Source organism: Anguilla anguilla, chromosome 2 (assembly GCF_013347855.1).
Source record: "Anguilla anguilla isolate fAngAng1 chromosome 2, fAngAng1.pri, whole genome shotgun sequence".
NCBI classification, from domain to species: domain Eukaryota; kingdom Metazoa; phylum Chordata; class Actinopteri; order Anguilliformes; family Anguillidae; genus Anguilla; species Anguilla anguilla.
Window position 1 is genome coordinate 9821509 of NC_049202.1, and position 131548 is coordinate 9953056.

Below are 131548 nucleotides of genomic sequence, written 5' to 3' on the forward strand. Positions count from 1 at the left end.
TCATACAGCAGGAAGTGTTTTTGGAAAAACAAGATGGTTTAGTGTCCATCCTTACTGTTAACCTGTAAACCCCCCCAGAACAATGATCACACCAACCTCTTACACCCCCCCCCCCCCACCCCCAGACAAACACTACTATTTCATACGAGTTGGATAACTATTTAAATACATACAGATACAGTAACATTTTGAACGATACAAAAATAAAAAAATACTTCAAAACACACAGGAGCCCTCCTGTTAGTACATTACTAACCCCCGGGATAACTCCTGAGCACTTTCTGTCTAGATATTTCCTGGTGGAAGTGGTCAGATAAATATATCAACCAATCACACGCCACAATTTCTGTGCAAAACCACAAAACCTTTCCGCGTAGTGAGGGAATGATAAGAACTTGATTGACAGCCCTCAGTTCACAATTGGTAGCACCAGATAGTGTAAAAAAATATATTAGGCACTTGCACATGTTAAAAGGCTTTTTGTAAAACATTGCAGCTGGAAAACCATGCAGCCAAATTCTTGATTTGATTGACAATGTTCACACCTGCACCTGCTGTCACTTTCAGCTCAATGTGTGCAAGAATGTAAACAAAGGTCCATATTCCACAGAATCATTCTACAGCAGCCAAAAATATAAATATGTCCAAAATCTGCGTACACCTTCACAGAGGATCAAAGCCTGGCTCCAACGGAGCACCAAGTTCTCGTGGACAATTAAATTACCACAGCTATTACACGCATATGGACGTTGATTAGGTTCCTTTTGACAGGCAAGTTCTTACACAGCTATGACGTTACTGTAGACCATGCGTACTGATAATTAAGTACCTACTGATAGTTATTGAGTGATTATGGACAGTTTCTGTAATAATGAACAGTGAATGAATTACAGACAGAATGCGATTACAGACAGTTATGATATATAGATAGTACTGTTAGTTATTAGGTCCTTCTTGACAGTCGCCGAGAGATCGAGAGCACTTATGAACTGATTGTGAACAGTTATAAAGCGATATTTGTGAGTTATTGCAGAGCACACCCACCCTGCAGCCCCGCCCCGCAGGGAGGGGCCTGCAGCACCGCGGTTTAGCGGGAGGAATATGTGAATGCAGCATATCAGGAAGAGGTTCGCAGCGGCCAGACGTTCGAGGCGTCTGAACGGGAGACGGACTACGGCGGCCTTCCGGAAGCTTCTCTGTCAGAGGCACTTCCATATGAAAACACTGCGAGAGAGAACAGAGGACGCTCAGCTCGCCTGCTGGGCTCAGCTAGCAGTTAACACCTGGCACAGCGCCAGTACTTTTCTGTTTTAATGTTGAGAAATGTCATTATATTTCCGACGAAGGTAACATGTTTCGAGTATATTTTAGTACAGTTCATAGTGTAGTTACAGTATGTCCATAGTGGGTTACCTGTGGTCGTGGCCTCCGGTGCTGATGACGTACTTGTCGTCGTGGGAGAAGCGAATGTTGGTCACGTGAGCGGAGTGGCCGAAGTAGCGCTTGTGTTTGGCCTGCAGGGGGCGCACAGGAGTTCTGCATGACAAATGCTGTCCAATGTAGAATGTGGAGACCTGCTGGTCCCTTAACCTCTAGGATGTTGGCAGATGGGAATTTCTTGTGCGTGATTGCAGAAAGTTCCAGGGGAACTTTTTATGGTAAATTAATTTGTACACTAATAATATAGTTAAAAAAACCTTGGTGTTTATGATGTAATTTATAGCCAAGTCAGGCACGTTTTACATACAATACATGGCAAATAATATCTAGACAAATGCACACATACATAGTTGAGTATGGCAGAGAGAGGCCAATTATGTACAGAGTAAAAAATCAAACAAAACTCATTAAACCTACTGAAGGCCTTCCTTACAATTTCAATTTTTTTCCAGTGTGCAATTAAATCAGTGTTGTTTGAATACTAAGGCAATGTTGAATGAATGTTGAAACAATACTGCTCACAAATTTCTCGGTGCAGGGGAAGTCGAAGAGCTTGACCAGGCCGAAGTCGTCCCCGGTGGCCACGTTGAGCCCAGCATGCGACACGCAGGCACAGTTCACATCCGCCTTCTCTGAGTTCCGCGGCCAGATCCCCAGGACTTCATCTCCCAGAACACTGCAGGTCAGAGGTCACAGGTCACAGGTCACAGACAGCAGTCCAATCCTCACCGTCTCTCTCTGTATCACTATAATATCAGACTCCAGCTCTAATCATCCTGCACAGACTCACAGACTGCACTGTATTGATTACCCTCTGCCCACCTGATTGTTATCAGGGCCTCCAAGCACACAGTCTGGCAGCACCGTGTACATTTAAAAATAAATATTACTTATTGTCTTCATTTCTAATTAATACTTAATTGCTTAGTGTGGGCGTTAATTTACATTGCTTTTTGAAATGCATATTGGGATATGATAATTGGGTGGTAATTTGTCTGTGAAGAATTCAGAATAAAGGAGGGAGAGAGGGCAGAAAGGGAGAGAGAGCAGAGGAGAAAGAGAGAGAGAAAGAGAGAGCGAGCAAGAGAAAGAGAGAGCGAGCAAGACAGAGGGCGAGAGAGAGAGAGAGAGAGAGAAAGAGAGACTGGGAGTGGGGACTCAGTCTCACAGTCCTACGGGACTTGGTGTTTTCTAACTCACCTGGTCCAGGTGGCCCAGGTGATCCTGTCGATGACGGTCTGCTCAGACACCGGCCTCCCCGTGGGCACCTCGTACACCTGCCGCTTGTAGGCCCCAGTGGACACCTGCAGGAACACGCCCACAGAGCTTATTCCCATGACGACCGCACTTACCCTCCCCAGACAGGTTGCCTCATTCTCTGCCCAAGTACAGTACACCCCGACCAGGAATAAGCGCGTATAGATAATTAATGGATGGACGGAACACTGCTACCTGGATATACTTGCTGTCGGCACTGAAGTCCATCTGGATGACGAAGCTGGGCACGTCTTTACAGAAGCCGATGCGATTGAGGGCGGGGCCCAGCGTCAGGTCATAGAGATCCACCGTGCCCTCCAGCGCCCCCACCGCCAGCAGCCGGCTGTCCGGGCTGAACCTGGCGGGGAGACAGAGACGGGACGGGACCCCCTCACAACCTGGATACCTGCCCCCCTGATGGCTGAGATAACCCTCACCCCCAGTCCCCCTCAAACAAACCCTCGGTCAGATACTTTATGTGAAGTAACTTTTAACCCCCTGGACACAGGTAATCCCCACAGAACTGCATACATCCTGACAGATTACTGGCACCTTAAAGACGATTTCTTTCACCAGGATCCAGCACTGAACTCATTGGATTGACTGCACTGTTGTGACCGCACTGTGTATTGGTTCAGTAACATTTGGATGCAGATTCTCATGGATCTGCAGGAGTGTTTTCATATTTTAAAAGCAGCTAAAGAGCTTCATGTATTCAAGACCCTCCCCTTAGTGTCTCCTGCCCCTGCCCTGCCTGCCCGCCTGCTCACCCCTCACCACCCCTCACCATCCCCCCTGGGCATCCCCCTTCGCCCCACGCTCACCGGACGTCCTGCACGGGGACGCTGCGGTCCCGTTTCTTCCCCCAGACGGTGAGCGAGGCGACCATGAGGACGATGAACTCCCCGTTCTGCAGGCCGATGGACACCATCTCGCCCTCAGGGCTGTAGCAGGCGCACTTCGCCGGCTGGCCCAGGCTCACTTTATTCAGCAGTTTCTGAGGGGGGGGGGGGGGACACAGGGGGGGTCTGAGCAGCACAAGGACACAGACTCCCAGGCTATTTTTAAACCACAGCGGGGGGGTTAACAAGGCCTAATCCTGACTGCTGTGGTGTAAAAATACTGATCCCAAGGTTAAACAGCACAATCATTTCCCAGATCCACACTGCTTTTTGTTCAGAAAAAGTTGAGTTTAAACGCTCCCAGCTTTTAAAACAGTTTCTGGATGTCCCTTCGATGCTTACCCGGGACATTCTTCTGTAACTTTGGCAGAACTTGTTTGGAACACTAAGCTTTTCTTAGATTGGGAAACATTCTCACCAGAATCAAATAGGAATTCTCTAGTGTTTTCAGGGTGAGCCACACCCCATGACTGACCCCTGTGGCCCCACCCATGGCCCCGTCCCTTCTCCTCACTTTGTCCGCCAGGTCCCAGATGCGGATGGTCCCGTCGTCGCTGGCAGAGATGAACGTGTCTTTGGAGGGGTGTGTGGCCAGGCCCCAGATCTCCCCCTGCATGTGACCGTTCATCATGATGTTGGAGGCGGCGTTCTTCTCCCCCACCTCGATGATCTCACCATCCTTCGTCCCCACCAGGATCTTACCCTTCAGTATAAATGATGGGGAGGCCATGCAGTTAAATAAGATTCATCTTTAAGTGACAGTTTGAGCTGCATGTCATTGGTCAGAGCCATGCTGTGTTGCCTGTGATTGGCTGTGTAGCATGTGATTGGTCAGAGACAGGCTGTGTTGCATGTGATTGGTCAGAGACAGGCTTTACCTTCCCCCGGCACACGGACCGCACATTCTCCACCGCCTGGCCGGTCTCCAGCTGGAAGGCCCGACAGCGCTTCATCTCCTGATCCCAGAGCTTCACTGCCCCGCCCTCCTTAGTCCTGAAGGAGACAAGCCTACATCACCCAGAGCCCCGCCCACACCGATCACTGCTCCTCCCACACCTCCCACTGTCCCGCCCACGCATCTCACTGCCCTGTCCACACACACGTGTGTGCTGGTTACTCACGGTCTCTCCTTGCCGCCGGTGACGATGAGGCCGTCTCTCAGCGTGGTGTACATGGTGAACACCGGGCCGGAGTGAGCTTTGGCCACCACGCGCACCAGGAAGTGATCCCGCCACACGAACACGTCCCCGTTTATGGCACCAGTGAAAGTCAGGTTATTCTGGGTAAAACAACACAGCACACTCAGCACACTTCCACAACACACTTACTCTCAGCACACTTCCCCAATACAGTAACACAACACACTCAGCACACTTCCCCAACACAGTAACACACTCACACTCAGCACACTTCCACAACACACTTACTCTCAGCACACTTCCCCAATACACTTACTCTCAGCACACTTCCCCAATACAGTAACACAACACACTCAGCACACTTCCACAACACACTTACTCTCAGCACACTTCCCCAATACAGTAACACACTCACACTCAGCACACTTTCTTTTATTAGCCAGATGCTGTGTATATTTAAATATACTGTATGATTTGACGAGAGGGACAGAGACGATGTCAGTCAGGGGAAATGCAGTGACAGAGATACTCACAGCACCAAAAGCCACAGACAGCATAGTCTGCATTTTGCCATCCTCCACAGAGCCCATCACCCCCTTTTTATACATGAGGGACCCCCCCGCCAGCGTCCAGAACTTTATGTGTTTGATCCCCACCGACACGAACTGCGTGTCAGAGTCTGGCCGGAACTCCACCACGAAGATCCGGTCCATGTGGCCCCCTTTACTGGTCACTTTGGCCCCTGAACAGTTACACAGAGAGAAATGGACTTACACAGTTACACAGAGGGAAATGAATTTCCACAGAGTAAAAGAGAGATAGAGGGAGGGCTACAGAGGGATAGAGAGACGGGTACAGAGGGATAGAGAGAGGAGTACAGAGGGACAGAGGACAAACTTAATTCAGGACTATTTGTTTTCAATTATTTGTTTATTTTTTATTCCTATTGTAGTGCTATGTGATAGATTTTTAAACTACCCTTCATTTGACCAGTCATTTACTGTGACCTCCCAGGACAGGAAGTGACCTCGGGCCCACCTTCCTGCCAGCGCCAGACGGTCAGCATGTGTTCTGGCTCCACCCCCACAGAGAGCAGCAGCTTGCCCGTGGCGCTGAAGTTGACGTAGCCGACGCCCTTCCCGTGCGAGCAGCGCAGGACGGACAGCGTCTGCTTGCTCGCGGCGTCCCACACGTGGATGCAGGGGGAGGTGCCTGCGGCATGAGAGGGGGCGGGGTTAACCATCACACATCTCGTAATGCAGGGTGTGCAGAGATGCACATGTCTCTACGGTGACAGTTTCCATGGACACAGAGAGCTCTTGCAGGCAAGTGAATCAACTTGAAGTGAATCATTTGGCCCCTCCTTCTTCTGCTGGGGAGCCAATCACAAACAGGATATGATGGACAAATAAATGGACAATGCTTTGATGATGGATGTGGGAAAGAGCAGAAGATTAAGGGATGGAGAGATATCAGAATATAAAGGGGCATGCCAACTTGTTAGAACTGGAGTAACTACTCATAAACAACACTGGAGTAACTGCTCAGAAACAACACTGGAGTTACTACTGAGGCACAACACTGGGGTAACTACTCAGACACAACACTGGAGTAAAAGTATATTCATGTTTTGTCAGTGAGATACATTTCATCTCATTTATACATGTACGTAAATTGTTTTTCATCCATATTAAATAATAATAGAAACATAAATAGAAACATTTAAGATGCCTCAAGCAAGAATAGGATTTAGGGTTAGAATGAGGGTTAGGGTTAGGATTAATATTTAGATTTGTTGTTAGGGTTAGACATACAGTAATTGTTAAAGCTGATGTAGGTTTTGGATTATGCTCAGTGTTTGGGTTAGTTTTTGGTAATAGAACTTTTTAAATTTTTTCAATGTATCACTGTTTCTTTATGTATTCTGATATTTTTTCAGTGAAATACATTTTTTCATAATAAATTAGTTCAACCATGTTTCCTTGTAAATATTTTATTATTTTGAGTATATTTAATATAAAGAATTGATGTCTCTTACTACGTTCACTGTTAAAATATGAATGTTTCATGATTTAATTATGCTGAAATATTCTCAGAGCTAGTGATGATATTCTCATAACTCAAAAACCCTGGGGAAAAGGGGGAAGGGCCTAAGTCATGCGTAAACCAACTGGAAGCTGAGGGACACAGGAATGAGGACTGAGAATGGGGCTATCTTACCTGGGAGGTCTGTGACATCACCTGTGTTGTGTGGCCAATGAGAAATGAGGAAATGTCAAAAGAAAGCAGCTGGAGAAAGTCATTCATTTGTACACCTCAAGCACACAGAACACAGCAGGAGAAAGGTCAAGCACTCAATGCAATGCAAACAGAAACACAGCAGAGCCCAGGACAAAACTAATGGTGAGAGCAGCATGTGGTTCACCAGTGAAAAGTGCCCCTGAGGAGCTGAGCTGAATGCAACAGCCTAGCAATAAAAGAAAAAGCACAAGCACAAGTAATTTACAGACTAGACTTCAACTGCAAAAAAAAACGTCCTTTGCAAAACTTGTATACTTGTTTTTGAAATAGTAGTAATTTGATCAGACCCCCCAGGAATTTTAGTTTTCATTCCACTTCAATCAATCAATCAATCAATCAATGAAATAGTGCTTCAAAATAGCGCTGAATAAAGATTATCCCCTGATTGGAACGGATCTCAAATATAATGAACCTGTGTTCTCCATGAGCACACCCACACACACATGTACACAGGGCCCTGGAGGCAGTGCACACTCACCAATCTGTCCCGTCGCTATGACATTCTGGAATTTAGGGTGCTGATTGACAGTCAGACATAGGATGTCGTCTGTGTGCTCCAGGTAGAAACTCTGGGTTCCTGAGGGCAGATTGGGGAGGTAGGGGTGTCAGCGCAGTGGGGGAGGGGCAGTGACTTTTTTTTGTATTGAATGTTTTTGTTTTGTATTATTTAGACAGATTACATCAAGTTGCTTTTCACTTGATTCACACAGCAGCATGAAACTTTCTATAGCAGAAAATGCTCACAATAGCAAATGGCTAATGAAATGCTTGTTAGTCAAGATTAGGGACTAAACGCTAAACTGGAAGGCCTGAATGCCCCTTTGCTCACTCAGACTGAACAGTCCCCTAAGTCTCTCAGTCATGGATACCCCTGTAGCTCGGACGTTTATGTGCAGAGTTAATTATCTTCCCCTGAACTTCCTGCCACGCAGGAAGAGAGCGTTTAATAGCGGACGTACCCATGGAGAGGTTCTGCACCACGGCCGCAGCCGCGGTGTGGAAGATGATGTCAGCGCCATCGTTGAGGTAATGCAGGTTGTTGCGACAGTCGAAGCCCCGGTACCCAAACACGTGATCCAGCACCAGGTCCTGCAAACGGACCGCAGGGAAGAACCGGGTCAGAACACAGGACAGGCAGGGATGGGCCCAATCATAACACAGGACAGGCGGGGGAGGGGCCGGATCAGAACACAGGACTTTCACAAGTACGCATTTAACATACAACCCTCTCCAAAGCAACTTACGAAGTAAATAAAAACCAAGAACAATTGAATGACATACACTCTGAAATATAGTCCACGAAACTTGAGTATTATGCACAGTGATGATGCGTACACACAACCCTGCAACATGACTGTTATTAAAGAGCTGAATGTACTTAAATGAGAAGCGGGTCCGACAGACCTCCACCATTTTATTCTTCTTCGTGACGTTGTTCTTCTGTAGTTTTTCAGGCAATGGGGCACCTCTGCTAACGGGAGGCCGGCTGCATAAAACATAATGAATATTAATGAAATAAAAATTAAGTCAATAATAATAATAATAATAATAATAATAATAACAATAATAATACTAACAATAATAATACTAACAATAATAATAATAGTAATAATAATAATAAGGATGGGGAATAATAATAAAAAGGGATGTCAAACATATGTATAATAAGCAGCAGCCGGTACATTTTGTGTTTGACAGGAATGCAGGTTACGTACCATACAGCTATAAAAGCTCCAACAGAGACAGCACATCTTAGCCATGTAGGATGAGTCTTAAACCTGCCTTTAGAACTGTGAGTAAGTCTGCGATTAAGACTGTAAATAAACCTGTGATTAAGACTGTGAGTAAACCTGGGATTAAAACTGTAAATAAACCCTTGGATTAAGACTGTAAATTAATTTGGGATTAAGACTGTGAGTAAACCTGGGATTAAAACTGTAAATAAACCTGGGATTAAAACTGTAAATAAACCTGGGATTAAGACTGTGAGTAAACCTGGAATTAAAACTGTGAATAAACCCTTGGATTAAGACAGAGTTAGACAGTAAAATACATTTTTCATAAATTCAAACGAATTTCCGTTTTTTTATTTTTCATTCATCTTAATAAAAAAAATCTAGGGCTGGAAATAGGGTTAAGAGTTACAATTGGAGTTAGGGTTATGAAAATTGGGTTGAATTATGAGGTTAGTGCATTTTTGCACATAAAACTACAGAATTATGTATTTTGGTATTTGTTTCAGTGAAATGCATCTTTCATAATAAAAAACTTCCAAATGAATTGATTATATATAGTTTTGCACCCATCCTAATTTTTTGAGTGCCTCAAAAAAGCACTAGGTGGCAGCAACACGCAACTGAAACTATCAAAAACAAACCACTTGAACATTTCATTTTAGATGACTAGCCTCATAGACTATTTTATTTCAATAATACAATATAAATGAAATATCATATTAACATATCATATCAGTGAGTCACTGATAGCTCCACCCCTTCTTTAGTTTCAGGAAGAATGAAAGCAGCCTTTAGAAGAGTTCTGGTGTTACTGTGCAGTGGACTGTATCAGGGCACGGTAGCATGAATGACCTATTCTCTATGGATACATCTGACAGACAGCACAGGTGCATTGTGGGACTGAACACACCTCTCCTCCGGCAGAGCTTCCTTTTGCTGGTGGTGGGGTTTGGTACCAGTCATCTGCCGGATGTTTTCTGCATAGATCTTAGAGACGTAGTCCGTCACCTTCTCCCGGGCAACGTCACTGTCATACCCTACAAATAAACAGCAGTCAGTCTCCTAGGGACCTGTATCGTGCACAAACACACCTCTCTGTCTCTCTCATAAACCTGCACATACACCTGATACTATCCTATACTATCCTAGGCACACACCTGTTACTATCCTACACTTACACACACCTACCACCATCCTAAAACTTGCACACTCAAACACCTCTCTCTCACTTATACACACTTCTACACATGCACACACACACACACCTTTCAGTCCCAGGTAATCAGTCAGAGATCCACTCTTTCCAGTGAGTTCAGGTAAATGCCACCCACGTGGTAGACTCATGTTCCAGGCCAGCTTACCGCCGTCCTCCTCGGCATCGTCGTCGGACTCCTCGCTGTCCACGGGTTTGTTCTCGCGGTTTCCCCCTCCCCCCGGCTCCCGCGCCCAGATCATCAGCGCCGTGTCGGCCCCGCCCACCGTCAGCAGCGAGCCGTCGTCCTGCGACCAGCGCACGTTGGTCACATGGGCGCTGTGGCCCACGTACCGTTTAAACTTGGCATGCAGCCCCTGCAGAGACAACAAAATTACATTAAACTACATAAAACTATACTACACTACATTACACTACAATACACTGCATTACGCTAAACTACACTGTACTACATTACACTACATAACACTACAATACCCTACAATACACTACACTACATTACACTAAACTACACTGTACTATACTACACTACATTACACTAAGTTACACTGTACTACACTACACTACATTACATTACACTATACTACACTACATACCACTACACTATTTCATTACACTACATTAGACTACACAAAATGTCATAGACTACATTACATTACACAATATTACATTATACTACAATACATTAGACTACATCACACTATGCTACATTACATTGCACGGCATGAAATTACATAAATTACACTACATTACAGTTTACTAAATTTTATTATTATTTGAAGATTTAGGCATTTAGCAGAAACAATGCCGGTAACCAATAGTAGTAGCCAGTACATAAATCTACAGCATCACCCGATCTGCTCTAACTCTCTAATCTGCGATCTCACCTTCACAGGGTAGGTGAACAGTTTGACAAAGCCAAAATCATCGCCGGTGGCCAGGAGCGTGCGCTCCCGTGTGAGGGCGGCGGCATTGACGTCGCTGTGGGGGGCCCAGATCCCCTCGCAGGTAGGCCCCAAAACCGAGGTCCAGGTGGCCCACTCCACCTTCTCCACCTGTGTGGGAGAAAGGCGTGTTCATTCACCCGATTACCCACAGCACAGACTCTATAAACGGCCCAGATGCTGAGCTCTGGTGCTCCCCCCCTGTCCCCTTTACTTCTCCTCTACAGAAGGATCCAGATGCTAACAGGGATTTCCTCAAACGTTCCTTAAAGAGTCAATCGAAAAGAAAAAAGAAAAAATTTCTATAGGAAAGATTTTTTGCTATATTATTGTTTTATGACAACTGTAATGATTGGCATTTTTAAATCATGGTTGGCTGAATATTCGTAGTGTAAATTCTGTGTTTCCCACCTCTGTGGATGGGATCGTTTGCCTCTTCCCTCTTGGGGCTTCGAAGAATAATTGCTCTTTGGCACCTGAATTGACTTGAAGTAATTTACCTGCATTTAAGAGTGAAACAACAACAAAAATGGCAATTTCATATCATGATAAAAATAAATAAAATCATTTCTGTTATTACAAATTATTATTTCTTATTTTATATTATCTTTATATTATATTATCTATCTATTTTTAATCTATCTTTAATACCACAAAAATATTCTGTAATTTTACAGCCATGGCTTTCCCATCCATGGAGTATTATATTACATAACACAATATGAAATAATATAACGTAACATAGCATAGCATAGCATAATATAACATAGCATAACATAGAGCATAGCATTACATAACATAAATAACATAAAACACAGCACAACTAGTGACTGTGACTGACCCCTCTGCCACACGCAGACCAATCAGACGCCTCTGAATGACCCCTCTGCTTCACACAGACCAATCAGATGCCTTACCACGGGTATCCCAGTCGATGTGTCTGATGTAGCTGGACGCCCCCTTACAGATGCCCACCCTCTTGCTGGTCAGCACGTTGTAGATATCCACAAAAGAGTCATGAGATGCCACCGCCAGGTATTTACCAGAATCTGGGAGCCAGAAATGAGAAAAACAGCTTCTCCCTCAGTGACAGATTATAGGTTTGGCTGAATGGATATCGATAATCACTTTGCCTTTGCTTGTAGATACTTATGTTTCCTGGATCTTTATTTAGACACATCACTAGTGGTGCCTAGACACAAATGGTAGCATGCTAAAGTCTGGAGATTATACTTTCACAGCCAAGAGAATGAGTGAACCAGAATAATACACGTTACCACAGTGCTTCTGTAATGTTGTGCTAAGGTTAGCCTTGTTGGCACAATGTTGCAGAAAGGTTAAAGTAATGTTGGGTCAGAGAGACAGGAAGGGGAGGAGCTACCTGGTGAGAATCTGACATCAGAGATGATATCCCTCCTGTGATGGAAAGACACCATGTCCTCCAGCGTGTCAGCGTTCACCACCAGGAAGCTGCCGTCATTTAGCCCCACTGCTAGGGCCTTCCCATCCGGGGAGAAGGCACAGCATCGTCCACCTGAAACACACACACACACACACACACACACACATACGCGCACATGCACACAGACACATTTAAAATTGTAGAGAAGAGCTACAGTGGGATATTTGAAACATAGAAGGCAGCTAAGGGTTGAACTAGATAAAAAAGTGTGAGTGGTGATTGTCCTACACATTGGGGTATGTGTAAAAGACCATATAAGGCAAAGAGGCATGTCAGTGGGTGTGGTACCTCGCTTGAGCTTGCGCACGGCAACCATGCGGTGATTGGCTGAGAGCTCCCAGATGCGAAGGGTCTTGTCGTCGCTCACCGTGGAGCACATGGGGAGCAGCGGGTGAGCCGCCAGACCCCAAACCTCCCCCTCCATGTGACCCTAAAATACAGCCGTCAGTCAAACCCCTGACCCCTCCCACAAATCTCTCCTTCCATATGATTCTAAAGCACAGCCCTCAATAAAACTCCTGAACTCCCGCCCAAATCTCATCCTCCATGTGACCCCGCGCAGAAGCACTCGCACACACACCTGTACCAGCAGGGTCATCGGGCCGCTCTTGTCAATTTCCAGGACCTCCCCGTTCTTGGTGCCCACCAGGATGCGTCCGTGGCCCAGAGTGATGGCCCTCACAGCGGGGTTATCCTCCAGCAGCAACCCTGCAGGTACAAACAGCGCAAACAGCAACCATCATAAAGTGAGCATCCACAACCGAAACACCACCTAAGAACTCTTATACAGCCCATTCTCCCGGGTCTCTGCAGATCTCACCAGCACACCCCTCGGCATGCAAACATTACCAACATTAACATCATTGGACAAGGAGAGTTGTGACATCACATGCCATCATTGCCGACACTTCTCCATATTACCTGGTTTCTAAATGCCAACAGGAGTGCACAGAGACCATTGGTAATTACAGGGGAGTCCAGCAGGGGGCAGCATAGGACGAGGAGCAGGCTGTGAGCTCACGCACCCTTGGACGCAGGGGTCAGCGCCAGTCTCTTGATGGCGTAGGTCTTCAGGCAGCGCTCAAACATGTCGTCCCACAGCTCCACCACTCCGTCTTTTCCACCCGTAACAAAACCCTGCAGGGAAGGAGAGGCTGCTGACTGTGCATTGGGTACAGACTCAACGCCTGTGTTAACTGTGCTTTCAGTACAGTCTGTGTTAACGACCATCAGTACGGAGCCCATGTTATCTGTGCTCTCTGTACAGAGCCAGTGCTATCTGTGCCCTTGATACAGAGCCTGTGTTAACTGTGCCTTCATTACAAAGCCTGTGTCAACTGTCCTTTCATTACAGCCTGAGTTAACAACAATCGGTACAGAGCCTGTGTTAGCTGTGCTTTAATTACAGAGCCTGGTTTAGCTGTTCCTTTAGTGCAGAGCCTATGTCATCGCCTTTGTCTAGCCCCAAGCAAAGACTTCCAAACACTGTTCAGAAGGGGACTGTGTCCTTGTTTAATTTTGCCTGTCCAGGTCTGCAGTGGGACTGAATATGGCTGTGGGCCACACCCAGCAGGGCTTAGCAAGAAGCTTTCAAAATCTGCAAGCAATTCAGCTGAGTGCTTCATAACTTCAGCTCTTATTAAAGAGAGTGGCTCACGTTTCTGAAAAACAGCCCCTTAAGGAATACAGCATGACCAATACTGTAACTGAGGCGCTTTTGTTTTAGTTACACTTCAAAAATGCAAAGCTCATTCAAACTTTTCTCTCTGCAGTGTAATTTACAATGCAGTGCATTTGGAACTAACTCATTAGCCATTCTCTTAAGTTCCTTAAGTCCATTTACCATTCCTGATACTGCCACTGTAATTCCACACACACCTTTGAGGTACAATAGCTGAAAATAGGAGGGGAAGAGATTTTACAAAGAAGCACAAATATCCTCAAGTTTTTTGTCAGCTTTTATTGTATATTGTGGTGAAAGCTCATGTGGTAGTTAACTGAGTAATCGATCATTTTAATTTGTGTATTATTTGCAAAGATTTTGCAAAGATTTTCTAAACTGAATTTATTGTTCACATTCTCGAATCAGATATGAGAAAAAGTAAGCTGTATGAAGCATAGTTTGGATAAACCTTTAGAATAACTTGCCAATGTGTCGATCAGATAATGGGTAAGCTTGTTAAACAAGCAAAAATAAATAACAAGTTATGTGTTAATTTCTGTCCCTCCATTTTCATCTTAACTCAGCCCTGAGGCTCTGTTTTGGAGCTGCACAGTGGCGCCCCCTACCTTGTCCAGAGAGTACATGGCGAACACAGGCCCATCGTGGGCTTTGACAGTCTTCACCAGCTTGATGTCCTTCCAAATGAACACGTCCCCCGTGGCTCCGCCCGAGAACACCAGCTCCTCCACCCGCCCGTAGCACGCCGACATCATTGTCTCCAGCTTGCCCAGGTTCCCGAAGACCCCACGTTTAAATGTCAGACCCCCGCCTAAAAAAGATCCACCGTTCAAAACCTCATAACCCCCAACACCCACCTACAAAACCTCAAACCTTTTTAAAATATGACAATTTAAAACCTGAGCTTCAAGCCATAAGAACTACTTAAAATCATAAAGAGACCCAGGTCTGCTACCCACACAAACAAACCAGGCATGTAAATGATTAGGTTGGGAGCATTTTATGGAAAAGGGCACCACTGGTAAGCTGGACCCTTATTCGCTGTAGGCAAAAAGGCACCCCCATGTTTAATTGCTTGTGTTTGTGCAGGAATGTGTGTGTGTGCGTATGTGCTTGCATGTGTGTGTGAACTTGCATGCATGTGTGTGTGTGCGTGGGGGGTGAATAACCACTCTTGTTTGTGCAGAAATCTGATTAGAAGAGGACCAGTACCTGTGTGCTGCCAGAACTTGATGTGCTTCACGCCTACGGTGACCAGCTTGTCCATCCGAAACGGGTTACTCTTCACCACAAACAGCTTGTCCTTGTGTCCCCTGGGGTCAGACAGACAGACAGACAGACACACCATGTATAATTCAGACAGAGGTTTAACCTGCAGTCAGGTGCGTCTCTACAGGCTGACGTGTATTACCTTGCGGTCGCCAGCTTCTCGCCCTTCTTCCAGTCCCAGATCGCTATCATGTGACCCTCATCGATTCCAATCGATATCAGGCTCTTCCCGTCAGCTGCAGGGCAGACATAGCAGAACACTCACGACACAGGCACACACAGCATGCCCGCAGGCTTTAGCGCAGTGCTAACCAACCCTGTTCCTGGAGATCTACCATCCTGCAGGTTTTCATTTCAACCCTAATTTGGCACACCTCGAGGAGACCTCTAGCTGTTGGATGACGTGTGCTTTGTTAGGGTTGGAATGGAAACCTACAGGACAGCAGATCTCTAGGAACAGGGCTGAGTTACCACTGCTGTAGCATTACACTTACCCTTTCTCACCTGCACAGGTGTGAAAACAGAGCACTGTTACGAAGGCAGCGGGGATCTCAAACACCTGCCCTGGAGGCTCACGGTTTCTGCTGGTTTTCAGTCTGCTTCAACACTTAACTGCTTCATTTAAAGATACTAATTTGCTGAAGAGTACACAGACCTTGGCTGTTGATTTGAAAGGAAATCCCAAAAACATACAGACACTGCTGCCCTCCAGGACTGGAGTTTGAGATCCCTGCAGGACTGGAGTTTGAGAACCCCGCAGGACTGGAGTTTGATATCCCCAGCAGGACTGGAGTTTGATATCCCCTGCAGGACTGGAGTTTGAGATCCACTGCAGGACTGGAGTTTGAGCTGCTGAGCCCTCCTCACGATGTCCTCCTCCACTGAGGACATTAATCATTAAACCATCTTGGAGCAGCTGGGAAGTCCCATCTGTATGCAAATGTGCGTTTGGGAGGCCATCGCGGCACCCAAGTGAATAATATTCGGCACACATCTGTTAAATCAGACAGACTGTAAGATAACCCTCATCCACCTCACCCACCACTGTATGGGACCAGGCAGGAGGAACATGTTATTTGCATAATTACAGCATAATGAATAAAAATGAAATATTACCATTTTAATTGGAGATATAAAACGCTTTAAAGGAGCTAATAAAAGAAGAATACAGACAGAAATCATTCTCTTGTGACTATTTGTAATTGATCTGTACAGCTCGCTGATTCGTCCCCTGAATTTTTAAAATGGTGACACTTAACATGGTTCTAACCCCAGGATTGATAAATATCAGCCAATCAATCTTCACTTCCTACTGCTTAACAGCAAAATAAATAATAACAAAAAAGTCCTCAAAAACAGGGTGGTGATGAGCCAGTAATAATAATAATAAAAATTAGGTGGTGCAGCACTTTTACCTGTGAACTCCAGTGCACACACCCCTCTCTGGTGATGGCCCTTCAGGAGTGATAAGCACTTGAGGCTCTGGATGTCCCAGATGTGGATAGCAGGATCCCGTCCCACCTGAACACACACACACACACACACACAAGTTCAGTTCCATTCTATTTAAAAAGTGATTTTTGTCTTCAGCTGAAGGACTCCATTGCAGAAAAAGCACATTGGACAAACGTCACAATACATAATAACACATAATTTATGATAATACTGTTGATCTCATGCTCACATTCTTATTCGCATTGAAATGTGAATCTGAAGTGGGGATAAAGAAAACAGTTTTTTTGTTGCCAATGGAACCTTAAAAATCAGGTCTCATAGAGGCAGCCATTTTGGCTCTACCTGCCCGGTTGCCACATAGTCCTTGAGTGGGTGCACGGCCAGGCTGAGGATGTCGTCGTCGTGGCCCAGGTAGAAGCGCTGCGAGTGCTGCTGCCGGTTGTAGACGACGGCCACGGCCGCCACGTGGTACACCACCTCCCCCGTCTGCGTGTAGAACAAGTTATTCCTACAGTCCCAGCCGCGGTACCTGCAGGGACACATGCGTTAGCATTAGCACCTAGCCTCAGTACCCACAGGGACCCACACACTTTAGCACTTCAGCGCTGTTGGCTATGCTAGCGTTGTGTGTAACTCAGCGCTGTTTGCACTGTTAGCATCGCGTGTATCTTAGCGCTGTTTGCTATATTAGCATGTTAGCATTGCACGTATCGCAGCACTGTTGGCTATGTTAGCATTGTGCATAACTCCTGTATCAATATGTAGCGCTGCCATCTCACCCGTGGACAAACTGAAGCCGCAGCCTCTCCTCTGGAGCCTTCTGCCGTGTGAGTGAGCTGAGCAGCTGCTGCTGATCCCGACCCTGCTGCTTCAGCTGGGGGAGGTCCTCCTTATACACCTGCCAGAACCACAGTCACAGTCCTTATACACCCACCAGAACGCCAATCACAGTCCTTATACACTTGCCAGAACCACAGTCACAGTCCTTACACACCTGCCAAAACCACAGTTACAGTCCTCATAAACCTGCCAGGACCAAAGTCACAGTCACCACACCTGGCCAAGACACCCACAACATGCAGAATGCAGAGACTAGGCAGGGCTAATATAATTCAGGCTACCAGCTCTGAAACACAAAGCTAACTAGCCAATTAGCTGTGAACATGATCAGCACTTTTCCACATAGTTACCATGTATTACAGCTGCCAAATGGGAAACAGACCCTGACATCATGAATAGAGAATAGGATCCCAATTTTAAGGACCCCCCAGGAGGTGTTGCATGTACCTGCCGCTCGTAGCTCATCTGGGCCTCTTGCTCGATGTCTGAGTCCAGCTCTGGGACGTCTGATAGGTCAGAGTCCGATGCTTCACTGTTGGAGTCAGCATACCCCTCTGGGGATGAGAGAGGGGGAGGGCAGTAGGGTGGAGCATAGGGGTGGAACAGAATGGTGTGGCAGAGGGGCGGAGCAGAAGGGGCGGATCAGGAGGGTGAAGCAGAAAGGTGTGGCGGAACAGAGGGGCAAGGGGGCAAAAGAGGTGGGGTAGACCTTTGAGACACTGGTAGTCATTGCTGGAGGTTCTGTCAGTTCAGGAACTTAACATCATGAATTAACTGAAAAATGCCCATAACGTTCTATGAGGGTATTCAGTGTATGAACTGAAGCTCATTTCACTTCCTGAACAGATGCCCAACTCTCCTGGTAGCATGACTGACTTACGGGATTGATTTATAATCTTGGCTCTATTACATATTAAGACGACAACAACAACAATAATGAGAAAGCTGCCGATCTGTAATATTTAAAATTATATATTGAACCATTGGGACTCAGATGAGACGTAGGCATTATGGATCCTAACAGGCTGTCTGTAGAGGAGAAACACAATGTGTCATATGAGAGTAACTGTACGGGACGTCCTGGTCACCTTGGAGAAGCGGCTCCAGTATCCCATTCATCACCCCCTCGGGCAGAAACCTCCACTGGAACAGGGCGTGGTCAGCCCCGCCCGTGCTCAGGAGCCACTGCAGGTCATGTGACCAGCGCACATTGGTCACATGGGCAGAGTGTCCGATGTACCTTTTGAACTTTGCCCCTGCGAGCAGTAGCATCAACCTTATTACTTCAGTACAGTAATATTAACCATATATATTCAGCACAGTAATATTAGCATTAATATTCAGTCCAAAAATAAAAAAATGTGAATAATTATAAACAGTGTAAAATGAACGAAAGCCCACACCTTTCCTTAGTCCGGGGAAGCGGAAGAGCTTGACCAGGCCGAAGTCGTCCCCGCTGGCCAGCACGCCGCTGCTGTAGTTGGCGTCCAGGGAGTTGATGTCGTTGAGGTGTGAGTATTTGGGCCAGATGCCGCTGACCTCGGGCCCGATCACGCAGGTCCAGGAGACCCAGTGGACCCCCTTGAGCTCCTCTTTAACGGTGACGCATTTACCAGCTGCAGGTGGAAGGGGCAGACAGAGCTCTCTCATTAGCAGAGCTCATAGACTGTGCTGCGCATTTCAAGTGCATTTTACTATACACACAGTCTGCAGGTCCCCAAAGGCCACTACACATATTGTTAACAGAGACAAAAACACTGAGACACATACTGAGGAGACCCTGGTGATGGCTAAGGCCTGCGAGCACTCTGACCTGCTCATATGAACACAGGACTCATCATTTTAATGACGGCAGCACATCAGGACGACTGAAGGAACACTCGGCAAATATATGTGAGTATTTCTGTTATTAATTCAAGGTCCTTTAATTCTCCTTCAGAGCTAGGTGATAAATGCAGGTCTAATTAGCACTAATCATCTGATTTATGTGCAAAGGCTTTTTTCAGAGTGTCTCCACGGTGGAGCCCCTTAATCTGATAGAATAAAAACCAACCCCGTGTGTGTGGGAGTGTGTGTGTGTGTGTGTGTGTGTGCGTGTGTGTCTGTGTGTGCGTGCGTGTGTGTGTGTGTCTCTGTGTGTGTGGCTGGCCTGTGCGCTCTTGGATGCAGCAGTGTGTTCAGGCTGCTTGGCTGTGTTTCCTGACCTTGCTGCTTATCACAGGCTGCCAGACTGTCCATTTAACATGCTGGTGAAATGCTGGGAGGACAAACTCACAAACCCAGGTACGGTATCACTTTATCCATTGTGAGAGAAAATTTATATTTGTGTGTTTTTCTTTTTATCCATTAACCTTTTAACCATTAATAATTGTTAAGGTTTACTCCTTTTTCTGAGATAACAGGAAATTGTTGTTTTTGCCAAAATTCGAAAATATCATGAGGCCTTATGAGCGTTCAGGGTCTGGTCACTTTGAACGCAGACCTGAAGGCTGTTACCCATCAAAGCTTTTCTGTTTGTGAGATTTAGATTCACGTAGTACAATAACTGCAATTGTCTAAATCTGTATCTGCATCTGGAAAAATGAACCAATGAAAACCAGTGAGGGTCCTAACGTACTGGCAGCGTTTGAAGGCCATGATGTACTGGCAGCATTTGAGGGTCCTAACCCACTGGCAGCGTTTGAGGGTCCTAACCCACTGGCAGCATTTGAGGGTCCTAACCCCCTGGTAGTGTTTGAGGGTCCTAACTTTCTCGCAGCATTTGAAGATCCTAACCCACATGCAGCGTTTGAGGGTCCTAACCTACTGGCAGCGTTTGAGGGTCCTAACCCACTGGCAGCGTGTGAGGGTCCTAACCCACTGGCAGCGTGTGAGGGTCCTAACCCACTGGCAGTGTTTGAGGGTCCTACCCCACTGGCAGCGTGTGAGGGTCCTAACCCACTGGCAGTGCTTGAGGGTCCTAACCCACTGGTAGTGTTTGAAGGTCCTAACCCAATGGTAACATTTGAAGGTCCTAACCCAATGGTAGCGTTTGAAGGTCCTAACCCAATGGTAGCATTTGAAGGTCCTAACCCAATGGTAGCGTTTGAGGGGCACTCACAGGGCATGCGGTAGAAGAGCCTCTCTCCGTCCCCGTCGTTGGTCTGCAGGAGCCTGCCGTCCACAGACCAGTCCAGGTGAGTGATGAAGCTCCGGGCCCGGCTGCACTCCCCCACCTTCTTGAAGCGCTGGCCCACGGCGTACACGTCCACCAGCCCGTCGTTGGAGCCCACGGCCAGGTACGAGCCGTCCGGGGAGAACTTCATCTCGTGGATCACCTCCTTCCTGTCCTTAATGTGCACCACCTCCGTCATGTCCCTGTGGGCGGGACAGGGTGGGGCAGGGCAGAGCAGGGTGACCACTGGTCATGACATTCCTGTCAATCATTTTTTAAATGATGTACTGTATCTAACCAGGTGAGTCCCTTAGACATGCGAATGTTTAAAAGCTGAAGCACACTGTCATATTCACTCATAAAACCAGCAAAACAGCAGGATTTGATTTTATATGTTTATAGAAAAATGAATTTTTAAAGGAACTGGCGTAATGCAAAGCTGGTCTGTTTGCATTAGATGGAAGCACCATGATTGGCTCAGAACTGCTGAGCTCTAGGGGAGTAAAAGTTCCCAATTTCTCATCTTGGAATCGAGCTCTGTTTCTTACATGCCTCCCATTACCTCAGTAATCAGGACAGGTTTGATAAATGCCTAAATACATGCAACTGAGGCAAGCTTAGCTAATGTGGAATAATGTACCTTTTGTCCTTGTTCAAGCAAAGACAATCAATAACTGTGAGGAGAGGCGTTTCTGTGCCGACTGCATCACTGAGAACACTCGGAGGATGCTAGCCTGAGGCGTTGGCATGGCAATGCATCCCTGGACCACCTCCCGTCTCATCAAACAGACTCACATGAAGATTGATTCTTTCTCACATCTCTGAGATCAAGTGCACTACCATTAGCATCCATGCACATTAGTGTCTTGCGTATTTCTCTGAGAGAGAGATTATGATTAATTAAGCCATCAGGGACAGTATCTTTCTCTCTTAAAAGTTCAGGCCCACCTGCCTTGGCTGCTCACTTTTTATCAAATAGACTGCCGTCTTATTTAAGGAGCTTTTGCTGCTCTGTTTTTTGGACTTTGAGTTCTGTCATGTTTTGAAGGAATTTTCAGCACCGCAGAAATTGAACAACAGCTGGCACTTATATAATAACACATACATTTTTACATAACTACATCTGCATCATAATCAACCAGCTCTCTCTGAACACATCATGCAAAATTATTACAATGATCTCTGGACTCTTTATGAGGCACTGCATGTGTTCTCATGAATTATCACCATGGATCCCAAAATCTGCTCATTGAGCCAAGATTCCATGAGTGAAAAGAGTGAAAATCTGAACAGCTGGAGGTTTAAATTGAGGTTTCAGCTTTATGCAGCTGTATCACAGTTCAGAACAGCTATTGCCACAGTATCATACATGGCAACAACTCTTAATGATTTTTCAGAAGCATGAAATATCAAACTGCAGTGTTTTGGCTTTAGCAGAGTTGAGTATTTGCAAGAGTCAGAGGATCTTTGGTGGAACCTTTCCAAAACACAACAATGAAATGCAATGTACCAGAGGCCAAACAGCCAATGGCAGCCCTGTGCTGCGGGGGGGTGGAGCCTACCTGACACGGAGCACAGTGAAGGAGCCGTCCTTCATGCCCAGGGCCAGCTGGGAGCCGTCGTTGTTAAAGGCCACGCTTCGGACCGCCTCCTCCATATTGCAGCGAGCAATCAGGGTGTGGCTCGTCAAACTCCATAGCCTGCGCAGTCAAACGGACCAATCAGAGAAGGCTCTGCAGCCTGTACAGTCACGCTGACCAATCATACAAGACTCTACAGTTCTACGTAGCCATATGGACCAATCAGAGAAGAGGGGTGGGAACTGTAAAGGCCAATTAGGAAGGTTTTCACTGAATTAATTTAAATAGATTTCCTAAACTGGCTGGACTGAAGGGCTTAGGATATGCCTGTGTGTGTGTGTGCGTGTGTGTGTGTGTGCGTGTGATGCAGGCGAGTGGAACACTGACCGCACAGACCGGTCGTCGCTCCCGGTAACGGCAAGTGGCTGTTTGGGGTGGGGGGCGAGGCCCCAGAGCTCCCCCTCACTGTGCCCCTGCATGATCAGAACAGGCTTGTCCCGCTCCTGAACCATCACCTCAAATATCTCACTGTCCTGAGTCCCAGCCAGGAGTCGGTCTGCTTTCCAACACACACTGCGAATCGACAGGCCTGAGAGAGAAATAGAGAGGGGGGAGGAGGGAGAGAGAGAGTGGGGGGGGGAGGGAGAGAGCAAGGGAGAGGGAAAGAGAGGAAGAGGGAGACAGGGAGGCAAGAAAGAGAGAGAGCAAGGGAGAGGGAGGAGGGGAGAGAGACAGGAAGGGGAGAGGGAGAGAGAGTGAAAGAGACAGGGAGGGGGAGAGAAAGAAAAGGACAGAGAAAAACAGTGAGAGAGGGAGAAAGAGGGAGAGACAGAGAGAAAAAGACAGCGAGAGAGAGAGAGAGAGAGGGAGAGAGAGAGAGGGAAAGAGAGGGAGAGAGAGGGAGAGAGAGGTGTGTCCGTCGGTCAGTCTTTTCCCTGCTTGGTGGCCACACAGAGGTCCTCGGGACAGATGATAGACAGGCTCACCTTTGTAGCCCTGCTCCGCCTCCCGCAGGTCGATTTTGGTGATGGGCTTAAACTCTCCGTCCCACAGGCGTATGCAGCCATCACGCCCCCCGGTGGCGAAACCCTCCTCACACGCGTACATGCTGAAAATCCCTGCCTGTGCACATGCATAAACCACATTTAACATTTCATATCCGTAATCACATACTCACATATAATCAGCATGTATTTAATATTTCATATCCATAATAACATACAAATAATCATACATGCCTGTAATATTTCATATTCATAATGATATACTCACATATAATCATACATGCCTTTAATATTTCATATCCATGATCACACACATATAATCATACATGCATACTGTATACTCACAGTGTGTGCGGCTTGCAGTGTGCGGACCAGGCTCAGTCCCTTCCACACGTATATGTCCCCGTTCAGAGCCCCTGAGTACGTCACCTCCTCCTTCGCCAGGGCCAGGCAGAGGACAGTCTGCAGGTCCCCCACCTTCCCAAACACCCCCCTCTTTGGGGTCAGAGCGTTCCCACACAGGGCCCAAAACTGCAGAGGAGGCATTATTTAATTTTAATAATCTTTTATTTTATTTTCTTTTCATTGCTATCAGTATAACATTATAAAATCACTTCTCATACAGGCAAAACACATTCCAAACAACAACAAAAAAATCAACACACATAAGATTAGTTTCGCAAGGAGAGGAAATAAAACGGCCAGATGTTTAAAATCAGGAATAACAAAAAAATAAAAGTAGGGACTTTCCCTGCAACGTAAATTTTCTAGAGCCTGCACATTGCATCATGTATTCACAGTATCTGGAATCCTTCAGTGCATTAAAGTGATAAAGCGCTATAATTTAGCTTCTCTACGGTGCGACAGCAGGGCTAAGTGGTGAGCATGATATATCTGTAATGCTGAAGATTATGCATAATTCCACACAACACTCCTCTCTCAGTGTCAGTCATTTACATAATATATTGCAATGCACTTTACAAATACAGCAGCCAGAATGGGCCAGCTATTATTGTGAATTTTAATAATTGACCAGGCTGAACCAAAATATTTCCAAATGTAATGCAACTCAGATCAAGGCAATTAGTTCCTCGTCCACCCCTCACAGCACCCGCTGACAGCTTCAGACTGGTCGTAAATTACCAGGGAAAATGTTCTGAAAGCCCTTTCATTTTAACTGCAATTTCTCGTTAAACGAGCACTTTGAGCTCTTCTCTAAATAATATAAGTGGACATCACTCAGATTTGTCATTAAGATTTCACTTTTCTGAAGAGACTTCTGAATAACCATTTGTACATGAACTCCACTGTGAAATGTAGGTGGAAATGGACCCAAATAAATGCACTTCACATGGAATTCTAACAAAAAAATAAAATAAAAATGTGTTCTATTTATTCACAGAACACCTGTGCTTTATATCACACCTGGATTCACCAGTGATCTACAGCACACCTGGACTCACCTTGATGTGCTTCACCCCACAGCTCACCAGCCTGTTCTGCTGGTATAGATCCCAGGCAATGTCAAAGATCTGAAATGCAATCAACCAATCAAAAGTGGTGTCACACAAACACAGCCACCCAATTAGGATGTCACATAAATGGCCAGAAAATCAGGGGGTCACACAGGAGCTGGCAAAGCAGAGGAATTTATTTGTGTGTGTATGTGTGTGTGTGTGTGTGTGTGTGTGTGTGTGCGTGTGTGTGCGAATGTGTGCACGTGTGTATCGAGCAGATTCCTACCCTGTCCAAGTGCCCGGTTGCCGTAGCGAGGACCTTGCCCTTCTGCCAGTCCCACACACACACCGTATTTTTAGAATCCAGGCCCACGGAGACCAGCCGCTGCAGAGGGGGGAAACGGAAATAATGAATGTAATGCTGTAAGATTTATGCAATACTGTGAGGTGCGTTAGTGTATTAAACTAAGGTTTAAGACAGCTGAGGTGCATGAGAGTATTAATGTAAGGTTCATGACAGGTCAGGTGCGTTAGTGTATTAATGAGAGGTGCGATGTGTTCTACTGCTGGAAAAAAGTTGGGAGAATCTCAGGTGAGTCTTACCTGTCCGTCACCATCGAAACCCAGGCAGGCCACGCCGTGTGTGTGCATGTCCTTCAGGATGGACACGGTCTGCACCCCGTAGGTGTCCCACACGCAGATGTACGGCTCCCTCCCCACCTGGCCCGTCGCCACCTGAACTTTATCCGGGTGCAAAGCGAGGCTGCAACACAAAAATTCTGTCTGAGACCCTTTAACCATGTTAAGAGACCTTATAACCATGTTAAGAGACCTTATAACCACGTTAAGAGACCTTATAACCATGCTGAGAGACCTTAAAACCACATCTGGCTTAAATCAGTATTTCTAATACTTTATATTAGAATATTATAGTTCTAATAATATTCCTGAATAACTACAGTAACCATCAGGTTCCCTAATGTGTGTGATAGTACGCATATGCATTGTACTATAATTCAACATAGACAGCGGTGCTAAATTGGTGTATTCCACAGACGGTGTCCCAACAGGTGTCCACAAGCTCTGAATTAGGAATCACTTGTAATGACACCAGTCTGTGGGATCCTGACTCCCTTCCTACCGCTAAAATAATCACAGGTCCCGCTTCAGCTTGCATTTCTCTCCGGAGACAGTAACGTCGAAACGCGCGGAATCTCTCCGACGAATTGAGCACGTTCATTTACAGTTGAACGACTTTTCCTGACAACAACCCGATAATTACTGCCATCCCTACATGAAGCCATTACCGAACAACCACTGATCAGTCTCCTGGGGAACAGTCAGCATCCTGCTTATCAGGGAGAAACATAAGCCTTAATTTAGCAGCTGAGTGCTAATCGCTATGACCCGGGGTTGCCAGATGTTTTCGAGCGGAATGTCCGGTTTTCAAATGAGTAATACAGGTCCGGTTTGTGGTCTTGACAGAGCAATGTAATGTCTGGCCTGAGTGCCTGATGGAAGAAATTTAGCAGTAGTTAGCAATGAATTTGCACGTCCAAGACTTCCCGGTCTGATTGAATGGCCCCCCCGGTCCCGATGCCCCTCCCCCCAACGCTGTCCAAGGTCAGTTTAACTGTGAATAAGTCCGCCAGAGCTACATACCCACACCAGCCCTCACAACAGTCTGTGTGCTTTCAGTCTACCCCGAGAGCCGTACTCAGACCTCTGCCACTGATTGTGAGAAGCACAACAAACATCACGCCCACTCCTGACAGCTCGACTGTCAAAACAGCTCCTCAGGACAAAAAAAAGAAAAAAGCCATGGCTTCGCCCTGAGCACAACCAGGATTCTCCTCGGAAAACCAGACATCTTCATTACAGTCACACAGAGCCTGGTGCTGTGGATATTTAGGTACAGGAGCAGCGGTCAGCAGAACGGAGAAGTGGTTAGTGGGTCTTAAAGACGCAATGGAACGGGGCAGTGATTAACGTAATGGGGCAGTGGTTAGTAGAAAGGGGCAGCGGTTACCGGTCCTTAAATTAAAGACACAGGGGAGGGGGTTTCCCTTCTGTCTCTCTGAGACTGGGAGATGGGGAAGGATCACAGCATTGGGGGAGGGTCAGTAATCCAGCTCAGTACAGCTACAGGTCAAGGGCACAGAACCCCATAAAACCCCACAAATCCTGAAGATGTGTGCTTTCAGGAACCTGCGGTACGCCTCGGAACGTGTTGACTACCACAGGGGCAGATTCATATTTCACAGAGACATATGCTAATTTTCTCACAGAGCACAGAATGCTCACAGCGCCGCCTGCCAGGTTTCACACTTTAAAACTTGGCATCTGCACTAATGCTGCCACTTGAAACCCCACAGTCTGAGAGAAAAATTAACACAAACTGCTAAAACAAATTTGGAAACCACTTGGTCGGACAAATGACTTATTCTCCAGTGAGTGTTGAAATGCGTCAGCACAGAGATGGATGGTTTTTGACATGGTATTGCTGGCAAATGAAGGCAAAGAAAAACTCACCAAATGCAAAAGTTAAAATCACGGCTTGCGTGTCTCAGTTGTCAAGACTAACTAACCGGACGCACTTCGTGAAGGGAGGGGTTAGCTCAGAGCCAGAGGCATGATGGTTAGAATATTTAAACTAGGTCTGGAATTCCCTTCTCATTAGCTGCTCTGTGAAGCATCACACCACATTCCGCCAAATGAATCATACCACCGCATTCCGCCAAATGGAACACCATCACGTTCCGCCAAATGGAACACCATCACGTTCCGCCAAATAAACACCATCACATTCCGCCAAATGGATCACACTGCCATATTCCGCCAAACGAATCAACTTGTGCAGTGCGTCCCTGAACTGTGTGAAGCGAGGTGAGAAGTCTTGCAGATTAGCTGTGTAACATACTAACAAATCACCCCCCCCCCCCCCACACATGCCCCACACTCCCTCCCCACAGCTCTCCAGGGCACGGATTGGCTGCCATCTTAATGCAGCCAGCCAATGGCTCGCTGATCTGAGCCAGCGACCCTCACTCGCGCTCTGATTGGGTCGGGTTCAGGATTGACAGGCAGTGGGAGGCAGGATTTCTTTGCTGAAGCTGCATTTGTGAGTGACACCACCTGTCAGCAGGGAAGTGCATTGTCGGGTGACAAAGAGGATTTTTTTGGATCTCAAAAAGATATATTAATGAGTCACAGACAGTCCCCGTGCCACACACTATTAGCTCTACTCTGTCAGTACCTGCCATCAGAAAGATTTACACATGCACATTTTATGGAACAGAGCAGCTGCTCCACACCACATGCTCAGGTAACGTTGTGCCTTCTGGCGTACGCCCAACCTTCACTGTATTTCATAAATAATATCACAAAAAACCCTTTATGCTCTTTCCCCAAACGCAGCCATGGAATAACGCCTCCAGGGTCAGGGGAGTAAAACCATGTCATCTTCCTTTTCCATCTGAATGAACTAAAGAACGCGTTCCACTACAAAGATGGCCGACGCACAGAGCGCAGTCTGTGGAGCGACGTGTCTCCACTGCGACGTTTAACGCAATCTTAAAATACCAACTTCCCTGCAGGCGGAAGACAAACTAGGCTAATGCACGACTTCCTTCCTGTTCACATCTGCCATGGCCTGGGGAGAGAGGCCGTTTGCTGTACGCTGATTTCATGGCGGTTTTTCTAAATACACGCCGACAGAGCTGGACACAAGCAAAGCAGCCAAGTGGGTAATTTTAAGCGGAGACTTTGGGCATTCTGGGAAATCTACAGCATAGACCTGGGGGCACTCAGGGTAAACTATGGCAGAAACCTGACGCAGTCTGGGTAATCAACAGAGCTCCAGTGATGAACTTGGAGATTCCCCTTGGACAGAATGACTACACCACTGTTTCCATGGAAATGCTCCCTAACCCTTGGATGTGGCATTGGGCTTTCCCTTCTAATCTTACTGCTGGTAACAGGTGCAAGAAATCACCTCTGTCAGAGAAATGCGAGGACACATGCACACGCACACGCACACACACACACACACACACACACATACACACACAGGCCTACACCACAGACATTCAGAGCCTGTTGTGTAACTGAATGGGAGAGATGTGCTCACAATAAAAGGGCAAAACACTCCATGGATCTATTTCCCTTAAGTCCTGACATTTTAAAGACAAGGCTATGGGCAGCTGTGTGGGGGGTTGGGGGAGGGGGGGGTGACTAAGGAGGGCTGTGGGGAAGAATGGCAGCCTTAAACAAACCCTGCTACTGCCCTTTATGCTGAAACAGTATGCTACCATATTGAATACATGGAAGCACTCCAAATAGATTTTCCAATACATGTCAATACATTGTCATTTGTCACCTAATGATACAAACGCTCACATGTTCGTACAGAGTACACATTGAGGGACACGTCCACCCTCAATGCTCTAGCACACAGCTGAGTCAAAGAGGCATGTTTCAGATGCAGGACACGATCAGCCACTTGCACGGTCATTTTCCAAAACGATTATGCTAATTTGCAACTAACTTTGACATATGACTGCTGGCGTTTTTGCACATGCAAATTCTGTTGCTAAATCCGCAAACCAATAACATCACAAGCTCTGACCTCATCACCTCAAGCCAATGACATCATCAGCTCTGACCCCATCACCTCAAACCAATGACATCATCAGCTCTGACCCCATCACCTCAAACCAATGACATCATCAGCTCTGACCCCATCATCTTAAACTAATGACATCATCAGCTCTGACCCCATCACTTCAAACCAATGACATCGTCAGTGCAGACCCCGTCATCTCAAACCAATGACACCATCAGAGTTCTGGCCCCATCACCTCAAACCAATGACATCATCAGCACTGACCCCATACCTTCACTGCCAATTTCTCAGTACAGACAGACCATGCACATGACATGGCAAAACAGTGAAACAGCAAAAGTCATTCTGACATTTCAGTGGTGTGTTAACTGATGTAGCTTAGCCCTCCATGACATTCTTTTTACCCAATAGGGATGATACACAATATTCTACTCACTGAACAAGTCCTCGTGGCCCTCAGCACACAGCATTGCTCACACCGACCTTCCAGTCCTCTAACAGGAGTGAATCAATCTTTACAGCGATGTGACTCAACGCAGACTTTATGAGAGGCAATGAAGATGTGCTGTGACATGTTAAGGACAAACTCACAGGGCACACAGGTTGACAAGACCACAGAAACGTCCACTGGAATGAAGCAGAGTGAGAGACGTGCGTCCCAGGCAGACGTCTGTGGCATTTCATTAACGAGCTGAATCACTGCATCGCCAAACTGACCGACATGCTTCAGTTTCATGAAGCAAATTTACATTACAGCAGGGAATGCTCTCAGCCTGCATATGAATGAATGTTATTAAAAATGAAGAACACATTTATTTTAAATGTATCCAAATTTTTATATTTCTCTGCTCGCGGAAACAGAAAAACAGTTGAACTGGAGAATATTATGACAGCTGTTAGGACGACTTATTAGTTGATAATTATGTTTATATCAGCACTGAAGTCTGCCGCATGCATGGCGACACGTTTAATGATTAATGCAGCATGCCTAATAAAAATAACTGCCTTTCTTAATTATAAGCATGTTCAGGCTATATGCACAGGTGGCTATGCTAAAACGTGTTTGATTTCAGAGGACAGTGTGCGGTGTACTCCTGACTGGGGTTATAGCAGAGTGATGGAGCAGCTGTTCTAAAATGTCACACGCGCTTTCATCTCTTCAACCACGGCCACTTAGCTTCGCTGCCTGGTGGCTTTCTCGCCACCAATTACCACCAGGGACCAATTACCCTCAACCTTAGAGCACTTCAATACCACCGAAAAAAAAACAAAACCTGGAATGAGGAAAAATGAGCTCAAATAACCTGAGATGCTGAAAGATTTATGAGCCCTGACTTTGCGGATAAACGTTTCACTCAGTGTTTTTAATTCAGCGCTTTCTGTCTGTTGCCCAAAAATCTCCCCACAGATAAAGATAAGCCCGAAAGCAGTTAGTTCAGGTAGAATAGAACCTACACCATACCTTCAATTCAATATGAAAAAAATTTTTAATTGCCTTTCGTGGTAGGAGGTGTGCTATGTTAGGATATGATTTTGGTACCATACAGAGTGGCAAACTCTTCCACATAACACCGGTCAGACTTTTGACATGAAACACAGTCAGGTCATTTGCAGGGGTCGCTATAGACTCCGGAGCGGATTTTCTCTCATAAGTACAGGAGACTGGGAGGTCTAAATACTTTAATGCCATTTGTACCAGCTGGCCATACGCTTGGCTACAGACGACAACTGGCATTAGAGCTACGTGCCCGATTAGCGAATCACAGCGCCAGCATTGCCACGGTGAAGACTGCACACTGAACATAATACCACACCTCCTGCGTACGAATTTCCCAACGGTGGAGCGCAAGCCGACAGCCCGTTTCCTAAACCCGATTACCCAAGGATACCCAGCTCGTCCAGTGGGTTTGGACTCAGCAGAACGGTTCTGCTACCGCACGGATCAGCCGGCACCCAGCCAAGCAGTTGAATTTAAGTTGTGGTGAGAAGACGGTGTATTTTATTCATTTTATTTATTTTATTAAAAAACCACCCAGAAAGATGATCTACCTGATTTTGATACATATGTATAAATACATTTTCATACTATGTAAATACAAAATATAAATAATTCATATCACAGCCATATTTACATATATCTTGCATAAATATACGCACATATCACGCAATGTTTGTCACAGTACGCTTCAAAGCACACCCTGGCCTAAACCTCCACAAAGCAAGCCGAGGGGGGGCTAGGAAAAACTTCCCAAGCGGAAAAAATGGGAAGATGCCTTGGGAGGAAGCAGACTCAACAAGGGGGGGGGGGGGGGGGTGAGGAGGGGAGGGGGGATCGTACTCTGGTCGGATCAGGGTGGGGATTCATAGGGACCAAAACAGTCAGTCAGTATAAAATATCATCAAAGGGGAGACTACGGCAGCCAACAGTCAACTCATACAGGACACCCCCCCTCCCCCACCTGATTCCCCACCATAACACTTTCTGTGATCCCATCTCTATCTGTTACCCTCTCTGCTTTCCCACTGTTTGAATAACGTGACAAAAAACAGGCTATATCTTCACCACTTCAGATGCAGTCTTACCGTTTCCATGGGCTACGATCAGCAGACTGGGACTGGAACTGCTTGGTTGAGGGACAGTACAATTCAGCACAATCAGTTCCCAGCACCTACACCCCTATATCACCAGGCCTCTAACCAATCCACAGTAACCTGTACCTCATCTGATTTTTTTCAGGGTTAGAAGACCTCCAAGGAAAACCTACACTGGCCAAATAATGCAATGCTGCTTTTAGTCATCAAATCATAAAAACGATCTGCAGTCCTACCAGCCTGAAAATGCCACTGCTCCTCTCAGACTTGGACATAAAATGTCTCATAAGTGAGTTTTTCAAATCAGGTCAATATTCTGTTTTAATGGGAAATAAAGTAGCCTACGCAGAACCAATGAAAGCTCCTTGCTACTCTGGGATGGCTCGTTGTACATCTAGAACTAGGCAAGCACAGCCTAAATGTTTAGCTGTGTTTCCCAAATATCATTTGAAGTGCCAGCTTTTTGCGCATGTGCCTTGGTGAAATCATTCATTTTCATATTTATCTCGGAGATTTTATTTTATTCAGTTTCTCCCTATGACATGGTAAGGTAAGGCTACCTGTTGATTTAGATATTGATCAAACAGGGACTGAGATAGCGTCGGTTCTTCCAGTTCATGGATTGCAAAACTGTTTCAGCTCAAAGTAATATACAGAGTATGGAGTGTATAGAGTATATTAAATGTGTGAAGTTTAGAGCGTCTTACCTGATAATGTCGTCATTGTGTCCAAGGTAGAACCTCTGAGTGTGGTCCCGGGTGTTGAAAACCACGCCGACGCCAGCCACGAAGTACACCACCTCCTTGCTCGCCGTGTAGTACAGGTTGTTGCGGCACTGATGTCCCCTGTATCCGTAGATCCACTCCAGCCTGAGCTGGCAGCGTGGGGCAGTCCGGTCAGCCATGCTGTGTTTTACAGTCGCTCTCTTATAACCAGCTGCAACTTCACCACCGCTTCCAGTACCTACAGAATGCGCGTTCTATAACCGACCTACATGGGCTATATACATATATGCCAGTAGATTTCTATATTCGCATCAAACCAGACGCGCACAAGCTCCGGAATACTGTCCGTTCAGTTCTCTATGAGTGCTCGCGTGCACACTACTAATCATTCCGTTGGCTAGCCTTATTTACTCTAAATACATCTACAAATTTGGTACATAGCGTTTCACGGACAAATGCCACACAGCGCCACTATTATTAAATTATGTTCTTATTCCGTGACTTTGGTACATTCAAAAGCATGCTGCCAGTTCTTCTCCCACTGATAATTAGGCTATCTAACATGTATTTAACCGCTACTACTGACAAACGCCCTACTCGTGTCATCGCGCGGAAACGATCAGTAGCGCGTAAAGCAGATGCGATCAATCCACACAAACGACACAAAACACGGGCATAAACCGCAAATTAGCACAAGTAGTAGTGGACACAGCATCTAATCCTCGCGTTAATCCTCTTCCCCGTCTTCAGCCATAATTACCACCATTCCGACTGACTTTGTAAATATAAAGTACTAGAGGATGCAATTCATTAAGCTGAAATTCAATAAAAATACAATGCAATGCAAAAATGCAGTCAATTTTGCACCGGTAAGATCAAGTAAGGACTCCCAAGGTTTTGTGAACCTCCGCCGTGCAACTTGGACTGGCAGCCACAAATCCCGGCAGTCGTGATATACACAAAAAGACGCTTCAAACTGCAAATCTTCTATGAACTTCCTTGCAAAACCAGATGATTTCCCAATTTCAAAACACAGAGTCTCTTTGCAGGTCTCTCTTCCACAATCTACTTCAGAGAGTAGCCTAATGACAGAAGCTTACACACTGTGCATCGATCAGAATATCAACGACCAGCCCGGCGAAAAAAAATAAAAAGCACGGAAAAGGGACAAGCAAAAAGACAGTCAGAATCCTTACTCACTGTTGACTACACTACGGAACACATTCGACGTAGCGAGGAAGCGCTCCGGTTAGTTTCCCTATAGTATTTGCGTAGTATTTTCGAGAATTGGTGCTCTTGTTTCCAGCTGACAGCTTGTTGGATACTACAACGCCTCGAGCGCCGCCCACTGTCGCCTCGTGGACGCTGCACACGCGGGCAGTCGGCCGGGGATTGGTATGTGTATTATCGTCCCGAGAAAATCCGCCAATCGCAAACCGCGTCGGAGTGGCAGCTACTAAACAGCAATCACGTCTTGAGCGCTGTCCAAGGTGCCACACTAGGGGAACCTCGCGCATGTGACACCCGCTCCATCAATACTTTACAGTAGTTCATGTTCAAGTTAATATAATGCAGATGAATTTCAGCCATTGAAGGCGTAATCGGGCATCTTTGTGGAAAACATGAAACTGCTCTGACTACATGCACGCATGGACTCCATGACGAGCAACCGTGTGCTTCCACAAAAAATAGGGGGAGGTACTCACTGCATACGTGGGTGGTTACTCTGTATGCAAACACAGGAGGTGGCACAGCCCACTCTGTAAAAAGGGCCCCTCCAAAAAAGTTTTTCTTGAAGAGAGTAAATACAATGCTTATTTGCTGTGGGCTTCATGTTACCCATACCACATCTTGGGTGTTTAAAACTTATCTGTATCTCCCAGTCTAGCTGGCCTTGACTCAACTTTCTGCTACTATAGCATTTTATATAAAAATTTTATAATATTAGGTATTCGGCTTACACTCTTATCCAGAGCGACTTACTGTGAGTTGGATTTGAAAAAGGAAGAAGATTAAGTAACTCTTGAAATGGGAAGCAGAGCATATGAGAAGATGGAAAAAGTATCAACGTAAAGCAAATTTTGCACAGTCTGTCAACCAGAGGATTTTAACAGTAAGCTGTATTAGAGTCATAACTTAGTATCAGACTTCACCTAGAAGTGCAAATGTTTTCAAAGCAATCAATGCAAAAACGTCAATAAAAAAAAAAAAACTATTTAAATGTCCGATTGCTCATTCTGTCAGTTGTATATTTATACGATTTCATTATAATTAATGTGCATTAATATATACAGTATTGTGAATGGATAACACCCTGGGCTCCCATTTTAAAATTCATATTTTCAGGCTCTGCCTGTTTGGATATAGCCGTGTCCTCAGATGTCACTCACTCACGAAACAAAGCTACTACAACGCTCTGAATTGGCCCATGATAATATGATTCGTTGGTGTATTTGCTGATGTCCCGACATTGTAGCATCGCTCTGTACAAAAGCATCTTACACATTTCCTCCAGAATCTTCTTGCAGGTCTTTGGTGAGAAGAGTTGACAAAATTAGGCAAAAAACAGAATTTTTTTTTTGATATAAAAACCAGTTTCAGGTTTTACAGTCTCCTCAAGTAGAACAGACTTTGTTTTATTGACTTTATTTCTTCTTTTATTTAAATATGATGATTCCCCTGGACCTCAAAGTGGGGAATACAATAACAGAATCATCTTCAGTATGCAGCAATGTAGTTTCATTATAACAGTACAGCACTGCAGATTTTTTTTTGCAAGATTATTATTATTATTTTTTTTAGCTCTGTCAAAATTTGTCCGAGTTCTCTGGAATGAACATGGAAGAGTTTAACAACTGTAAAAGAATGTTTGATGTTCATAACACAGGAACTGAACCATCCTGGATAACTGCTCACTATCTCTGGTTCAGCTGATTCTGGCCTTCGCCAGACCAGCTGGGCTTCCCACCCACACTGGATTAATGTGAGCACCGAGCACTGCCGACCGGCCGGTCTGTTGCTCTGCTGTTCGTTTGGTCTTCTCCAAGGGAAACGCTGAACTACTGACCCATGAAAAGCACTCTCAGAAAGACAGGGAATGAAGCTCAGAGCGATTCCCCCAGCGTCTCACGTGTCTGGACCGATTAGCACTTAGAAAGCCTCAGTCCGAGTGACAGACTCTGCTGCTTTACTCATATGGTTCAGAAGCTGCTGCTTTACTCACTGGCTCCCTCTACTGGTGGAAATGTATCATGCTCTGCATTACCCCTTCTACAGCAGCAGAGCTGATCTGAGAACAGTTCGGAATGCATACTTGTCAGCATCAGACCTTTGTCTAACCTTGGTAAGACCTGAGTCATATACAAACATCAAATACTTAACCTTTTTTAGGTGCAGGTAAATTTTGAAAACACTTCAGCAAGCGCCTTGCTCTCAATAAAACATGGCACTAGCAATAACATGCAATCATATTATTGAATTCTGAATATTGTCAAAACAGGTGTGTCTTTTAAAATAGTCCATAATCTGCAGGAATTCTTTTTGGTTGATGTATTTAATATACATTTTTAACCAGATCCACTTAAGGCATGATATTCTCACATTATTGTGTACATGTAGCCCAGCTATGCAGCAGATGCATACGTGTCAGAGTGGCAGAGTGCTTATATAGGGTCAGGATTCCACAAGATAACTGTATTCATTTTGAGCTAAAAGGCAAAAAATGTACAGACGCAGTCATTTTTAAAAGCATTTTAATGACATCGCACATATTTAACAGATAGGGTAAAATTCTACAGGTGCAGCTCAATATTGAGAACCGGGCCAGAGAGATCTGCACACCTACAGACCCAAGAGATCTGCACACCTACAGACCCGAAGGTTCTGCACAGCACAGACCCAAGGGTTCTGCATTTACAGACCCAAGGGTTCTGCATACCAATAGACCCAAGGGTTCTGTGCCCCTACAGATCCAAGGGTTCTGCAAACCACAGACCTGCGGGTTCTGCATTTACAGACCCAAGGGTCCTGCACCCCTACAGACCAGGGGGTTCTCAAGGGTTCTGCGCTCCTACAGGCCCAGTCTGAGTAAAGTACTTATTTCGGATTACGCCAGTTTATTTGATTGTGCAATAAGATGAAAATTTTCAGTACAATAGTTACAGTGACAGAGAAATGCACACTATGTATCAAATAGCGAGATAATGTAGCAAAAAATTATAACACGCAGTGCTATAGCCAACAAGCAAGCAACCTTTTTGAGTAACATTACTTATTTTTCCAGTAAATGCTTGGATTCCACTTTTCCACTTAACATCAATGCTTTTAAAGTGTTTATAATACATCTAGTTTTTTTATACTCTGTACTAGAATTATTTGAAACATATATTATAATGCAACTCAAGAACAACAATGAACAAAAACAAAAACGATAAACAATAGGAAGAAAAAAATGTGTAAAATTACAGATTTTAAAATTCATTCTGTGTCCTATCCTTCCTATATATCCAACATTCTAACTGATCATCTCTGTTTTTACAAGAGTCTCATCATGTGGCTAAAATCTGGCCTTTCAGTATTACTGGTTTGTATCCAAATGTAAGTTTATACTAAGAATTAGCAAAGATGATATACCAACTTCCTATAATGGATGGAAGGTTTATTAGTCAAGACTTAGCATAGCTACCTTAGTAAAATAACTGAATAGGTGTGTGTGTGTGTGTATGTGTGTGTGTGCATGAGTGTGTGTGAGTGTCTGCATGTGCATGTGAGTGCGTGTCAGTGTGTGCATGTGTGTGAGTGTGTGTGTGTGTTCATGCACGCGTGTGTGTGTGACTGGAATTTACAGAGCATGGATGTGCAGGTTTGTAAGCACCGCTGTCTTGCTGTCCAATAGCAGAAAAGGATGCAAGTTGTCCTTCCAAGACAGCCTCACAAAATTGAGGAAATGTTTTAATATCCAGACCCTAGCAACTACATACAATTAAACAAACAAAAAAGAGGAATAGCAAAAAATTTGATTTCAAAAATATTTAAAAAGGAACAATAAAAACAAAACAAAGAAAAAATGTGGTCCTGGCTTGGTTAAGATTTTCTTTTTTAAGATGGCTTCTGCACGACACATTACAGGTCAAATCCTCATTATTTTTGTCATCATCTACCTTTTTGTAAACTCTCTGTCAGTTACTTGTAAATGACCAATCGGAGGAACGTTCGGAACAGAGAGGGGAGTCTTGGTTCTGAGCTTGCATGCTGGAATATCACCGGAAATGACGGGTAAAAAAAAAAAACAGGAAATAAAATGACCTCGCAGGTATGGGGGTGAGGAAGGGGGTGGGAAGCTCTACTTTTTCTTGCTGAATAGGCTGAAGCGTTTCTCTTTCTCCTTCTCCTTCTCCTTCTCTCTCTTTCCTGGGCTGGACTCCGTAGTCATGGTTACAGTGGCGGGCAGGGTCTGGGCGCGGCCGGAGGCGGGGGTGCTCTGGTTGCTAGGCGTCACCTCCGACTTGTCCGAGGCGACGGCGTTCGAGATGGCCTGGATCCACATGTTCATCTCCTCCTGCGCGGGTCAGCGTGGGGGAGGGGGGTGAGTGTCAGTACGGGGAGGGACACCTGAGGATCTACTCAAACTGCTGTCCGTGCTCAAGCTGGGCTGACTCTCTACATTAAGCTAAGCATCATCAGGCTCCTACTTTACATACATAAATCACCATTAACCACTCCTACATACTTCATTTCAGAAGTATTTCAGTCAAATAAATTCACAGGTGCTCATGTGTCATTTAAAAAAATTAATTCTCTTGTCAATTGGAAGCTCGATGATCCCACGCCACCATAAGAGGTCATGCAAACATCATACTGCAAAAAACGACTTTATTGAGTAAATCCTGCCTACAAACTCCAACTCAGAAACACAGTATAAGTACATAAAGACTGTGTGGTTACTAAGGTATCAAAAAGCCTGTCCCCTCTCCAAAACTAGAAAACAAACTGCTAAAATAAACAAACAACTAAAAGGGTAGCAAAAAGATCCTAAAACAGATCTTTTTCTTTTAAAAACATAAAACAGATGTATGATTATTTGCACAGCAGTACTGTTCCATGATGCAAATCTTCAACATAACTTCCTGACACTTTCCGGCAGAAGAGAACATTACTTACATCATCTTTGGCTTGGAAGAGATACTCATTGCCATCCGTCAGTCTGAAAAAAGATAAAGGCAATAACTGCAATAACCTGCATTTCCATCTCCATCCCCCTTATCTGCACACATATAGCCAAATATTTACACACGGCTGTTAGCACTATAAGTAACACGCAAGACCAATATTAACTAATTACTCGAAACATCAAATTAAATGTGGCAACAACAAAAATATAAAACTAAGAAATGACTACAGAACACAAGTTGCAGGATCGCTAGAACCTTACTTCAGTTTGAAAACGTGCTTCTTCTTCTTGTAGTCGACGGCGACCTCGCAGACCGCGCCCCTCAGGCTGACGGGGATCTCGTTGTGGTATGGGATGCCTTGGCTTGCGTTCTTGTTGTCTTTGTAAAAGCCCATTTCTTGATTGTTGATGACACAGTAAACATTGTGCCAGGACCTGAGAGCATGCAGAGATGGGTCTGCTTCAGTCTCACTTATCAAACACATGATTCATTTTCACTTATTCATTCATTCACCTCCATCTGGTATATCTACATTTACAACCCTCAGCTTTCTATCTCTCAAAAGGGTGGTTTCACAATAGTGAGTGAATGGGTAGAAGAGTTCCATGATTATGCAACTACTGAGAAACCTCAGTGACCTGGTCTGGGGGTGGGGCTGGTGACTGGGCATGGGGGCAGGGCAGGTAACCCTGTGTGGGAGTGGGGTAGGTGAGCTGGTGTGGGGGCAGGGCTGATAACCTGGTGTGGGGGTGTGGCTGGTGACTGGGTACGGGGGCACTGCAGGTAACCCTGTGTGGGGAGGTGGGGCCAGTGAGCTGGAGTGGGGGTGGGGCTTGTTTCTTGTGTGGAGGCAGGATTGGTGACAGGGTGTGGAGGTAGCCCTGGTGACTAGGTTTGGGGGCAGGGCTGGGAACCGAGTGTGGGGGGCGGGGCTGGTACCTGCTGGATGCCTTCTTGTTGGGCCCCTCCCACTCGTGCTTGCGGTACAGGACTCCCTCCAGCTGGGACGTGGGCAGGTCGGATTTGGCCGGCAGGGTGGAGGACTGCTTTCCTTTGCGCTCCACTGTGGGGGAGGGGATCGGGCTGGACTCCTTAGAGCTCCTCTCCACACCGTTAACCACCTCACCTCCGTCCTACAGGAGAGAGAGAGAGAGAGAGAGAGGGGGGGAGAGAGGGAGGAAGGGGGAGAGGCAATCAGAGTTGGACTTGCCCACTGGATGCAACCTCAGCTACACTAGGCTCATGCAGAGTAGGATCAGAGGCTATACAGACAGAGCATGTGCGGGGAAAATAAGAGTGTGTTTAAACAGCAACATTAAGCCACAAGAGGGGAAATGAAGCCAAACCTTTCCCCTCCTGCAGAGATTACGATGGGCAGCCTTTACTCTGTGGGGCTAGCTCTTCAATCTGAATTTTAAAGTGAGAAACTTCTTCCAAAGTATCTAAATTCCTGTCAATGTGCAGCTGCTGAAATTTGTCTTTATAAACGGCAGACTGGGCACAAGGCTGATGAGCTTCTGGGCCGAACTAACGGCATTAAAGCCTCTTCAGTTCCTTTGGCAATAACACCCCGCTTCCCCACACCAGAGAATCACACAAGAACAACTCTAGAACCACTGCTGCCTGCTATGCAAGAGGCACCTGGTTCTTCAGTTAAGAGAAACCCGGAGAGAATGGAAAACAGAAGAAGAAACCTTCAGCTTTCGGCTCCACTGCAGCGATCTCGACACGAGCAACGTCTGCCAGAATTAATGAAGGCAGGGAAACTAAGAACTACAGCTATTTCAAACTCCGGCTCCTACTGAAGCATCTTGTTGATGAGATGATATGAAGCCAAATTGTGTTGGATGCTCGCAGTGGCTATAAAAGCTGGGTTAAGGAAATTCACACACGGACAGCGGATACACAAGCAAGCATCCACCAGAGTTTTTTGGGATTTTGGATGAAGAGACAGAGAGGGAAAAAAACATCAAATGTTTCAAAGGCACACAAAGCAAACAAAAGTATCAAAGACAACTCAAAGCCACAGCAACAAAAAACTGACAAACAGCAAAGAATGGAGAATAATCCATTTGAAAAAACTGCTAAAAAGTGGCACTCATGAGAAATTATTGAAATGAGCTACCATTTCGGTTAAATGGTAGAGGGCAGTTTTGACTGCTAGAAGGTCATGTAAACACCACAGCCACTCCAGTGATGGAAGTAATTACCGCATTACAGAGCCCATGGAAAACCAGGCCGATCCCCGCACGCCATGGACCGCTGCTGTCTGGCTGCTCTGATTGGTGCCCTGACCACCAGTGCCGCCTTTCAGACAACGCGATTGGCTGGGGCTGGAGCGGTGGTCTTCTGTAGCCACACCTCCACTAAAGCCTGTACCACTGGAGTCCTCGTGGCTATTAGGGAAGGACCCCTAATTCCCAAGTTTTCCTTTTTTTGCACCCCTACCTCTATGTGTCTAAAACTGCATTCAGAAATAGCTCACTGTCTCATCCACTGCAAAATCAGCTCCTCTTACAGGAAGCAGAACAGGGTGTTGACTTGTTAGAATACTAATATAATGAATTTAATTAAACAGCCATATGTCACTATTAAACAGGAAGGTTGGCATGTAAATAAGAAGTTTGCCCTCATTTCCCCTTTGGACGTCAAGTTAATCAAATTAAATCAACTGGCTAAATTTACTTAAACCCTCTGTAAACCCAATTTCCCTTGCAGATGGTTAATTCTAAAAACAGTCTAAAGATCTCCCAGTTGGCAGTTCTGGGAATAAGTTCAGCATTTGTGCTGGAATACTCAGAGAGAGTATCACATACAGGTCAAATATACAACTGAGGGAGAGAGTGACTCTGCTGCTTCCTCAGGCAGACACGCCCAGAGAGGGTGGAGCCAGGACAAACAGCACTGAGTCAGTAAAAGGGACGATTTAGGTGTGATTAAAATGCCCCTGAAATGTATGATCTAAATGCCACAAACTAAAAAAATGAAACCACGGTGCAAACAATCAAATAAACAAACAATGGCAACTGACATATTACAAGCTGCTAACATGCACATGGAGACAAATATGGGGGTTATTTCAACAGGGAATGGAGAACACATACAGGCGCACACATACAAATACACTCACATACAGGTGTGCTCCCATACAGGTGCACACACACAGGTATGCTCACACACAGGTGCACACATACTGGTGTGGTCCCATACAGGCATACTCACATGTAGGTATGCACACATACAGGTACGCTCACACACTGGGGCACACACATACAGGTGCAGACAGACAGGGGCAGCATAGGGATCATGGGCAGGGCTTTTATTGTTAGTGAATGTGGCTGCAAATGACACCCAGTCCTGCTGAACATTTACAGCAGGGGGGAGGGAGCAGAAACAAGACACAACAGCAGTAACACAACATAGCCCGTACAGGTAAATATCATTCATAAAATCAAGCTGCGCATGAGTAATACACAAGAAAACAGATCATGAAATGACAATGTGAACCATCAGAAACACAAAACAAGATGACTGACTGCAGCAAAAATGTTAGTATTAACCAAGATGCTTGGAGGTTGGGGGCTGACAGACTGACAGCTGTCAATCACAGTACTCCATCCCCTATTGATACCCTAAAGAAAGACACAAGCTACCTGCAACCAAGGGAGACTCGACAGAGTGACACTGGCTCAACCAATCAGTACGCGATCAGAGGTCAGCTGGTCACCAGATTTACCCATATTTACCGCCACTGAAAAGTAAACCCTCAAAACACTGGAATGTACCATTAATAACAGACATTTGTAACAGAAATTAATATAAATATTAATAATATATATTTATAACAGAAAAACAGTTTTGAGCGTAATGAGCACCAATGCGTTTCCATTTCAGGATCCAGCAAGAACGAGACTGTCAATAGAGGGTCTGTGTTCCCCTACCGATTAAAACATAAACCTATCTTCATTTGGATGGATTGTTATTATTATAATTGATTCCCCTGACTGAATAAGGCACTTATATTTAGTTTTAAAAATGTGGAAGTCAGTTTTAGTGACACAAACTCCTAAAATATGAACTGGGTAACAAGACCGAAAGCCCAAAATGATATAATCGCACGATTCTTATTTTTTGTCCTTTGCGTAAACTACTACTTGAGGGAACAGCACACACTTAATAAAATGTATCTGATTAAAGACTTGAGGACACCCACAGAGACACAGACTAAACCACTCTGGTGTGTTAAGCCATGAGAACTACACAGTGATGATGGGAAGCGAGCGGATTGACGGGGTTTGCCAGTTTGTATCCGTGACCGGGTCACAGTCCCGGGCGCTCGGTGGCGGGACGGCGGCTCTGGAAGCTGGTGTAGTTTTGGTAGGCTTGGGAACGGTAACTAACCCGTGGGGAGTCCTGGTCTGACGGCAGCCCGTTCTGGGCGATCTGCTCACCCTCCCTGCGGGACACAAGCAGGAAAAAAAAACACCCTCAGCTCAAACCGTCCAAGGACCGAACCCAATCAGCATTGGTCCTTAACAGTCTAAGAGACGCAGGTCAAAGTTATTTCTGTGTGTAAGACTGACAGGCTTTGTGTGTGTCTAGTGTCTCTGACAGACTGTGTGTCTAGCGTCTCACTGATGGACTGTGTGTGTCTAGCGTCTCTGATGGACTGTGTGTCTAGTGCGTCTCTGACAGATTTTGTGGATCCAGTGGGTCTCTGATGGACTGTGTGTGTCTAGTGTCTCTCTGATGGACTGTGTGTGTCTAGTGTCTCTCTGATGGCCTGTGTGTGTCTAGTGTGTCTCTGACAGATTTTGTGCAGCTAGTGTGTCTCTGTTGGACTGTGTGTGTCTAGTGTCTCTCTGATGGACTGTGTGTGTCTAGTGTCTCTCTGATGGACTGTGTGTGTCTAGTGTCTCTCTGATGGACTGTGTGTGTCTAGTGTCTCTCTGATGGACTGTGTGTGTCTAGCGTGTCTCTGACAGACTGTGTGTGTCTCGTGTCTCTTCTCTGATGGACAGGCTTACTTCTGCGCAGAATCTGAGGTGGGTGCAGGCAGGGATTCCGCTGGGGGCTGTCTCTTCCTCTCCTCTTCCTCTTGCATTCTTCTCACTTCCAATAATTCCAACTGCAACACACATCACCATTAGTCACTGCATCACACTGATATTCACTGCATTACTGAAATATGCTGTATTTCATTATTTACAATCCAACAATCCCTGCATTAAGCAGTTTTTACACATTAAATTTTACACACAATCTGTCTGTACAGTGGGGCACTTCAACTTCAGTATCTTGTTAAAGGGGAATCCCGGGACTCGAACCCACATCCTTTGAGCCACAATCCCAGTTCCATAACCACTACACTGCTCTGTTGTCACTAAACTCCTCCCACAACCTGCTTCACTACATCAGTGAGGAACCCAGCAGCACACAGAGCAACCCAACATTATGCAGAGTAACCCAGCATTACATAGAGTAACCCAACAGCACGCAGTTACTATACAGTTATTATACACTTCTCAAAAATTCTTTTTTACAGCAAATGTTTGAAGTGTTCCGTGTAAGCTCTTAATCATCACACCCACCCCCCTGTGCTCACAGTGGTCTGTTCCAAACCTCCCCCCCACCCCGTTCTCACTGTGGTGAGCCGCTCCAGGGCAGAGAATCTCTCCTCCCAGGTAGCGGCAGACTTTTCAAAGGCCTCGTGTCTCTTGATCAGCTTCTCCACCTCGTCCACGCTCTGGCCCATCTCTCTGCTGGACAGGTAGGGCTCCTGCCCCAGCAGCCACGCCTCCGCCACGCCCGCATCCCGCGAAAACTGGTGCACTTCCAAAACTGTCCCGCGAGAGAAACAGGGGTCAACTCTGCCATCTCACCCATACCCCACACCCCAGCTACTGATACAAACCTCAATTACACTTCCATTTTATCCTTAAAATACACAAATATGGAATTATGGACTGTATTTTCAGTTTTTGTTCACATTTTATTGTCCTGTTCCTGTGACGCAACTCATAGTAGCAAGCCCAGTTCCCACACACTGCCACCTGTAGTTGGGCTGTAGTAAGTGGTGAAATACTTTGGCACCAGCCCAAACTGTGATGCCAGTGTTTGCCAGCAGGTGGCAGTCAGGGAGAGAATGAGCAGCTAATACTCACAGACCACAGGGCAGGACAGAGCAACAGTGGCACTAACACTGACATTAACACTGACAATAACAATAACACAGACACAGCGTTCAGTTTTCAGTGAGTCATTGTGTGAAACTGCATTTACTGCTTCTCTCTCTCTACAGAGCCATTGTGTTGAGCAGCTGATTGAGTCTTACTGAGTGTGGGCTCATCCTCACATACCCATAATGCACTGCAGTGAGAGCACTTTCTCACAGAGAGGACAGTGGGGGCGAGGAGACATCAGGATGAAAACGAACGAGCCAAAGCAATCACACACACTGAAACAATCGCACACGCACCGAAGCTATCCCAAACACAAAAGTGATTACACATGTGGAAGCCATCACACACACACTGAAACAATCGCACACATGCAGAGAAGAAAACAAGGACTTTACTCAGTCTAAGCCACTCCCATCGGTCCTCCCACTTGTCAATCATGTCTTTCCTCTTGTCCGTCAACTGTAGCAACTTTTCTTTAATCTGCAGGGGAGAGATACTGACTGGTGAGAGGGATTTACATTTTCAAGGTTCTAATATTTGTGAAAGAAACAAACAATCATATGAAAGGATCATTTTGAATGTTGTCTTTTTAAGCGGTCAGCAGCGTGCAGGAGCTGTACAGGTGTGCAAAGAGGGGTTGAAGTGTGAGACGTAGGCCAGGTGAGGGCGTGTCCGCAGGCAGACCCACCTCCTCAGAAGCGTAGTGTTTCCGTGACAGCAGCGACTTGCCCAGCTCGATGCAGGCAGTGAAGCTGTCGTTTCGGGCGTCGATCTCCGCCTTGATGCCCTGGTGGTTATTCATCAGCAGCTCCACCGATGACACGTCCCTGCAGGGAGTCACATGACCACACGATCATTGGGCGAGAGAATCACATGACCACACAATCAGAGGGTGAGGGAGTCACATGATAATGTGATATTTGGGATATTTGATACTATTTTAAAATGACTGTGCTACTGGGAAATGACTGGCTGGTAGGAACCTCAGCTGCGGTACTGAGAGATGATTGGCTGTCAGTACCACCAGCTGCGGTACTGGGAGGTGATTGGCCATTAGTCCCAGGGCTGACTGGCCACACTGATGTCCCCCACAGGCCACCGTACCTGGGCTTCTCCTGGGCCTCGATGAGGCGGATGACGTCCTCCATCCAGAGCATGAGGTCGCGCACCATGCTGAAGAAGCGGAACTTGTCGCCGGTGTCGAGCAGCCGCACCCTCCGCCCGTCGCAGGCCTCCAGGAGGGCCTTCCAGGCCTCCAGCACCTCCCCCTCCCGCTTCTGGATGTCGTCGGCCTTGTCGCCGGCGTACGCCGACTGCAGGCGCACCGCGTCTTCCTGCAGCTGCCTCACCTGGGGACCCAACATGCAGGTATGTAGCTCTGATATTAAAGCGCAATTTCACCCACACAGAGGTGTGCAAACATGCTGCCCTTTGTGCTTACTGCAGCATGAATGCAATGGTTTGTATTTTTAGCTGAGATTCATTCATGGTAAAAATTGAAGACATTTATCCCTCACAAACTTCAGTGTCTCGTGATACATTTCTTTCCCTGCATTCTGGGGGCTCGTACCAGTGCTCCCAGAGTCTGTATGACATGGCTGAAACTGAGGTGCATTCTGGGAGCTCGTACCTGCGTCCCCAGGGCCTGTATGTCGTGCTCGAAGGTGGTGTGCATCCTCTGCAGCGTCTCCACCGTGTTCTGGTCCCGGCCCAGCTCCTCCGGAAGCTTCTTGTGCTTGTCGAGGATGCGGCCCAGGATCTCCTTGGCGTCGTGGTAGAACTTGTGCAGCTCGTAGGAGGCGGCCAGGATCTGCGTGCGCGTGTCGATCAGCTCCAGCAGGTCGGCCCAGGCCTCGTTCAGGCCGTCCTTCCACTCGGCGATGGTCGCCGCGTCCGTGTGGCCCGAGTTGATCAGCTCGTCCGCCATCTGGTTGACGGCGTCCACGCGCTCCTGCCCGATGTTGCCCGTGTCGCGGGCGAACTCCCGGAAGCGCTCCTGGAGCATCTGCGCACGGGCGGGATGGCGGTTAACCACACAGACCGCAGATTTTACACGCTCACATACCTCCAGCAGACCTGGGTTGAATACTTTTCTACGCATTAATTACATCCAGGCTCAATTAAACCAGACAAGATCGAGAATAGAGAAATAGAGAAAAGTATTTGGATCCAAAACAAATACATATTTGACCTAAGTCTGACCACCAGGCTTTTACACACACACAACCACAGACTTTTGTTTTTATCACAGTCACACTCAGCTTTCAAATGACTCTAAAACACTTCACCCTGCCCATAAATCTCATTATTACTGTTCATGATTATGACGGGTGTCTTACAGTGACGTGCTCGTAGTCCTGGCCCAGCTCGTGCGACCCCGCCACCACTTCCCGCTCAGCGATCCACTGCTCCAGGTCGTCCACCTCACGGTTGAGCTGGAAGAGCCGGAACCTCTCGTCCAACTTCCCTCTCCTCTCCTCCGACAGGTCCTTCAGCCCCGCGTACAACTTATCCACCTGCGACTGCCTCATGCTAATCCTCTCACTGACAGAGAGAGAGAGGGAAAGAGAGGGGGGGGGGGGGAGAGAGCCAGAGGCGGAGAGAGGAGACAGACAGAGAGGGGAAGAGGGAGAGAGAGAAAGAGAGAGAGAGAGAGAGAGAGAGAGAGAGATACCTTCAACCCTGAGTACAGTGTATCCACCTGTGACTGCCAAAAGGGAGTGAACTTGTACATGTCTTGCAAAAACCGGTGTGGTTGATATAAATCCTAATTCCAGTGTGTTTACCGGTGTGTATCTGTTTTACCTCTGTGGGAGTGTGTGTGTGTGTGTGTGTATCTGTTTTACCTCTGTGGGAGTGGGAGTGTGTGTGTGTGTGTGTGTGTTTTACCTCTGTGGGAGTGTGTGTGTGTGTGTGTATCTGTTTTACCTCTGTGGGAGTGTGTGTGTGTGTGTGTGTGTGTTTGTTTTACCTCTGTGGGAGTGTGTGTGTGTGTGTGTGTGTGTGTGTGTGTATCTGTTTTACCTCTGTGGGAGTGTGTGTGTGTGTGTGTGTGTTTGTTTTACCTCTGTGGGAGTGTGTGTGTGTGTGTGTGTGTGTGTATCTGTTTTACCTCTGTGGGAGTGTGTGTGTGTGTGTGTGTGTGTGTATCTGTTTTACCTCTGTGGGAGTGTGTGTGTGTGTGTGTGTGTATCTGTTTTACCTCTGTGGGAGTGGGAGTGTGTGTGTGTGTGTGTGTGTTTTACCTCTCTGGGTGTCCCTTGGACACCAGGGCCCTGCTGGTCTTCGACAGCTGGTGCACGGTCTCAGCGTAATCCTCCACTGCCTGCTCCAGGATCTGGTGTTTCTTCAACATGGCAACCGAGCTCTGCTCATCCTGAGAGAGAGAGATAGAGTGTGTGTGTGAGAGAGAGAGAGAGGCTAACACCATTATAACCTGCAGCGTAACATTAGAGGTGTGTCTGAAAAGTCTTTGCTGTGATCCATGATCCATGCAGTCAGTGACCACTATCAGCCCCTCCAAGATTACTTTCAATCAACCTATCAGCTCTCAACAAACCCCTTGGCCCCACCCATGGTATCCCATACTGCACCTTGGCCCCTCCCCCAGTACTCCATACTGCACCTTGGCCCCTCCCCCGATATCCCATACTGCACCTTGGTCCCTCCCCCGGTACCCCATACTGCACCTTGGCCCCTCCCCTGGTCCCCACACAGCACCTCGGCCCCTCCCCCGGTATCCCACACTGCACCTTGGCCTTCTCCTCTGACATCATGTAGAGCTCCTGCTCGCTCATCCAGGCCTCAGCCTCGGCGGCGTCGAAGTAGTACTGCTGGGCGCAGTGCGCCTCCTCCAGGCGGGCGTGGCGCTTCTCCACCTCCTCCCCCATCAGGCCCCACAGCCGCTGCAGGTCCGCCAGCCGCTGCCGGATGGCCTCTGCGTTTGGGCTGTCGTCCCGCAGGACGCCCTGGCTCCGCTCGAAGATGTCGTCGCAGCGCGGCTGGTGGCCCTGGACCTCCTTCTGTAGGGTCTGTGGAGGACGGGGGGGGGGGGGCAACAATTTTTAAAATGTGTCCCACACATGGTGAGACCTGCATGCCACCAAAATATTACTATCCCCTGTCTGTCAGAAGCCCCTATTCGGCATAACAAATTTTACATTTATTTTTCTCCCAAATGTGCAGCTCTGGCGATACACACAGTAACTATACATTGTTTTATATCACAGCTTCATAACTGTACCTGGTGAGTGAGCATAAGATATTAGCAACCACACCCAAATCCAGAACTCAGACCGCATCGCATGATCACGCGTTGACAGGTCCGCTGGTCTGTGGCCCTATCCGCGATCCTGACCCTCACCTGGTTCTTCTTGATGAGAAGCTGCACGGTTTGCAGGTTGTGGCCGTGGTCCGTGGAGGTCGCGATGGGCATCCTCTCTTCCACCCAGAGCTGGGAACACACCACAAAATCAGCAACTCCAAAAAATCAACAATGAAGAACGACTACTCAAATGAGATCCTGATTACTGTTAATATATGATCAGAGCTACAAACATGAGTTCGCCAAAAAAAAATAAGGCTGCCATTATTTAAGTGTGAAAATCTAGAATGATTCAGCATCTTAAAAGTTCAGGGCCATTCTGACTTGCTGGCGTTTCTCGGCACTCACGATTTCGTCCTCCAGGTCGCGGTTGAACTGGTGGATCTCGCGGGAGGCCATGAGGAAGTCCTTCCTCTTGCGCAGCGGGTCCAGAAGCTCCCGGAACTTCTGCTCCACCACCTGCCTCCGCCCATCCACCTCGTCCGTGTCCTTGCCCTCCTGGCGGAGCACGTGCGCCTGGCTCTGCAGCTCCTGCACCTCCTTCTGCCGCACCTCCACCTGGTTCTCCAGCATCTGAGGGGAGGGGGAGGTTCACTGAGCTCTTCCTCATACACACACTCACTCTCACACACACTTACACACGATACACACACTCACATAAACACACGCTTTCACACACACACACACACAATACCTGCTGCTTCTTGAGCAGGATGTTGACGCTGGTCAGGTCCTTGCCATAGTCGTCTGATTGGATCTGTCCCTCCAGGCCCACCAGCCACTTGTCCAGGTCGGCACAGCTCTGGGTGAAGAGCTCCGCCTTGTTGGCGTCGAACAGGCACTGCGCCTTCGTCTGAGTGGTCGACTCGAGGTCCACCCACATCGTCTGCAGTGATGACAGCTTCTCCTTCACCACCACCTCTGTCTCCGGCTTCTCTGAAACCAGCAGCCTCCCTTCCTGCAAAGGATCAGGGGAAAGGAATATGTATGTATATATGTATTACTCACCCCATAGCATTATGGGAAACATAGTCTCAGTACACATAGGTCCAGATCTGGCCTAACTACGTGTAGCAGCGATGGGCCACACCAGGGATGAGCAGCTTAGACTCTGGTCAGATTCTGAGAGGGTGATTTGTGGAAGTGTGACGTATCTGAGACCCCTCAATATTCAACCATTTCCTTCTCTGTGCCTCACAGTTAATGTTTGTATCGCCACCTTTCTTTTGGAGTTGAGATGATTGTGTCCCTGAGAAGTTGGCAGGGTCTCTGGCTCTAAGCTGCACTGATTTCTCCAGGCTTATAATGAGATGTGTGACCCCAGTTTTTGGGCCAGGACATCTCCAACAGCACAGCATGCCCCAACTCAGAGAGGTGGCAAGGTCAGTTATTTCGGACAGTCTTTACAGATCCCATTGTGCTTAAACTAGTAAACATCCTGCATCTGTTGACAGGGCTGTGACAGGAACTCAGATTCAGCCAAAATACCGACCCTGAAACAGTCTTGATAAGCAACATTTTGGGAAGTATGTTTTTTTTAATGGAATTTTACTAGTGGAAAGTTTTCTACACCTCAGAAATGAACTATGAAATAAAGAAAGTAAATTAATAAAGAAATAAATGAATATGCAGAGTATCCTTTGAGAACCACTTATATATTTTGTAGTTTTCTGTGAATTCACCACGGCTGAATGCCAAAATGATGCTTCCTATGGTCTGGGTCATTTTATGCATTTCCTATGGGTGGGGTCGTATGAAGTGTTTCCTATGGGCGGGGTCACATAGTGCATTTCCAGTGGGTGGGGTCATATGATGCGTTTCCTGTGAGCGGGGCTCTCACCTTCTCGATCTTCTCCAGCCACTCCTTGTTGGACTGCAGCTCGGCCATGAAGGCCTGGTGCTTGAGCCACTTGCTGTGCAGGTTGCGCGCCTCGTCGTACGACATGTCCTGCGCAGTCAGCATCTTCTCGTTGATCCAGAGGGACAGCTGCGCAGACAGACGGGACAGGCAGTCAGGGCTGCGCAGACACACAGGACAGGCATATGCTTCTCTGAGCCCAGAGGATGCTGCGATATAAAAGCGGCATTGTAGTTCACCTCCTGACTGTTCTGCAGGAGCTTCTGCAGGTCGCGGTTATCCTTCAGACGCATCAGCAGCTCGCTGGCTGCCTCCCGGTTCTTCTTATGCCTGCGCAGACGGACATACAGACAGACAGACACACATAGGTCAAATGGTCAAACACCCAAACATTAGACCCACTCTATCAGCAAGTGTTACACGGGCAAACAGTCAAACACTAACACTGCGCTATTAGCACATGAGTCATATGGTCAAACAGACAAACACTAACACTGCACTGTCAGCATGAGTTATACGGTCAAACAAGCACTAACGGTGTGCTATCAGCACAAATCATGTGGTCAAACATGCAAACACTAACACTGCGCTCTCAGGGTGCTGGACAGGGATACCTGGACCTGTTTTGGACATGGCAGTACTGAGCATGTCTTGGGACACAGCAGTACGGTGTTTAGGCCGTACCTGTCGTCGATGGAGTCCACCTTCTCCTGGATGCGCTCGCCGTTGATGTTCCCGTCGCTCACCAGTCGCCGGCCAGTCTCCACCACGCCGTTGATCTTCTCCTCGTTGGCGTCCATGGTGGTCATGAAGTCCTCCTGTTTCTTTATGGCGCCCTCTGCTGCCTCCAGGGTGGATGGCATCTCTGTGTGCGCTAGAACGTATTCCTGAAGGGCAGTGGCGGTGACATGGTTTTGGTTTTTTGTGCGAAGTAAATGCAACAATGTGTATTTAAAGATGTATTTAAACCTAACCTGCCTTACCTGGTTGCTCAGGTAGGGTCCCTTGATCGTAAAACTGTTACCTGGTTGCTCAGATAAGCTCACCTGGTAGTAAAACTGAGCTATGTGGTTGCTCAGGTAAGCTCACCTGGTTGTAAAACTGTGCTACCTGGTTGCTCAGGTAAGCTCACCTGGTTGTTGAGGAAGGCCTCGGCCTGCTTGGTGTCCCTGAGGAACAGCTGGTAGGCGTGGGACTGGGACAGCAGGCTCTGTCGGTTCTCCCACATCTTGTGCAGCTCGTTCCAGCCGGTGTCCAGGGCCTGGAGCCTCTGGCGCAGGAACATGTACTGGGCGTCGGTCTGGCCCTGCGTCACCATCTCGCCCATGTCCCGCATCTTCTGGTAGTCCTCCTCGTAGTTGTCGATCTCGTTCTTGATGCCCTCGTGCTGCGCCAGCAGCTTCTCGGCCTCGGCCAGCGTGTTGGGCATGTCCTCGGAGGCGATGGCGGTCTGCGTGCGTGACAGCCAGGTCTGGAAGTCGTCGAGGTCGCGCAGGAACTGCTGCAGCTTGCTGGCCTCGCCCAGCGACTCCTCGCGGTTGCGAAGCGTGCTCTTCATCTCCTCCCACACGGCGGTGATCTCGGCCAGCCGGCCCACGATGCCCTGCTCCTGGTCGGGGTGCTCGGCGCCCAGCCGCTCCGCCTCCTTGCGCAGGTCGCCCAGCTTGTCCTCGATGGCGGCGAGGTCGCGCTCCATGCCCGTCAGCTTGCGCTGCAGCGCCATCACGCCCGCCAGGTCGTTGCCCAGCTCCTGGGTGGACTCGATCACCTTGGTCTTCTCGCGGATCCAGGACTTGGTCTCGTTGCACTCCAGGTGGTAGTTCTGCACCCCCAAAGCAGAGTTCAGGGACTCCTTCTTCAGGTCCACCAGGTCACGGAACTGACTCCACCTGGAAGAGGGAGACCAGCTCAGGTGAATCTCCCCTCAAATGCACAACCATCATAGACCTATCCAAGCAGCTGCCCAAAAGTAAAAAATGCTAAATAATACAAGGTAAGCCAGGGGTCTCCAACCACAGAGAACCACAGATTCTGCTGGTATTCACAGGTAACTCAACTCACCACACTTCCTGTCATGGGCCTAAAGTTAACCACATACCTGGTGTTCAGCTTGTCTTGCTGGGCTTTGATCTCCTTCTCACTGGGGTGTCCGCTGTGGATCAGTTGCCTGGCGATCTGGTTCACCACGGCAACACGTGAAGCCTGGTTGTTCATCTCTGGCTCCAGGCTCTCAAACCTGACAAAGGAAAGGACAGAGTTTGGTGCACAAGAGGCGAGCGACGGTTCGTGGAGTCACTTAATCTGCTGCAGTATTCTGGCAGCAAACCTTCCGGAACCTTCCCCTGTGGTCCACCCGCTGTCATTGTGTATTTCTGCCGAAAAATTTGTTTTTGCAGCAAAGGAATATTTTACAATCTGGCAGAAACTAGCATTATTTTGGCTTTAAAGTCTCCATGGACTCTTTGCTCAAGACAAGACTGAGCTATAAAAATAAACTCCCAAACTTTATTTTTCTGCTACAGAAAGAGTCTTTGAGGAGACCCTTCCAAAGTCCTAATTTAAAAGCTGCCTTCCCACTTCTGCTCAGTCTGCATGCAGGCTGAAGCGAATGGGAGATAAGGCTGCATAGGTTATTGTCCTTCATTTGCAACAAATCCACCGTACCATAGTTGGTAGTAAACTCTTAGCATAAAAATCCCCTGACCATAGTGAAAAAAATAAAAAGAAAAATCACACATTCTTTGTCAAAATTGATTTTTCTCTGCCTAATGTTGTTAATTATATATTCGGATCATTTAAAAGAATTCCTTTGAAACTGCGTCAAGTGTAATTTAAATCAGCTGGTACATACATTAAAATGTTCATACTGTCAATGACATATTGATGATTGCATAAAATGATTAATGAGGGTTTCATTCCACAACATACGCATGCAGAGTTAGGTTTCTGTACAAAGAGAGAAATGTGTTCTGCACATCCAAACATCTTCTATGCATTAACGCAGAACACATGCCAACTGGCAGCGCAACGTGTTCTGACGCACTGCATGTAACATTCGCATTAAAAACATTCTAGTGCATTAACCAAATGATTCAATCTACATAACATGCATGCTAATCAAAGCAAATCAGGACACGGTTCAGCTGTGCCATGTTCCCGGCTGTGCGTGATAATTACATCGTTTTATAGAATGTCGCTGGTGGCACAACAATCATTTTTAGACTCAATAAGCTCAGATTTACATTACGGGTCACAGGGACACACGCACACCTGCTTATCCTCGGGTGGGTTCATCCACACAGGTTTACATTTGGAGGGGAGCTGCAGGCACAGCTGTGCTATTAGGTGCTCACAGCTCATTTTTCCTGTGCATCTACCCCTTTAATCCCATAATGGATTCTCCTTTTCCCAAAATGCAACACTATAAATGCACCCAGCACTGGAGGTAAGGCACAGTGTCACTCTACTCTCAGAAAGGTGTTAATTAGGTTGTTTTTGCCACTGAGCTCTTTTCCTCTTTCTAAAGCTCATTTGAAACATGTGCTCTAATCAAGGTTACAAACTGATAGGGAAAAGCAACTCATACATAATTTGTATGAAAGAAGAGCTTGCCTAAATATTAGTGATTATGACTGTAATTGTGTTCATGATTGTGATTATGACTGTAATTGTGTTCATGATTGTGATTATGACCGTGATTGTGTTCATAATTATGATAAAGACTGATTATCATTATTATTGCGACTGTGATTATGATTGTGATTATGATTGAAATCATGATTGTGATTATGGCTGTGTTTGTGTGCATGACTGTGATTATGACTGTGTTCATGATTGTGATTATGACTGTGTTTGTGTTTATAACTGTGATTGATTGTGATTGAGTTCATGGTTGTGATAATGACTATGATTGTGTTCATGATTGTGATTATGACTGTGTTAATGATTATGATTGTGATTGCGTTCATGATTGTGATTATGAATGTGTTAATGATTATGATTGTGATTGCGTTCATGATTGTGATTATGAATGTGTTAATGATTATGATTGTGATTGTGTTCATGATTGTGATAATGACTGCTGTTGTTACCTGTGCTGGATCACCTCCAGGTCCTCCAGCTTCTCGGGGATGTGCATGCTGTTGAGCCACTGCTCCTTCTCGTCGATCCACACCTCGCAGGCGTCCGCCTCGCTGGACATCTTGTAGAGGGCGAGCGCGTCCTGCAGGGCCTGCTTCCGGAGGCGCGTCAGCTCGGCCAGCTCGGCGTAGCGCTCCTCGATGCCCGCCAGGCGACCCTTCACCTCGGGCGACTCCGCCTGCTCGGTGGGCAGCGCCCGCGCCTGCTCCAGCAGCGCGTCGATGGCCGGCCGGTAGCTGGCGATCTCCTCGGCCACGTCCTTGTGCTTCTTGACCAGCGCCTGGGTGGAGAACTCGTCGTGGCCCACCTCTGAGCTGGAGACGATGCGTAGCACGTCCAGCATCCAGGCGTCCACGTCGTCGGCGTCCGCCTGGAACTGGTGCATGTTGCAGGCGTCGAGAAGCCGGGCCTTCCGCACGGCCGACAGCCGCTCCAGCCCCGCCCACTGCTCCTGCACCTCGGCGATTCGCTGGCTGATCTTGTCGGCGCCGAAGTGGCCCGCGGCGACCATCTCCTGGCCCTCGCGCGCGGTGTGCTGCAGCCCGCCGCTGCGGCCGCTCATCTCGTCCTCGAAGGCCTTGTGCTGGCTCAGCAGCCGCAGCACGCCCGTCAGGTCCTTCCCGCAGTCGTCCGACGACAGGATCTGCTCCTTCTCGCGGATCCAGCCCTCCTCCTCCGCCATCTCCCAGAAGAACTTCCAGAGGCGCCGCGACTCCTCCAGCCGCGCCCGCCGCTCCGCCGCCAGCTGGCTCAGCTCCAGGTAGCAGAACTCCATGTGCGCCACACGGTCCCGGATCACCTGCGGGTCGCACGGCTTGTAGCCTGAGAAGAGGGGGGGGGGCAGAGAGTGGAGGTTAAGCTTCATGTAAGACTAATAAATCCATTAGCCAATCAGCTCCTGCATAGCGCCCTACTGATTAAATCTGGGAACTGGAAACTGGAAAATTATTCTAGGGGTGTTGAAACACCCTAGAAAATGGCGGAAACGAGCTCACTGCAAAACCACTGTGTCACCAGTTAGGGCGTTCATGCACATGCTAAACTGATAGCAACAATACATGTGGCCATGAGCTCCATCTCCCCAATAAAAATACATGTCTTCATGTTCTGGGTATTAGTCAGGACATTAATAACCACTCTGAGGCAGAGACGCTGTAAACTCTCTCTCTCTCGACCCACCGTCGGTGTCGATGGCAAACTTCTGCGCGTTGGCGTTGACAGATTTGACGCGGTCGGCCTGGATGGCGATGTCAGCCTCCACCAGGGCGTGTTTCTGCATCAGGTCCTCCACTCCCAACAGGTGCTTCCCATAATCCTGGGACAGCAGCAGCATCTGTGGTGGAAAGACAGCGAGTCACACACCCGTACAATATGCCTGCATGTTACACCTGAGAACATACACCTGTAATATACACCTGTATTATACACCTGAGAACATACTCCTGTACTATACACCTGTATTATACACCAGAGAACATACACCTGTACTATACACCTGTATTATACACCAGAGAACATACTCCTGTACTATACACCTGTATTATACACCAGAGAACATACACCTGTACTATACACCTGTATTATACATCTAAGAGCATGCACCTACACTATACACCTGTATGATACACCTGAGAACATACACCTGTACTATATACCTGTACGATGCACCTGAGAGCGCACACGTTTTGGGTTAAAGACCCTGCACCTCACCTTCATCTCGTCCATCCAGTCCATGATGTAGAGCATCTCCTGGAAGACCTTCTGCAGGCCCAGGTTCATCTCCAGCCTCTGCCTGCGCGCACGGAGCAGCTCCAGCAGGTACTCCCACAGCCGGATCACGTTGTCCTTGCGCGCGGCGATGCGCTTGATGTCGTGGTAGTTCTCCGCCTCCAGCTCCCGCGCCACGGCAACCACGGCCTGCACGCGCTCCTCGTACGCCGCAATGTCCGTCTCGATGGCCTCGTGCTTCTTGGTGGCCGCCTCCACCGCCTGAAGGTCGAAGCCGAAGTTGTCCTGTGGGGGGGGGAGTATGGGGGGAGCGGGTCAGTAATTTCTCATGTGCTGCTCTCAAACGTGCTTCATGTCAATCCTCAGCAAATTCAGTTCACTTGCATTTGTAAGAGTTAATTATGACTGACCCAGATGTTTGGCCCACTGACCTGCAGATGTATTTTTGTCACAGGTGATTGGTAGTGCACCTATGCACAAGTGTGTTGGTAGTGTACCTGTGCACAACTGTGTTGGCAGTGCACCTGTGTGCAGGTGTTGTCGGTACTGTACCTGTGAGACGAGGCGCTGGTTCTCGCTCAGCCAGGTCTCTCTCATGGCGGCTTTGCGGTCAAAGCGGCGGGCCAGCTGCTCCAGTTTCTCCTGCCGGATCAGTTCCGTCCTCAGGGCCAGCTCCCGCTCGTGTTCCGCCTTTTCCAGTCTCTCCCAGGCCTGTCACAGGTTAACACACACTTACTGTCAAAAACACAGTCTCTCCCAGGCCTGTCACGGGTTAACATACACTTACCTGGCAAGGGGCAAAACACACCGTGGCAGTATTCAATCAACATGTGTCCTTTGGTTTAACATGAAAGTAAATGCAAGCACACATTTTTTTCACAAATGCAGCTTAGCAAGTTAGCTTCAAGGGTGTGTTTGTGAAGACAAAAATTCAGATTTGCATTTATTTGTAAGTCAAAGTTTAAGCTGATTGAATTCAGGCATTGTGAAGCAAGGCACAGCCCAGTGAAGCTTAGCCCAGCCAGACCCATAGAGACACTTACTATTGCAACAAATAAACTATTACTAAACAAAACATAAAATCATCTGAAAGAACTTTGATCCTAATATTGGTGGAAGTTTATGTTTTATTTACAACTGTCAGCAACCCTCAGAAATTTCGCTGGTGTCGAACAGGGTTAAAATATTTCAAATATGCTAAATGCTAACGCAGCTCCTCAAAATGGCCAACATTCTTTGGCAGGGCTCCCTGTTCCAGGGACTCCGGTCTCTGTGTTTACCAGGTCAGGCCGTTCGCTCAGTGGTACATCGAATTACCGCAAATATGTGTCTTGTGAGTGGTGAGTTATGGGCGTAATGGCAACCCGTGGCTTGTGTTAAGCGTGTTTTCTGCGCTTCTGGCGTTGTGTGGACGTAGCCGATTACGGGCTGGCCAGGTCAGCGCAGGGAACAGTTCTCACCTTGTTGATGTCAGAGATGAGTTTTCCCTCCCGGGGCATGTACACTTTCTGGTTGTTGGCCCTCATCTTGCTCTGGATGGTGAAAAGCAGCACTTCCAAATTGCCCTTTTCAGTAAACCTTGATGGAGAGAGAGAGAGAGAAGGACAAGTGACATCAGAAAAAGGGAACAGCAGGCTGTTTCCCAAGCGTAAAGTAACAATGAGCCCCTTTGTTTCACACAAAATTTCAAGAACAGTCCAAGGCCAGGCAACATTGCAGTTGGTCATGAGGTCATGCTACAGACAAGAATAAGTTGCCATTTTGTATTGTTTTCTATGGCCACATTGCTGCTCCTCTAGTTCATTTATCTCCGGTCATGTGGGTCATAGTTAAGGTCTGGATGTTCTGTTAAGCAGAACAGAGCAAGCTGCGAAAATGACAGAATTCACGTGCAGCAGGGTGATGTCTTAGGCACCTCCAGCTTATAAATGCAGTCCATTTACCATCTATACTGGCCTTACATCAGTAACCGATACAGATTCTAACTCCGACAGAGGACTGTGGGTGGCAGTGTGGTAAAGTGCTTATAGATCTGGCCTTGTAACTTAGAGGTTTCAGGTTTGACTCCCAGGCACCTGAATTACCCCAGTAAATAACCAGCTGTGTAAATGGACTGGATATAAAATCTGTGAACTGTGTAACTTATTTTTGTAACTCGCTGTGTAACTCTTTGTGTAACTCGCTATGTAACTCATTGTATAACTCATTGCGTAGCTCGCTGTGTGACTTGCTGAGTCACTCGCTGTGGATATGACTGTCTGTGGAAAACGTGGATCCTTTGGGGGCTGAATAAATGGGGGGGGGCTTACTTTGGAGGCTTCTCCACGGTTCGGTAGGTGTTGAAGGCCTGCAGCTGTTGCTGCACCCCCACTAGGGAGTTGGCAAATTTGCGGTTGTTGAGGATGATGATGGTCTGCTCGATCCACTCCAACAGGTCGGAGGCCAGCGACTCGTACTTCTCGATCATCTTCTCCGTCTCGATGGCATTGTCCAGCACCTGAAACAGAGCAGAACATTCCAGAGCACTGTTCTTCCTCACAAATCAAGGTAAGTTAAGTTTGGTGCTAGCTGAACTTTAAAAAATGAAATGAAATGATGTTTAATAGTTCGTCAAGGATAAAAGTTGACTGCCTACTTTGGAGCCCAAGCTCCTCCCTCTCTGTAGAGCCCAGGCTCCTCCCCCTCTGGACAGCCCAGGCTCCTCCCCATCTGTATATCCCAGGCTCCCCCCCCCCCCCCCCCCCCCCCCGCACAGTACAGCCAATGCTCCTCCCTCTCTGTATAGCCCCTCCCCCTGGGCGGAGCCCAGGTTTCTCCTCACCTTGCCGATACGCTTGCCCTCCACCTTCAGGGCCTTCATCTTGGAGAAGTAGTGGTAGTACGTCACCACATAGGTGATGACCGACTTCTCATCAGGGTGGTCAACGCTGATATCTGCAACACACAACCAGGAACAAATTCAGCACACACTCCCTTCAGTTACACACATATACACACACATACACACACACACACACACGCACAAACACATGCATATACACACACAGACACACACACACACACAACCAGGAACAAATGAAGCACACACTCCCTTCAATTACACACACACACACACATACACACACAAACACACACAGACACACACATCCACACATGCATATACATACAGACACACACACAAACAGGAGCAAATGAAACACACACTCCCTTCAGTTATACCAAGCACACACGCACACACAAATACACGCACACACATGCAGGGAGGGGAGGTTTGGCAGTTTTATTAATGTTGCGGAACACACACTTGAGCAGTTTGATGGATTACTAGGACCGGGACTGAAAAGTTTGGCAGCGGGACAGTTTTAAGACGAGGTGAAGGCCGGCCCCTGTGCTAGGCGGGTCTGGGTGCACCATGATTAATCGCATTCAGGACGGTCGCAGTCACGCTAACAGCTGGATTTCTAAAATTACACTTTTACCAAACGGATATGAACAGATATGCTGAGAAATGCTTCACTGAGCTCCCCTCATTTGCCAAGGAACCGCGCTGCGATCCTCAGAGTTAGCTCTAACCCTGACACTCACATGCTGTGCTTTATGGATTCCACTCTCAGCTACGACGCGTCTGCTTTTTAAAAAATTCTTTCTGATCAGGCCAAAGCCCCATGATCATTTTTTTACGGGCCGTTTGCCTCTGGACGCTTATTTGGTGTGAAATTCCCGCTGCAGAACTACACTGCGAAGGCAGGGTGAGAGGAAGTTCATCTCTACAGCGCAGAGCTGGAGTCACACAGAGTATGTGTGTGTGTGTGTGTGTGTGTGTGTGTGTGAGGGTGTGTGTGTGATGGGTTCTGTGTACATTTCCAGATGTGTTGTTGATTTATGTCTCTGTAGTTTTCTATTCCCGATTCATGAACCCACAATGCAATGAGACTGGAGTAACATCCAACCAAACCCTCCAACATCCACAGGCCAAATTATAATTTACTAAATTTGATAATCATAATCCTACCAAGCCTGACCATTTTAACTTGCGCTGGTAGCATAAAGGCACAGTTAATGTTTGTAATGAGTAGACAGGCAGATACGACACAGACAGACAGACAGACATGCAGACAGACAGACAGATAGATATGGATGGGGGTGTATCTGACCCTCTGGATCCAGTAGCTTGGTGAGCCCCAGGTGCTGCTCGGCCAGGTTGAAGGCATTCTGCAGGTTGTGGTGGGCGTTGGACTTCTTCAGCTTATCAAAGTCGATCAGGTCAGGCCTGCACAGAGACCCAGCATCAGAGATTGGAACCACACAAACAGTGATAGAAGAGTTCTCATAAATCAATGTCACTGAATAAAGACATTGTCGTGAATTGTGTCTGTGAGTGAGGTGTGCTGTACCTGTATCTGTGAGTCAGGTGTGCTGTACTTGTGTCTGTGAGTCAGCTATGCTGTACCTGTGTCTGTGAGTCAGGTGTGCTGCACCTGTGTCTGTGAGTCAGCTATGCTGTACCTGTGTCTGTGAGTGAGGGGTGCCGTACCTGTGTTTGTGGATCAGGGCATTGAATGCCATGCCATCTCGCCAGCTAGTGGTGAAGTTGTGAATGTTGACGTTGGGATAGCTGCAGACACAGAATAGAAATTAAAAATCATATCGCAATATACAGAATCCAAGACATCAAACAGCAGAGACAAAATATACACAAATCATTTCAAAATGACACATTGTTTTCATTCATAAACAAAACTCATTCTGTGTTTGCAGTTGACTTCATTTCCGTTCTTCTCTCTGGCTATTTTTGTCATATTACAAAAGTACCATTTGAATAAAGCACAATGCATCCATTGTGTAGCGGTTTCCTGATTTCAAGTGCTTCGATAAAATCTCTTAGATTCAGCTCACAGCTGAATGTCTGTATAAAACACTTCAGGGAAAGTCCATTAATCACCGGCTGTTTACTGACGATGACCTGACAGAACCAGGCCAGTCCTGCTGGCGCAAATTACAGCAAAGGCTGCCATATAATATGCCATGCTGGGATGAGTGAGTCAGTGCTGGGATGAGTGAATCAGTGCTGGGCTGAGTGAGTCAGTACTGGGATGAGTGAATCAGCACTGCAATGAGTGAATCAATGCTGGGGTGAGTGAATCAGTGCTGGGCTGAGTGAGTCAGTACTGCGATGAGTGAATCAGTGCTGGGATGAGTGAATCAGTGCTGGGCTGAGTGAGTCAGTACTGGGATGAGTGAATCAGTGCTGGAATGAGTGAATCAATGCTGGGGTGAGTGAATCAGTGCTGGGCTGAGTGAGTCAGTACTGGGATGAGTGAATCAGTGCTGGGATGAGTGAGTCAGTGCATTAGGACAGGGTATAAATTGTTTCCTGCAAGTAGAAAACATGGAGGTGTTTAGATCATACGCTTATTTTTCAGTGGTGTGGTGTCATCGGCAAAAAGGTGGTTTTAAAGAACTGGTTTCATTCGTTGGTTTTGTTAGAGATTTGTCTTCATCTCGAAAATTGTGAATATTTGATATTACACTTCACTGAGTTGAGGATACCGGGTGATGCTGATGCTGTTGCTATGGCCACTCACCCTGCGGTCTTCATCTGACACCATAGTAGCAGCGCATCCTTGGCAGACCTCTTCTCCTTGTTGTCCTCCGTCTCCACGCTGATGTCCTGGATCTGTCAGACAGTGAGAGCCCCAGACTCCACTTCAGTGTAATACAAACACTGGCAGAGCACCCCCTGTAGGCCATCTGAAGAGGAGCTGTAATTTCTTTTAATTGGACTACAGTGGTAGCTAGCTTACACTGGTCCCGCTAATTCACTGTGCCTGCAGACGTGTGGATTCAACTTTAATCCTTATAATATACCCCCAGAAATAAGTTCTCCATCAACTTTTAATCATTGGTTTAGATTCTACATACACCCTCAATCGCCTGTAAATTAGCTTTGGCAATAAATCCTATAAACTGTTTTTTGATGCTTTGTAATCCTGACCTGTAGTTTAGGATTCACTGCTGTAATTGTTCGATATTTGGCCACATGGTCAAATTGATGTGCTTTTCTTACAACGTTTAACAAATAAAAAAAATACAAAAGAAATAAAAGAATCAGGAGGTGATTTTTCCTGATTAATTAAGAAATAGCAAACTTCAGACCCAAAACATTTCTGGGGTTCAATAGATGCCGCCCTTGTGACCGCTGTAACTGGTAAATTCATCTTTAGAGCAGCAGTTAGTGCAGCCGCCTCCCCTCCAAGGAGACCTGAGTTTCAGCCTTGCCGGATCTGTGCTCTGACGATACATACAGAAGTCCATGCTAGGCTAAGCTAGGCTAGGCCACTAACCTGGAAGCGGAGGATGATGGTCCAGATGAGGCCCAGAGTGAGGCGGTGGTTGCCGTCGACGATGTCGTGGGAGCCCATGTTCTCCAGGTGGACCCTCTGCTCCTTGAGGAACTGCAGGGCCTTGTCCACATTCTCCAGGCAGTGGATCCTCATCCGCCCCTTAGTGGGCTTGGGCTAGGAGTTAGAACAGAGCGCGCTCAGTGAGAACACAGCACAGAGCATGCTCAGTGAGTCCACTGCACAGAGCATGCTCAGTGAGTCCACAGCACAGAGCGTGCTCAGTGAGTCCACAGCACAGAGCGTGCTCAGTAAGAACGCAACACAGTGCGTGCTCAATGAGTCCACACCTCTGGAATTTGCCATTAAACAGCAAAACACCCTTTCTCACTAAACACTGAAAACAGATGTACTTCTTTCAGTTTCAATATGAAGTGTTGTGTGTTCAGAATTTAAATGGGCAGCTCAAACTATGCCCTTTAATGCCCTTCAGCTCTCATAAGGATGAGGTGTGTGTGTGCTCTTGTGCATGACTGTGTGTGTATGTGTGTGTACCCTTGCACATGATTGTGCACGTGTGTGTGCTTTTGCGCATGATTGTGTGCGCGTGCGTGTACGTCTGAGACATGGCAGCCAAAGTCACAGGAGAGATCATGAGATTCCTCTTTACAGAGCAGGGCTGTTGGCTAAGGAAGCAAGTCTGTTTCACTCTTATTCAGGATATCTTCCATCAGTATGTATGTTCAGTGATGCAGAAATCATGCTGGGTGGTAACCAAGTAAACCAGCACCCTCTTTCTCTCCCCTCTCTCTCTCTCCCCCACTCTCTCTCTGTCTCCCCCTCTGTCTCGTGCTCTCCCACTATGTCTCTCTCTCTGTCTATCTGCCCCCTCCCTCTCTGTCTCTCTCCCTCCATCTCCTACTCTCCCACTATGTCTCTCTCTCTGTCTGTCTGCCCCCTCCCTCTCTGTCTCTCCCTCTCCCCCCTCCCTCTCTGTCTCTCTCCCTCCATCTCCTACTCTCCCACTATGTCTCTCTCTCTGTCTATCTTTCTCCCCCCTCGTTCTGTTGCTCTCTCCCCCCTCTCTCTTTCTGTCTCTCTCTCCCCCTCTCCCTCTCTCTCTCCCCCCCTCTCCCCCCTCTCTGTCTCCTACTCTCCCACTATGTCTTTCTCTCCCCCCTCTCCCTCTCCCTCACCCTCTCTCTCTCTCTCTCTCCCTCTCTCTCTCTCTCTCCCTCCCTCTCTCAGCGCATGGTGCTGCAGCTCATGCGGAGGGTTTTGTTCTGCTGTTGCTCTGTAGCGGAGCCACAGAGGAGCCCGTGTGACTCCAGGGGGCTTTGAAGCAGCCGAGCCGCCATTAAGGGGGCCAATCAGACGGCGGCCGGTTGAACCCGTGGTCATACCACTCCCACCGGGACTGAGCCTGGGCCTACTTCTCTGGAAGTCACGGGCGGGGAGGGGGACGGGGGGATTGGAGGGGGATGGGGTGTCGGGTGTAGACGAAACTGGCGCTGACTGTAATCTCCTTTAATTGCAGTTTGACTCAAAATCTGTCTGTATTAGTCCATCAGGATGCTATAGGGGCAGGGTTGGTTGGGAGGGGGGGGGGTTGTCCGCAGGATAAATTGGAAGGACATTTAATCTGAACACTCAATGTCACCAAGCCTCCCTGTAAGAAACTGCAAAAATTCTGCATATTTCGGTGATACTGAAATGGACACTATTTGTTTGGTCGCTGTGGGTGTGGCTTTGAAAACTGTGGGTGGAGCTTCAGATAACTGGAGAAGACACAAAGACTCAAATTTCACCTGTTTCCTCCAAGTGCAAGTCACACCACCTCAGCCCCCCTCCCCTCACCCCCCCGCCCAGTCAGCGCTGCTACAGGAGCACTCGCGCTGTGGTTAACGGTAAAATCACCACCTCGTTTGCGTTCTTCACACCTCAACAGACCCGTGCTAAAGCACAGCGGAAACTCTACTCAGAGATCTCCGGAATCAGTGACGCCTGCGCGGCGGCTGCCTCTGCTCCCGCAGGGTTCTGGGATGTTGAAGGATTACCTCCCGTCTGCTCACGGCTATCAACACACACACGCCTAATCAGATTAGGGAGCCATTTCATGGCTTTTTGCACTTTGGATGCCGCCTGACATATTATGCCATATAATATATATAAATATATATATATATATAAATTCAATCAACGGCACTCCACCAGTATCTTTCTTAAATTCTTAAAAGAAGCAAAACATTTTCAGATGAAAGAAATTGCATTCATATATTGCAAAATATATTTATGATTTAACTAACTGAATTCCACAATACATTCAGATGATTACATAATTTAAATGAGCACAGGAGTGTGTTCTATGCAGTATATTTAGTGAAATTCAGTGACCTTATATCTGTTGGGATTTTTACTTTTCTTAAGGTTGTGAAGCCTGACTCTCCTACACCATTGCTGAACAGGGCGACCCAGTAACCTGATACAACGTACACCCCCCCAGTGGAACTGGCCTTCACAGAGCTAACAGAGTTCAAGAAATGTTCAGATATGTTCAGAAACGTTCAGAAACATTCAGAATCCCACCTGCTGATCTTCCACACTGGCCATGGTGAAATTCTCCCTCAGAGGAGTAATTAGTTTACGTACAAGATTTTTAAAAGCTGGTTGCATTTTGGGTGAATTTCTCAATAAACATCCCCCTCTGTGAGCTGTGAGCAGCTAGCAGCCAGCCAGGTACTGTTACCTGGAGCTCTGCCACTCACCTGTCCTGCATTACTATTTAAACACAGGTGCAGTATGCATGAGGCTAAGCTACTTCAAGTAATCTGTGAAGCAAAGAACCATTCACAGTTTAAGACCACTTTCAGATACACTCACCCATTGAAAGCTATGTCGGCTCTCTCGAGTAAGTTTATTAATAAAAATTCATTTTAAGGCTTCATTGGCCCCGTTCATTTCAGATGTAACTGAAACACTGGTGATTTACTCACACAGCTATGCTCATCCTTTCCATAGTGTTTATCAGGTACACTATTTGCTAAATCTACTCTGCACCAAGACAGCATTCCTATTTCCTCGTTATCTTTACACTGATGTCACAAGCAGAGTGAGCCAGCCTACCTCTCATATGTTAAATGAAGGAATGAATGACTGAATGAAGCATCGCATTTATACAGCACTTTTCCATGAATGCATAAACTTAATGAATGCACATCTGTGTCTGGGTGTGACGCTTTATGTGTGAAGGGATTAAATGTTCCCGTTAAATTAGCTGCATAAATAAAATGCTAGAAAAGCTACTTGTGGATCTGAAAGAAAGCAGCATCTAAACATGATCTCACTGTGCTGGATTCTAGCTCTGTATTGAACAGCTGTTCAGTCTCTTTTGTTTAATATTGAATGGCAAACAACAGGTTTCTGAATGTATCTTTATGTGTGTGACTGTGTTTGTGTGTGTGTGTGTGTGTGTGTGTGTGTATGAGTATGTAGGGGTGCGTGAGTGTGTATGAGTATGTGAGTGTGTGTATGAGTGTGTGTGAGTGTGTCTATGTGTGTGTGGGGGTGTGTGAGTGTGTATGAGTATGTGAGTGTGTGTATGTGTGTGGGCATGCCTGAGTGGGCTTCTTAACTACTGGAGGTATCAGGTGCTACATCACATCATAGAATGCCAACAGTACAGGCTCTGGCCATGCCCCCATCATGAACATTTAAAAGCACACCAGACTAAAACATAGTTGGCTGGGAGGAAATTTGGGGTTGGGTGGGAGGATGGATTTTGGGGGTGTATTTGGGGGTAGGGGAGTGGATTTTTGGGTTGGCTGGGATGGATTTTGTGGGTGTGTTTGGGGGGGGTAGTGGATTTTGGGGTTGGGGCTCACCAGTCTCTCCCCACTCAACACCTCCAGCAGTTTGATAAGCATGCGTCCATCCCGCAGGTCCATGTAGAGGTCGGTGATCCGGCAGGACACCCGCGCCAGGTGGGAGTTCACCCATTTGGTGAAGGTCTTCTTCTGCACGGCCTCACGCTCATCTGGAGAGGGGAGGGGAGGGGACACAAAAACCGCCGTTAGGTTTCACTTCTCTGAAAACCGCGTCACGCAAGAACAAACCGATTCAAATGAGCACCTTCACGCTCCGACGCCCGCACGTTCGCAGCTAACGTGCTAAAGTTTAAAGAGATCGAAAAGGCGGAGCTGAAACTCGCAGAACTTTGCGTGGCGCAGCTGCTAAATGCTTAAAGCTCGACCCTCTTGATTTCACGTTTCAACTCTCATCTGAAAACAAAACAAACAGAAGAATCGGGAGAACTGCGGCTATCCTGTTTACGCAAGGCGGCTCCGCGGGCCTCCCACCCTCCTTTCCTAAAGTACGCGCCCTGTCTGGAAGGGCTCCGCTAATGATCGGCCCCGTGTTCCTGTTATTGTTCTTCTCGACAGAAAGACGTAAGCCGCGGTTTTAGCCGCTCTGCACCTCTGGCAGAATTTCCTCCAGCTGATTCCGAGTGTGCAGCTGTGGAAGATCACACATTTCCCAAATCCATATCCCAACGGCTCCGTACTCAGGGCCCGAGTAGCCTTCCAGGAGCCATTTTTGCTCAGTTCCTTCGCAGAAATGCAGTACGTGCACAGATGTAGAAAGGTTAGCAAGCAGCCTAAGAATTTCCATTTAAATTCATATCTTGGTTGAAAACATAATTGAACTACTTTAACACTTCAGGTGCCAATAAATTTAGATCTCAACCAACACAGCAGATCTCCAGTATCAGCTGGTCTGGATGGTTGAGCGTAAGAGAGCTTCCCCCATATCGGGCCACTGCCTCAAATGTTTCTGTGGCACGACAGTATCACAGAAACAGTGAGAATCTCGCGCTTACGCTAAGGAGCCTCAGGTTGCATTTCAGAGACGTGCTAATGCTACGCGACAGAGAGGCGTCTCCACATCTTGGCCGGGACGGGGTTCCCCAGACAATGGGCTCTGTGTTCCCACCCCTTCGACTCCGGCCAAGCTCAACCCCCGGAGGGTTAGCCGAGAGTAGCAGCATCTGGTCTTATCGTTAGCCAAACACGTCGGCCTTTAATGTCGTCTTCAGAGAGCCCGACCTCTTTCCTTTAAAACAAACGGCCGACCCTCGTTTTCACTGTGGTGAAGTGAACCCTAAATTCTTGATTGCTTTTCGTCTGTGACAGGAAAATAATCATCGTGTCATTGATAATTTATGCGCAGCATCTACCGGCCATTTTCCCTGTACGGCCATCTGTGTGCTCCTCAGTAATTAAACCGACGTGGATCTTCCCCGGACACTATTGATTTTTAGGACAAAGTCAATGTGAACTCAATCGATGCCCGAGTCAGTGACCGTAGGCAGAACTGCTGAATTAGAAAATCCCTGAACGACCATGTACGGGTCCCTTCTGGCTGACAGCTGAGAAGTTTATTTTTCCAGGTCATCAAACCTAAAGTAGCGCTGTTCCAGATGCCACTGCCGCATCGGAGACCTTGTAATAACCTGCCTGCCATTTTGCATTTCTGAAAACATAATGCACTCTGAAAAAGGACCACTTTGTGTCACTGCAGTGGGACAGTGCAAAAGCATTTTCGGAAAAGACACTAATATAATGGAAATCAGCACCTGAACAGATCTCACGCACCCAACGTCAACTTACGTTCCCCCGGGGAGTGATTTCACAGGCGCACCTCACACAAATGTAACACGCATCATCAACAAGAGAAACAAACCAAGTTATTAATAGATGACAGATTTATATTGTGAATATGGGTGGGGTTGGCATAACTTCTGGTTTAGTAAAAACCCTTTCCTCGGGGTTTGGGGTATCGGGGGGCGGGGGGGGGGGGGGGGGTGTTGAGCAGCATCTTACAGCTGATGTAGCTGCAAACAGGAAGAGGAAGCTGCTGTCAGGGCGGCGTTGATGAGCCGTTATCTCATACTGACAGCCCAGGGGCATTTCCCTGTGCCTGAGCCAAATTAACAACAATCTCTCACATCACAGACACTCACACCCCAGAGCCTCACGTTCGATTTGCTTTCGCAGCCCCCTGATTGGTGGAACAGACAATCACTGGGTAGAGATATGCACCCTGATTGGTGGAAGAGACAATCACAGGGAAGAGATACACATCCTGATTGGTGGAAGAGAAAACCACAGGAAAAAGATACACATTCTACCTGCTACACGCTCACAATCAGCTTGAGTTAAATACCTGACAAGGTAAAGGACATAGTCAGTGACTCCAGGATCTGGAGTCGATATCTCCCACAGTGGATATCGATGGATATGCCAACGCCACTGATTTTAATAATGACACACATGAGCTCACACACACACACGTACAAACACACACGCACGCGCATTAACACACACGAGCACGCGCACACATATAATAGGCCTATTTCACAAGATGGCGACCAAAACCGGATGTAGGGATACTTTGTTTCCGGTTACCGTTGCTACAACATCTGCTGTCCGTTAACAGCGTCTCTGTTCCTCTCGGTTGTCCCGAAAATGAATGAATAGGGAGCCTGACAACTGTGAGGAAAAGCGATTCTGTTAACGTTGACGGTCAGCAGGGGAGGCAAATGCTATGTAAGTACAAAGTGTTAGGCTCCACAAAATTATTTATGTTATTATACTGAAGTGAAATATCTCTGAACTAAGTTTTGTACTACCGTTACTATTTTGTGACATGCTGTTTGTGCTGTACTTGTTCTAATAAAGATTTATATTGCTTGTCAGATCGCCTGTGTCATGGTGTTCAGTTCACTACCGAGATGTTTGTTTTCATCGCTGATAAAAACTACCCACACATTTTTAAATCAGCTGATATATCTTAAGTAGGCTTGTCGCGATGTCCGTCAATACATTTTGTAATTACAATTAACAACTAAAATAAACGTGCATCTGCAGTTTCAACATTGAATATCCAAATATGTGCTTGCTAACAAGCTAGCTGTCTAAAATGTAATTTGCTAATCATAACATAACATATAGCTCGCTAACTGATTTTATGACATTCCAAATGTGTTTTTGACAATGTTGTCTTGATTATATAACCAAGGGCAAAGTATTCACACACATTTTTTGTTTCTCAAAGAGTGGTAGAGCCTAATTAAATTCCCGAATATATAAATACAATTTCTGAATATATAAGTACAATTCTGAATATATAAATTCAATTTCTGAATATATAAATTCAATTCTGGATATATAAGTACAATTCCCGAATATATAAATTCAATTTCCGAATATATAACTTCAATTCCGAATATATAACTTCAATTCTGAATATATAAATTCAATTTCTGAATATATAAATTCAATTCTGGATATATAAGTACAATTCCCGAATATATAAATTCAATTTCCGAATATATAACTTCAATTCCGAATATATAACTTCAATTCTGAATATATAACTTCAATTCTGAATATATAAATTCAGTTTCTGAATATATAAATTCAATTCTGGATATATAAGTACAATTCCCGAATATATAAATTCAATTTCCGAATATATAACTTCAATTCCGAATATATAACTTCAAATCCGAATATATAACTTCAATTCTGAATATATATATAACTCGGTTTATAATCAGGCATATCACAAGACAGCCGTTTTTACTTTTTGAATAATTTCTTTTTTTTTCTTCATCGGCTACTGAGTGAGAAAAACAAGTTTAACATTAGCATCAGTAAAATTTGACAGTACAATCAAGGATAAGCAAACAAAAACGTTAAATAATTAAAATTTGAATGAGGCAATAATTCGGACTTCATTAAGGGGTCCTTATTTTCTTGGTATTAGGACCTTTCAAGTAGGGGCACCAAATTTCACAGGGAATGGCCCAAAGAGCTAGAGAAACAGAAAATAATCTCTTAACCAGCGAGAGTTTCATAGAAACCCTTGCTGCAGCATGCGACAGAAGATCGTGTTATGGCTCAATGGCAAGCTCCAGCGCACACCAAACTACGGAGGAAGAGGTCTGCACGCTATTTCGCCGAGGCTCTCAACCAGGCGAACGTTTCTCTGCTCCTGTTTACAACCTGAGGCAATTCTCCAAACCGGTGCAGTACAGATGAGCTGCTTAAACTATTTGAATAACTTGCGATGTTGGTGTTTGAGGTGCTTGGCTAAGTTAGCTGTATTGCCTACTGTTAAAGATGTAAAATAATAAAAATATTAAATATACAAAAATATATAATTCACTGTCAAATCAAAATCAAACAGGCCTAGTGATTGTAACAGTTCTAGTTTTTTTTTTCCCATTTTCGTACCGCACTCTAGTCTGAGTTGGCCTGCTTGAGAACGGCTAAAAACAGGAAAACAATTCATAACAGGTAAAGATGGCTAGCGGCAGTGCGCCTGCCATGACAGTTCCACCAAACATAGGCCCTACCACTCTTTGAGAAACAAAAAAATAATAATTCATGTGTATGAATACTTTGCCCTTGGTTATATAATCAAGACAACATTGTCAAAAACACGTTTGGAAACACTGTCATTGCTCATTTTAAACTGAAAGAGGAAACGCATCTAGCTAGCTAACTTAGCCAAGCACCTCAAACACCGACATCGCGAGTTATTCAGAGTTTAAGCAGCTCATCTGTACTCTTTGCGCGGTTTGGAGAAGTGTCTCAGGTTGTAAACAGGAGCAAGGAAACGTTCGCCTGGTTGAGAGCCTCGGCGAAATAGCATGCAGACCTCTTCCTCCGTAGTTTGGTGTGCGCTGGAACTTGGAATGTCATAAAATCAGTTAGCGAGCTATATGTTTTGTTATGATTAGCAAATTACGTTTTAGACAGCTAGCTTGTTAGCAAGCACATATTTGGATATTCAATGTTGAAACTGCAGATGCACGTTTATTTTAGTTGTTAATTGTAATTACAAAATGTATTGACGGACATCGCGACAAGCTTACTTAAGATATATCAGCTGATTTAAAAATGTGTGGGTAGTTTTTATCAGCGATGAAAACAAACATCTCGGTAGTGAACCGAACACCATTGCACAGGCGATCTGACAAGCAATATAAATCTTTATTAGAACAAGTACAGCACAAACAACATGTCACAAAATAGTAACGGTAGTACAAAACTTAATTCAGAGATATTTCACTTCGGTATAATAACATAAGTAATTTTGTGGAGCCTAACATTGTACTTACATAGCATTTGCCTCCCCTGTTGACCGTCAATGTTAACAGAATCGCTTTTCCTCACAGTTGTCAGGCTCCCTATATTCATTCATTTTCGGGACAACCGAGAGGAACAGAGACGCTGTTAACGGACAGCAGATGTTGCTTCACGCTACGAAAACACAATGGAGTCGCCTCCAGAAATGTATTAGTGTATATATGGTTTTTATTGTGATGTGTGGTATGAGCTATTGTGTTATACTGTAGATTTTAAAAACTGATCCAATATGATAACTTTCCATTTAACCTGGACAATAAAGCTTTATTAAATTTGGATTTAACATGCTGTTGTGTCCGGTGGCATGTGTAGAGTGTGTGTGCTCCACTGAACAGATGTAAAGAAAATTCCGGAACTTGGGCCGTGCTAATGAGCATGTGGTGGAGGCACCATAATCACTTACGGCAGGAGACGCCCACCCAAAAACCCTCTGCAGAGATCTCAGCTTGGGGAGGGGGGGAGGGGAGAGGGGGGGCACCACATCCTAGCACACAAACCCTGGAACAGCCGAGCCTTTCTATTTGTGTGTGTGTGTGTGTGTGTGTGCGTGCGTGCATGGGGACAGGTAATCTGCCAGCTGCTGGGTGTGCGATTTTACTGCAGGGAAATGTTGTCATCGCCCCCTAAAAACCCCACACTGCAAAACCAGAGAGGGCCGTGTGCAAAGCCAGAATCGCTCTGAAAAGGGAGAATGCATCACGCTGCCCAGAAACTGGAGGAAGCAGCATGCAGGTGGAAAGAGCCGGAAACACAGCATCTATCCTCAGCACAGCTCTCGCTCTCTCTATCTCTCTCTCTCTCTCTCTCTCTATCTGAACAACACTTACTTACTGATTCACTGCGAAACAGAAGAGGAAAGCAAGTTCTCCAATGAACCCCATAGCTCTTGAGTACTTTTTGCGAAGCCCATATTCACGTTGCTATGCTGCCCTAAAGCACCCCAATACTGTGGTACCCTCGTCAGCACCTCAGTGGCAGCATCTGAAAAATGGAACCTTGCTGTCTAACAAATAATGCTGAATAAACCAGAGGCTACCTGTAATACTGAATAAAAAAACTCTCTTTACAAAAAACATCTACAAAAAAAAAAAAATAATAAATTAACAAGCCTTCAAACAAAGGAGAGGGGCCCATTGTGAATTTAGCAAGAATGGGAATGGGGGGGGGGGGGGGGGGGGGGGGGGTGGGGGGGGGGGGGGGGGGGGGGCATGACCTTGACCTGCAGTGCTCTGTCCCTCAGCAGGGAGAACAAAGGAACCACATACTGGGAGGGTGGGGGACAACATGGACGCTATCGACACACGTCCCCCACCCCCCACCCCCACAGGCTGTCTGTCTCATTATCCCATGCTGATAAGTCTGTCGCAGTGCTGAAACACCATTTTTGCATATTTCAGCACTATCACTGCAAACACAAGCACACAGGGCTGACCTGGAATAACCTTCTATAGGGTACGTGGAGTGGAGTGCTACACTTGGAAGTACATTTGCTGAAAGATTACTTAATGGAAAAATGGGTGCCATGAAAGTAAAATCTGTCACAACTACAGGAACACATTTCCCCTGAATGCTGAATATGAAAATGACGTTCATATTATAAGCGGGGAAGACTGTAGCCCATCATCTGTGGAGCAGCAGAATCTTACTGCAGAGTTCCGCTGCCCTTCTGCCCCACAATGCCTTGCAACATTTCTCCATCACTGGAGCACTAAAACTGGCGGGGTTCTGGCAGGAGATAGAAGTGTTGCAAAGCATTGTGCAAGACTGCAAGAGTCATTACACACACATACACACATACTACACGCTCTCTCCCTCTTTCTCTCTCTCACGCACACACACATGCACACACACACACTCTCACACACACACACATAACACTCAGCCCCACTCTCTGATGTGATACATGCTCATAGTGCATTCCATAGCAGCTACCTCAGGCCCAACAAACCCAAACCTGCATGTAATTAGGCAGCTGTCTGTGTCACACAGACAAGTTCACCAATTTCCAGAGGAAGAGGCCATTTTTTTCCTGCCTGCTTGACGTCGTCCATGCACCTGTAGGGCCCGACTCGGCCCAAAGTGAACTCATCTTTCCGTCTCACCCACTATAATGTGTCTGTATATGATGTGCGATTTAATCCAATAACTTCATGACGATGAAAGCTCTCTAAGAACAACATCTGAGTCTTACTGTAGTGTGAGCTGTACATAAAGTCCTGTGAGACAGGCCCTAAATTCACAAGAGGAGAGACATATCAGATCGGATCGCACATGGCCTGTTTCGCTCTCCGGACCGGGACCAGGATGTGGACCTCTAGGGGACTGAGCAGGAACAGTTTCTAAATCACAGGCCTGAGTCAGCCGGGTCCCTCTGCCAAAAGCCACAGCCTGCCCTTACACAGCTGCACGGCGTATGAAAACCACGAGCTCTCCACCGACGGGCGGGAACCGTATCGGCATCAGGGACGCATTAAAGCTCCCAGATACAGTCCCAAAAACGATGGGACAGCAGGGGGACCTCCACATCCGAGCGTAGCACTGAGCAGCACGCTGAGCGAAGGGGACTCCGCGGGAGGGGTGTTAGAACACCAGCCGGCTACAGCAGCGAAAGCCTGAGAGGGGGTGGGGGTGGGGGGGGGGTCATGTGTAGCTCTGCGTGGGTCAGTACAATGGAATTCCACACACTTCCTGAGGCCCGGGAGGGGGGGGGGGGGCAGGTTGAGGTCATGCTGGTTTGTTTTGGGTGTGGACGGCGGGCTCGATCGAAAAATAAACCGCCGATGTTGATGTATAAAACGACCGGGCCGTTCTTCGAATGCGAGTCGCGTTGCTCACATCCTTCAGAGAGCTATTAAACAAGACTGTCGTGAAGAGAGAGATGGAAAATACACACACTACGTGTGAGGGATCTGACAGCACAATGCGTTTGTGTGTGTGTGTGCGTGTGTGTGCATGTTCTGTGTTCTGTGGTTACAGAGTTTTGGGGGTTATAGTGCTGTTTTGAGGTGGCTCTGGTCAGTGTTTCGGGGGCTAACAGCAATGTTTTGGGGTGACTCTGGTCACAGTGTTTTTGGGGTTATAGTGCTGTTTTCAGGGTGACTCTAGTAATGGTGTTTTGGGGGCTATAAAACTGTTTTAGGGTGACTCTGGTCATGGCATCTTGGGGGTTACAGCGCATTTTTGGGGTGACCCTGTTCCCAGGGGCAGGAGAGCGCTGAGCAGGAAGGGTGCGGCCGTCCGCACTGTATCCAAAATCCGCTCCGCCCCGCGGCTTCCTCCCGCTTCTCTGCCATCATCCCGCGCAAGCCGTCGCGTTTCCACAATAAATTATTCATCTCCCCACTTCCTGTCCCGCCACGAACGGACAAACAGACGGGACGAAGCCCAAGGACCTGACAACCCTTCAAATGCTCCCGGGGATGGTCTGAAAGCCCCCATTCATTTTAGTTTTTGCGGGGGGGGGGGGGGGGGAATTATTGGACAAACCAGGGAACGGGCAAAAATGGGTTTGATTGGATTTTTAAACAGGCCTCAATCTCAACATCAACCTTCAAGGGAGAGAATTCGCAACAAAGAAGGTCTGTGAGGGTAATGGGGTATAACAGGGCCTCTGAGAGAATAATACCCAGGTTAGCAGCCCGATTTTAATCTGCGGGAACAGACAACGAAGAAAATGTGCTTAGAATGGAGACACGGAAAATCAATGCCTCTGGATAAGAGCGTCTGCTAAATGCCTGTAATGTAGCGTAGATTAGAGCGCCACAGCACCGTGTTTCTCCACACGCCAGTAGAAGCGTGTTTCTCTAGACGCGTGCCGGTCCTTTCTATGTGGTTCTCTCAGGGCAGAACCACATATCTGAGGTGAGGCACACATATGTGAATGCTGAATACTGGAAGAATTAAATCTTTGACCAAAAGATCCTTAATTGGTCACTCAGATCAATATTCAAATTGGAAATAAGTATTAGTAGCTACAAAATGGGGAAAACAGTTCCAATTATATATATATTCAACCCTGCAGAAAATAATTTATTGATATCATTCTGTTTCCTGCTGAAGAGGAAGCAGATCATACATCATGTATGATATGTGCTTATGTCCGTACGGGGTTGTTAACACGGCTCCCCCAATGCTGGACACACAGTATTTGAAGATAATTTAAAATCATCTCCCCTGCTGCAGTTACAACACTTTCTACCTTTCAGGCCAGAGGCTTTAAAGTGGACTGCGGGAATCTGTATTTTTAATCAGGCAAAACGTGAGGCGACTGCGTGAGTATAGCGCCGAGGCGGCCAATAAAAGTTACGGGTCTCAGGAGCCCAGCAACCGGGCGTGGAAGGAAACATGAAAACACGGCTGTGATTCTGAGCATCTGAATGCCAACAATGAGGCATCGTTGTCTGCAGTGTTCTCAGCCAGCTCAGACTAAACAGTCCTGATCCAAACCATCCCAGCAGAACTGAAGACACACCCCGCCCCTCTGTGCCCCAACCACCACCCCCCCCCCTTCCCCTTCCCCAGGCCCTTTCTCAGAAGACGCTTCGACACCTTGTACATGGCAAGAGTGAAAGGGTCCTTATTTTTTGGAGAGAGGGCTTGGCCCCTCAGGGAGTGGGCTATGGGTCTGAAAGTCAAGCGACAGACAGGCTCATGATACCACACATCTGTGTTTAATAAAGGGATGGGAAGGGGTGTGGCGCTTCTGAAACTGGGGGGTGGGGGTGGGGTTCCCATCGCAGCCGATAAGCCACACCCACCGGCAGAACACACCAGAGCGTTCTGTGATAGGGCACTTCTGAGTGACAGGGAGACTCACCATGAAGAATTCTAAGCCCTTATTGGGTACCTGTCAGTCTAGAGCATTCTGTGAATTTTCACTAGCTGGCAAGAGCCTTTAAAACAAGTGAATTGGCATTCAAAATGGAGGTCACGTTGCTAAAACACATCTGGGGTCATAGGGAAATTAACATACCTAAAATTCCTTACAGCTAAATGCAAACTCCAGGCTACATTGTAGGAATGAGAAATTCACAGTCTGCACTTTTGTTTTTTTCTTTTCTCTTTTGCGGAACTTGTGCGTATAATTTACACGTGTAGCTGGTCACAGTTTCCTGTCGGTCACGGCTCGTTTGTCACACGGCTCCAACCCAAAGTTTGGCGGCTAGACCGCCAACGGAGCTTTCACATCCCGACCCCGCGCCAGAACCGCCAGCGCAACTCCAGAGCAGTTCTGGGCTCCGGGTCTGTGGGCCCGTCCAGGAATGCTGATGGATTTCTGCTGCAGGAGCCTCATGGGAAGGAAGTCTGACAGAGAGAACTGTGCGATTTTTGGGATTTGCACCGTAGCGAACCGAAAGCACCAAGCTGTGAGACCCCAGAACCAGCTGCACTGTGTAGTACCGAGAAATCTAATGACAGCTATGATGATTCATTCCTGTTAATGTTAATTTTATATATATACGCTTTGGGAATATTTATGTGATGGTGTGAAAAGGCAACACCAAATATGATGGAAACAACATTTTTTTCAAAAACTGGAAAAGATGCACCTCTGAGAAGGACGTGATTTTGGCTGTTAGCAGGACCCCCACATTTTTTTAAATTCAGTGTCTGAAGTAGTGGTTCTCAAATACGACTATATGCCTCTCTCTCTCTCTGTCCATTTCTGAAGTTGTTCTACAAAGAGAAAGAACCTCCATGCCTTTGATCTTCCAAATGACCTTTAAATTAAGCAGCTTGTCCCCTTTTCAGCTGATCCACCTTCACATCAGACTTTCTCACATAGAAAATAGGGCTCGCCTTACTATTTCACAATGACAGGTCTTAGCGCACACAGATCCTAGAACGGGTCCGTTTGCGGGGCCAGCCGAATTCACCGTACAGAACAAAAACTGAATGTCAGATCTGAAGTGTGTCAGATTTTAGGAGGGGGTGGGCGGGGGGGGGGAGGCTCAGCTCTGTAAGTGACAGTGATTAAGTGAGCGTGGTTCTTCTGCTACACGGAGAAGTAATCTCACAGGGCGGGCTAATCTGCTGACAGGGAACATCTCAGGGAGGGCGGAGCTGCTGAGGATACACCCGAGCCTCGTCTTCCAGAGCGTCCGCGTGCACTCCGCCATTTCTGACATCTGTAATCTCTCCGCTATGCGTATGACAGCATCTTTTATGGCTCAAAATGGCAGCCAGATCATCACCAGCTGACTTGTATTTTTTGACGTGAACTGCTGCAGCTGGCTCAAACGCTAAATGCCCCTGAAGCTACTATAAAATTACTGACGAAATAGTCATTGGGTGTTCAGCGTTAACAAGCATAATAAAAAAACTTTTAGGAGTGCTTGGAACTATTTAAAAGAAAAGTATTTCTAAAATAACTTCCACTATTAAAAATAATGATATTATTTTTAGTAGTATGTCATCAGACAGACCCAGTTTAGGAGAGCATTTCAGAGATTTATATTTGTGTTAGCTATATGTGTGACTGCATACTATTTTATTTCATATATTCATTGTTTCATTGTAAATTATTTTGAGAACTAAGTTGGTAATACTGACCTTCAAATGAAGTTGACTTTGACATCAGTAAATGTCTCAATATCTCAAATCAATCAGACAGGACTGGACAGACTTGGGATAAGTCTGGGGTAAGTCTGAGATTAGTGTGGAATAAGTCTGAAAGCATCTGTAAAGGCACAGTGTTGCCACGGTGACCCCAAAGTGTCAAGGGTGACCCCCTGCTCTTGGCTCATCCTTCAGTGGGGTTCACAGTCAGCCCCCAGCCCCTTCCTCCCCGTCCAGAAGCATCCGCTCCAAAAACACCCCCCCCCAACCCACTCACCCCCATCTGGCACTAATAAATGCTAACAACGGCACCCCAAAAATGTGTCACCAGGCGAGGAGCCCTCTTCCTCTTCATGCTGTGGCACTTCCCCTCTCCTTCAGAACAGCTTTATGAGCACAGACCCCGTGACCCCGCTAACACACACACTGCACCCCAGCTTTATATCTCCCAGCAGAGGCAGGATGGGGAGGTGGGGGGGGGGGGGCAACACTGGGAAAATGAAAATAATTGAAATGAAAACATTGTAAAGATGAAGCCACGCCCCTGCTCTTCCTCGCCCTGTTTTCTCTCTCCCCACTCCGTCTCCCTCTTAGTTCCGCTGGTTCTTTGCCAGCCTTGCCAGTGGTGGTGGAACAGACAGCCATTGAGCCAAGCCTTGGGGGGTGGGGGGACTTGGCAGCTGCCTCGGCACAAAAGCGCCACTTCAGTCTGGAGTCGCTCGTCTGTCCGCCCGTCTGTCCGCCCGTCTGTCCGGGCTCGGCGTGAGGGGCCCGCTTTGTGCTCCGGCCCGGGTTCAGATCCGGAAAGTCACACGCATCAGCGAGTTCCGCACGTCCGCCAGAACCGCCACATTCCAAACACGAGCACGAGCCAGTGTTAGAGCCTGTCTGCTCTGCTTGCCTCTGTCTCTTTCTCTCTCTTTTTCTCTTTCTCTCTGTCTCTTTCTCTCTCTTTTTCTCTCCCTCTCTTTCTCTCTGTCTGTTTCTCTCTCTTTTTCTATTTCTCTCTTTCTCTCGCACACTCTGTGGTTGTAACTACACACAGAGGAAGGTCACCTGTACCCCAGTGACACATGCACCCTTTCCTGGCCCAGAACCAGACCATTACATCCTCAAGGCCCAATTCTGTTATTCTGAGTCACACAGTTTACAAAGTCGCTAACAGAGCCGCTCATAAAGTTATTTAATTTGCTTCTCACTGCAGCCCGGTCCTCGGACTACGAACGAGGTGTTTTCTTCATTCATATGTACAGCTCGCTGCAGGTAACACCACAGCATCAGAGGTCAAGGGTCAGGGGTCAGGGAGCAGGTAGTATATCAGACACCGTAATTACATACATGTGCGCAAACTCCTGCTATTGAGGGATTTGTATCACGCCAAACACAGTTCTCAAGTTTGTGTCAAGCTGTAATGCGGAACATATTTTAGCAAAAGACTGGGCACCCTCAGGGACCCAGAGTCAGTCAGACAACCTTCAATACCTCATAACAAAACATAAAAAATTGCGCTGAAAAGGAAAAATGAACCTAACACCGGCATAGACGTGCTGAAACGCCAGTTTAAGGTTCCTAAAAGAAAAAAAAAAACCATCACTCAATTTTTTTCCACGAACGCTGTGTTCCTGGTGCAGCATGTGCGAAATGTCAAAAAAAAAAAAAAATGAGAGAGAGAACCCCGCTTTCTCCCCGCTCCGCACTCCCCGCTTCTCAAAGGGGGTTCAGGACGCAGGAGTCTGTCGACACGCTGCGGATTTATGGCGCATCAGAAGGGGCCCACATTTCACCACCACGTTCCAGCCTCTCAAAACGGGGTCCCCACCCTGTCATCCCGGCTCTAAAAACGCAGGATCAGGAATAATGTCATCCGACGGGACAGAGAGAAACGGCCACAGCGTAGCCCCAGTCCTGGAGGGCCACAGCGCCTGCTGGTTTTCGGTGCGTCTCAGTTCAGTTTCAGTCACTGACTTTGTAAAGTGTTCACACACTTTGTTTCCAAGGCCTAAATTGGCTGCTGATTGAAAGGAAGCCACAAAAACCTGCAGGCACTGCGGCCCTCCAGGACTGGAGTTAAACCTGCAGGCACTGCGGCCCTCCAGGACTGGAGTTAAACCTGCAGACACTGCGGCCCTCCAGGACTGGAGTCAAACCTGCAGACACTGCGGCCCTCCAGGACTGGAGTTAAACCTGCAGGCACTGCGGCCCTCCAGGACTGGAGTTAAACCTGCAGGCACTGCGGCCCTCCAGGACTGGAGTTAAACCTGCAGGCACTGCGGCCCTCCAGGACTGGAGTTAAACCTGCAGACACTGCAGCCCTCCAGGACTGGAGTTAAACCTGCAGACACTGCAGCCCTCCAGGACTGGAGTTAAACCTGCAGACACTGCGGTCCTCCAGGACTGGAGTTAAACCTGCAGACACAGCGACCCTCCAGGACTGGAGTTAAACCTGCAGGCACTGCGGCCCTCCAGGACTGGAGTTAAACCTGCAGACACTGCAGCCCTCCAGGACTGGAGTTAAACCTGCAGACACTGCAGCCCTCCAGGACTGGAGTTAAACCTGCAGACACTGCGGTCCTCCAGGACTGGAGTTAAACCTGCAGACACTGCGGCCCTCCATAGGGAGGCAGGCACTTATTTGACAGTATGAACCGCCTGCTTGTGTAAGTTTAAAATCTCTGATTACATTCAAATTTTGTCAGCGTGGACGACTCACTTTTTAATCTGTTTTCACCGCCGTTTACCAGGACACACACTGCGTGCTGCAGCAATTACTTTCGAAAAAACACTGAATTCTGACCTAGAAACTCATAGAAGTCAGCCATGGAAGCTGGTATCATAATTAATTTCCCACAAAAACAAAAGTGGATAAAGTGGGTGGGCACTCGAGAACCCAGAGGAAGTGGCCATTTGGAGAGACAGGAAGTCACGTCGGTGATGTCACTTACAGTGTTAAAGGAGAATGCCGACCCAGCGGATATGCCGTCACAGTTTCCCTCTGACTGGCCACAGAGGCTTGGCCTCAGGTCCGACTACCGCACCATTAATCCCAGCTGCAGGACCAGGAACCCGGAAAGTCGGGAAGCTGGCCGCTCTCGCGCGGAATTTTATGTGGAATGTCAGACAGACTTCCTCCTTTACTTTTGCAGCCGATAGTTTTACAGTTTCTCTGACTGATGTGGGCTCGTCTGTACATTCTCCCTGCAACCGTAAAAGAGTGTTTCTCATTCAGACTGAAATAAAAAAGCCAAAATAGGCGGAAACATTAAGCACAGAAACTAGACCCATGTCATAATCCAGAAAAGACACAAGCGTACAACTGCAGGAGTCTGCCGTTAAATGGGCATCTTTAGCAACCCCTCTCTGTCATCGTTATGCTAATGAGTTCACTGTGAGGTACTGAATGGGAGAAAGGCCTGACATTGCTAGCAGGCTTTGTTCCCTGCCATCAATCTTAAACCGCCTCATTCACGCCAATCTTCAGACACTGTGTGTGGCATTCAAGGGCAGTCTTTTCTTTAACAAAAAAAAAACAAAAAAAAAACGAGGTGTTAAAATCCAGAACTGAGATCGGTGGATTTGAGCCTTGCAGTCAGAAGACCACAGACCGCTGGAAAAACATTTATGCCTTAAAAACGCTGCACAGTCATTCCTGGACACCACCCCACAGAACCGAAGAGTCTTGTGCTTTGCTCACTGATAAACAACTGAGGGGACAGAGACTTTGGATGGTCTCCTGGTGTTTATAGTCTGTCTGCGACGATGTTACAGTCTGAGCTTTTATTACACAGAGGAGTTTGTGCAGCCCCGCTCAGCACCTGTGCCAGTTCACAGCCGAATGTGTTTCACTGCTGAAACGAATAAACTCAGCCCTCACAGGGGGGAGGAAGCACCGCAAAACTCCACACAGAAAACATGTCCTGTTACGCTAGGACGTGGGGCTCGACGCCTTCTGCTCTGGAGAGTTCCGTGAGAGATTCAGGAGGGATTAAATAACAGCGGAATGGGGGAAGTGAGAGAGAGATAGAGAGAGAAAGAGGGAATGGGGGAGAGGGAGGGAGAGATAGAGAGAAAGAGAGAGTGGGGGAGAGAGAGGGAGAGATAAAGAGAAAGAGGGGGAGAGGGAGAGAGAGAGGGGGAGATAGAGAGAAAGAGGGAGTGGGGGAGAGGGAGAGAGAGAGGGGAAAGAGAGAAAGAGGGAGAAAGGGAGTGAGAGAGAAAGAGAGGCACTCTGGGAGAGTAAGAATTTTACTTTTTCAGTGGAAATTCCACATGGAGGGAGAACACACAATAAAATGTGTTTACTTCCTATGCCACCGCAACCCCAGGAATTCTGGGTATCATTTGCAGAAAGACACCTGGGAAGAAGAGTGAGCTGGAGGAGCTCACAGGTCCCCTCTACTGCTTATTTATAATTAATACACCAGAGAGGAGGCTCAGATAGCAAGCTCTCACAATGTAACAGGCACACACAAAGCAATGTCAAAAACCCCCACCCCCCCCTCACACCCCTCCCATGAATTGCACCTTGAAAATGCAACATTTAACAGGGGGCAGAAAGACCCCTCCCATCTCTCTCTCTCTCTGTCTCCCCCGCTATTGTTGTCTGTGAGTAGCCAATCAGAGGCCGGTCCAGGCGTGACATGTGGGACTCGGGGGTGAAGTCAAACATCGTTTCGGAAAGCACCACTTCCCCCACTTGCCTTTCACAACAACTCCCCCTCCCAAAAAACAACACAAATACCCATCTAAACCAAGCCCTTAGAGTCCTGTCATCCCCAACCAGTGGCTCCTGTCCCAGACATGAAGTGCCCCCCTTTTTGGGAGTGGGTGGGGGCTGTTTCTCAATTAAAAACAAAAAACAGGGAAGGAAAGACCTAACCCAGTAACCCGCTCCTCCTGAACCCGTCAAAAAGCAAAATGCACAAATTTGAAAACACACTCAAGCACGCACAAATGCACAGCTGCACACACACTCGCAAACACACAAATGCACAAACACAGACACACACACACACACACAAATGCACAAGCACACACAGATGTACAAGCGCGTGCGGCTGCACAAACACGTACAAGTGCACAAACACACACAAATGTACAAACAAACACGCAGCCGCATGGACACACGCAGAGGTCCAGATGCAGAAGCACACAGGTGCACAGACGCTGCGCGTGGGGGCAGGTCGCCGCGGGTAACCGAGGCACAGGTGAGCCCCTACCTTGCAGCTGCTTGAAGCGCCCCTCCAGCTGATTGTAGTTGAAGGTGACCTGAGAGGAGAACCCGGGGAGGCGCCCGGGATCTAGTCCAGGGGACAGGCGCCCCGAATCCAGCCCGGGAGAGAGGCGTCCCGAATCCAGGCCAGGGGAGAGGCTCCCCGGCATGCTGGACACATGTTCCAACTCCATCATCCCAAAATCCCAAAAAAACCAGCGCCGGGATCCCACACAACGGGGACGAACAAAAGCAGGGGGGGTACAGGAAAAGTGCCCCCTTCCACAACAATATCCAGCTGAGTAAACTAAAAATAAGAAGAAGACTAAGGTTTCCACCGAGAGAGAGAGAGAGACAGAGAGAGAGAGGGAGTTCAGCTCTCTGTCCTGCCTAGATCACAAGCCCCCTGTCTGAGGAAGACTCCAGTACAGCATGCTTCTGTCTGTTCCTTCGCTCTCTGCCACCCTGCTCATTCAAACCCAGACCAGACCCCCCCACACACACACGCGCGCACATGCACACACACACACACACACACACCCCTCCTGCAGCTGGTGGGGGTCAGAGAGGACGTCCTGAAACAGGGTGGTAGGAACAGTGCAGACTCAGGGAGAAGTGCTCTGGATGAGGGGGACAACGAGCGCACCTTTCAAACCCTCAGAGAGAGGGAGGGGGAGGGGGGAAGGGCGGGGGAGGAGGGGGCAGGGGGTTGTAATTTAACCAGCAGCCAGTCAGTACTCACGTATTTAGTGGTGATGTCACCGTCTCATTACCATGAGGGAGAGGGGAGGAGGAAATGGGACGTACCAAGTCTACTAAGCCGGGTGGGGTACATTCTGGCCAGGATTTCCCCTTGCTTCCTGTTTTTGCAGATCATTAAAATGGATATGATTCACACCCCCCTCCCCCCATTCCCCGCACCCCACCTCCACCCCAAATGGTAAAAGCAAAGTCTGCCCTGGGAAGAATCATGTGACCACATTCCTTTCTGAAGCAACATCCTGAAAATCTAAGACCCCCCCCCCCCCAAAAAAAACCCCACGACAATTCCACTGACCAAAATGTGTAAGCCCCACAAAAAATGCAACGGCTCATCTGTCAGACAAAGCAGAGTTAGAAGCATCTTGGAGAGCGGCTCCAGGACTGAATAGCTCTCGGATTTCAGTGGAAAGAAAGTGAGGAGAACACTGTTAAACCACGCACTGCCTCCAGGAGCCTGCTGTTAATCCAAACGTGTCTCAGCTCTGTTAGCCAGCTGAATGGACTGGACACCTCAACATCGCTATCTGCTCTTAAAGGGCCAGCGCCCTTTTAGATTGCCTGGGAGGTAAAAAATGAGATGTGTTATTTAAATGTGTGGGATTACAGTTGAGATTGGACCAAAATCTCATGATGTTTTCTGCAACACACAAATGCATCTTTCTGTGAGGGAATGGGAGCTTAAATTCTTCACTTAGTCTTTGATTATTCAAGGTTTTTTTTGTTGCAAATCTAATTCAAAGATATAGATTAGTGATAATCCCTCTTTTCACCAAAGGAAATTTCACAGAAAATATCTCACACTACTTAGACTCTCCCCTGAGTGTGTGTGTGTGTGTGCATGTGTGTGTGGGGAGTCGGGGGGGGGGGAGATGGTAGAGGAAACACATCACTCATTACAAGTGACAAAGAGGGCAGAGAGTGAACCCTAAGCAAGATTAAAATGTGAAAAACGGAGAGATTAGTGGGCTTGAATTTACAGAACGACCGTGAGACAGGTGGGCTGCGGTTATCACCGGAGGGCGGTAATGAAAACGCCACACCACGGCCATAACGTTTGTGCATGCACTGGAAGTGGGAGATTCAGTCGTAGGTTTTAAGCATCTGAGAGAGATAACATTGATGAAAGAGCTTCTACCCGCTCCTTAGTGTGTGTTAGCAGGGGGGCATGAAACAGATCACCTTCCAACACTTCCACAAGGCTAGCTCTCCTATATCAGGTCTCCTATATCAGGTCTGCACCTTCTATATCTACATAGAGTACAGTGCTGAGCCACCTACACACAAGAAAAACCCCCAACACCTCTGAGCTCTGCAGTCTTCTGGTTTTCACGTACATAAACCACACACACACACACACACACACACACACACTTACACAGTCTGAAAAGGGTTCCTGAGATACAGGGGAAAACAGCTGAATAAGCACAAACACATTGTGAAAAGGAGGCCAGCAGCTTTAACAGCGACCCTCGGTCCCGCGTCAGCTAGTCCTCCTCTCTCTGACTCGGTGTGGGTCGCGCATTACACCACAAGACCTGTAGGTCGCTCCTGGGACCGGGAAACAGCCCAAATAAATAACTGATCGGAGTGGGGGAGGGGGGGGGGGGGGGGCGGCGTGGTGGGCTGGGGGAGGGGTACTGTACTGAACTGTATGAACCCTGAGCACATGTGCATCTGCAGTCTGACTGCTGATCACAAGCCTCAGCCCCCACGCGCCTGACCTGTCTCCAGGGAAACGCGCCTCCCCCCTCTGGATATTTTTTGTTTGTTTCACTGGAAGGACGTGGAGGAGGAGAGAGACAGAGAGAGAGTGAAAGAAAAGGAGAGCAGGAGGGAAAGAGAGTTGAAGGAGGGAGGGAGGGAGGGAGGGAGGGAGTAGGGGGATTCAAATCTCGGTCACAAAATGTCCAGGACGGTTTGATGCCCCCCCACGGCTCGCCATAAACATGCTGAACATTCTAGAACAAAACCGCGATAAATCACGGATGAGAGCAGCCGGCCCCAGGGTCCGCCGCCTGCCGCAAGACATGAATACCGGCAGTTCACATTTTAATTGTGCGATGCAATTTCCTGTCTTTTGTTTAATAAATCCCACTCGTTACATGACCGGCAGTTACACCTCCCTGGTGAAATATGAGGTGTAATTAGTGTAAGACTCATGGCTGAAGGATCCTAAGGCCCTGGGGTGCTCATTGTGTCGTATTTCTCTGGCCAAGAGACTCCCTGCTGTTCCAGCCATCACAACACAAAGGTCTACCACAGATACCACTCACACCAGATACTCGGCTTCAGCAATACCACAGATACCACACAACAGATACTCAGGTTCGGCAATACCATAGATACAACACACACCATATAGTCAGCTTCTGCAATACCGTAGATACCACACATACAGTGTAGGCAATCCAGAGCGGCAGACTCAGCTGGCGATGTGATCCAGATGCCGAGGGCAAGGATGACACACGGAGAGATGAAGATCTGAAGCCCATTCAAGAATACAGATGCTGCACATCTGCTTTCTCCTCCACCTCCCCCTGCCCCCCATGACCTCCTCCCCACCCCTCCCCACCCCACCCCAAACTCTACCCCCTCTCCATCTCCGTCATTGACCTGCGTGAATTACAGCTGTGACTCATGACTTCATCAGAAAGTTCAGGCCAAATAAACTACCAGGCTAATCAAATACTTAAGAGCTGACACTGATTCCTGAAATGGCTACCCCCGCCCAAGAATTCAACCCATGGGTGTGTCCCGTGCTCATCTGGGATCAGACGGCATTCCCCGGTGGGGTAGCGGAATGCCCCCCCCCCCCCCCCCGTGCGCTCAGAACATCACGGCTCAGCTCGATGTGAAGGCCAAACGCTGGCACAGCAAACCACACCCTTCTGTTACAAATATACACACCCAGCACCCCCTGCACCCCTGCACCCCCTGTAATCCAAGGAATTAAAAAAGTTTGAAAGATTTGAGGATTAGAATCATGCCCTCTCTGGTCTATGCTCCCAGTAGTCAACTGTAAGTGACTGACAGGTCAGGTAAAGCCTGCACCACAGCCAAATTTCACCTGTACAGGTAGCTCAGGGGAAGCTACAGGTGTGCTAAAATTCACCTGTACCGGTAGCTGAGGGGAAGCCACTGGTGTGCTAAAGCTCACCTGTACTGCTAGCTCAGTGGAAGCTACATGTGTGCAAAAGCTCACCTGTGTAGCCAGCTCAGGGGAAGTTACAGGTGTGCTAGAGCTCACCTGTACAGGTAGCTCAGGGGAAGCCACAGGAGTACTAGAGCTGATGTAACACACTACATTAAGCAGAGCTGCTGCTGATAAACTGAAACACGTCTCCACACATCTTCAGACTGAGGCTGTCTGAGACCTTTTTGTGATGTCATTATGAAGCAGGCTGGGGTCAATTCCATTTCAACTCATGGAATTCAGCAAAGCAACTGAAATTCTATGAATTATTTGAAGAATCCCAATAGAACATAATGGGGTGTTTTTCCAGTTCATTTGGTTGATTGACTAATGGAATGAACCCCATCGCTGCTCTGAACGTGACTTTAAAAAGATCACACATCTCCTTGTGTTATTCCTCTAAGAATAAGGCATTTCAGCAATGCATTTCAGTGCCCCTTAAGATCAGTGCTTCGTGTTGAGAAGTGGTGAGTGGTCTTACGGCCGACTCAGGGAGGTAATTTAAGGCAAGGAGAAACCGGACACTCTCGGTACCTGCGGGGCCCGAACTCGCAGCCCAACGAAGGCCGAGTCTCTGCATTAGGCTGATGGGTGTCAGGTTTCCCTCCCTATCGGGTACACCGGGCGACTGTTTAATGAGCTCAGGTGCTCTCAGAGCACTTCCTCATACATCATTTACTCAGTCCGCCCTCGTCTGATTGGCTGCGGGACGATGAGAGACACTGGCGCTAAGCCCCGCCCAAATCTCCATTCCCCCACCATTTTACCATGCCACCCAGCAGCCCCTGCAGCTACATTCCTTAATCACAGTGAGCTACACAGCACAGGAGCATTTGACTATCGAGCGGGCATATCCCATAATGCCCCTCTTCCTCTTCTTATGCAAATCATCGATCTGTCAATTGGATCAAGCTGCTGCACTGCAGGCTATAATTAGCCGACATGGTACGCTAATGAGACCCGACCCCCATTCACCTCCTGTGCATTAGAATTAGCATCGTCTTCTGACAATGGCGGATCTGCGTTCTCTTCCATCTCCCACCGCGATTCGTAATCACCTGCGGAGGCTCTACCCAGACAAAACTCACCATAGAGGAATATCAATTTTCATGCGAATGTGGCCAGGATCCCTTCTGGGCTTGTGCAAACCGTACAGTTCTGCTGCACTGATTAATGCAGTCACGCAGGCATACAAAGCAGGCTTTTCATGAAGTTAGCACATGATTTTCTGCTGTTGATGAACATGAGTAATGAAGACCCACCATAAGACCCACAGACATTGCATAGAAGAAGCTTTTTACCAGGCCATTCCATCTAGGGGGGTGGGTGCCTTCAGAAAGCAGCTGATTAATGTTTGTGTTGGGTGGGTGCCTTCAGGAAAACAGCTGATTAATGCCCGTGTGGAGTTTTGATGGGGGGGGGGGGGGCAGGAATGTGTCTGAGTGGATGTTAATGGAGTTCTCTCTCACTGCGGGACGCCAGGATGGCGGAGTGTAATCACCACAGTGGCGGTAAACTCACGCCTGCCCTCCGAATGCGGAGAGGGAAAGGATGACAGAGACAGAGCGAGGGTAGAGGCGGGGAGGGGGGGGGGGCCTCCTGCGTGTAAAATTCAGGACGTGTGTATTTTTAGCGATGTGGGCGTGGCCACCTCGTTGTTTCTGCTCTGGTGGTCAGTATTTCTCCCGCCTTGGGTGACACCTGCTGCTTATGACGCATGGACAGACCTCCCCAATCCTGGGGGATGGATTACCTGGTGTGAACAATCCACAAGGTAACAATGACCACCCTCTCTTCAGATGGTCAAGGGCCAACTTACATGAAATTATTAGGAAACACTGGATAGCATTTGCTTTTGAATAGAGCTTGTTTAATTTGTGTGAGCTAAGACTGACTGAATGAATGATTTTATTTGACAATTTAAAAACGAGATTTTATAAGCCTGCATAGCAGACAGTAATCCTTTAAAAATGGTTGAGGATAGAAACACGAGAAAGCCAACAGGCTTATTTCCAATAATGATTGCCAATATTGTTTGTTGTAACTTAGCCTCATTTTTATATGAATACTTCTAATGGCAGGCCTAGCTTTAGTAGGTTTTGATGAATGACTCATAGACAGTGCTCCGTATGCATGAGTAACTTGGCATTTCTGCATGCTGAAAATGTTTTTTGATGAGATCACTCACAAACTGCACTGCGCTGAACTCTTTAAAATGCGTGTACAGTGCATCGTCTCTTCAGCATGTAACCAGCAGCCTCCCCCTGCATATTTAACGGCCGTGTGAATAATTCAGGTGCTTGGGTTTCCTGGGTGGAACACTAGCACATTGCCCTACAATCTGCTACACCCCCCCCCCCCCCCCCCCCCGCCGACCCCCCCAGCCTGCCGAACGCACCGCGACTTCGGTTACAGCCTGCAGCTCATCTATTATTCAGCAGCCGACCGGCCACCGTGGATCGGACAGAGACCGACCAACCGGTTTCCCAGCACCAACCGGACCCGGTGAAGAGTGTGCCACGGAAGCACAGCCGTACGGTGAAGGTCACGTAGATCACCGCCTCATTTTTTTACATTTCAGCTTCTCCAGTCTAGGGGGGGGTGAAGACAGAACCATTAACCCACCAGCAGGTAAGAAATTAAAAGAACAAGAACCTGATCTGACTGACCAAAGCGGCAGGTAGGTGGCGCTCTCCCGGTACACCATCCACCTGAGGCCATTGAACTGGTGCAGGTCTCTGCTGTGTATAAAACGAGGTAGAAACTCCCCAGCGGAGCAGGGCTAAGCGCTAGCCTTATTAGCCTTGTTCTCAGCCCACGATCTGTCACTTTCCCTCAGCCTGACACTAATGTGTGCCTCACCAACGGCAGCTACACACCCACAGCTCCACAGATAATGGGGGTACGCCCTCCCCCTGTCAGGAGAGATGGGGGTACACCCTTCTGCTCCGAGCAGAGCTGTCTGGCACCCCTGATGAGCCACTGTGGAATTATCAGTCTGTCTGACTCTCTGCTGCCCCCTGTAGGCCTTCTGGCACAATGCCTTACACAGGTGTCACTACGAAGTGACACAATCAGCTATTTACAAAGATACAATTTATATACTGCATTGCAGAATCATTATATATTTTATATTGAATTCTACTCAATGCTATGGTAACATAAGTCACAACGTTTTTAATGTGTTTGAGACTATACATTGATTATAGACATGATACACAATTGATAAATTGATTGAAATTAAGCAAAGATGCTGCTGCACCCCCCGCCCCCCACCGCCTTGTCCTTGCAGTTCCAGGAAGCCACACCCTCGGGTATTGATTGGCTTCACTCACTACATCCATTAGGCAGCTCCAGACATCCAGCCTTAGACTCCTCTAATCGGACGGATATCACATCCATCTCTGGCCTCTCCGGACAGGCCGTGCATAATGAGGAAGATGAATGAAGCTGCCAGCCTGCTGTACAGAGCACAGAGCACTAACGCAAACCAGCGGCCACAGGACAGGGGAAAACTCGCCAGGTTGGGAAAAATCCCTGTTTAAGGGGGGATTTCCTGCCGGCGAGCAGACATGGCACCCTGACACAGGCGAAGGCGGAGTCGCGTGCCGTTACCTACGAGCATTTTGATGCACGAGAGCTTTTACCTGTGAGCGCATTGATGGAGCGCTTTTACCTGTGAATGCTTTAATGTGTGAACAGTCTTAGCTGTGAGGGCTTTGATCAGCAAGCGCTCATACCCGCAAGATCTCTGAAGCGTGAGCACTCTTACCTGAGAGCGTTTTCGGCGCGCGCGCGAGAGAGAGCTCTTACCTGCGAGTGTTTTCGACGCGCGAGAGAGAGCTCTTACCTGCGAGCGCTTTGATGCGGGAGCGCTCGAACAGCCGGGCGGAGCTGTTCTCGTTGTCCCACTCCTCCTCCCAGCGGTTGTTGACGTCGGTCGTGTACTGCTGCTGGATCTCCATGTGGTCGTACTCTGCGGCTACTGTCGTCATCCTGGAGTTTCACCAATCCCGCGCCGGCACCGGCCACTGCTCATCAAGCCCTGCGCAACACACCAAACACCACAGGCATTTAGTCATGCTGTTCACCTGTACTTACACACCTCACACATTCAGTCATTCTGTTCACCTGTACTTACACACCTCACACGCACTCAGTCAGTCTGTTCACCTGTACTTACACACCACACACTCAGTCATTCTGTTCACCTGTACTTACACACCTCACACGTTCAGTCCTTCTGTTCACCTGCACTTACACACCTCACACGTTCAGTCCTTCTGTTCACCTGTACTTACACACCTCACACGTTCAGTCCTTCTGTTCACCTGTACTTACACACCTCACACGTTCAGTCATTCTGTTCACCTGTACTTACACACCTCACACGTTCAGTCATTCTGTTCACCTGTACTTACACACCTCACACGTTCAGTCCTTCTGTTCACCTGCACTTACACACCTCACACATTCAGTCCTTCTGTTCACCTGTATTTATACACCACACACTCAGTCATTCTGTTCACCTGTACTTACACACCTCACACGTTCAGTCCTTCTGTTCACCTGTACTTACACACCTCACACGTTCAGTCCTTCTGTTCACCTGTACTTACACACCTCACACGTTCAGTCCTTCTGTTCACCTGTACTTACACACCTCACACGTTCAGTCCTTCTGTTCACCTGTACTTACACACCTCACACGTTCAGTCCTTCTGTTCACCTGTACTTACACACCACACACACTCAGTCAGTCTGTTCACCTGTACTTACACACCTCACACATTCAGTCATTCTGTTCACCTGTACTTACACACCTCACACATTCAGTCATTCTGTTCACCTGTACACACCACACACACTCAGTCAGTCTGTTCACCTGTACTTACACACCACATGCACTCAGATCATAGACATCAGTTCAAACATTTTTCATCTGAAAGTCAGAAATATAAATCCCCTCCAGTGTGTCTGCCCCCAGAGCTCTGAACACAATCTCTGAATGAAAAGTAAAAAATCTTGGCATGGGGAGGAGACCCTGTAGTCTTCTCCCAGTACTCCTTTCCTGGGACACAGCTCCACCTGCTGGCCAATGAAATAAACTGTTCCCACAACATCAAAATATTTACTGGGACAAACACGCTCTGGCTCCACCTATAGGCCACGATAAATAAATACAACAACAAAAGGCCGCATAATTTACTACAGAACAGGAGAGGAGGCCTATTCAACCGGTGGTTCCGGAGCCAAATGTAGCTCATCCGGCTACACTTTTGGTCCTTTGACCAGTGAGAAGGAAAGAAAGCAATTCAGATGCATCCAAAAATGTGACTATGTCCATGTTAGGATCAGCACACCTCCCACTAGTCACTGAGTAATAAGTGATAACCGCATATTTTAAGATGGCAGCTACAGTGCACACACATCGTGCTTCACATTCAAACACTGTTTATAAACAGTATGTGGGGTAACGTCTGGCCCTCATGCGCTCCTTTTAAACGCACTCTGGGCCCCAAAGTAGCATGAGGACTGTGACACAGAGTAAACGCTCTCAACCCGAGCATTCCAAAACACAGAGGCATCTTCCACATTCCGTAAGGCCGGATTCCGCCGGATTCCATGTGCTCTGTGAAGGTTAGAAACAGCTGAGCCTCTCGTTACAAACAGCCTCACTCATTAGCGTCACTTCTGCCCCGCCCACAGTGAGACGGGCAACACGTACTGGCGGAAAACCACAGACACATGTACAGCCATGCAGCTCCATGACGGAGCGTTTTAAAGACATGTGAAATTGATTTTTCTTACAGGGCACGCCGTCCTTCTTTCTGATGGTGCATTATGCTTTTACAGTACTTACTTTATGTCTTAGGGTCATAATAAAGGTTACATTCTCCAAGAACTGGAGCTGTCGAGAACATCGCGTACGAGACGCTGTACGGATTCCGAGCGGTCAAAATGCTTTACTTCGGTGAGTTTTTTTTCAGATGCATGACCAAGAGCGATATGGAATGACATAATAGTTAAGTCCTTCACTTTTTCTGATGCCCTAAATAAAAGAGCCTCACATCCACATGACTCCGTACATCAGCTCGGGTCTGGGCTGCGCTGGGAGATAGACACGGCCGTAGAACCTGCAGACCGTCACGCGCGCACTCTCGCCGCGCTCGAAGCGCACTGGCGCTAACGCCCCGGCCCCCAGGCAGCGGCCGGCCCCCGTGTCCAACCTGACCGTAAAGTAGATAAGTGGCATCGCCTGACAGCGCTTGGCAACGCACAGACAGGGAGGGAGGGAGGGAGGTGGAGACGGGACATCGCCATGTCGACATGACCCACGCTGAGAAAAAAGAAACAAAGTCCTGTGAGAATCGCGACTCCAGTGCCCCCCCCACCTCCCCCCTCCATTCCCACTGCCCCCCCGCCCCATGCCCACTGCCCCCCCCGGCCCATCCCCCCCCCGCGCACGCATTGCTGCATTGGTATTAGCGGCTGGCAGTCCTAAATTGAACCGGCTCAATACGCTAAATGGATGGGTGGAGAGATCACCGGTGAGATCAGCGAATGCTTTGTGTGGAGCCTTCTGTTTGCGAAAAGTCCAAGTCAGCACTGTGACTGGACAGTGATGTGCAGCAGGGAGCCACTTAAACAGACACAGGAGTATTGTGATGCACACACACACACACACACACACAGAGGAGAAAGAGAGAATTCTCTTTGTCTATGGTGCTTGCTGGCAGTCCATATTCAAGAAGCTGGGATTTATATTGTTAGCAGAAGTCAAAGCTGTATAAAATAAAGTGTTTTCCTCCAGTGGGTGTTTTTCTCTTTAAGCCACGCTTTTTAATACATCCACAGTAGTTACCAATTCATTTAATTTTGTCACCATTTTCCATCGACTGTTAACAAAGCGGTTTCCCTAGGTGAAATTCTTCAGCACAACAACCTTGAGGTGGCTCGGCAGGCTTTTTCTGCTCGGGGTTACATAGTGGTGTACTAACTCACTTTGCGCAGAAAAAAAAGATGAATGTGTTGTGGATTCCCGTATTTTTTTTTGCTAAGGCTAAAATAAGCTCTAACACCAGGACCGCTTCTATTCTACAGAGCACTCGCTGAGCTTAAAGAATGCGAGCTCGTGCGGGAAGATGGCTGAAACCAAGAAAAAGTGGATCTAAAAATACGGCGGAGGAAGGAGACCTCATGAGGTGGGGGAGGGAGGTGGGGGGGGGGGGAACGCGGAGTCCTTTGGCCATTTGGCGCTCGCGGCCGGGGGGGGGTAATGGACGATGCACCGGTGAACCGAGGTAAACAAGAAGATAATAGCATCGATTAACGAAATATAATCATAACACATTAAGTAGGGGGGGAAAAAAGCCAGATGCTGTAGAAGCACTCGAGCCTGAGAGCTTTGTCTGACACTGGAAAAGCATGTTATCGACCCCCCCCCCCCCCCCCCCCCCCCCCCCCCCCCCCGGATGTCAATACTGCGAAGGGATGATGCCCTGCTTGCTCAGGGGGAAACCGTGTCTTGTGACAGCACTCGCACTCCTAAGAGGTGAAGTTCACTTCATCTGGAGTCGCCCGCCCCCCCCCCTTCTCACGCCCGGTCCTGTATATCGACCCAATCAACGCAGCATCCCGGCCATACGAGATGGACCACTACGCAAAAAACAGAGGCTTCTCTGACTGGGACCGCCGGCCCGAAAAGCAATGAAGCAGCGACGAAACACCCTCCAGAGAGAGTAGGGGGATTCGCAGAAGACGATACGAGTGGAGCCTCGTCTGCACAGGTTGTGAAAACAGAGCGGCTCTGTTTTGAGGCCAGTCAATAGCCGGACTGCCCAGAAACACACAGCTCTGCTCTGACCGCTGCTCATTTACAGGCTGTTAGGGAGGCACCCGGGTTGCCAGATTGGGGAATTTATATCAAATGTGCTGACTGTCTAATGCATGTATTTTACTGTGCGGCACAAACAACACCTGCCTTTATTGTGTCACCTGACTCGAGGGCACGGAAAATATTAACGCATTTGTACCCGAGGGAAAAGCTCTGATTTTGACAGAACGGCCAAGAACTTCTCTGCCTTTGGGAACAGGTCCTATGCAGCGCCGTCCAAAGCCCAGACCTCCCCGCACAGGACTAGTGTTTACATAACCAAAAAACACACACACCATGCAGAAAACACGCTGTGAAACTAGAGGGTTATGATCAATCCAAATAAAACACACCAAGCAGAAAACACTTTGTGAAACTAAAGGGCTATGATGAAACATACACAATCAAATGGTTTTATTTTTGCTGGATTTGCACATGCTCTCTCCCTCTGCTTTGTTTATGTTACATTTCTGCTCTGACCAGATGCTCTGATCCAGAGCCTTGGATTCCACTCTGTACATGCAACCCCATTACACAGCCGGACACTTTTACTGAAGCAGCTCAGCTTCAGAACCGTGCTCAAGGGTACCACTGCAGCCCCCCAGCCACGCCCCATTGGGTTTCAGACCCGCTTCTCTAACCCCTGTTCATTTCATCCCGCGGGCATCAGCGACTGCGTCCAATCCGGCCTCAGAGAAACACGACGGACGGCGTCCGGCGGGAGAGCTTTCACTGCAGGCGGGAGCCGCGGGGCTCTTACCGCCATTACCCCGCCCGAGCGTCTGCAAGCAGCGCTCGCCCTCGCCGATCTGACCCCTGCCCGAACAATGGGGGAAAAACACTCCGCCTCCACCGAGTCCTCTGAGGGCCGACCAGCCTGCCGATCGATGCTAGCCGCCCGCTGTTTCCACGGCAAACCTACTTTCCTCTCATTAAACGGTCCAGTGCTGGCTCCGTTTGATGGGGGTTTTTTTCACCCTCCAAAAGCCCAAAGGCCCATAACCTGGATGGCACTCAGTATATCAGCCAATCACAATAGACCTGCAGAGTCACATGACTTCCCGGCACGTCCGTGCAGGAAGAGGCTGGTGGGGGGGAGGTGGGTAAGATGCCAGCATTTTTCTGAGTGCTCTTGTGGTAACCCTGGTGTCCCAGTCAAATTCCCACCGAATCGCTCCTCTACATCAGGCTGCACAACCCCCAGGCTTTCCCTACCCAGTCTGACTCCCCAGGTCCTCAGTGAAAAAGAGCAGTGACCTCCCTGGTGAAATAAAGATAGATCATTTGAATGAGGGGGGCTGGCAGACGGGTTGACTGTGGCTGTGTGCGCCTGTACAGACAGGCTGTGAGCAGAGCAGGGTCACAAGGGCCTCCAGGGTGCGGACGCTTCCTGCGTTTCGGTTACACCGTCTCCCCCTCCACGGGGAGATTCGATGAAGTCATCATGCCAAAAAATGACAAATAAGGGTATTTGCTTACCCTTCGGATTGCCTCAACTTTGACCATTGGGGCTGGACACATTTCAGCTCCTCATTCAGGCGTAAACGCATTGGGGGTCCGCAGTGATTAGCATCGCGGCGCTCGAACCCGTGGCACTGAGAGCGGTCGGCTGGCTAGCAGTCAAGCGCGCTGAACGCAGTGGATCGCTGGACCAGCTCAGCGCGGCGCGGAGCTCTGGATCCGCTCCAGCACACCAGCACCACGCCCAGCTGCTGCATGTGTTATTCTGCGTCTCTCTCTCTGCCTCTCTCTCTCTCTCTTTCTCTGTCTCCCCCTCTCTCTCTCTCTCTCTGTTTCTCTCTCTCTCCCCCATCTCTCTCTGTCTCTTTCTGTCTCTCTCTCTCTCTGTCTCCCTCTCTCTCTCCATCTCTCTCTTTCTCTCTCTCTCTCTCTCTTTCTCTCTCTCTCTCACTCTCCCCATCTCTCTCTGTCTCTTTCTGTCTCTCTCTCGTTCTGTTTTTTTTGTGTTTTTGTATTCTTGTTTTGCTTCTGTTGGTTTCTTTCCTAGTTTTTATGTTTGAAATGTTTGAGTAACAAAAATCGGCAGTTTTTATTCTTTACCTTCAGTTAACATTAAAAGGAATCAAAGATCAAGGTCTCTCTCTACCTCCCGCTCCGTCTCCCCTCCCTCTCTCCATCTCTGTCTCCTCTCTCTTTCTCTCCCTCCCCGTCTCCCCTCTCTCTCCCATTGTCTTCTTCTCCCTCCCTCTCTCTCTCTCTCTCTCTCTCTCTCTCTCTCTCTCTCTCACACACACACACACACACAAGGCATGCACACTTATCTGATAGGTCTGCTGCATCAGTGACACCAGTACCAAACTCCATTCCAGAAAGCAAATGGTGTGCAGTTCTGGGAGTCAAATTACATATAAAAATGACGCACGGTCGTGATTATGGTTATTTAATAACAAAAACAATGGACAATTCAGAGATGCTGCCCTCTTGCCCTACACACTCATCTGTGCCTTTGCTGATAATACCTCTTTGTTTACTTCTGCTGCACTCCTTTCTCCAGTCCAGTCTAATGTGCATCGAGCCTGTCCACACGCACACAAACTTACACACCAGATTCCTGACGACAGCCATCGGGACCCGCCCAGCAGCTGCCAGAGAATAGCCGATTCAGACCCCCCCCCAACACCACTGTGCCCAACAATGTGTGTGTTTCAGTGGGGCTGATGCACCTGTTCTAACACTAACCAATAAAATCACCCCCTCCAACGCACACACAAAGTTTAAATCCAGTTTAATATTAATCAAATCACTTGTCTCTTTCTATAGCCACTTATGCTTTTGAGATGTGACACACTTACTGACACGCGCTGAATTTAATTTAAATGCAAAATAAATAAATAAATAAATAAACAATAATCTCATAACTGAGACGTTTCTGACTGAACTGTGGGGGCGGATAGGACCGGCTGCATATTCAGAATCGTCGTGGAGAGCTCAGCTTTCCGCGTCTCCTCCGATTCGCGCACACATCGCGCTGAGCTGCGCACCGCCACGGATGTGGGAGGGAGACATCGCCATGGAGACAGAGTACCTGGTAACCCGTGCGCCGAGGGGCGCGGGTATTGTATTCCCGAAACCGTTTCCAGATGCACAAAACGCAGCGTCCGCCCCGGGCTCCTGGGACGTGAAACGCGAATTGGGGTCCAGGGGCCTGCGCCCCCTCGGGCAATTAGAACCGCCTGCGAGGTTCTCGAGAAGCCGGAACGTTCCAGAACGTTCCCAAAGCCTTCCCGAAACATCCCGCGAGTGATTCAACACCCAGCATGACCTCACTGCAGTCCCTCATTCGCATTAAGTCTCTAAATGTGATTTCAGGTGCTGCTAGGTTAGCCTTAATGAAAAAAGAAGGCAAAGGACTCTACGTTACACCCACTGATTACGGGCTGTTTGGTAACAGCTGTATGCCTTTACATTTATGTACACCCTCAGGGACAAGACTGCTGAATCCATGTATGACACCCACTGGCCCATTTTCAGGAAATTGAGGCATTATTTATTAATTTATTTATTTACGACTAAGCATAAGAGTAGAAAATCTGCACTTCTCAACAGAAGCAGGTGAATCAAAGTGCCCGTGGGAGTCCGTTCCTGGAGTTTTTTTTCCTCAGCGTTTGTGCGAGAGATCCAGGCCGGCAACCGCGGTGGAACTGCGGGCCAATCTCAATCGCTCAATCTGCGACCCCCCCCCCCCGCCCCCCCAACACTCCAACGATTTCCCTCCCGCACCCACACAGTTCACACATTGCATTCCTGTCTTAACAAACCCCCCACACATTCTGCCCTGCACCTCACAATGAAGAACGCCGTCATGGATACCAACTGTTCACCACCGACCAGCCAATCAGCCGCCTGCTCCCCTCTTCTTAAAGCGACGGCGGCGATGTATCACTCAAACTATGCCTGCTATGCACACACCAGCCTTCCTTATCTCACAACAGGCCCGGAGAAAGGAGTATTTTTAAACAAGCAGCCAGCCTCAGCCAACACTCTCCGTGTCAATATATGGTATGACAAAATACAAAATAACAAAAACCCAATCATAAGGAATACATTAAGCCCAAAATAAAGTAAGCAATATTTCCATTGTTACATTTTTATCAACTGTATGCATTATGGTATCGTATTTACAATATATAACTTGCAATGTCGCATTACAGCAATATATTCCACAGTGTATGCACAGGATTTGCACATTAAAAATTTATGTCAGAATCCTAGCGCATTCCCTTCATTCTGTGTTTGGTTTTAGGTATTATTAACACACATAATACCTGTGAGACCAGCCATATCGGGACACGGACCAGAGTCCTGTGTACGACACAGCTGTCCCCACGGGCACAGAGAACACGTTCCTCATTCACACAGCGACAGGCTGGCATGTCAAACTCATGAGTATTTCGCTGAAAGGGGGGGAGGTGGGGGCATGGGGGCTGAGCTGTTCAGGGCCTGGGATAAGAGACACCGGACAGCACACACATCCCAAACATATCAGCATTATAACACAAGCTGGTAAGAGGGTAGTACTGAATGGACACGCCAAACATCAGGTTAACAGACACAAAATAAACAGATCACGTGTGCATGCTCCTGGACTGAGGGCAGCGTCAACGCTCACTGACAGTTAAACACACAGAACCAATCAGATTTTGCCCCACTGGGCTGTGTAAGAACCACAGTTACTGACCGATTGCTTTCACCATTATAGAATACAAGCCCATCTCTACCAGCAGCTTCTTCACACACAATGGCCATAAAGCCTTATATCACAGATCATCAATAGTGAGGCCAAACCCCTCTCAGGTCTTTAGCAGAGCAGATAACACAGGAAGGCAGCAGAAACTCGGCCTGTGTTAGAGCCGTACGTTTCATTTGCGCTAGCGCTAGCATTAGCCTCCATCACTGCACGCATCAAATAAATGGTTAACAGATCTGTCGGCAGAAGGCTGTGAACCCAACTCCCAGCTGGCGCTGTTGTGAAACCTCCACACATCTGGCTCTGCTCTGCCGCCCCTCCCAGAGCCCGGGGGCGGACAGATGTGTAAACGGAGAAATCGGACAGACTCGGGCCCCAGCTCCACCCGGAGCCAGCACCAGCTAGCTTTCCCAGAGAGCACTGTGGCAGAGGTAGGAGTATAGAGAGCTGGGGTATGTGAGGGCTGGGCGGCGGGGGGGGGGGGGGGGGGGGGTTCACAGCAACGATCATGGTAGGAATGGACCAGGCTGGGAGTAGGGATGTCATTTCTGTTCTTACACAGTTCACTCTCAACTGCTTTTAAAGTGATGCGTGAGAGTCGTTATCAGAAGGAAGTCGACTCCTGACTCTCCTGAGTCGATTGCAAGTGAACCAGCACATAAAAACAGACAAACAGCTATGAATCACTGAATTGACAGCGAAAGTGATTCAGCACTATAATGACACAGATGGGCTGCACAGCTGTGACTCGCACGCTGTTTCTTATGCCTCGTGAAGAACAGCGTCTTTCTGAACAATGCCGTTTCATAAATGATTTTACATATGAATACGGGCAGAGCAGACTGCCTGCGCTTCCTGTAGCATCGCTGCAAATAAAGCATGTTTACTGCGCGTTATGTGCTGCGCTCGCAGGAAACTGCGGCATTAAATGCAGTCGTGTGGGTAATTAAGAAAGGGGTAATAACTTCAGCCCCGCCGCTGCACACTGTAGCGCCATGGCAACTCAAGGAGGCTGCTGCGTACAGCGTGGATCTGAGCACAGAGACACTGAACACGGAGCACACTGCAGCGCCACGGCAACTCAACGAGGCTGCTGCACACGGAGTGCGCATATGAGCGCAGAGACACTGAACACGGAGCACACTGCAGCGCCATGGCAACTCAACGAGGCTGCTGCACACGGAGTGCGCATATGAGCGCAGAGACACTGAACACGGAGCACACTGCAGCGCCATGGCAACTCAACGAGGCTGCTGCACACGGAGGGCGCATATGAGCGCAGAGACACTGAACACGGAGCACACTGCAGCGCCATGGCAACTCAACGAGGCTGCTGCACACGGAGTGCGCATATGAGCACAGAGACACTGAACACGGAGTACACTGCAGCACCATGGCAACTCAAAGGAGGAAATAAACCATCTCCCCCCCCCCCCCCCCCCCCCCCCCCGGGGTAATGGAGCCGCCTTCATAGAGCCCTGTTTATTTAGACAGTCTCACACGGCACATCCAAATAAACCCGGCCAGGCCTGCAGCGATCATCCACACAAACCCGTCCCGAGCCCTGACGACACGCGGCAGTCAGTCACACGCGCCACGGAGGAGCACGGGCAGCTCCCTATCAGCCCTTACAAGGGAAGAGCTGCACAATCGCAACGCTGCTTTAGCCATTTAAAAACATGCCTGCTCCAAAACCTGAAGGAGACGTGCCCGACTCTCTCACACAGAGGCACTACTCAAAAGGGCTGAATATTATTTTTTTTGGGGGAGGAAGGTCTGAAATATGGATTCTCGGTTGTGTGCTGCTGTGAGCCTCGTTTGCTTTTTCTGACAAACCCTCTGCCGGCCAGTCAGAAGATTCGATACAAAGGGCAGCAGCTGAAAGCTTTTATTATTGTGTTTTATTTAGTTCTTTGCAGAAACACGCAGAGCCCGGGAAACAGGCAGAAGATGTGGGCAGTCCATAATCCAGCACTCGAGGAGAGATGAACATTTCAAGCACGTATTATAGGACACCGTAGTCTTAGAGATTTCTTTTTGTAATTTGCATCACATATTTCCACAACAGTGAATTCAGTACAAGTGAAAAGCTCTGTATGAAAACACACTTCCTTTTCTTTTCTTAAATTTTTAACACAGACGCTGTGGGCAAAAGAAGCCAGGAAGGATAAGCACAAGCTAACAGCTTTTAATTCTTAAGAACTGAATTCTTCCCTTTCCATCTGAAACAGATTTGACCCCGCTGGGAGTGAGAGAAACAGTCCCCCCCCCCCCCCCCATTGCCGAGAGTGATTTTGTGAGACAAAGGAGAACCGCTCGACAGAAGCCATTCTGAGATCCCGTTCAATGTCACACACAAGGAATGTCACACACTGGGAATGTCAAATACAGGGAATGTCACGCCTAGGAATTCATGGTCACTACCACAGTTGTAGGGCTGTCACCATCTGGTGAGGTTGGGGGGGGGGGGGGGGCGGTAAGGGTGTAACACTGGCCCCAGCCTTCCATCATCGCCTTGGCAACACATCCCCACATCTGCGACGACCTCACTTCCTGGAACATCCCTTTGGCACGAGAGACACTAACAGGCCACAACTCAAAAAGCACTGCAGTGGAGACACACCACCCACTCTCCACCCCTCCCACTGTCCCACTGCGCACACCAGCGTCACAGCAGCCAAAGAATTCAATTACAGAATCATTAAAGGGGAACTTCACTCTAAAATCTATATCTGACGGTAAATGGATCTGTTTACCAATAATATGGTAAAAAAAAAAAAAGCACCACAGCAGTCTTCTAGAAATCCATCTCCTGACCTGGAAGAATCTTCCGGGGAAAGCACGCCCACTTCCAGCGAAGCAGGGGAGGATAGCTGAGCCCAAGAGGCTCGTTCCAGAGGCAGAACGGCAAGACAAGCAGTGAATCAGAGAATCGAAACAAAACAAAAACAGAAAATTAAGGTTTAGCTCAGGGCTGCTGGGTGACTCAGTGTTTCAGTGCACGGATGAGCTCCTCGGTCGGGTATAATACTGTGTCAGAGTGGACCGTGGCCAAACGTCCTGATGCACAATTGGCTCCAGCATCACCCTGGGACAGGGGGCGCTTCAGTGCTCTTCCTCAGACTCGTGTCTGTGCGAGCTGGACTCACGAACTGCGGTGTGATAAGAAGCAGCCGCTGGCATCACGTGGCTGGGAGGAGGTCACATGCTCAGTGGCGCTGTCCCAAAGCCAGAGCGAAATCCACAGCAATGAGGGCTGAAGAATGTCACAAACCAAAAAAATCTTAAAAAACATGTTTGTTGTTATCTTCGCAGTTGTGTACTATAGTTCAGGTTCTGTCCTCTATGCTTCTTTTTCCATTTCAGCAGCAAACAGACCCCCCCCCCTCATGTTGGTTAAAAGCAGTTAGCTGATCCAAACACTCGGTTTGGCTCACTCAGGGAAAAAACCCCATGTTAAGCAACACGGCCTGGGGTTCCCACCACAGTGTCTGAATGAGAGGGGAACGGACTCGGGACGCTTGGCGATGTCAGAGACGGAAGAGAGGAGAGACGCCAGCAGATGTTACAGGCTCAGTGCCCAGTGGGTGTGTGTGTGTGTGTGTGTGTATGTGTGTGTGCACGTGTGTGTGCATGCATGCGCATGAGTGTGTGTGGATGTGGTGTGCGCCTGCATTCTTGTGCATATGTGCATATCTATCTGTGTGTGTGTGTGTGAGAGTATGTGAGTGTGTGTGTGCATGTGTATGAGCATGTGTGTTCAGCACTAGTGTGAGAACAAACAGTCTGCCTGCTATCACTCAAAGCAAAGAGCACAAGCTTGAAAAACTACATTACCCAGCTACCTATTCTGTGTATAAAATCTGCGGCTGTACAACCGTAAGCCATAGCCGTTTACTATAAAGGCAAAAGGGGAGGGGACAAATTATAATTATTATTACTGTGGCTGTTGTTATTATTATTATTATTTTATTATTAACAACAATAATGTATTGTTATTATTAATAAAAATGTATTATTATTTTTCTGAATGTTTGTTTTTTATTTCCTTATATCCTGTATAAGCTCTTATTTTGAAAAGGAAGGGTTGGGGCTGTTATTCTTGCATAAAAGGGCAGCTGAGGTCTCTCCCAGGAGGTGGAGGGTTTTACACGCAGGTGACGCCAGAGCAGCGGTTAAATAACAGCTGTTTCCCCAGCGCCGCGCAGCCAAAACACCTGCCAGCTTGCGCCACTGCGGCGACTGTGCCGAGCCTCCGGACCCCAAATATCACACACCTGCCACCCGAGCCAGCCCCAGGCCCCCGTCAAATATCGCACACCGGCTACCACACACAGGGGTACTGCCAACCAGGAGCATGTTCAACACAGAAATCCACCTCATCTTGGTGATTAGAGCTCTTAAGCCCCACCTCCCCCTGAACTGAAACAGAAATAGCTATTTTTCAATAATGTTAGCATCACGAGACAGGGAGCATAGCACAACACACGCTATATGCATTTTACGCATCCACAACAAATCACTGTTACATGTTCTTATACCAGCGCAATGCACAGCTAATGTTCATAGCATAATATAGAAGACCCTCTATGTTTTGACTAGCGTGCAATCCCACAATTCCATGCGTGTCTCCAGGGAAACTGCTCTCCTTTCCCACCGCTGCCAGACTCCATTGCACAAACACTCTCAGACACACTCGCTCTGGAAGAAAGCAGGAGAGATTAGGGAAATATCCGGCCGGTCGACCAGCCACCAGATTTGATGCCTTCCTTAGGAAAACAGTTTAATATCCCGTCTTCCAAACACACACGTTACGCAGGCAGTCCTGAGCTAAGTGCGCGTTTACATAACCGTGAAGCGACCTAACCCTGAGGTGGGAGACGTGCTGCGAACAGCGCAAGTGTTCAGGAGCGTTCAGGTCAGGGAGCCAATGAAGACCGGCCTGAGAATAACGCAGGTATGTATGAACCAGAGTGAACCGTTAGCATTAGTGCTGTTTCCTAAAAGGCTGCTCTTACACCTCGGATCTGAGCTCAGATTCCAGGGGATACAGCGGTGAAAAGAGCCAAAATGGAGGACTTCCCTGTGAATTTGCTAAAACGGGGTGCGCACTGCACTGCGGTCTGATGCATGAGATGAAAATGAGGGGCGCGCTGCACTGCGTGAGTGTGCGTACTGCTCTACAGTCTGGTTGCCATTATAACTCCCACTCCTCTCAGACACTAAATAAATAAATAAATAAACAGGTCCCTCCCACACACCTCCCACCCTCAGCTCAGCCGAACAAGCCCTATGCCAAATCTCTCTCCTAAAGAACCTCTCTCTCCCTCTGTACACCCCCTAATCTCTATCCCAAATAACCTCTCTCTCTCTGTACACCCCCAAATCTCTTTCCCATATAACCTCTCTCTCTCTGTACACCCACTAATCTCTCCCAAAGAACCTCTCTCTCTGTACATCTGCAAATCTCTCTCCCAAACAACCTCTCTCTCACTGTAAACCCCCAAATCTCTCACCCAGTCAACCTCTTTCTCTTTGTACACCCAAAAACTCTCTCCCAAATAACCCCTCTCTCTCTCTGTACACCCCTAAATCCCTGGCAGGAGGAGCAGCTGGCCCAGACCAGCCATCAGGGGAACCTCAGTGAGCGTCGAAGAGCAGAGCCGTTAAACACACAATTAGACGAGCACCAAGAGCGCACATATCAAAGCACCGGGGTAATGAGGAGCTTCCAGCTCTTCGTTAAATATACCGCCATTTACTCACAGCAAACCTGCAAACGCCTATACAGCACATCTGAAGGTTTCACCTCCAGGTGCTCATGGGTACATGCGTACTGAGGGCTGTTTGAGTGCGTGAACCTCAGTCACAGTGTCAGAGTCAGAACTGGCACAGTGGGACACTAATCAAACGAAGGTCGGACCGGCGCCATAATTAATGCACGTTCACCAGTGTTCCTGGACAACGTGACGTGGCTGTCGGCTTGGAAGACTTCGAACGTAGTCTCGGAGGACCGCCGAAAGTGTCCCGGGGGTTTGCGGTCAAAGTGCGTTTCCCTCCTTGGTGCCGTCCAACGAAAGGCCAAAACCAGCCTTAGAGTAGTCAGCGGAACAGCCGTAGCATCTTACGCAAAGGCGGCCAGGTCCTCGTCACCAGACACGAAAACGAGGAGACGGCGAGCCGCTGTTGGAGAGGCGCTTTTTTTTCCGTTCCGTTTTCGCCGCTGGCCCGCGCTCTTTCCGCAGCGGTGCCCCGTAGCTTAGCGACCGAGCGCCTTCCCAAACGAGCGAGGCCGAGGGTGTCACAGAGCGCGCCGCGGGCCGAACCGTCGCTCAGCGCAGCCGACGCGCACACAAAGGCCAGGGCCCCGCTGCCCGGCGGGGAGAACGCGCACACAAAGGCCAGGGCCCCGCTGCCCGGCGGGGAGAACGCTCGCCGAAAGGACGCGTTGGGCAGCCGCTCAACGAGCGGGACGCTGCAAAAGCCCGGAACCTTCCAAGAGTCCCGCTGAAGAGAAAGTGTACGTGTGTGTGAGTGTGTGTGTGTGTGTGTGTGTGTGTGTGTGTGAGAGCGTGTGTGTGTGTGTGTGTGTGAGAGCGTGTGTGTGTGTGTGTGTGTGTGTGTGAGAGCGTGTGTGTGTGTGTGTGTGTGTGTGTGTGAGAGCGTGTGTGTGTGTGTGTGTGTGTGTGAGAGAGAGAGACATGTCCTTCCTCCAGAGCAGTGGAGAAGAAAGATGGCCAATCTGTTTTAGGATTTCATGCATCGTTTAATCAGCCTGATCATATGTTTCACCTGACACTTCCGATGTCTGTTTTGGTGAAAGCATTTTTACTGTGGTCTCATACAGGAGAGAGTGTACAGCTGGTGAGAAATCTAAACCATAATTACTGATCTGAACAAAAAAATCCAGGATAAAGAAAGCAGCCCTACAGGAATACAGCTGTGCCCTATGCTCCAGAACAGCTGGAATGGGAAGATAATATGTGAGATTGGAACCTGCAATCTGACCGGGGAGGATTTGTGACAGACTGGAATTCTCTTGGGAAACATCTGTGCTGTCCTGCATTGATCGGGGGGGGGGGGGGGGGGGGGGCAATGTGGACAAAGCGCTTTACTACCAATCAGTTACACTCCAGCAGACCATCTGATCAATATGAGAGAAGACAGGAACACTGACCACTCTTTTTCCATGCTGTGGTTTGTGTCACATGGGTGGAGGGGGTGGGGGGGGGGGCTGCATTCTGACACAGAGAAGGGCTTTCGTTCTCACACAGGGAAGGCCTGCGCTGTCACGCAGGGGGACTCCGGGCTGTGCTCTCACACAGGGTCCCAGTTAGAGCTCAGCCTTTTACACAGCTTACTGTGCTGCATTAAACTGCTGTGCAACTGAACGACTGGTTCGCTGAAGTGGCAGCTCCTGCTGTGAGTGGGCGGGACTCAAGCACATGAGTGACACTTCACCACCTGCTGTTACCGCAGCAACGGGCTGACTGGCAAGTCAAAGCGGTGGATAAAAGGTTAAAAACCATTATTATCTGACAGCATGTGTGTGTAGAGGAAAGGCCATGTTTTATCCATTAATTATGACCACAAACCATAACCAGCTGCAAAAATACTCTCATAACACATACAAGTACTTCACTCTATTGAACACTTTTAATGAGTCAGAGACATGGGTCAGCACTGTACGCATGTAATTGTGTTCACGTTTCCCGTGAAGATATTCATTTATTTAATTAGAATTTATTATCTATCTTCACATGAGAAAAATTCCTTGATGGTTGTGTGTTTTGTGAACGCATCTCAAACACTCAGAGTAAAGCTAAGGTTAAGAGCTGGCCACAGAAAGGGCAGAACTTTAAATGTGCACAAGGAGAGAGACCACTCTAGATAAGCCCAGCCAGGATGAACCCAGCTCATATTTTCCTAACAGAGTTCACCCCCGTCCCTCTCTCCCTGTAGAGGAGACAGGAAACAGATAAGTGACCCTGGAAGTGTCCCTCACAAAGATGACCTCATCCGTTCCAACAAACACTGCTCACCCCAGTTCTGAGCAGCTGAATGTGTGTTCACTCACAGACTAGAGAATCCAGGGGATTTTCATCCTCTAAGAACTTGTTCATTCCTCTATGCAAAATTTAGATAATTGTTAATAATTGGTCAAGCAATACTCAGGTAAGACAAAAGTACCCCTGGGCTATGGACATGTCCCACTGTGGTAAATTAAGACTTCCACAACCCTGAGTGGTAAATTTGTATTTCTAAAGTTAATCGATGCACTTTTAAACTGAGAAGTCAAACTGTGTGCTGGCAACTCGATTTCCAGTCACCTGAACATTCCCATGCAGAAAAATACTTTTTTTTAAAATCCCTCAACAATCTAATTGAATTACTTCACACAGACCATCATACTGCTGTAAGATGGCGCAAATCTCACAGGGAACCTCTCTTACTGTGACATCACATAGGGGATTTGTGATACTGTGTCATCACACAGGGAACCTCTGTCACTATGACATCACATGGGAAACCTCCTTTACTGTGACTTAGCTGCAGAGGGGCTACATCTACACCTTTTTTGTGGGAGAAACCTGCACTTTCCACTCCTAGATATCCTAGCAATAAAGAAGCCACATGTGAGACTCATTCTAACAGTCACCTGAAGTTTATGGCCCTTCAGAAGTCCATCGCACGCCTCAGAGACAGAAGTGATAACCTAAAGTCACAAAGGTTATCTTCCATGGTAACTTCACCTGACTCCACAAACCCCTTAAGCCAAAGGGATTGGCTTTACGTAGTTTCCCTGTTTGAGTGCCATAAAACTTCAGCAGAGTTAGTCTGCCGCTCATTCATCTTGTGTTTTTCCAAATCGATCAGCACATTTCAGGGAAGGTTCTCATAAAAAAAACTCTCCCGGTGCTCTGAACAAAAACACCATGCATTAAGAGTCTAAATATTTTAGCAGTGGTTAATATATATATTTAGCAGTGCCGTGCTGACCTGATTGAGCAGTTTTTGCGCTTTGGGTTAAATTAAAATTTGAGTTAAATTAATGCTGCCAGTAATATTAAGACATTGACTGAGGAGGAGCCACACAATATTTTGTTCTCTCTGAACTCTGTGGATGAGATCATATCCTCTGTAGAGCGTTACACGTGCAGGCCCCTCAGTACAGGCTGTACAGACCTGGGTGGAGCATTGGGCAGCTGCCAGGGACTGAGAGAGTGAGGAAATCAACACATACAACAAAAATGTTTAAATGAAAAACGACACGCCCAATCTGCATCGCACATGACTGTGGGGCCCGCCTTCTCTGTCGGCTCATACTGATCATCAACAGATTCCACACGCTCACTAGATGCTCATCTCCTACAATAGCACAGATTCCACTCCTGCAATGCCACTGATTCCACAAACATCAGATACTCAGCTCCCGCAATACCACAGATTCTACAAACTCACCAGATACTCAGCTCCTGTGATACCAGACTCCCCATACACACCAGATAGTCAGCTCCTGCAATACCACTGGTTCCATCCCCTCACCAGATACTCCACTCTTGTGTTCCATCAGTCTACTCTGCTTCTTAACTACAGCAGGGTCTGTTGTACAGCTTCTATTTGGTCATGTGATGCGTTTTTGTCAATCACATGGAAGCAGCAATACCTTGCTGCAGATTGGCTGTCTTATCTACACCCAATGGTGTTGCAGATTGGCTGTCTTGTATAAACCTAAGAGATAAGAGTGGTTAAGTTTTTTTCCCTGGAAGCATTTCAGTTTGGAAGTTTACTACCACATGTGGTACAATTAAGGAAATAAAGATGAAAAGAAGGTCAATACACCACATGCTGGCAATGATTGTTATTTCACTTTATAATTAGTACAGGTGCAGGTACAGGTATGGTATGGGTACAGGTACAGGTACAGTACAGGTAAAGGTACAGGTATGGTATGGGTACAGGTACATCAGATACATCAAAAAAGGATACATCAATGTATCCTACAGCAGAAGTCTTTCCACATTTATGAGTGACATCATCATGCACACGCCTACAGAGATAGGAAGGCCATCTCACAGAATCTGACACAATCCAATCTTTTGAAAGTCGGGATGGCAGAGAACTTAAATTTCCCCAATTATGGAAGATATTTAGTCCAATTTGTGTATGGTTCAGGAGGTCATTGTCATACCCAAGGGCTAGATTGCCTACTAGGGATAACAAAATGGCCGTTCATTTTTGTGGCTCATATCCTACAGACAAATTTGGCAATTTAAGACAGGGAAGCAGGTTTTTTTTTTAATTTGCTTGTACGTGAAATGTTACGTAAATGGACGTGACTCTGAAGATAAATAACCACGGTCGCTACCATAATTTCAGAATGTGAATATGCATGAATGAATTTATTCAACCATCCATTTCTAAAGGATGGTTGAATCCTTCAGATGTTACAGTGGGAAATAACTGTTTTTCAGTGTGAATATTGCCATAACATGAACACTGGAAAGCCTATGTGAAATGCAATTAACTGGCAATAGAGTGTAGGCTGTCACAATATAGCCACAGTATATGAGGTGAATTAGTCCTCTGCATGTTCAGACATCAGGCACATAGGAATTCTGGAATTACAGAAAAATATTGTGTTTGCCTATACAGAGATGTTTATGTGATTTAATGTTGCTGATTACATATTAATTAGTGCTTCGAGGCAAACTGCAATGTCAAGTAGCCTATGTTTGTGGTTTGTTTACTGTACAGTACATGCAACTACTTGTACCTGAAACTCACAAGCTATTTTGGAGCTTTAAATGGGCTGACCATTCGTCTGTGATTGGTTATGGGACTATTTGGGGTCTCTGCATCATAAACATGCATGTATGCTCCATGCTGAGCAAGTTATGATAGGGCTACTTCATCAACAGTCGACGCCGATGACGGAGAAGCAGATAAGATGTCCCAATTGCCTTTGCACCTCCTTATTCTCTCCTTTCCTCCACTCATCTCCTCCCCTCCTGTTCTCCACATACTTCCAGGGTAGGAGACAAGTGGTAGTGGGGGAGTGTAAGAAAAGAGGTGAGGAGTGAAAAGTATTGGGATGTACCCTGAAACATAGAGATGAGGTCCTTAGTACAGACTGCACCGCAGGCAGCTACCAGCTGGTAACTGGACTGTTTAAATTTTACATAAGCCCCTCCAAAGCCCGGGACACACTTATCATTATTAAAGACCTGCCCAGTGTATGCGGGCTGGGTAGAGTTACATCACTCGGCTACTCAAAAGCCAAAGACAGCAAGCACCTGGAGCTCTCTGGCTCTAATTCCAGGCCCCGTTAAAAATGACTCCAGCCCCGTTAAAGAAAGCTTCAGCACTGTTAAAGATGACTATAGCTCCGTTAAAGACAGCTTCAGCCCCATTAAAGACAACTTCAGCCTCGTTAAAGACAGCTTCAGCTTCGTTACAGACAGCTTCAGTCTCATTAAAGACAGCTTCAGCCCTGTTAAAGACAGCTTCAGCCCCATTAAAAACAGCTTCAGCCCCTTTAAAGATGACTCCGGCCACGTTAAAGACAGCTTCAGCCTCATTAAAGATGGATCTGACCCGCTAAAGACAGCTTCAGCCCTGTTAAAAACAGCTTCAGCCCTGTTAAAGACAGCTTCAGCCCCGTTAAAGAAGGCTTCAGCCCCATTAAAGACAGCTTCAGCCCTGTTAAAGACAGCTTCAGCCTCATTAAAAACAGCTTCAGCCCTGTTAAAGACAGCTTCAGCCTCGTTAAAGAAGGCTCCGGCCTGTTAAAGACAGCTTCAGCCCTGTTAAAGACAGCTTCAGCCTCATTAAAGACAGCTTCAGCCTCATTAAAGACAGCTTCAGCCTCATTAAAGAAGACTCCGGCCCGTTACAGACAGCTTCAGCCCTGTTAAAGACAGCTTCAGCCCCGTTAAAGAAGACTCCGGCCCCATTAAAGGCAGACCCATCCCTGTTAAAGATGGCTCTGGTTCCATTAAAGACGGCTCTGGCATCTTTCTTCTTTCCTTTCTCTATAAAAACAGCACTTCTCCAGTTACGACTGAATGTTCTCTGGTTGGACATTTTGTCCCACTTAAGGTGATTACACAGCACTTAGTGGTGTCTCATGGAGTTCCATCTTCATAAGACATCATAAGGAGAGCAGAAGAGGAGGACATTTTTGGCATTAATGGTGCTTAATAGCCCACAAGGATGTTTGGACAAACCCAACACTTAGCGTAAGCTGGACAGCTTCCTACAAAAGCATCACATTTCGCTCTGGCTGCAGTTCCGAATGTCTCTACCAGAATGGTTGCCGGATAGAGGATAGACAGGGGATATCTGGAATGGTTCTGCATGCTAAAAAGGTACTATTCCAGAATGTTCTATTCCTGCGCTATGTTGGTCTTGTTCCATGTTATTAGGGTGTGGTTCGCACAGAGGGCCAGAGCTCAGCATGAGGACCAGTGCTAAGGGAATGGGACATCAGGCATGAAGAACATGTGTGAAACCGCAATGAACAAACTGCTACATGGCTGAACAGCGCCACAACAATCTGACACACCGGAGCGTTAAAACAAGGGCGGGGCCTAGCTTTTGATGTTGCTGTTGCGCTGCTGAACAGGGGATATTTAATGGCATCATACAAACATCTCCTTGGCAACAAGCAATTAAAATTATGTTGGATTTTGGAAACTGCTTTTATCATGATGCTAAGTCTTGTTTTTCCAAAACTGGAGTGTACCATATATGTAAAAACTGGACCAAAACCAGGACATGCATGATTGCTAAGTTTCTAGCTAAGCCCTGCAAAGATTTTGAGTACAGGAGCCAGAGGAGAAATGGGAGTATAATGATAACTGCAAAATTCACAGGGAGTGTCCATACTGAAAACCTCGCAAACAATTCTTTCTGGTAAGCTGGTCTGTGTTGCGTGAAATCAGAATTTAAACACACTGGCAGCGTGCGAGAGTTCAAGAGGGCCTTCCCAGTGCATTGTGGGGACTGGAGCCAGACAGGAACGAAACGAGCTGGAACGCTCAAGGCTTCAACACAAATCAGATTTCAGGAGGCCAGAGTGTTAAAATGACTTTTATTCATCGGTTATTTATAAGAAGCAAATAAATTAAAGAAATTGAGAAAACACCAACTAAAGCTGATTTTATTTCTCAAGTGGAGGCTAGCAGAGGTCTGCACGACGTCTAACATGACCAGGGTCCTGCTGAGGGAGAGAGGGTGAAAGAGAGGACATGTCATACAGCTGGAGCCATATGACATGGGGGGGGGGGGGGTTTAAGCTCCATATTCTGTGACCCCCCCCCCCCCCCCCCCCCCCATCCCAAACCCAGTCCAGGAGCAGCAATGCACAGTCGCACGTATGCTGCGGCACTCTGCGGACCTGCCTCCACGCGCTCCAGACTGCACGCGCTCAGTTAAGCCATGCCGCGAGCGGTTCTGGGGTTTCCACGGCGATGGGACCCGCTGCGAGAGCCTATCCGCTCCGGCGTGACACAATGGAACGGGCGAACAAAACAATTCCAGATGCGCGAGAGTTACTTTACCCCGCCCAATCCCGGCGGGAACGCCGATCGCTGCTTCCCATAAATTCCGCTCGGGCTCGCGTTATCAGGAGGACGTCAGCCGCTATCCGTCAGCCAAGGAGACACGAAACGCCCCATCTCAATTTCCACAAAGACCTTCTCACAGCTCACCGAGTCCCAGACAGAGCCTCTTCAGAGGGAACGCACGTCTCTGGCGAGAGCATGTTTGAGGTGCCAAGCCCCCCTCTTCCTTTGTGGCGTAGTGCTGCATTCACATACTAATTTCAGAGAAGAGATTACAGTCGCTGAATGAATTATCACCAGAATAATTCTGGTGATAATTCATTTGTTTGTATAACAAACTCATAATTCACTCATTTGATAATTCATTTTGATAATTCATAATTCATTTTGATAATTCATAATTGTATATTTGGGGTTATGGTTTTAGAAAGAGCGCTGCACAACCGTGCTTCATCGCGCACCCCACCCCGACACAAAAATCCAACGGTGGAATTTCAAAATGTTAAAAATGCGAAAAAGTCAAATACCAGGATATTTTCATCCATTCCTCGCATGTAGCCACGCAGCAGTGCGGCTAATTCTGTCTGGCTGTCGCTGCGTAACTCAAGTCAAGGCTGTGGCTGCCTCATACCCTACAATGCTGTTTACAACAGCTGGCCAAACCCACTTTCAGACCGTTTATCTCTTTAAAATCCGAGGTTTTTTACGGACCGCTGCGCTTCGCCAAGAGGCTCCAGCGGCAGCGCTAATTTTCGAACCCTGCACTCTGTCCGCTTAGGACACGGACATTCATCATAATTTGTATTAAAGCATTGCAGGCCGGGGGCCTGGACAGCGTCTGCCCAGCGGTAATGTCGTTTCAAAGGGACCTGCCCTTCCGGCCTCATCCTCACACGAGCGTTAATCTTTCCCTCCTTCCTCCTCCTCCCGGCCCGTCGCCGCGGAGACACTGCAGGGCTCCTCTTCTCAGAGCCATTTCGTTTCAGATGGGTGGGGTCTGTCTGGCTGTCTAGTTTTTTGGGGGAGGGCTCCGCACCCTCACCCCAGTACTCAGGGAGAGTACCCCTCCCCCCCCTCTGTCCCAGGCTGGGGTGGTGCACCATGTGTTTCCTCACCTGCTATCATACTATGACAGCTGTCCCAAGGCACCACCACCCCCCCCCAACTGGCCTGCCCTGTCTTCTAATGGACACACCACACACACACAGACACACCCAACATACACACACCATACTACCCATGCTATATAACCTATGCTATACTACCTATGCTGCATTACCCATGGTATTTAACCTATGCTATAATATCAATGCTATAATACCTACGCTATATAATACCTATGCTATATTACCTATGATATAACACCCATGCAGCATTACCCATGATTTATTCCCTACGGCATGGGTGCAAATGCTTCACTGCAGTTGCAAACTCTACTCCCACCAATGTGAAAAAATGGAAGTGGACCTTAAATTGAGCCATCACACGACACACAGTACTACAATACCCCTAATGAGGGGAATGTTTGATTGTAGTACAGCATACAGTGATAATCTAACACTATTCACATCAAGCAGCACAGTGTTAGTCTATGTAACAGTACATTGTTTGATATGAAAGGGTTAGAATATGAGGTAAGGAAGGATCGAGGCAACAACGTTTGGTGCGTCTTATGAGGTTTGTCACCGACAGCATGTAAAAAATGAAGAAACATGAATCCGTCTGACACAATGAGAAAACCGTAGAGATAACAAGGAACTCTGGGAACATCAGCATAATGGCAGCCCTGCTGAGATTAATAAACCCCTTTTATTAAAATTCAGGGCCAAGCCAGAGTCCTGTTCAGGCTAATAAATCTGCGGAAAAACTACAAGCAACAGTACAAGAGACCGTGCACAGTGGTTCCATATGCTTTTACTGAAATAAACACGCAGCAGTTACATGAATTATGTATGGAATAAATAACTCTGGCTTAATTGCTTCCATGAAATAAAAGCAAGTAAGATTCAAATCAGATTTGCAGTGCTGCAGAAAGGCCCGCCCAATTTTTCAGACTCAGGCATTTATGACTATGGTACCAGATGCAGCGCCCTACCAGGACCAGAACAGATACGCTATTTTTATTAACTCTTTAAGCCTGAGAAACGGGCAGGTGGGTGAAAATATATGCTTCTTCAGTGTCAGTGAATCTGCCGGAATGTTATTGCTGTGTACCAGGTTCAATTATTTCAGATGAAGCATCGGACTGGACACAGTCCCAATGGCCCCGCCCCTCCACTGCATGGTGACCCCAGCCCCCCCACCCCCTCTCCGCTGGTGGGCCCCCCGGCCAGGGCCTGTGTCTGCGCGAAGCTCCATTAATCTGCAGAACGGAGGGGAAAGAGCCTCTCAGTGCCAGGCAGTAAAACACAATAGCGCCACGGACAGATTCTCCAGTCACATTCCTCCACAAATTAAAGGAGCTAAACTTAATCAGCGCGTACAGGGAGCTCGTGCAAGAGAGGCGGGATGAGCCCCGCCCCGCCCCCCCCCCCCCTTAATGTGCTGCATGGTAACGGCTAAAATTCATGGACCTGTATGGGAAGCAAGGCGATTAGGATGGTGCGTCTCATTTTGTTTACAATACCCAGGAAGCAAATGCCTTCAGATTACCTACAGGCATCGCAGACCAGAAAGCAGGCCTATGATTAAACGTTACCACAGCAATTGTTTAATTATTTTCTTTTAAGAAAAACTTTCACACACAAGCATCTACTTTCCACAAAAAAGGCCTGGGTGATGCATTGCCTGTACCATAGCAGGAACCCATGTTCAAATTTAGCCGATTGCTCTGAAACAGCCAGCTACCAAACAGGCTCTACCCAAATGAATGGACACACAGTGCACCAATCGCAGGTATCACTGTATTAACCAGACAGGTAACACACCACGCGGCATGTAACACGCCACACCACATGTCACATGCCACACTGCTTCCACAACAGAGAATAACATATAAACAGTAAGCACCGCTTGTAAGTTCAATTACAAAAAATTTTTTTTTATCAATGGTCATCTGACAATGTGGAAGGAACACTGGAAAGGAACTGTCATTCGCAGGCTAGGAAAGAATTTTCCAGAACGAGTGACCTTTCTTTCTGTTGGGGAACAGTGCACTTGGGGTGGACTGTAGTCATCTCCCCCCAAACAACAAGAAGGCCCTGTGAGAAACAGGGGCCAGACTCTCCGAGGGGGGGGGGGGGGGACAGTCAGGAAATGCCACACAGCGCTAATTACTGTGGTGGGACACACCGAGGCCCAGCTCATAAGAATGAAAACACTGTCCGCCGCAGAGAGTCTCTCCGAGTCACTTTTATTGAGTCGGACTGCTGGAAAACAACTGACAAAGCCCCACAGAAAGCAGGCCCTGTTTACTGAAGCAGCACAACCCAAGGGGGAGGGGCGGAGTTATCTGTGAGGATCTACAGCAGAGATTAAGTGTCTTCCTCTTGAACGCCAGATGCCCCCCCTCTCTCTCACCTGGGGGCAGGGATATTATAGTTTTCCTGCAATCTGAATGGTTCTTCAACCACTGCCTCCAATTGGAGCCCCATCTACATCAGAACAAGTTACTGACCACTGGTATGTTAGCAAAACACACCCCAGGAAGTTGGGCAGAATTATCTCAAATCTGATTGTCAGCCTGACTCATAGTACCATAATGTGCAGCCTGGTCAGGCTCATAGTGCACTAAGGTTGTGAGCAGCCTGGTCAAGCTCAAAGTACCATAAGGTTATGAGCAGCCTAGTCAGGCTCTTAGTGCCATAAGATTATGAGCAGCCTGGTGAAGCTCATAGAAGCTCATAAGGGTTATGGGCAGCAAGGTCAAACTCATAGTACTGCAAAGTTATGAGCAGCATGGTCAGGCTCATAGTGCTGCAAGGTTATGACAGCCTGGTCAGGCTCATAGTAATATAAGGTAATGAGCAGCCTGATTAGGCTTATAGCTCAATAAGGTCATGATTCTGACACATGAAGCTAGCATATTCCAAACTTGAATGCGTGGGGTTAGGGAAGGCAGTGATTCAAACAAACTCAGTCACTGATCTGTAAAAAAATGCTGGTTAAAACTGAGCAGAACCACTTAAAGTACAAACACACCTGACTTACCAATCACAATACAGAAAACCCCACTTCACAACCAATCAGGATACAGATAAACCAACCTCACAACCAGTCAGAGTGCAGAAAAACCGCCTCTCACAATCTGTACCTTCCCTTTCCAGACCCTCTAAAGAGCAACCGAGAGAGAAAAGCCCCAGTAAAGACTCACACAACTGAAACGAGACACTGAAATTCACACAGGGGTCCTGCATCTTTAACAGAGGAGGGTTTACTATTCGCCCCCCCCCCCCCCCCCTCCCCCGGAGGAGGGTTTACTATCTGCCCCCCCGCCCCGCCCCCCAGAGAAGGGTTTACTAGCCACGGCTCCATCAACAGCAAAAATCATTTCCCACTATCTGTGCCTCCATCAACAACACAAATCATTTCCCACTATCTGCTCCTCCAACCACAGCGTAAATCATTTCAGATGAGTGGCCAGTGGGACAGAGCGTCCGTTTGATCAGCTAAAGCACCCAGGGAAACACTGCATCACAGGGACGCAACGTCAACAACAACAACAATAACAACAACACGAGGGAGAGAGCAGGCAGGCCGGGTGGGTCTGGGTTCTGAAATGGGCGGAAATCTCCCAGCTGGGTGTCAGGACCTGATCGCGGGCCGGACCATATGGTGCGTTTCGGCCCTGGAGCGACTGCCAAGTTTCAAGCGGTCACAGGTGAACCCTGCTTTTATTCCCTCCTCCCCTCTTAACAAGTAAAGTACCTGCTAAATTTAACACTGACACAAGGCACCCCCACTTCCCAACAACCTTATCACACTGAGAGCTTGGTCACTTCAAAGAGTCTACAGAATAGATGACAGATACAAAATCTAAGTGCATTAGGAAACAGAGTTTAGGGAAAATGAAGATAATTCAATAGCAGCATATTATTTACCTCTCAATCAATGACTAATGGCTTACAGTAACATCGTCACACACAAAAAAGCATTAATTATTTTTTATTCTGTCCTTTTTGTTGTTTTTTAAGCACGGTTCAAGGTTCTTTTCTATCACAACCAGTACTTAAATCTTTTCTTCTTTATCAATTTTCTTTCTATAAATCTTTTTTTGCAATATTTTTCTTATTTTTAATCAACCTACAGCAACACGTCTCACGTACTGTCAGTTTTCCGTTTACAGAGCCACCAAAACAACGCATTTTGAAGAGATGCGTGTGGGTGGAGATAGTGTAGGGGCTGAAACGCTGGACCCTGTTGAGAAGCAGGCCTGAAGACAGTTGTTTTCAGAGATATGCGTGGAAGCGCTATAACAGTGCTGACTCCCGTGCCTCCTCTTAACTCTAACACGGTGTAACCTGGGCCCCCGCCCGTCCGCGCGCCGCCCCGGTGGCCTGTGCTGCAGACTGGGCGACTAACCGCATTAATGCAGCAGCGCCGTAATGCTGTAGTACTAAAGGCTAAAGCGAGGAAAGTTATACAAGATATTCTCTGCCTCTGTTGACATTGCAGATGACTACTTAGAATCCTAAAAAAATGCCTATTGATTTTTATTATATGTGCGTTGCTAAGGCTACTTGCTTCGGTAAGAATTTAAGTCCAGAATCTGGGTGGAGTAGTTGTGTCAACCTGTGGAAAATTCGCGGAAATGTGTTAATTATCACCAGGTCCCCAGTTTGGCTCGCGTTCTTGCCCCCGACGCAGTGTTAAAATGTCTGGGGGTGTCCTGAGCGACACTGGATAGGCAGTACTGCAGAGCTATGAACCTACCACAATAACAGCGTGCGTATACCTGTGCCTTTCATCACAAATAAAATTACCAAGTCTGAGGTCAAAGGAGACAATGGCAATTTTTCTGAAACCTCGATGTAAAAATACGTCAATATACACCAGTAGCCTGTATGTAATGTAAATCTACCTTTCACATAGCTATAAGGACGGGATTAATTCGCGTGCACCGTCATATCCAGAGAAAATGTCCCCAGCGGAAGCAGGGCTTGTCCTTAGTGCGCGCCACCATCAGCCTCCGAGCTCAGAGACGCGATCTGCGCGACCACGCCTGTATGCATCCTCAGCGTTACAGTACCGTTATCCCATCGACTTATGGATACGTCCATGTTCATACGCTTTGCCGTGTACTTGGCCCAATGCAAAAATAAAAATAACCAAAGCTACCGTTTCTTACAAATCAGACACGAGCGTATCAGTGTAGCGACCTAATATTTACATTTGGAATTAAACAACTGCCATCTGCAATATTTCATACGGGGAAACGGGAAAGTGGCGCATATAGCGTATGCACTTTGTCCTCTGTGGCAGACAACCAAGGGCTAAACATTATTGCAGAATATTAGCCAGGTTAATTTTGCCATGGAATATATTTTATAGGTGCAAAATGAGATTTCAGTTGCCTTCCATTACTCGTTTATCTTTTCGCCCTGCGTCCCTATCGCCATAGATACAGTAATGCCATTTTAATGCAACAGCGGCGTACACGCTCGTTGCAAGCTGTTTGTAGGCTCGTTCTTGCACTCAGCCGCAGTAATACGCATTTTCGTAGCCACAGACTTCGCTTTAAAACGGTTAAATTATTGTTTTTACTCACCAATCAAACACAATGTAGCGAACTTCACCGCCGAGGACCATGCAGCGAACACCGCGGAGGCTGGATGGAAATGCAGGGAGTGACTGGAAGAATCCGCACTGCCCCCTTTCCTCACCGCCAACTGCAGCACTGATTCAGAGGGGCGGAGAGGAGGCGCTACAGCGTTCTCACACACCCGCACAAGGCCGCAGCGAACCAAATTACCGCAAGCTACGAGAAATAAACACACACACACTACTGAGATCGAAAAACGACAATGAGCTGGCATTTCGTGCTCACCCATCATCAAATGGAAGGAGAATATGGTGATACGTAAACTGATTGGAGATGGGTGGTCTTACGTGGAAACGCAGCCTGCTTTTTGACAGTCATCATTACGACCCACTGTAAACCTAACTGGCTGAGTTGCATTAGTTTATTTAGTATTTGAGTTCCATTCAGCATTCTGGTGTTGGTGCGGACAGACGTAAAACGTTTTTGGGACAAACTTAAATTGTTGCAGGGTGGTCATTCTACAACCAATAGTATTTATTCATGCGGACTCAAAAAACATTGTGTAGGGAACGCCTGTTGACACAAATGTGTTATTCCTGTATTAAAGAGGAGCAGTAGTTCATAGGCTGTACTTTTAAACACATCCTTGGGTTATGTTGTTTATTTAACCAACATCTTTGATCTTTAAATGGCTACAATTATCTCACATTCTGAGTAAAATATGTGACCCTGTTTTTAGAGAATGTCAAAAAAGAATGTGGTGATTGTGAGTAGGAATTAGAGAATTTAAGGATGTAATTCAGGGAAAATTCAACTAAAGCATATTATGTCAAACAATAACTTACGCTTTGCGTATTGTTCTCCACTGGTTATACCGGCTTTGTCCTTACATTCTAATACCATAGAATATCCCAGCCTACCTAGATGCTGGACCTAAAGCTTGTTCAGCTGCAGTAAATGGCTGATATCAATAATGCATTAATTTTGCATACAGGAGAAAGGGGCCATCTTACAATGGGATCTATCAGCCCTGTTCTGCCCTTGTCAGTTGTGCAATTTTCTTTTTTGGAGTTCCTTACCCAGCGGCGTGGATGTTGGGTGGATTTATGATGACGCCAGAATACCCTCATGTGTTATGTGTTGTGTGTTGTGGTTTGTTACATTAAAATCACTGTATCACTTGTCTTGTAGTGTGGCATTCTACATTACGTCTTGTGATACCTTTCCTGGTTATCGTAACTCAGGCAGGGGTGTGAGCCCTAGCAACCACATACCACAAACAATAAAATTGTGCACATCATTATTTCTGAGGGAGATTTAAGCTCTGCTATTGGGACACAAATGCAGTTTGTTTTTTGTCAATATTGCAGTGTGCACACAGTATCATTCACTAAATGTTTCTTCAACAGTTTATTTAACTGCAAGAATTCCAAACAACTGGAGAAGGTACTCCAACCAAAGATCAACAGTAAATAATAATATTTATGGTGTTTCCTTACATTTTAATTTTGAAACAAGCAGAAAATTAAGATTGAAGCACTGCAGATGAAAGAGCAGAATTAATTTTGTTGGACTTTAATTTTGTTTTTGGATTACTTCTCACCAGGTTCATTTGATTCCCTGTCTTTGCTGACCCTGCTGCAGAGACTTTCTCGTTTTTAACTCTGACCATTTATTAATGTGTTTCTCAGTCCTGAAAAAGAAAACAGCTAAACAGAAGCCATTGTTTTAAAGTATCCCCGATTTACAACATATCAATTGAAGTAGGGCTCCAGTTCAACTAAAGACAGCAAATTGCATAGTCATTCTGGACTCATTTGTCAGGCTCATACCATTACGGTACTATCAGCCTGACCAGGCTGTTCATAATTGTATGGTACTATGAGCCTGACCAGGCTGTTCATAACTTTATGGTACTATGAGCCTGACCAGGCTGCTCATGAGCTTATACTGACCAGGCTGCTCATAACCTTAAGGTACTATGAGCCTGACCAGTTTGCTCCTGAACTTACACTGACCAGGCTGCTCATAACCTAAGAATACTACGAGCATGTCCAGGCTGCTCATAACCATACGGTAGTGTGAGCATGACCAACTTGATACTCTGATGTGATTTTAGTCTGCCATACTCTGGGGACGTGCTCTGCTAATAAACCAATGATAAGTTCCCTCTTCTGAATGATGAAGAATTGCTGAATTTGTAGTGGAATCCAATCTAACTAACTTTAATTTAAGGGGGAAATCGAGCATCTGGGGGGAGACTGTGGTCATCCTCAAAGGAGATAAGAGTGCTGTTAAAATGCTGAATCATTCCATCTGAATAATCGATCCGATAGGAAAACAACCCAGCTGGTGAGGACAGGAGGGGGAGTCAGTTTCGGACAGAGATGCCGAATGGCGTAAGGCGGAAGGTTAATGTTGTTTAGTGGTTCAGGAACTGTTTTTGTACCTCAGGGATTGCAGGTTCCATCCTAATGTGTGGCATTGCCCCCTGCATCCTTGAGCAAGTTTCTTAAGCTGAGCTGCATCAGTGCATATCCCGCTGTGTAAATGCACATGATGGACAATGCTATGCTGCGCAAGTCACTCTGGATTAGTGTCTGCTAAAGGCCCGATGTTGATGTTAGCTGGATTCGGGGTGCTGGGGGGTTTAGGGAAGGCTGTTTCTGCCCCCATGTCGGAGAGTGGGCAGGGCAGCAGGGCAGGTGTCCAAACTACGGACCCTGTCCCGCTGTTTCGGTGCCGCTGCGCCTGACGCCCGATCTGAGGAGACGTGCTTGGCCGATGGTCCCTCGCTCAGGGGACCACCCGTCCTGAAGCGCTGGCTGGGCGAGGTTTGGGGAGGCGTCCCGTTCGCAGGGAGAGCCCTGTCGCTGTCCCACGGCAGCCTGGGGGCGGGGTGCGGGCCCAGCTGCGGTGAGGTCATGACGTTTCCTCCTCTCCCCGGCGAATGTGACGGCTCGGAGCGCAGGAACGCGCCTCCTCCTGTGGGACCCCCGGGGCGAGACCAGCGATTCGGCGGTGGCACCTCCCTCCACACAAAGGCTCCATGCCGCTGAGGAACAGGAGACACCGATTAGAGACTACAGACTGACCAGGGAACAGAGCTAAGGGTCAGGAGAAATCACCTAGAGACTAGAGACTGACCGGAGAACAGAGCTATGGGACAGGAGACACTGCTTAGAGAATACAGACTGACCAGGGAACAGAGCTAAGAGTCAGGAGAAATCACTTAGAGACTACAGACTGACCAGGGAACAGAGCTAAGGGTCAGGAGAAATCACCTAGAGACTAGAGACTGACCGGAGAACAGAGCTAAGGGACAGGAGACACTGCTTAGAGAATACAGACTGACCAGGGAACAGAGCTAAGAGTCAGGAGAAATCACTTAGAGACTACAGACTGACCAGGGAACAGAGCTAAGGGACAGGAGAAACTGCTTAGAGACTACAGACTGACCAGGGAACAGAGCTAAGGGACAGGAGAAACTGCTTAGAGACTACAGACTGACCAGGGAACAGAGCTAAGGGTCAGGAGACACCGCTTAGAGACTACAGACTGACCAGGGAACAACGCGCTGTGGTGCACCAGTGTCTGAACTCATTTATTAGTTTAAGGGCTGCCCCCTGGGCTGGGGGGTGGGGGGGGGATATTTCATAATGTCTCACACCCACCCACCCAGCTCACACACATACACACACATAAACACACCCACCTTCACACTTATACTAACATACACTCTCTCACGCACACACATTGCTCTTTCTCATTCTCTCTCTCTGTCATGCACACACACACACACACACACTTTCAAGGCCTTCAGTGTTCCCTCATATGATGTGTTTTACATCCACTGCACGTGTATCCAAGCGCACAGGAGATCCACCCCTGCAGACAACACAGGTTTCTATGGATACCGACTCTTTCTTTTTAATCAAAGCTATTGAATATTTAGAGAACAAAAGCAGCACTTAGTTTCCAGGGTGAAGTCAGGCCACAGGAAATCACTTAAAAACAGAAAAGATTATGTGATCTAAAGGATACTTTGAGATATCCCATTAAAAATACATCAAAAAAAGATGCAAGCATAAAATCAGACAGTATTTTTAAACACCGAACACAGATATTTTATGAATGTAGCTACTGAATTCCAGACCCACACCCCTCAAAGGTCTGAAATCGTGAATTTCATACAATCCATACAAACATACATGAAATTACTTTCCTGTTTTACAAAGGAGTATTCTGTAATCTGCGATGTAGTATTCAATTGAATAATATATTGATGGTTTAAATGGTATGCAACATAGATCACCACATATCAGCTGCATAAAAATAGAATTTCAGGTGATATAATACTTTCAGTGGCAATAAGTTTCACAGTATGAAATATATATTAAATCAAATGATGTCTGTTTATGTGCTTATATTCTGAATATTAGTGTGCATTAAATTGTTAAAACAAAGTGTGTAGAAATAAGTGAATACAGAACATTTTTTCAATGTGTCATAAATATTTCCATGTGCAGGACATATATGTTCACGCCCCACATATATTGCATGTATGTACATACTATATGTCCGTATTACACATTAGTTCATGAAAAGGGTTTTCAACTCATGATGCTCTATGTAAAATGTAAACTGGAAATATTTTGTGCATTAACAGAAACCCAGCATTCCTTGTTTAAACGAAAAAGAAGAAAAATATTTAAAATTGAAAAACAGATTCTGTGAAGCAGGACTGCAGTGTAAGTAGGTGCTGGCTACAGGGGTTGGGTCATCAGAAATAGGGAATGTCTGACAGCACCCAGAGCAGAGATCGCTGGCCAAGAATCGCTGAGTGCCTTTTCCCTTTGTGACGGAAGAACGATTTAAAAAAACACTTAAGGAAATATGAAGTTGCCAATGCTGTTAGAACAGCTGCACTTTCAACAAAACAGTGAGACGAGCGTTGTAGACTGGGTGCTAACTGGGCTCACTGAATCTTCACTGCAAAGAAAGAAGCCTCACCTTTCCCTGGTACGGCTGGTCTTTCAGTCTCCGGGAGTTATACTGGTGAATGAAGGACATGCTCTCCTGCAGCACCTTCTGCTCATCTACAGGACTTAGCGATGGAACTACAGCAGAGAGATGTGACACTTTAGTGAATAAAGCTAAGACTACTACAACCACTGGCTCCACTGGTCAGTGACTGATTATAATGGACCAAACACACAATAGAAAACTGCTGTCCAACCAGCCCCCACTGTGGGAGGTTTCTGTAGATGTGCAAATATCTGGCAACAGACAACCATTTAAATTATCAATCAATCAAACAATCAATCAAATTGAATTTGTATGGCACATTCCACAAAGGCTGCGCTGGAATACAGTTCACTGTATAACCAGGCCTGATCAGATTCTTCAGTTGTCCTTAAGTTGCTCTCAATGTTATTGAACTTTAACTATAAATCATATGCACAGGTGGTGAATAAAAACTGTACCCCCACCAGTGAAGAGTTCTGTAATGGTGTTTGAACCATGAAGAGTTCTGCACGTTCTCTAATAATTTAGGTTCACTCATACCCATGGAAGGCAAGATGTCATTACTTAATCATCTTCGTACCATGTTAAGAATTCCAGACTTTGTGCCATAGCACATATGGACTGTATTGGCCACACGCGGTGGCTCAACACCCTATTAAATGACCTAACACTGGCATTTACATTACTTTTTTTGAACTCTTTTTTTTTTTTTTGTTTCCTTGTGCATAAATATCTGATGACAGCAACGCCTCACTCACCAATGGCAGAGGCTGCCATGGTGTGGGGGTTACAGCCCCCCCTGGTGCAGCGTGTGGAGCTGTGCGGGGGGCCCGGAAGTCCCTCCTCTGAATGCTGTCTCGACTGTAAGGGGCTTTGGGGGTCACGCCCTGATCACATCTGTTTGGCCACCAATGAGACTGCCAGGATCAATCAACATAGGGTTATAGCATCTTATAGCATCATATTTCAATATCACAAGCCATATTCGGAAATGTAAGCAATAAAGTATTCTCTGTTTAATGATTGAATGTGATATGGAACATACATGTGTGGATATAGAATAATTGTATTTCTCCCAGGGAGAATATGTGTGTGTGTGTGTGTGTGTGTGTGTGTACACTATAATACCCTATAACCTATTACAATATAAACATATCTAAGATATATATTTGGATTATTTACCTACTGGAAGGAATTACATGCATATGAAAATATTTTATTGTAAAAAAACAAACAGTATAATTAATATATAAGAATAAACCAATCAGCACCACCTATACGATTTCATATGCAAGAATAAACATACCTGATCAGCCTCGGTGCTCTTTGTTTCCATGTGTGAAATGGGTGCATTTAGCCACCTCACATTGGTCCTTATGAACTTGACATTGTGAGGCTGGGGGTTATTATGCGTCTTATACAGATTAATTTCCTCCACGCTTCTACTCGGAAATATATGGTCCTTATAGACTTTGAAGGAATCCAGTCTCTCAGGTGCATTCTCATCAAAGATCCTGTACGTGTTCGAGCTGAAAGAGAAGTCAGATTGGATGTGTTCCACAGGAAAGTTCAACGCGCCCTTGTCGTGTATTTGCGAACTCAACATGTACGCAGTTGTATGTTTGTCATTGTGTGCATTAGTTCGTAGTAATGGAAATGCGTCAGTATGACACTCAGGCTGACAAAACTCCCAAAAACAATTAAGAAGCACATTAAAATATATTTTACCTGAGAGAATCGAGGTATATTGCACGACCGAAGATATTATTTATTGCACATGAAAATATAATTTCGCAGTATGATGACTGGCTACGTCCTTACTGTATAATGATTCACTTACGGTCATGTTCTTTGACAGCTAGCTCTTCTGAGCCGTCTTATCTGATGTTTCCCCGTAAGCAATACTCACTTAAAATTTTCAGGAACTATTTTCTTTGCAATACTCACTGAAAACTTTCAGGAACTCTTTTCTTTCGTGGAAAGCAGATCTCGGCACATTGATACATTTTCTTTCCTCAATTCGTGAACATCTTATCGTGCATATGTTCAAGCTGTGTTGAGTTACAGTCATTCACTTACTGCCGGTTGCTAAGCGACGGTGGTTTCTAAGCACGCACTCACATTGTGGAATTTGGAAATTAATTCCATAACAATGGGATTCCATAACACCACCACGTGATTTTTCCTAAGTTGCATTAAATAATGCATGAGTATTGAGTGAATGAAAATATATAAAATTTATGCTCATAATGATCATTAAAAAAAATAGTCTCTTAAACTGGCCATAAATGTACATTATTATTATTATTATTATTATTATTATTATTATTATTTTGTTTTTTATTTTTGCAAATTCAGATAATCTTAAACCAATCTTATTTGCTATTCAGTGTGCTATTCACATAATTAGTAGCACAGTACAGGGTAAAAGGGGAGACTTGACCACCTGCTGAGAGAAGAGAAGAACATGCAAAAATCTCAACATTGTGGTAATCAAACAGTTCTGGCATGACAATACTCGCAGTCTGAAATAAACCTGTATATTTAGCACAGTGTTCTTTATACATGTGTACAATAGTTGTGGAGATGCAATTCTGTTACAAGAATTAACGATTAAGTCAGTGATCTCAAACTCCAGTCCGGCAGGAATATCAAACTCCAGTTCTGTAGAGCTGCAATACCTTTCTCTCGGTTTATTTCATTCGGCAGCCTGTTTTACTCTTGGAAACTTGGTAAATGGACCCTTCAGCCAGTCAGTCACTTAAATGAAGCCTTGAAAAGCACAGAAAAAGCAGCGGGCAGTGATCCCTTTGCTAACCAATGACCCTGTTCATGTAACTCAATGACACAGGGGTCCTGTGCACCGACAGAGAAGGAAGAGTTATCCCTGACCTGCCCACAGGGGGCACTGCCCTCAAACATGAGTGTAAATTTACCAGGAAATAAAGTCATGAAGCTCCTGTTCAATGTCAAAATACAGCCATTTCTTACCAACAGGCCAAAATGAACACACCATTTTTCTGTTTGTTCGGAGGTTTTTTCCCCCAAGATTTTGTCTTTTTCCCCCAGAAACGAGGGGAAAGATTCTTCACATTTTCTAAAAGCTCATGTCAGTGTCCTTGACAGACCATTGGCCCTGTTCAGCTACTGTCAGAAAGCACATGGAGTAATAAAGAAGCAGACAGACAGACAGAAACAGAACCAACCAGCAGGTGCTGTCCCTAAGGGGAGTGGCTGTGCTGTTTCTAAAGGGGCGGGCTATGCAGTCACTGAGGGGACGGGCAGTGCTGTCCTTGTTGTAGCCAGAGTAGGATGGCACTAAGTGAAGGGGTGGAGTATGTGAGACAATCGGGGCAACCAGTAGGACACTACCTCCATGATGGAGGTCCCGCCGTTCCCATGGTGACCCTCTACTGTCCCTGTTACCCTGGCCTCGGAGACCGCAGCACAGAGAATGCATTGACAAAGACAGGGAGAGAGGACCAGCCCCAGCCATATCCAGGGGCCCTCTCTCTCTCTCTCCTCTTTCACAAAGGGCCAAGCAAGGGGGGTGGGTGCGTGGGGGCGGGGCTGAGGGGGGATGGGATGGGGGTGACGGGGCAGGAACGCAAGGCGTGCGAGATGCTGCTTTAAAGTCACTCCAGAAAGGCCAGAGGGATCGGGGCACAAAGCGGGCTGTGTTCCTGCTCATCTCGCCCCCCTCCAGCCTGGGCGACAGACACACAGACATTGGCGGGGCACAGGGGGGACAGGGGAAAATCTGGCTTCACCAGGGAGCACATTTTCCAAAAGTTCTCAGTTAAGTTAAGTGGCGTTCATGCTTCCATTATCCAATCCATCCAGCTGCTAGCAACTTAAACATTTGTTTAAGCAAAAATAGTCTACTGCCACATTAGAGTTTACAGGCAGGCCGTCTGAGGCACCTGCAGTCAGTTTGTAGCAAAACTCCTGTCAAGAAAGCAAGGAGATGGGGAAGAGCAAGGGGGGCGGGGAGGGTATGGCCAAAGTCCCTTCATGCACCAGGCCAATGGAGACGTTTCCTTGGAAACCCAGCAGAAGCAGAAGTTTTGGCAAATGCAGTGCTGAGTACCAGTGTGCTAAGGTGGGTTTGCTTTTCTTTCTTTTTGCATTATGACCTCAAAAAAATCAAACACCACCCACCACCCAACTCCCACCCCTCCTGTTTTTCTCACACCATTTCCAGAATGATTGACAGGCAGGCTGAAGATGTCAGATCACAGAATCATGGGAGATGGGGACTCAGCCAAAGAAGTGAATAGGAGCTCCGGTCCTCCTACTCAAGATTGCCAGTCTATCGCAGGGCACACACACCATTCACTCACACCACCACACCACCGCACCCTTGTCTTTTGTACCAACAATTTCTCTGCTGTACCAACAGATTCCCCCCAGATACTCAGCCCCATGCAGGATGGAAAGAAATCAGGGGCCGAGTATCGGGTGAGACTGCACAATCTGAAGTAGTCATTATGTGATGAAATTATTTTATTAATGCAGACATTTCAAGGAACTGGCTGAAAGCCAGGCAGAATTCTGGGATGCATTATCGTTTGTTAAAATTTTGTGAAGAAAAATGCCTTCGGCTAAAACTTCATGACATTTGATTAAATAAAACAAACAAAATGAAACACTAGACCAATAGGTTTACCACGGTCTCTTTTCCATGTCCAAACTCTGTGTGTAGCTCATCAGTGAATGCAGCAGCAACAGGCTCTGTTTTTGCCAAATCCTCTCCTAAGTGATTTATTCCAGTTTCAGGGTTGTGGCAGTTTTGTAAAACAAAATTTTGTGTTCTTGCCAAGTTTTATATTTGAGGTAGTCCAAAATATTCAGCTTGACAAATTGTAATTGATAGTTGCCAGCAGTGCATTGCCTTATTAATGCAAGAACATTTGAAGATACTGATACTACAAAAATTCTAAAATGAGATAAGTTGTCTTAGCACTTTTGGCTACAGTAGGAATTTTCACAAGCAAAGTACATAAAACATATAACTGAGCCTAAAATTTTATTTTGTTAACATGTTAGCCTGGAAAACACTCAGCCAATCACAGTGAGGTGTGTGTGCTCTTCTCTGCTCTCTGCTGTGTTACGCTGTATTGCCATGTGTTACTCTTAGATGTGTGTTATGTTACGGGCTTCCCCTTGATAGTAGCACACAGGACTGAATAAACCCTTAATCCAGTGATCTA

The 131548-nt window shown here is 47.3% G+C and overlaps 2 protein-coding genes across 4 annotated transcripts; both read right to left on the reverse strand.

Moving 5' to 3' along the window:
* Nucleotides 1–138: 138 nt before the first annotated feature.
* Nucleotides 139–34033, reverse strand: LOC118219564 (echinoderm microtubule-associated protein-like 6). 2 transcript variants are annotated; one of them, XM_035402799.1, is made up of 43 exons: nt 33976–34033; nt 32758–33013; nt 25438–25597; nt 25121–25219; nt 24841–24909; nt 23723–23908; nt 23360–23495; nt 22761–22962; nt 22356–22493; nt 20740–20996; nt 19043–19255; nt 18728–18895; nt 18087–18193; nt 17579–17697; nt 17142–17328; nt 16760–16865; nt 15487–15580; nt 15288–15388; nt 14684–14886; nt 13420–13531; nt 12975–13102; nt 12683–12824; nt 12314–12466; nt 11850–11981; nt 11344–11432; nt 10876–11043; nt 10137–10344; nt 9686–9812; nt 8444–8525; nt 7999–8128; nt 7518–7616; nt 6959–6979; nt 5777–5950; nt 5272–5480; nt 4721–4878; nt 4478–4592; nt 4114–4302; nt 3522–3694; nt 2893–3055; nt 2641–2744; nt 1963–2116; nt 1414–1514; nt 139–1224 (listed from the first exon to the last, which is right to left on the reverse strand). In XM_035402799.1, the coding sequence occupies exons 2-43, from the start codon at nt 32952–32954 to the stop codon at nt 1200–1202; spliced, it is 5898 nt and encodes a 1965-aa protein (XP_035258690.1). In that variant the 5' UTR covers nt 32955–33013; nt 33976–34033; the 3' UTR covers nt 139–1199. The 2 variants fall into 2 exon arrangements, with proteins under 2 accessions (XP_035258690.1, XP_035258689.1); XM_035402798.1 differs by lacking the exon at nt 33976–34033 and having other exon boundaries at nt 32758–33956.
* A 2477-nt stretch (nt 34034–36510) lies between these two features.
* LOC118217506 (spectrin beta chain, non-erythrocytic 1) lies at nt 36511–121476 on the reverse strand. Of its 2 annotated transcripts, XM_035399392.1 has the most exons (36): nt 121314–121476; nt 92306–92500; nt 67400–67551; nt 63522–63695; nt 62763–62854; nt 61712–61792; nt 61332–61447; nt 59999–60111; nt 59487–59674; nt 58638–58755; nt 57730–57888; nt 57160–57462; nt 56629–56782; nt 55401–56271; nt 53408–53545; nt 52442–53198; nt 51994–52196; nt 51549–51639; nt 51292–51438; nt 50146–50409; nt 49800–50024; nt 49491–49580; nt 48880–49158; nt 48373–48503; nt 47467–47671; nt 46758–47132; nt 46232–46476; nt 45816–45954; nt 45523–45607; nt 44590–44786; nt 43973–44073; nt 43347–43401; nt 39885–40078; nt 39206–39379; nt 38935–38977; nt 38117–38332 (listed from the first exon to the last, which is right to left on the reverse strand). In XM_035399392.1, exons 2-36 carry the CDS (start codon nt 92448–92450, stop codon nt 38117–38119), a joined length of 7020 nt encoding a protein of 2339 aa, XP_035255283.1. In that variant the 5' UTR covers nt 92451–92500; nt 121314–121476. The 2 variants fall into 2 exon arrangements, with proteins under 2 accessions (XP_035255282.1, XP_035255283.1); XM_035399391.1 differs by lacking the exons at nt 92306–92500; nt 121314–121476 and adding an exon at nt 84508–85127 and having other exon boundaries at nt 36511–38332.
* Nucleotides 121477–131548: the final 10072 nt, after the last annotated feature.

Excerpts from the sequence above, each read along its gene's own strand:
- LOC118219564 (XM_035402799.1), bottom strand. The coding sequence starts at position 32,954 with ATGGCTGACCGGACTGCCCCACGCTGCCAGCTCAGGCTGGAGTGGATC. Across the intron at positions 22,963-23,359 it reads GGCGGAGCAGGGCTACAAAG|GCCTGTCGATTCGCAGTGTG; the intron begins GTGAGCCTGTCT and ends TTTCTCTCTCAG. Across the intron at positions 8,129-8,443 it reads AGAAGAATAAAATGGTGGAG|GACCTGGTGCTGGATCACGT; the intron begins GTCTGTCGGACC and ends GTCCGTTTGCAG.
- LOC118217506 (XM_035399391.1), bottom strand. The coding sequence starts at position 84,697 with ATGATGGAGTTGGAACATGTGTCCAGCATGCCGGGGAGCCTCTCCCCT. Across the intron at positions 51,439-51,548 it reads TCCTGCAGAACAGTCAGGAG|CTGTCCCTCTGGATCAACGA; the intron begins GTGAACTACAAT and ends CTGTCTGCGCAG. Across the intron at positions 49,159-49,490 it reads TTCTCATCAAGAAGAACCAG|ACCCTACAGAAGGAGGTCCA; the intron begins GTGAGGGTCAGG and ends CGTCCTCCACAG.